The sequence below is a fragment of the Pelobates fuscus genome, chromosome 1 (genome assembly GCF_036172605.1).
Source record: "Pelobates fuscus isolate aPelFus1 chromosome 1, aPelFus1.pri, whole genome shotgun sequence".
NCBI classification, from domain to species: Eukaryota; Metazoa; Chordata; class Amphibia; order Anura; family Pelobatidae; genus Pelobates; species Pelobates fuscus.
Genome location: NC_086317.1, coordinates 114,453,962 through 114,598,140, shown reverse-complemented (window position 1 = coordinate 114,598,140; position 144,179 = coordinate 114,453,962). Strand labels below are relative to the sequence as shown.

At 42.0% G+C, this 144,179-nt stretch overlaps 1 protein-coding gene across 2 annotated transcripts; it reads left to right on the top strand.

Moving 5' to 3' along the window:
* The first annotated feature begins 99,695 nt into the window (after positions 1-99,695).
* XG (Xg glycoprotein (Xg blood group)) lies at positions 99,696-143,852 on the top strand. 2 transcript variants are annotated; one of them, XM_063450176.1, is made up of 5 exons: positions 99,696-99,911; positions 135,877-135,915; positions 136,166-136,207; positions 139,354-139,404; positions 143,746-143,852. In XM_063450176.1, exons 1-5 carry the CDS (start codon positions 99,857-99,859, stop codon positions 143,835-143,837), a joined length of 279 nt encoding a protein of 92 aa, XP_063306246.1. In that variant the 5' UTR covers positions 99,696-99,856; the 3' UTR covers positions 143,838-143,852. The 2 variants fall into 2 exon arrangements, with proteins under 2 accessions (XP_063306246.1, XP_063306247.1); XM_063450177.1 differs by lacking the exon at positions 139,354-139,404.
* Positions 143,853-144,179: the final 327 nt, after the last annotated feature.

Sequence of the window (144,179 nt, the reverse complement as noted above, 5' to 3'; positions counted from 1 at the left end):
CGATGCCCGCCTGATCCAATAACCATCTCACCCAGCGTGACAATGTGGTGCTAGAGACCGGGCGGAAGGGTGGTCGAAAGGACAGGAACAGCTGTGGGGATACATGGGAATGATGAAGTTTGGTACGATCTTCGTATTCGCGAAGGCAAGCCACAGGACATAATGCTGGAGAGGCAGGAAAAACTGGAGAGGACACCGACTTGATAGAGGTTTTCGTCCGGCGACTGATGTTGAACGTGACCCCGTCCGGGGTGTATGACTTGGCATCGAAGTCCAGGGTTCTAACGTCCGAGACCCTCTTGCATGACACGAGGCAGAGCAGGCAAACCAGTTTGGCAGATAGTTGTTTCAGGGAGAGCGCTGAGTTAGCGGGCCACGACGAGATAAAGGATAGTACAACGGAAACATCCCATGACGTGGAGTAACGAGGCCTGGGTGGTCGGGAGAATCGCGAGCCCCTGAGGAGCCGGCACACTAAGGGATGTTGACCCGCAGGGCATCCATCGAAGCCTTGATGAATTGCAGAGATGGCTGACCGGTAAAGGTTGATAGTCCTGTAAGCCTTCCCCGCTTCGAAGAGGGACGTCAAAAATTGCAGGACCATGGTTACAGGGGCCGAAACGGGATACGTGTCCCTAGCCATGCACCAGCTAGTCCAAGCTCGCCAAGCTGACCCATAAGCTCGTCTAGTTCCTGGGGCCCATGCTTCCGCCAACAGGCGTCTAGTCGTGTCCGAAACTCCTTGGATTTCCCAGGGTCCCCGGAGATCCACCATGCCAGGAGTGGGAGGAAGCCGTCCAACCGGAGCAGGTGACACCGTCCCATCGGGTGTAGCAGTAGATTGTGGCGTGACGGTAGTAGCCGTGGGTAATCCATCGTCATCTCGAGAATTTGAGGGAACCAAGACTGGGTTTCCCAGAATGGGGTCACCATGACTAATTCTGCCCGGTGTCTGCAGGGCTGGAGGAGGGAGCGTGGAATCATGGAAAACGGTGGAAAGGCATATAGGAGGTCCCCGCTCCAGTCTTGCAGGAAGGCGTCTACTGCCTCCGCCATCGGGTCTGGTCTCCAGCTGAAGAATCGAGATAGTTGGGTGTTGAGTCGGGAAGCGAAGAGGTCGATAGAAAAGGGACCCCAGAGAGACGATAAACTGGAGAGCGCCTCCGTGTCCAACTTCCAGTTGCTGGAGTCTGAAAGATAACGTGACCCCCAGTCCGCTTGGACGTTGTGTAGACCAGGTAGATACTGGACCATCAGGTTCCGTTCCAGGCAGAATTCCCAAAAGTCCTTCGCCAGGGTGGCCAACACTGCTGACTGCGTACCCCCCAGGTGGTTGACATATCTCACCGCTGAGACGTTGTCCATGCATAGACGGATGCAAGTTAGGGCTCTGTCCCTCGCGAAGCTGCGGATGGCGAAGGAGCCTGCCAGAAGTTCCAGTGCGTTGATGTGTAGCCGTGACTCGGCTGCCGACCAACGGCCTCCTGTAGAAATCCCTTCGCAATGGGCCCCCCATCCGTGGAGGCTTGCATCGGAATCGATTGTGAATTCCGGCAGCGGGCCAAAGATCGCTTTGCCGTTCCATGCGGACAGGTTGAGAATCCACCAACGCAGCTCGTCCTTCGTTTCGGTGTCCAGTGACACCTGGTCTGCGTAAGATGCACCGGCTCTCAGGTGTGCGATCTTCAGGCGTTGCAGTGCCCGGTAGTGGAGTGGGCCCGGGAACACTGCCTGTATAGATGAGGCCAGTAGGCCAATGAGCCGTGCCAGCTGTCGCAGGGTGAGTTGGGGCCGTACTAGGGCTCTGCGTAACTCCTTGCGTATGGAGAGTATCTTGGACCTTGGCAGGCTCAGAGTCGCCTCCCCTGAGTCCACGAGGAATCCTAAGAATTACATCCAAATGGCGGGGGTTAGGCATGACTTTTCCCAATTGATAACGAAGCCCAAGCGGGAAAGGAGGTTTATGGCCAGCCGTAGGTGGGTAAGGAGAGTGGAGCGATCTTGAGCCATAAGGAGTATGTCGTCTAAGTATACGATTAGACGAACTCCCCGGCTGCGTAGCCATGCCATCACAGGACGTAGTAGCTTTGTGAAGCACCACGGTGCTGAGGAGAGGCCGAAAGGTAGGCATGTAAACCGCCAAATCTCGTGTTGCCATTGGAAGCGTAGGAGGTCTCGGGTGCCCAAGGCAATCGGCACCGTCAGGTATGCATCCTTGAGGTCTAGCTTTGCTAGCCAGTCTCCGTGAAGGAGAAGGTCCTGTAATAGGTGAATACCTTCCATTTTGAAATGGCGGTATCGGACTATGGCATTGAGGGGGCGCAGATTTATGACGGGCCTCAATTGTCCGCCTTTCTTTTCCACCAGGAAAATATTGCTTATGACCCCTGTGGATTCGGGAGGTGCTTTCTCTATAGCCCCTTTGGTAAGAAGGGTGGAGAGCTCCATGTCGATCCGTCTGCGATCCTGGAGTGAAAAGCAGATCGGTCGAGGAGGGGGAATGTGTACGAAGTGGTCTATCAGTTCTATGTGAAAACCTCGAATGGTAGTCAGTACCCAGGGGTCTGAGGAAAACAATTAAAGCAAGAAGCCGTCAGGTAAATCAGAACAGAAATTAATAAGACAATACTAATAAAAATACTAATAAAAATAATAATAAACTAAATAGAGTAATAATAGCTAAAAGGTTATACAGGGTAGAACAACTAGAATAAACAAATAATACTGAAAATAAATGTAATAAGGTATTGAAAGAATTAAATATAAAGACAAAGTGACATGTACTTATCTTTGATCGGAGCAGCAAAGAAAGAGGGATATGGAAGGGAAGTGCTGCCTAATATACCGGGACCTGAGCGGGGAGGGGCCTATGTTAATGTATGTTCTTCATTTTTTCATTCTGTTTGTATTCTTTGCTGCTATTGGTGGACAGTAAAGAAAGGGTTATGCAATATGAGCCTCCGTGTCTTGTGATAAAATTAAGATTTTCTTATCCCCTACTATGTTAATAGCTTGCTAGACCCTGCAAGAGCCTCCTGTACAGGCCCGTCGCTAAGGGCGGCTCAGGCGGCTGCAGCAGTCCTCGTCATCACCTCCCCTTCTCTGGCTGTAGCGTGGCCGAGCTCCTCTTCCTCCTGTCAGTCCGACCGGGTACCGCGTGGTAACAGGAGATTCAGTTTCCTGTTCCCGGCTGGACTGACAGGAAGTGAGCACTCAGTGTGCACTTCCTGTCAGTCCGGCTGGGAACAGGAAACTGAATCTCCTGTTACCGCGCGGTACCCGGCCGGACTGACAGGAGGAAGAGGAGCTCCGCAATGCTACAGCCAGAGAAGGGGAGATGAGAAGAACATAGGGAGGGAGGGAGGGAGGGGGGGGAGTAAAAAGAACATAGGGAGGGGGGAGGGGAGTAAGAAGGACACAGGGAGGGGGAGGGGAGTAAGAAGGACACAGGGAGGGGGAGAGGGGAGTAAGAAGGACACAGGGAGGGGGAGGGGGGAGTAAGAAGGACACAGGGAGAGTGGAGTAAGAAGGACACAGGGAGGGGGGAGGGGAGTAAGAAGGACACAGGGAGGGGGGAGGGGAGTAAGAAGGACACAGGGAGGGGGAGGGGAGTAAGAAGGACACAGGGAGGGGGGAGTAAGAAGGACACAGGGAGAGGGGAGTAAGAAGGACACAGGGAGAGGGGAGTAAGAAGGACACAGGGAGAGGGGAGTAAGGACACAGGGAGGGGAGGGGGGCGTAAGAAGGACACAGGGAGAGTGGAGTAAGAAGGACACAGGGAGGGGGAGGGGGGAGTAAGAAGGACACAGGGAGAGTGGAGTAAGAAGGACACAGGGAGGGGGGAGGGGAGTAAGAAGGACGCAGGGAAGGGGGAGGGGAGTAAGAAGGACACATGGAGGGGAGGGGGAAGTAAGAAGGACACAGGGAGGAGGAGGAGGGAGTAAGAAGGACACAGGGAGGGGGAGGGGAGTAAGAAGGATACAGGGAGGGGGAGGGGGAGTATGAAGGACACAGGGAGGGTAGGAGGGGAGTAAGAAGAACATAGGGGGGAGGAGTAAGAAGAACACAGGGAGAGGGGGTGAGGAGATGAGGAAAACACAGGGAAGGGGGAGGTGAGCAGAAGCAGAGATGAGGAGAACACAAGGAGGGGGTGAGGTGAAGCGGAGATGTGGAGAACACAGGGAGGGCGGGGTGAGGAGAATATGGGGGGCGTGAGAAGAGACTGGTAGGGGAGGGTGGGGGGAGATGAAAGACCACTAAGGGGCAGTGCAGAGCTCTAAGCAGTATTTGCACTGTAAACATTTTTTATTGATATAAAGTGTGAGTGAACTTAAACTGTATGGCTATGTTGTGGTTCCTGTAGGCCTTGCGTGCATGTGGGGGTGGGGGGGTGGAGTTTGGGGGGGCCTCCATGTCTGTTTTGCTTGGGGCCCCCAAATTCCTTCAAACGGCCCTGCTCCTGTATGTGATTAAAGTTCAATTTAGAGATTGAGATATAATTATTTAAGGTAAATTACATCTGTTTGAAAGTGATACCAGTTTTTTTTTTCATGCAGGCTCTGTCAATCATAGGCAGGGGAGGTGTGGCTAGGGCTGCATAAACAGAAACAAAGTGATTTAACTCTTAAATGACCGTGAATTGAGCAGTGAAATTGCAGGGGAATGATCTATACACTAAAACTGCTTTATTTAGCTAAAGTAATTTAGGTGACTATAGTGTTCCTTTAATACTTTTTGAAGTTGACAGGGCCCATCTTCTGACTGTATTGCAGTGATTGTTTAAACATCTTTCATAAGCATTTTGATAAACTCTGTGGAATTTGAATAAAAATAAATAAGTGCAACTGTAAACTGTTTTATTCTATAATACAAATATGATGTGTTTATTTCATAGCACCCCTGTTATTGTGCGGAAATGATTCATTTGTGTGATTTTGGCAAAGCCCTCTACCTGATTGTATTGTAGCGTCAGATGGTGTTTTTCATGCCAAGTTACAGTCTGGATCTTTTGTTACAAGCGAAGGTGGGATTTTTACAGCTGAATAGCAGAGTGCCATTTTAAAGTCCTGCTGCTGACTTGAATAAAGTTTAGTCAGTATTTATACAAACATCATCAGCTGCCAAAAGGATGAAAACATTGGCACATAATGAATCACATTAATTCTGGCATACTTCATTGTGAATCATTTTGCACAGAGTCATAAGACTTTCTTATCTTACAATTCTAATATTATTCCATATACTTTGTAGCACTTACACACCCTTTGTAGAATGTTGAGCATGGATGGTTCAGTTATACTGACATGGGGTTTGTGACAGGCATTCTTTACTGAATCAGATGTGAATCAGATGCTAGATTTATCTTCTCCCCCTTTTACATAACATAATAAAGTTTCAATTTGCGAGCCTTTTTTACTCAGCCATCATAAAAGATTGACAATGTTTCAACATCTATTGGTGTCTGTCATTCACAGTATTTATCAATGTCAAGATTTTGGCATTCAACATCCAAATGGACATGAATGTCAACCCAATTTAAATATTCTACTAAATGTCTGAAATCTGGATGCTAAAAATCTGGAAATATAACCACCATCCTCCGGTGGGAGAAACTGCCTGCGGGGGTTGTACGGAATGGCATAAATAGTAATAACATTGTGAGATTGCCTGCTCAATACAATGCCAATTATGAAAATAGTATCCATATTTGTAATAACTGTTGCTCACTCAGTATGAGTAAAAACCTCCAGGAGTAGATCAAGTAGGGAGGTACGGTGGCACCGACAAAGCGAGCCAATCATAGGAGCTGTAGCAGCGACAGCCAGATAAACAGCCCATACTCTGCCCGATAAGGTACCAGGGAAGTGAGAATTTGGTGGGAGGTTCTCCCCCTATAATACCTCAGGGAGTATATCCCGTAAGGGGATGTAGTGGCCCAGGCAACGCGGGTCCATTATAGGAGCTGTAACAGAGACAGCCAACTCAAGCAGGTAGATCAGCTGAAATATGTAATGTAGGTGTCCCTTCCAACATTCCAGCTGGTATGGCAGCGTTACTGGGAGGCTCCGGTGATGAAGGTAGCGATACGTACTGTAAGAGCTGCAACATCAGCGGTAAAACTACAGTAGGTAGAATAAATATCAATATAGGGCTGAGTTCATGAGGGGGTACATCCTCTAATAAGCGATCAGATCCTGTTTTGGTAAGAACCTGTAAGAGAAACGAAGGTTGACAGTAACCAGCCTAAATAGCCATGTTGGACATAGGTAGGAGATGGGCTTGCCCTCCAATAAGGGAATCAGTATCCTCTGCACTGTAATAAACTCAGTGGTGTATCCTGGTTTTGTGCTGCCCTAGGCACACACACACACACACACACACTAACAGACACACACTAACAAAAAAAAAATGTGTTAATGTGTGTGTCTATTTACTCCCCCCCTCCCCCCTCCCCATCCCCCCCCCCCCGCCTCCTTACCATTGGGAATGCGGGGGGGGGGGATTCTCTTTCTCCCTGGGGTCTAATGGGGCTGCCGTCAGGCTGCTGGGCTGGTTAGGGAGCACTTCCTCTGAGCTGTCTGCTCAGCTCCCTCGCACGCTGCAGAGTGAGGCTGGGAGGCGGAGCCGGAATATGACGAGGCAGCTGAGCAGACAGCTCAGAGGAAGTGCTCCCTCGCTCGCCCAGCAACCCACATGCCAGCGCCGCCTGCCCAGCCCAGCATGTCAGTTAGCCGCAAGGCTAACAAGGCATTTGCCCTGTGAATTTGGGGCCGACTTTTTTTGCTGCCCCATGGAAAATGCCACCCAAGGCAAATACCTTGTTTGCCTCGTGGCTAAAACGTCCCTAAGTAAACTGTAAAGTAAGCAGTAAACTGACTGGAAACAGAATAGATATACGTACTGGGCTGTGCATATGAGAGGGGTTCACCCTCTAGAAACGTAATTTGTAACAAATCAGCATTGGGCAGCATTAGGAGGGGGGCTCACCCTCTAATGGGGAAATTAGTATCGCGAGCTGTGTTTATGAGAGGGCCGTACCCTCTAATAATGTAAGTAGTCTCCATATCAGCATCAGGCTGAATTTATGAGAGGGTCTCTAATAATGTAATTGGCATCCGTACCAGTATACAGCTGATTTAATGGGAGGGACTCACCCTCTAATAGTGTAGTTAGTATCAATACCAGCATTGCATTGAGCTTCGAGAGGGGCTCCTCCTCTAATAGAGAAATAGTAACGGTATCAGTAGTGGGTTGAGTATACGAGAAGGCAGGACCCTCTAACAATGTAATAAGTAACTCTATCAGCATCCGGCTGAGTTTAGGAGAGGGCTTCAGCCTCTACTAATGTAATTAATTATCCATATCGGCAGCAGGCTGAGTATATGAGAGGGCCGCAAGCCCTAATAATGTAGTTAGTATCTGTATCAGCAGCAGGCTGAGCCTATGAGAGGGCCGTACCATGTAACAATGTAATTAGTACTCAGCTCAGCATCAGGCTGAGTCCATGAGAGGACCACACCCTCTAACAAATAAATTAGCATCAGTGCCAGTGTCGGGTTGAGTTCATGAGAAGGGCTCGCCCTCTCAAAATGAAATTAGCATCAATATCAGCATTGGGCTGTGTTAATGAGAGGGGTTCACCCTCTAATAATGAAATCAGAGTGGTTCTCGCCCTACCTTACTGAATTCAGTATATGCATTGCATCCGCCTGTAACCCAATAAAAAACAAAACATGGCTGCTGGTTACCAGAGGAAGTTCTCTGCGGTTCTCGAGAGCCCGAGAAGTCGGAGGAGGCCAGAGTGAGGCCTCTCGACGCCCGAGCAGGAGGAAATACCAAAAGAAGCAAAAGAAAAAGTGATAGAAAAAGCTAAAAACAGTGAAATAAAGGGAAGGCATATACAGAAGAGGAAAGAAAACGACCGGAAGTAAAAAACAAGATAAGCCAATAGGTAGGAAAAGATAAGTATACCAGACAAGTTATTAAACTATAGACAAAACTATAAGAGGGGAACTAAAGAACACAGCGCCAGGGTGGCACGCCAAGGCCTAAGGAGTAGCACACAGGCTGAATGAGTAGGCCCTTACCTGACAGGGTGGGTATTAATCCCACTGGATAGAGGAATGTAGAAAAATCTGATCCAAAATGAGTGAAATATAAAAATGTAAAACATGAAATGAGGCAGGGACAAGACTAAAAGGTACTGCTAGCCCAAACAACTAGCAGAAAAGGAATCCTAACTGTGCCTGAGGGGCAGCATTCGCCTCACGCGATGCCCCTGCTTGATGTGTTTTGGACATCAAGCAGAAAGGTGGTTTGAATGCCTGTCCCTGCAATCATTAATAGACCTGTACAGTATCATAGCACCGGTGAGATACTCCAGAACCCAGGGAGCCGCACTTCCCTCGGGGAAGGACCCCCAGCTGGGGTAGGGGTAGTGGTACCCACGCTCTCCCCCTCCGCTCCGGGGGCACGCGGGCCACATCAAATGCCAGCTGCGGTCGTGCAAGCCAGGTCAGTAGTGGAGATAAGCTCCGGCCATCGGGAATTTGCGCAATAGCGCGAGGTTCAAGGAGGCCGCGAGTAAACACGAGGTTTAAACTCTGCTGTCCCAGTGCTCAGGAGGCAGATAGGAGGGAGCCCTAACAGGGGGAACAGCTATATGGAAAAGAAAGCATAAGGGAGTAAAAGGTGGAATAGTAAAGCCAAAAACAGCCCCTAGAGAGGCGCAGTGGCAGAAAAAAACAGGTAACAGAAAATAGCAGGGGGAAACAGAGTAAATAAAGGCACAAGCAATCCCCCTAATAAAATCAAGCAACCAGAAATAGACTAAATAAAAGTAAGATAAAGTAAAAGTAAGATAAAGTAAAATGACATTCCACAGCCACCCACAAGAGCGGGAGGCAGTGGTACTCTGACTTGTACTGATGTGGAGCAGCAAAGAAAGAGGAAGTTATGTGTGAGGAGGGGAGCTTTATTGTGTCTAACTTTTTTCTGATTGGTTGTTTTTGTCTCTGTGTTAATGTGCTGCTGTTGAGTTCTAGTAAAGAGAGACTTAAGCAAATATGAAGCCTACTGTTATATTATAAAATACTGCTCATTCAGTACAAACCACTAGATTTACACTGGATTTACCATTAGTAAATGCCACTTGTGTAAATCAGCTGCACCAGATTGTTTTAAATTAATGATTTCTCTTTCATTCAGGCTTGTGAACACTCCAAAACAAATCCATTTGTATCATGAAAATGTGAATTAAGAGCTCTGCAATAATGGAAATATAGCCTCTAACATTCAAAACAGGTTCAGTTCATCCAAATACTCAGCCAAAAATTGCTTCCTCTTTATGAGGTCAAAAAGCTTTTCTAGAAGAAGGCACCATTGGAAGACAACAAACACTCCACTAGCCATATGTCACATTGTAATAAGCTATTATTATCTGTTAATGGGGCATAGTTACAGATAGGTGGACACTTGCTTATCAACTTTACTTATCAACGATTTTCCTTTCCTAATTCTCCTAAACTCTTAAGTGGAAAATCAATATCTGTATAAGCACTGCAAGATTTCAATTAGGCAAATGAATGGTTCACAGTACAGCAGCATATTGTGTTAACTGCCAAAAGCACTGTTATTGGCACTCATCACGAGTGAAAGCTTTATTACTAGGTTTATCTGAGGATCTTCTATCAGTTTAAATATGGTACCAGGGCCGGCGCTACCTGTTAGGCGGACAAGGCAGCCGCCTAGGGCGCCCCTTGGGGCAGCTTTGCCCGGGCTGGTCCATGAGGGCGCAGCACCCGGGCGCAGCCAGAGGAGAGGGGCTGACAGGAGGGAAGCGCTCAGCGCTCCCTCCTGTCACTCCCTCACTGTAGCGTGGCCGAGCGCTGTATGGTCCGCGGGTACAGGGAGCATCTGTCTCCTGTACCCGGCCGGACTAACAGGAAGTGCACACTGAGTGTGCACTTCCTGTTAGTCCGTCCGGGTACAGAAAACAAAAGCTCCCTGTACCCGCGGACCATACAGAGCTCGGCCACGCTACAATAGAGGTGGGGGGGAGAAAGAGAGTGGGGAGGAGGGAGGAGGGAGGGGGGAGAAAGAGAGTGGGGAGGAGGGAGGTGGGAGAAAGAGAGTGGGGAGGGAGGGAGAGAGTGGAAGGGAGGGAGGGAGGAGGAGAAAGAGAGTGGGGAGGAGGGAGGGGGAGAAAGAGAGTGGGGAGGGAGAGAGGGGGGAGAAAAAGAGAGGGGATGGGAGGGAGGGGGAGAAAGAGAGTGGGGAGGCGGGAGGGGGAGAAAGAGAGTGGGGAAGGAGGGAGGGAGGGGGGAGAAAGTGAGTGACAAGGGAGGGGGGAGAAAGTGAGTGACAAGGGAGGGAGGAGGAGAAAGAGAGTGGGGAGGGGGGAGGGAGGGGGAGAAATAGAGTGGGGAGGGGGAGAAAGAGAGTGGGGAGGGGGGAGAAAGAGAGTGGGGAGGGAGGAAGGGGGGAGAAAGAGAGTGACAAGGGAGGGATGGGGAAAGAGAGTGACAAGGGAGGGGGGGAAGAGAGTGACAAGGGAGGGGGGGAAGAGAGTGACAAGGGAGGGAGGGGGGAAAGAGAGTGACAAGGGAGGGAGGGGAGAAAGAGAGTGACAAGGGAGGGAGGGGAGAAAGAGAGTGACAAGGGAGGGAGGGGGTAGAAAGTGAGTGACAAGGGAGGAAGGGGGAGAAAGAGAGTGACAAGGGAGGGAGAGGGAGAAAGAGAGTGGGAGGGAGGGAGAGGGGAGAAAGAGAGTGACAAGGGAGGGGAGGTAGAGAGTGACAAGGGGGGGAAGAGAGTGACAAGGGAGGGATGGGGGAAAGAGAGTGACAAGGAAGGGATGGAGGGAAAGAGAGTGACAAGGAAGGGATGGGGGGAAGAGAGTGACATGGGGGAAAGAGAGTGACAAGGGAGGGAGGGGGGAAAGAGAGTGACAAGGGAGGGAGGGGGGACGAGAGTGACAAGGGAGGGAGGGAGGGGGAAAGAGAGTGACAAGAGAGGGGGGAGAAAGAGAGTGACAAGGGAGGGAGGGGGAGAAAGAGAGTGACAAGGGAGGGAGGGGGGAAAGAGAGTGACAAGGGAGGGAGGGGAGAAAGAGAGTGACAAGGGAGGGGAGAAAGAGAGTGACAAGGGAGGGAGGGGGTAGAAAGTGAGTGACAAGGGAGGAAGGGGGAGAAAGAGAGTGACAAGGGAGGGAGAGGGAGAAAGAGAGTGGGAGGGAGGGAGAGGGGAGAAAGAGAGTGACAAGGGAGGGGAGGTAGAGAGTGACAAGGGGGGAAGAGAGTGACAAGGGAGGGATGGGGGGAAAGAGAGTGACAAGGAAGGGATGGGGGAAAGAGAGTGACAAGGAAGGGATGGGGGGAAGAGAGTGACATGGGGGAAAGAGAGTGACAAGGGAGGGAGGGGGGAAAGAGAGTGACAAGGGAGGGAGGGGGACGAGAGTGACAAGGGAGGGAGGGAGGGGGAAAGAGAGTGACAAGAGAGGGGGGAGAAAGAGAGTGACAAGGGAGGGAGGGGGAGAAAGAGAGTGACAAGGGAGGGAGGGGGGAGAAAGAGAGTGACAAGGGATGGAGGGGGGAGAAAGAGAGTGACAAGGGATGGAGGGGGGAGAAAGAGAGTGACAAGGGATGGAGGGGGAGAAAGAGAGTGACAAGGGAGGGAGGGGGAGAAAGAGATTGACATCCATCACACACACACCCACACAATCATGCAACCCTTACACACACAGAAACACACAATGCATTCCTTACACACACTCAATGCACCCCTTACAGACGCACACACTGCATCCTATACATACACAGAAACACACCTTGCAACCCTTACACATACAAACACAGTAGTCGAATATGGAATACAAAAGCAGAGAGGGGAGACCAATAGTGCAAAACCGTAATGCGGAAAGGATCACGAACAACACAGACGTGGAGAAGTGCCAACTTACAATTTCAAGAGCTAAGCCCAGCTCTAGGTAAAACAGCATACAGTGGTATTTAGTACTCCCCACATGTAGGATATTGCTGGACAATTGGAGGTGTCTTCACAAGATTCTTTACACCATCCCAGACAGACGTCAGCATATAAAATATATAAAAGATGGAAAAACCCAATGGTGCAATAACTTTGGTAATACTGCAACAACAGACAACACTGAGGTCCTAAGAGTGCCAACTTACAATTTAAAGAGCTATGACCAGCTCTGAGTAAAACAGCATACAGTGGTATTTTAACTCCCCACGTGTAGGATATTCCTCTAATGATGCTTGCAGTGCCGGTCTTATGAAAATAAAATCACAAGAGAGGGCCCATAGTGTTTTCCATATATAAAATGACAGTGGAATAAAAAAGAAACGTACTTACAGTGTTCAGAGCAGCCACACTGCTCTATGAACCAAGCGTGGGTGGAATAATCCTCACCAGGGATTTCTTTTGAAGTACTGGATCTTGTTTAAAAAAAATCAGCCAGGATAAAACAGCAACATATAAAGTAAATGTACTAACCAAAGATAAGTGGTAGTCACAAAATACTTTAATTAAAAACAAAGTAAAAATACACAACGCGTTTCGCCAAACAGTAGGCTTTTTCAAGTGTAGAGTAAATAATCCTGGCTATTCACATTATATGGGCAGCTAATTTGCAATGAATTTCAAAGATTGGCGCCAAAATGGCATCATTACCATGTGAGTGCAGTCACATGACTTTCAGTTATACATATGATAGGTGGACATATTAAAATAGTGAAAAAAAATCGTTTTTATATTTTAATAGTATAGGGTGGTACTAAACCCACATATGACCTGAGGGGTATAAAAGGAAATAGACCCCTTAAAGTTTTGTGAATTACACTGAATGCAGTCTCTCCTTTTGTCATTGTGTGTGTGCTGGCCTCATGTAATGTCTGTGTGTGTGGTTTGTGCTGTCTATTTGTAATGCGTGTGTGCAGCCTGCATGTATTTTGTGTGTGCGCTATGCCTGTGTGTGCGCTACCTGTATGAACCGTATGTGCTGCCTGCATGTAATGAGTGTGTGTATGCGTGTGCGCTGACTGTATGTAATGTGTGTATGTGTGATGTGTGCTGAATGTATTTAATGTGTGTATGTGTAGCGTGTGCTGGCTGTATGTACTGTGTGTTGGCTGTGTTTTTAATGTAATGTGATCACATTTTTATTCTCTACAATTTGAGTGGTTTATACAAATATAAGCAGTGCTTATAGTATATACACATTGAATAATAATAATGTAATACACTTATATAAATATACATGTGTATATGCATACTATCTCAAAAATTAAAGTATACATTTTGAATTTGTTTAACCCCTTCAGGACGGAGTCAATAGTGCACGTTCTGATCAAAACGTAAACAAAAACTGGAATTTGCGCTATATGTCTGTTCACCCGTAATTCCCCTCTTTCATATTATATGCACCCACACTTATTATATATCATTTTGTTCAGGAGAAACAGGGCTTTAATTTATCATTAACTATTCATATATGGAACATAATTCATTATGAATACAATTTTAAAAAAATGTGAGAAAATAAGATTTTTTTTTAAATTTGTATTTCCGTCTGACATTTTAGCTGTGAATGTCATAATACTGTTAGGTTTTACTGCACACAAATGCACATATTTGTAATCAGCGATGTCTCACGAGTACAACAGTATACCCCATTAACAGGTTTTATGGTGTTTTGGAAAGTTACAGGGTCAAATATAGAACGTTCCATTTTCAAATAGAAATTTGCCAGATTGGTAATGTTACCTTTGAGACGGTGTGGTAGCCCAGCAATGAGAATTACCCCATAATGGCATACTATTTGAAAAAGTAGACAACCAAAGGTATTGAAAGTGGGGTATGTTTAGTCTTTTTTAGTAGCCACTTAGTCACAAACACTGGCCAAAGTTAGCGTTCATATTTGTTTTTGTGTTAAAAAAGCAAAAAACGAATATTTGGCCAGTGTTTGTGACTAAGTGGCTACTAAGAAAGACTGGACATACCCCACTTGCAATACCTTGGGTTGTCTACTTTTGCAAATGGTATGCCATCATGGAGGTAATTCTTATTCCTGGGCTACCATACGCTCTCAAAGGCAACATAACCAATCTGGCAAATTTCAATGTCAAAAAAATGAAATGCAAGCCTTATATGTGACTCTCTAACTTTCCAAAACACCATGAAACCTGTACATCAGGGGTACTGTTATTCTCGAGAGACTTCACTAAACACAAATATTAGTGTTTTAAAACAGTAAAACATATTACAACAATAATATAGTCCATGAAAGTGCCGTTCGCTTGTAAAAAATGCAAAAAACTTCACTTTTACTTAAAATATCATCATTGTAATACAATTTACCAATTTGAAACACTAATATTTGAGTTCAGCGAAGTCTCCCGAGTAAAACAGTACCCCCTATGTACAGGTTTTATGTTGTCTTGGAGAGTTACAGGGTCAAATATAGTGCTTGCGAATTAAATTTTCTGCACTTTATCCCTGTGTTGTCAGGTATTTTAATTAATCAAATCACTTAATTATGTTAAAAGATTACTTAAATATACACGTAGAATTTTAATATATATGCATTTATAGGTATTTAAATTCTACGTGTATACTAATGTAATCTTTTATGTAATTATATGTATGTATCTATATATATATATATTTGCGGTTATTTGCATTTTATATATAGATAGATATATATAGAATGTCATTCTAAGTGTATTTTGTTGTCAATATATATATATATTAATAACAAAATACAGTTAGAATGAAATTACATATGTATATATAATTTATATTAAATTTTGTTTCAATATTTTATTTATTAATTTTATTATTTTATTTATTATTGTAATTATACGTATTTATATATATAATATATGTGTATATATCTATAATTATAATAAACAATACACAAGATCCAGCGCACTCTCCTATCTACTAAACAGCAACTTCAAAATTGACAGATTTTATTAGTTTGTAAAAGTTTTTTTTTTTTTTTTTAAAACACCTAATCTAGGCATAAAAAATAATGGGGATTTAGTTACATTATATGATCATACATTGCATAAGCCTGCCACAACGTCAATGTACCCCATCTTTGGCAGGTCCTACTCTCACAGTCTAATGTCTGCTCTTATGAGATTAACCACTTACTTGGGAAAAAATTCCGTCTGAGGCTCTCTGCAGTAGAAGACTAAATAGGGACCTGAGATGAGGCACCTGTAACAGGGAGGGGTGCAAAACCAAGGAGTTGGCTAGACTCCCAAATATATATAGGAAACATGGGGGGATGGTTGCACTCACCTAAACATGCTTAAATGGGGTGCTGCTGGGGGCCATAATATACAATAAACAATACACAAGATCCAGCGCACTCTCCTATCTACTAAACAGCAACTTCAAAATTGACAGATTTTATTAGTTTGTAAAAGTTTTTTTTTTTTTTTTTTAAAACACCTAATCTAGGCAAAAAAAATGCAGCACCCCATTTAAGCATGTTTAGGTGAGTGCAACCATCCCCCCATGTTTCCTATATATATTTGGGAGTCTAGCCAACTCCTTGGTTTTGCACCCCTCCCTGTTACAGGTGCCTCATCTCAGGTCCCTATTTAGTCTTGTACTGCAGAGAGCCTCAGACGGAATTTTTTCCCAAGTAAGTGGTTAATCTCATAAGAGCAGACATTAGACTGTGAGAGTAGGACCTGCCAAAGATGGGGTACATTGACGTTGTGGCAGGCTTATGCAATGTATGATCATATAATGTAACTAAATCCCCATTATTTTTTTTTGCCTAGATTAGGTGTTTTTAAAAAAAAAAAAAAACTTTTACAAACTAATAAAATCTGTCAATTTTGAAGTTGCTGTTTAGTAGATAGGAGAGTGCGCTGGATCTTGTGTATTGTTTATTGTATATTATGGCCCCCAGCAGCACCCCATTTAAGCATGTTTAGGTGAGTGCAACCATCCCCCCATGTTTCCTATATCTATAATTATATATATGTAACGTCATTCTAAGTGTATTTTAATACTAATATATGTACTTATATTAGTATTAAAATACACTATGTATGACGTTAAATATATATAATATACATATATATTATAATTATAATATATATACAAATATTATACAGGGAGTGCCGAATTATTAGGCAAATGAGTATTTTGACCACATCATCCTCTTTATGCATGTTGTCTTACTCCAAGCTGTATAGGCTCGAAAGCCTACTACCAATTAAGCATATTAGGTGATGTGCATCTCTGTAATGAGAAGGGGTGTGGTCTAATGACATCAACACCCTATATCAGGTGTGCATAATTATTAGGCAACTTCCTTTCCTTTGGCAAAATGGGTCAAAAGAAGGACTTGACAGGCTCAGAAAAGTCAAAAATAGTGAGATATCTTGCAGAGGGATGCAGCACTCTTAAAATTGCAAAGCTTCTGAAGCGTGATCATCGAACAATCAAGCGTTTCATTCAAAATAGTCAACAGGGTCGCAAGAAGCGTGTGGAAAAACCAAGGCGCAAAATAACTGCCCATGAACTGAGAAAAGTCAAGCATGCAGCTGCCAAGATGCCACTTGCCACCAGTTTGGCCATATTTCAGAGCTGCAACATCACTGGAGTGCGCAAAAGCACAAGGTGTGCAATACTCAGAGACATGGCCAAGGTAAGAAAGGCTGAAAGACGACCACCACTGAACAAGACACACAAGCTGAAACGTCAAGACTGGGCCAAGAAATATCTCAAGACTGATTTTTCTAAGGTTTTATGGACTGATGAAATGAGAGTGAGTCTTGATGGGCCAGATGGATGGGTCCGTGGCTGGATTGGTAAAGGGCAGAGAGCTCCAGTCCGACTCAGACGCCAGCAAGGTGGAGGTGGAATACTGGTTTGGGCTGGTATCATCAAAGATGAGCTTGTGGGGCCTTTTCGGGTTGAGGATGGAGTCAAGCTCAACTCCCAGTCCTACTGCCAGTTTCTGGAAGACACCTTCTTCAAGCAGTGGTACAGGAAGAAGTCTGCATCCTTCAAGAAAAACATGATTTTCATGCAGGACAATGCTCCATCACACGCGTCCAAGTACTCCACAGCGTGGCTGGCAAGAAAGGGTATAAAAGAAGAAATTCTTATGACATGGCCTCCTTGTTCACCTGATCTGAACCCCATTGAGAACCTGTGGTCCATCATCAAATGTGAGATTTACAAGGAGGGAAAACAGTACACCTCTCTGAACAGTGTCTGGGAGGCTGTGGTTGCTTCTGCACGCAATGTTGATGGTGAACAGATCAAAACACTGACAGAATCCATGGATGGCAGACTTTTGAGTGTCCTTGCAAAGAAAGGTGGCTATATTGGTCACTGATTTGTTTTTGTTTTGTTTTTGAATGTCAGAAATGTATATTTGTGAATGTTGAGATGTTATATTGGTTTCACTGGTAAAAATAAATAATTGAAATGGGTATATATTTGTTTTTTGTTAAGTTGCCTAATAATTATGCACAGTAATAGTCACCTGCACACACAGATATCCCCCTAAAATAGCTAAATTTAAAAACAAACTAAAAACTACTTCCAAAAATATTCAGCTTTGATATTAATGAGTTTTTTGGGTTCATTGAGAACATGGTTGTTGTTCAATAATAAAATTAATCCTCAAAAATACAACTTGCCTAATAATTCTGCACTCCCTGTATATATATAAATATATTTATTTTATTTTTAAACATGTTTTAATATTTTTTTTTTTACAGATCCCACCAGCAGGGGGACTGTCTGATATTTCCACAGCCAGCTATAGGGGCCCATGTGATCGCTCTTAGAGAGCGATCACATGGCCCCCGGGGGCCTGATTTGCCGTGGGGGGCTGCCTGGGCTGTGAGGCAGTCCTCCCGAAGCGGAGCGCCGGGAAGGTAAGTAGGAGCGCTCCAGGGCTCAAAGCCGTTACGGCGTTCTATGCCGTCGCAACGGCTTTAAAGCCCACTTAAAACGTGACGTCATAGAACGTCGTAACGGCGTTAAGGGGTTAATCAAACCTTGTCCTCACTAACTTCACATACCCTTTTTTGACACATGCACTGCAACACACAATCACTAACTCACACACTGTCATTTTGAAACATACTCTAAAGCACATACCCACTAAGACACACTCTCTGATACACACACTGTCATTCTGACACACATACACACAAAAACGCAATCACTGACACAAACACTGTCATTCTTTTTTTTTCCATATATCATTTTTATTAGAGAATGTTATCAATGCATATAATAACAAAATTGTAACATTTTTATATAACAGAGTAAACAATTGCTATACGACAATTTATAACAATTTTTCCTAGATTGACATCAAAGTTTTGCTTAAAGGTATTATGCTGTTGTCCTCCGGTAATTGTAGCCTTATTAGCTTCATTAAAACATAAGAATAACATAGAACATGACATGGAGGGAGGGGAATACAGAAAGGAAAAAAGGAGGGGAGGGGTTCGGTTCATATTGATATTGCTTATGCAACAGTTCTTGTGACACATACCCTGGAGCCTGGCCGGACATTCAAGTCACACAAAAGTGGTGCCCTATAAACTATTTATTCCTATCAGTTTCCTCATTGTTAGCGTTGCTGTCCTGTGCCTTTCCAATATTTGTGATCCAGCATTCCCAATCTCTCACATACCTACTTACACAACCCTGTGTTTTGCTAACCATTCTCTCGTAAATACTTATCGTATTCAACCTCTGTATGAGAGTATCTAACAAGGAGATCATCATTCTGACGCACACACTGAAACACATGCCCACAAATACACTCTCAGACCCATACAAATTCCATACTCACACATTGACCCCCATAAAGTACAGCCCCATTCCATCTTTCATATTGCCAACAGCCTTCATGGTCTAGAGCAGTGGTAGTCAACCTTTTTCTACCTACCGCCCACTAATGCATCTTTTTGGTTGAAAAAATGTCCTTACCGCCCACCAGTTTTCGCGCAAATGCAGAATATTTTTAAGAAAGGAGGGTGTTTTTAAAAAAAAAAAATGTACGTACATTTATCTTTTTATTTCTACTTAATGCAGGTTTAAAAGGTTTTTAACTTTATAAAGTTTAATGAGAAAACAATAAAGTAAATTGAAATTACCTTTACTAGTGATTAATGAGATCCTTGAGGTTGATGCTGCGAGACTAAATATTTGATATCTGGTTCGATTTTCGTAAGGAACAAACGAAGGTCTCTTTCAGTGATATTCAGACGACTTCTCTGTTTGCGCATAATATGATTTCTCATTTGTGCGTCAGCTCATCTCCTCTCCCTCCTCAATTCCCCTCCCCACCTTTTTTTCCCCTTTTTTCTATTTTAGAACCTTTCTTATAGCAATGCCCAGTAGGAAGGCTGAGCTAGGTAGCCCACTTACTATAGTCCACTATAACAGACAGGCACACATACAAGACACACACACAAAGACACACATACAGACACACATACGACACACACACACACACACACACACGACACATACACATACAGACACACATACAGACACACATACAGACACACAAGACACACATACATACATACACACACAAAGACACAGACAGGCACACATACACACAAGACACATACAAACAGACAGGCACACACACACACACAGGACACATACAGACACACATGACACACATACACACACACACACACAAAGACACAGACAGGCACACATACACACACACACACACACAAGACACATACATACAAGTGCAGGCACACATAGACATACATAGACACACACATGCAGACACACAAGACACACATACAATGACACATACATACAAAGACAAGACACACATATATACAGACAGACACATACACACACACAATACATACATACAAAGACACATACAGACAGACACACAAGACATACAAAGACACACACACACAAGACATACCTACAAACACACACACACACACACACAAACAAACACACACATTATATTTAAGTCACCCTCCTGTTTCCTACCTTTAAGGTGCAGGAGGGTGACTTTTCCTGGGGTCCAGTGGTGGCTCAGGTGGATGGGAGTCAGAGTTCCCACTCTGACTCCCTCTGCTTCCTCCCGCACGGCTCTCAGTTTTAGCTGGGAGGAGTGACCGGGGAATCACTTCCTCCCAGCTCTGTGATGTCATCACAGGGGGCCCGGTCGCGCTGTTAAAGCGCCCAGCGCTGACCGGGCCCCCTTACAATCCGCATCCATCGGGTGGCCCTGACAGCACCGATGGACACTTTGGAAGGCGGCCTCGGCGGTTTACCGCGCGGGCCGGAGCCGCAAATGGTCACAGCGGTACCCAGTCGCACGGGTACCGCCGGCTCGCACCCGCCCGCACTATCAACCTGGAAATCCCTACCGCCCACCTGGAATCCTGAAACGCCCACTAGTGGGCGGTAGGGACCAGGTTGACGAACAGTGTTGACGGACAGTGTGCACCTTTTCCCTTTCCCTTCGATTTCCTTTATGTGCATAGTGCCGGCTGCTGGTAAAATAGATTCCACATCCTCGATCCTGTAAAGGAAAAAATTTATCTGCCTAAAGCCACTAGTCACTGATATAATGCATGTAAATTTCCTGAATATGTGAGCGCACCCCCGATTTCAAACAATACAGGAAGTTTTAATGGGTTATGTTATTCCTAGATACCGGGACAATGGACTCTACCATTTCACTCTTAGCATTACATTAGAATTCCAGAAATTGATAAAGATTGCTGTAGCAATTTTAAATTATTATTTTATATATATCTGATTTAACTATATTTATTGTATGTGGGGATTATGCTCAAATGCAGACATTATTTTTACATTCTGTTGTCATTTTTAGTAAGCTGAACCGCTAGTAATGACAAAGTAGCCAAACTGGAAGGTTATAAAATACACAAAAACAGGTTGCGCCAATGGATGGATATAAAGAAAAAATGAGTAAAGAAATGTATATGGAACAAATAACAAATAAATGTATAAAGTCCAATATTCACAGTCTAGTGATCACAATCCCAGCTGCTTTTAAATTCTTGATAGGTATCGGTTCTTGATTAAGGTGCTTGTCAACATATGAAAAAAGATACAAGATGAAACATAATAGTGCAGACTCTTTAACCTGGTTAGTGTTTTCATAGATCTCTTCTTGCCACAGGTGTTTGTTACTGGCTATAATGTGCATTAGCAGATCAGATAGAATTATTGCCAATTTCTTAACAAAGCAACAATACAATGAAATCAAGGATCCTACTTTTAAGTCAAGGTAATTTGTTGAATGAGAATTCAAATTGACTTCAAAGTGAATTTTAAACTTAAAGGAACACTATAGTCACCAAAAGAACTTTAGCTTAATTAAATAGTTTTTGTATATAGATACCTCTGAAGTCTCACTGCTCAATCATTTACCATTTAGGAGTTAAATCACTTTTGTTTCTGTCTATGCAATCCTATTCACACCTCTCCTGGCTGTGACTTACAAAGCCTGCATGAAAAAATTGTTTCATTTTTAATCAGATGTTTATATTTTAGAAGTTTTTAACTCCTGCTTTATACATTGAACTTTAGTCACACACAGGAGGCTTCTGCAGGTTTTAGCAAGTTATTAGCAGAGCAGGAGATAGGAAATTCTAAATTACACAGACTGTGCAATAAATTAAGTGTAAACATTAGATCTCACTTTACAGGAAGTGTTTAGGAAGGCTGTGCACATTACATGCAGGGAGAAGTGAGTAGGGCTGCATAAACACAGTGATTTAACTGGTAAATGGCAGAGAATTGAGCAGTCAGACTGCAGGGGCATGAGCTATACACCAAAACTGCTTCATTAACCCCTTAACGCCGTTACGGCGTGTTATGCCGTCACGGGTTAAGTGGGCTTTAAAGCCGTTATGACGGCATAGCACGCCGTAACGGCTTGCAGCCCCAGGAGGTAAGTTATACTTACCTCCGCCGCGATCCGCTTCGGGAGGACTGCCTCACAGCCCAGGCAGCCCTCCCACGGCAAATGATGCCCCCGGGGGCCATGTGATCGCTCTCAAAGAGCGATCACATGGCCCCCTATAGCTGGCTGTGGATCTGCCAGCAGGGGGACTGTTTGAAATATCAGACAGTCCCCCTGCTGGTGGGAAGTATAAAAAATAAATAAAAGACAAGTGTAAAAATAAATTAAATATATATTTTTATATATATATAATATGTATATATATTATATGTATAATATATATACATATTATATATATGTAACGTCATACAAAGTGTATTTTAATATTAATATAAGTATATATATTAATATTAAAATACACTTAGAATGACGTTACATATATATAATATGTATATATATTATATATATAATAGATGTACATATATATATATATTATATATAAATACGTATAATTAAAATAATAAATAAATAAAATAATAAAATAAATAAATAAAATATTGAAACAAAATTTAATATAAATTATATATGCATATGTAATTTCATTCTAACTGTATTTTGTTATTAATATATATATATCGGTAACGAAATACACTTAGAATGACATTCTATATATATCTATATATATATAAAATACAAATAACCGCAAATATATATATATAGATAAATACATATAATTACATAAAAGATTACATTAGTATACACGTAGAATTTAAATACCTATAAATGCATATATATTAAAATTCTACATGTATATTTAAATAATCTTTTAACGTAATTATGTGATTTGATTAATTAAAATTTGATTGACATGCATGACAACACAGGGAGAAAGTGCAGAGAATTTAATTCGCAAGCACTATATTTGACCCTGTAACTCTCCAAGACACCATAAAACCTGTACATAGGGGGTACTGTTTTACTCGGGAGACTTCGCTGAACTCAAATATTCATGTTTCAAACTGGTAAATTGTATTACAACAATGATATTTTAAGTAAAAGTGACGTTTTTTGCATTTTTTACAAGCGAACTGCACTTTTATGGTCTATATTATTGTTGTAATATGTTTTACTGTTTTAAAACACTAATATTTGTGTTTAGTGAAGTCTCCCGAGAATAACAGTACCCCCCATGTACAGGTTTTATGGTGTTTTGGAACGTTAGAGAGTCACATATAAGGCTTGCATTTCATTTTTTTGACATTGAAATTTGCCAGATTGGTTATGTTGCCTTTGAGAGCGTATGGTAGCCCAGGAATGAGAAATACCCCCATGATGGCATACCATTTGCAAAAGTAGACAACCCGAGGTATTGCAAGTGGCCAGTGTTTGTGACTAAGTGGCTACTAAAAAAGACTAAACATACCACACTTTCACACTTTCGCCGCTTCGGGAGGACTGCCTCACAGCCCAGGCAGCCCTCCCACGGCAAATGAGGCCCCCGGGGGCCATGTGATCGCTCTCAAAGAGCGATCACATGGCCCCCTATAGCTGGCTGTGGATCTGCCAGCAGGGGGACTGTTTGAAATATCAGACAGTCCCCCTGCTGGTGGGAAGTATAAAAAATAAATAAAAGACAAGTGTAAAAATAAATTAAATATATTTTTATATATATATAATATGTATATATATTATATGTATAATATATATACATATTATATATATGTAACGTCATACAAAGTGTATTTTAATATTAATATAAGTATATATATTAATATTAAAATACACTTAGAATGACGTTACATATATAATATGTATATATATTATATATATAATAGATGTACATATATATATATATTATATATAAATACGTATAATTAAAATAATAAATAAATAAAATAATAAAATAAATAAATAAAATATTGAAACAAAATTTAATATAAATTATATATGCATATGTAATTTCATTCTAACTGTATTTTGTTATTAATATATATATATCGGTAACGAAATACACTTAGAATGACATTCTATATATATCTATATATATATATAAAATACAAATAACCGCAAATATATATATATAGATAAAAACATATAATTACATAAAAGATTACATTAGTATACACGTAGAATTTAAATACCTATAAATGCATATATATTAAAATTCTACATGTATATTTAAATAATCTTTTAACGTAATTATGTGATTTGATTAATTAAAATTTGATTGACATGCATGACAACACAGGGAGAAAGTGCAGAGAATTTAATTCGCAAGCACTATATTTGACCCTGTAACTCTCCAAGACACCATAAAACCTGTACATAGGGGGTACTGTTTTACTCGGGAGACTTCGCTGAACTCAAATATTCATGTTTCAAACTGGTAAATTGTATTACAACAATGATATTTTAAGTAAAAGTGACGTTTTTTGCATTTTTTACAAGCGAACTGCACTTTTATGGTCTATATTATTGTTGTAATATGTTTTACTGTTTTAAAACACTAATATTTGTGTTTAGTGAAGTCTCCCGAGAATAACAGTACCCCCCATGTACAGGTTTTATGGTGTTTTGGAACGTTAGAGAGTCACATATAAGGCTTGCATTTCATTTTTTTGACATTGAAATTTGCCAGATTGGTTATGTTGCCTTTGAGAGCGTATGGTAGCCCAGGAATGAGAATTACCCCCATGATGGCATACCATTTGCAAAAGTAGACAACCCGAGGTATTGCAAGTGGCCAGTGTTTGTGACTAAGTGGCTACTAAAAAGACTAAACATACCACACTTTCAATACCTTGGCTTGTCTACTTTTTCAAATGGTATGCCATTATGGGGGTAATTCTCATTCCTGGGCTACCACACCGTCTCAAAGGTAACATTACCAATCTGGCAAATTTCAATTTGAAAATGTAATATTCTATATTTGACCCTGTAACTTTCCAAAACAACATAAAACCTGTTAATGGGGGGTACTGTTGTACTCGTGAGACATCGCTGATTACAAAGATGTGCATTTTTTTTGCAGTAAAACCTAACAGTATTATGACATTCACAGTTAAAATGTCAGACGGAAATGCAAATTTAAAAAAAAATCTTTTTTTCTCACATTTTTTTTACTTTTATTCATAATAAATGATGTTCCATATATGAATAGTTAATGATAGATTAAAGCACTGTTTCTCCTGAACAAAATGATATATAATAAGTGTGGGTGCATATAATTTGAAAGAGGGGAACTACGGGTGAACAGACACATAGCGCAAATTCCAGTTTTTGTTTACGTTTTGTTTTGATCAGAACGTGCACTATTGACTCCGTCCTGAAGGGGTTAACCTAAAGTTGTTTTGATGACTATAGTATTCCTTTTAGATCAAAGTAGCTAAACAGAGCTGGAAGCATCAGTCACTTAAACATGTTTTACAGCTTGGCTATTTTGACATTTTAACCCCTTAAGGACCAAACTTTTGGAATAAAAGGGAATCATGACATGTCACACATGTCATGTGTCCTTAAGGGGTTAAATTAATTTTGAATTCACTTCAATTCTCACTTTAGTGAATAACCTTTCAAGTGTTTCAAACATAAAATCTTTATTAATTTAACAGGGTTATTTGCCAAAAAAACAGGGTTTTGTCAAAATGATTAAAATGGTGAAAATGACCAAATTCCAACTGCATTGGCAATTTGCAGTTTGTTAATACAAAATGTGATCAGGATTCAGTCTGTCCGACTGATTCTATAACATTCGTTTGGAAGCATTTGGAAAATCCCTAATATCCGCATTCGAACCAATATAAAGCACTGTAGAAAATAAAGCTGGGACCTTGTCCCTCTTCTGGTGCCCCTTACCTGTGGGCACCGAGTGAGGTAGGAAACTAGCAATGAGTGGCACCCGGGTACAAACACGGGTTTCGACGCCAGATATGTTCTTTTCCCCCTTCTAGTGAATGATGCTGCAATAATCCCAAGCAGGCTTTTCCAATAGCGATAATCCAAAGCAGGCATAGCATAGTTCCCCCACAGACATTAGTCAAGACTGAATGCTGGGGGTGAACTGGTTTATTGGAGGCCTTTTATGCAACAGCCCCTGCAAGGGGTTTCCAACTCAACATTACAGGGTAGTACCCCCCATGGTTTTCTCTATACCTGAGAGAGAACTGCTTGAAAACAAACATCTAAAAATTATCTCTCAGGTACAGAACATGTACATTTGTTACACCCCAAAGTACACACAATACAATCAGGTACCCCCTCAAGTCCTAGAAAAACAATACGAATTAATATCTCAAAGAGATACAATGCGGCAGCCTCCCAGGTCACTACCCAGAAAAGATGACCTTACACAGCAGAAATATGGGATAACAAAGAGGTTTGGGATACGGCTGCAAATCTACAACAAACAAAACACATACATAGTGTGATACAGTATAAAAAAACAAATCACATACATGTAATGCACTCACAGGATTTTGTAGAAAATTAAGCCTTAGGGTGCCTCCCCGGATAGCAATGGGGGGCCAAATTATCCCTTTTGTAGTTCACCGATGGATACACAATGCAGGACTCCAGAAATGGTGAAAAAGTAGCAGCTTTATTGATAAGGTGGGAAAAATACCACCAAACAATTAATAAAATAAAGTATAAAATAAGATATAAAATATCAAGAGGTCCTACGCGTTTCGTTCACTATATGTGAACTTCCTCAGGGACCATAAAGTAAAATAGTCAGCACAGAATAATGACAAGCATAAAAAGCAGCCTAATTCCCCACCCCCACAGTCCCAAATATATAGGGCTAATTGGAATACATGGGCGTCTTCTTGTTTCTTCCACTTCATTGGTTCTCCTCAGCTGTTCAAAGGTAATTTCCCCATATTCGATCACGAAAAAAACGGCGTTCGGATCCATGAAACCGGAACCGGAAGTGACGTCCATCACAGACTTACGCGTTCCACCTTGCGTGTCACCACTAGAGGTGATACAGCATCAGGGCAGTGCCCTCTGGTGGTTGCCAAAGGAATAGTCCCATAATACAAAGTGCATCCATCTGGAAAAAATAAAAGTATCGGCAGCAGCAAAGTATAACCCATAAGTTAAGCTCCCATACTTATAAGGAACTAGTAAGACATTATATCAATTGAGTCATGATAAAAGAAAATAAGTGAACAAATATTAATATTTTAAAATTTAAACTTTTTTTTTTATATGTTTATTATTTTATTTCTTTATTTATCAATATGTGTTTGTTGAAGAAAAATATTTTTTTAATAAGTGAAATTTAAAGAGTATACACGTCTATATTTGGTGATGTTATATGTTTTATCCACAAAGGGATATTATTAAACTAATAGATCATATGACCTGTATTTTTGTGCTTATTTGAACTATGGAAATAATACAATACCAAAGAAAAAGAAAAAAGAAGAAGAATTTATCCCCAAATAGTGTAAATATTATTATATAGAGAAATAAGGAACCACTGAATAGGTATTTCCATATTTCAATTAATTATATCATGCCTCAATAGAAATTAAAGGAATATCAACCAAAAAAAATGAAATAACATATAATTATATAAAAGATAACATAATTATAAAAAACAGACCAAATCAATATCAACATTTAGCCCATTGGGCTCCAGAGTCTTTAATTTATGGATCCAAAAGGTTTCACGCCTAGAGAGTTGTTGGACTCTATCCCCACCACGCCAGTGTGGGAAAACCCTCTCGATGCCTGTACACCTAAAGTCCTTAAAAGAAAACGAAGGGCATGTATTGCAGTGTACAGGGACCGAGTGGGTAGTGAGTCCCTTTTTAATATTGTTCAAATGTTCCAAAAGTCGGATTTTTAGGGCTCGTTTGGTACGGCCCACATACTGTTTGCCACACGGACATTGCAGCAAGTATACTACAAAGTCCGTGTGGCAACTTATATCCGACTTGATGTTATGCATATCACCAGTTGTGTGGCTAGAGAATGTAGTAGATCTCTTTACAGAGGTCGTCCGACAGACCTTACATATATTACACCCCCTAAAAGATCCTGTGTCTCCCTTGTTAGAATCTAATTTAATAGCATAGCTTGGGGCCAGCATGTTTTTTAAATTTTTATTCTTTTTGTAAATAATCTGAGGATGGTTTGATAAATGGACACCAAGTACTGGGTCCTGTAATAAAATAGACCAATGGTGTGCCAAACTTTTTTTGATCTTGTGATGGTCAGTATTATATTGAGTCAAAAAGGCAGACCTAAATAAATTACCGGATGTATCATGTTTTGGTATATCTACTAAAAGTGAATTTCGCTCAGTGTGAGACAAATCACGGATTTCTTTTTCCAAAGCATTTTTCTCATAACCCTTCTCCAGCAATTTCTTTTTAATATGTTGGGACTGAACAAAAAAATCTTGGTCATGGGAACAGTTTCGTCTCAGACGTGTAAACTGGCTCTTGGCTATTCCCTTCAACCAAGGTTTATGGTGGCAACTCCCCGTGGTTTGTAAATAAAAAATTCCATTAAAAAAGAAATAATTGTGCTCCAAAATAAACTGAACAGAGAAAAAAATGAATGTTTTAAGGTCACTTGAGAGATCAGGATCTCTGGTCATAAAGTAATCAATGGCCTCCAGCCCAAGTTGATGACTGATAACTTGATAACTGTATATAAAGATGTAACATCTAGGGTTGCCCAACTGTATTCTGGGTCCCATTCGATGTTCTCCATTTCCTGCAGAAATGACTTGGTATCTCTGACATAAGATGGTGCACTTTGGGCATATTTTTGTAGATAAGAATCCACAAAAGCAGATAAATTGGCAGTTATGGAGTGCATGCCACTGGTAATTGGGCGACCTGGGGGGTTGGGTAAACGCTTATGTGTTTTTGGGAGAAAATAAAAAATGGGTATAATAGGGTGTTTTTGAAATAAAAAGTCAAAATTCTTTTGAGAAATAATATCTCGATCTTTGGCCTCCTTTAATAGGTTTTCTAAAGCTACATTGAATTGATGAGTTGGATCAGTTCCCAAAACCATATATGTTTTCTCATCATTTAAAATATTTGATGATTCCTCTAAATAATAACTCATAGTCATCAAAACAATCCCCCCCCCCCCCTTATCGGCTTCCCTAATAACCAAATCATCCCTCTCCATAAGATTCTTTAAGACATTTGACTCTCTTTGGGTAAGATTATGAGAGGAGTTTTTATATTTATTTTTCTGTGTGAAAGATTGAAATTCCAAATCTACCATACGTTCGAAAATTTCCAAATAAGGTCATTTGCTTTGAATAGGAAAAAAATGGGATTTGGGTTTAAACTTATGGTTAGATATTGTATCCATATTGGAAGTCATACTATCAATTGGAGAAGGGTGTAAGAGAAAATGTCTCTGGAGGGTCATGGAACGAATATATTTTTTGAGGTCAATGTATAAACCAAAATCATTAGCATTTTTGTTATGGGCAAACTTAAGCCCTTTAGAGAGAACATTGATCTCATCTTCTGATAATGTAATTTCAGTTAAATTAAATATGCCTTTATCCATTTCTTTTTTGGTCAGTACCCCCCATGGTTTTCTCTATACCTGAGAGAGAACTGCTTGAAAACAAACATCTAAAAATTATCTCTCAGGTACAGAACATGTACATTTGTTACACCCCAAAGTACACACAATACAATCAGGTACCCCCTCAAGTCCTATATCCCTGTATAGCCTGGATCTGAGCGCCCAACATATCCAAAAAGCGCTCAGATCCCACAAACAGCCTAAACGCCACCAGGTGTCATGCCTTAACTATGGTATCCTCTTACTTCCTGGTTCCACGGAGCTTAGCCACACCCCTTTATGACACGGTCTCCCTATTTAATCCGACCGCACCAGCTGATCGAGGCTGGATTATTGAACTACGTTCCGTACTCACGAACCGGCTACAACATCGTTGTGAAAGCCCTCTGTTACCGGACCGGACTAGAAGACTTCAAGTTCCCTTCACCTCTCCTCTTCCACGACTAAAGCTGAACTCTCTCCTTCCAGGATAACCGCCTCTGAGGAGATCTCGGGAACCAGTGTTCTATGTGCCGGAAGCTAAGTAAAACCTCTGTGATAAGCGTTGCATTTCAAAGCTGTTATTTCCTGTCTTCAAAGTCCTTCGATAAAACAAAACCGTTACAGCTAACTTCAACTCATACTTTATCTCAGTTAGCTGCATCTGTATCGCTTCAGTTAAAGTCTATGGAACAGCTATTGTAACTTCTTATCACCTAATTCATTAATACTACTAAGAGACTCTTTCTGATTCAGTGTCTGCTAATTACTACCGTTTACTACTTAAAGCTACAGTGCCTGTAATTGTGGACTTCAGTTATCGTTTACTACTTAAAGCTACAGTGCCTGTAATTGTGGACTTCAGTTATCGTTTATTAATTAAAGCTACAGTACCTGTAATTGGACTTAAAGTCAATACCTTTTACTTTTGATAATAAATATTCAAACTATAAGAAATCTGTTCCTTCATAACAAATGTTTAGACGTGACACCAGGGCAAAGTCCTCACCCCCTCTCTTTCAGGGGTACAAAATTACACAACATACCGAATGTAGATATTAGCCACCACCACGTGTTCGTACATACCAATGGCGAATACCCAGCCGACCGCTTAGGACGCTGCGGTTACAAGTGTTAATTAGGTGTCGACAGAAGTGATGGAGGTTAACGAGCAGCACACGCAGCATACTGGTGGTCTGGTAGTTCATGGGTTTGTTCCGTATTAAAAAAAACTAAGAATAAAATTTTAGCTGAACACAGTGGACCGAACAAACAGGAGAATGGGGAAAAGAGTGGGCTGCCGATTATAGGTGTTGCAAGTGATGCAGGTCATGTCACGGACAGTGCCTTCTCAGGGCCTCCCGTTTCAAGTTTCCTCTCACAATTTTTGGGAGTTAAGGCACTGTGCTAACAGACATACTAACACACCTCTGCTTGCTTTAAATGAATAGAATGGTGCTCTGAGCTGAAGTCCATAAACACTGAATGACAGTGGCCTGGTGGGAAATTGCCCCCCCTGCCTTTATCAGCCCTCCTGGATGTGACTGACTTTTAATCTGAAGTTCCAATAAAGATATCCCAGATAAGTTGTGACTTATCCATTGTTTGAGAGCCAGGTGAGTCCGCAATTGTTCTAAATTCTTGGATATTGGAGCAGATGGGAAATAATGACAGAATCATGGTGAGCTAAATTGTTTTTTTTTCAGATGCCGTGCACCTGAGCCCTGAGTTCTCTCTTCCCAAGTATGAATGTATGTGTCTGTCTATATGTGCGAATGACTGCGATCATGTGGCATTGAAGGGGTATACATCCCGATAGTGTATGAAAGAAGCAGGGTGTAGATATGTGCAATTCGTTTAGTTTTGAATGTAAATTCAGACAAATTTCAGCAATTCGGATATTCGGATGCTTCCGAATTTCCAAAATGCCAAATTTTGGAAGTGCCGAACCGAAGTGCTTTGGATTTCTGAAAAGTAGCAAAACAAGAGAGGAAGGGAAAATGATGTGAATGATGACAGGAATCTAGACCAATAAGCTAATTCCTGGCACTGGGAGCCCTAGAGATGTGTAAGTATTGTGGTGGCAGTCCGGGCACCTAACCCTACCCCTAACCCTGCCTCTAACCCTACTCCTAACCCTACCCCTGTGTAAGTGGTTGTAGTGGTTAGGGGTAAGGGCATGGGCTGGGTTAGGGGTAGGGTTAGGGGTAGTCCCTCAGTCCTGAAATTCCAAAGTCCCAAATTTCGGAAGTGCGAATTGCCGTAGTGCTGAACCAAATCAAATTTTTTTGCCCATGCACATCCCTAGCAGGGAGGACTCTCTTCAACAATTTCTAACAGCTAACAAAAATAGCAGTATGCTTTGCATTTAAATGCCAATTTTTGGTGTTGTTAATATTGGCGTTTAGACTGCAACTGGGCTCTGAAGTAATTCCGCTGGCTGGGTTATAGTTCAGTATTATAAGTACCCACGTCATGCCATGTGCTGACAGTATCGCTAAACTGTAATTTTACTATTTAGCAATAACGTGTTAATGGACTATTCATGTATTGTTTATGGTTGCATTATGTAGCAATAACTTGATAATGGATTGTTGAAAAGGTTTTACATATCACTTTTTTAATAAAGAAATGTAATGTATTCAATGTGCATGTATTCAATGCCCCAAGACTGCTTGGTTCCCCCACTAAATAAAACATCACGAAATAGTGGTAGTCCTCTTTTATTCCCCAAAGTCCTCCTTTTATATAAAAAGTCCTTCCTCAAATTTTTTTTGTATTGTATCCGGGATTATGCACAGTTTTCATTTTAGAGAAAGAACTGCTGTATGAGGAATAGGTGGAAGTGCTGAATAAATAAAAAACTGATTCAATCAAGGTTACAAGCGAAAACAATATTACATAGATAATTAATATTAGGATCTCTGAGCACTGATGTCCCAGCTGTCGAATGTGTATATGCATGTGTATAGATGAGTGTGTGTGTGTGTATATAAATCTTGTGTGTATATGAGTCAGTATATCAGTCTGTGTGCAAGGAATGTGCGTATGAGTCCGTGAGTGTCAATCTGAGTAAGTACATGTAGTTTAACTAACAAAAGGGGATAGGGAGTGGGCTGTGTGAAGCTGGCCCCCCTACATTCGGCACAAATAAAAAATCCATTGTGTGTTTCGTTAGTGCTACATTTGTGTTGTATTGTGCTGTAAAAGTTAAGAATTGTGCTGCTTTTTTTTGAGTAACTATCAATTAAATAAAGGTAACCAAAGGTCACCCAGCTCCCCTACAACAGCCAAAAAATATGAAACCAGGTTGGCAGGTAAGTGCTATGTTTTTGCAAGTTTGAGCCATTAAAATTTTGTTTGTGCTTCTTTGTTTTTTTTGGTTCTTTTGTTACAACAGTTTTTAAAAAATATATATAAACCACCATTTATTTTGACTCAGCTCTTTAACCCCTTAAGGACAGAGCTTCAGAAGCTTGTCTTTCACTTAATGACAACGGCATTTTTTGCTGTTTGTGTTCAACTGCAATTTGCATTTTACTAATTTATTGCACCGACGCATATTATATACCGTTTTTTAAAGGACAGAAAGGGCTTTAATTTGATGTAACATATATATACATAAATGCTTATTTATTATTAAAAAAATGCAAAAAAATGAAAAAGTTTGATTTTTTTTTTTTTACAGTTTTTGCAATAATAATGTGTGCACAATTAGTGCAGGTTAAGGAAAGTAATTAAAAATAAATTCATTTAGTTGTTCTGATTTACAGAATATATAATGTGTCTGGGATTTTCAGTTTTTTGTGGTAGTTACAGGTCACAAAGCACAAGGAGTAAAATAAACTTTTAATGTGGAGCGATTTTAGAATTTGGTATGTTTGTCTTGTAAGCCTAATAGCCATAAAAGAAAACAAAATTGCCACACAAAAGTATATATTTATATAAAGTAGACACCCGAGGCTATTCACCCAAGGTTGTTTTGACACTTTCTACGTAGCCAAATTGTGTTTTTGGGGTGTTTTCGCACACAAACTTATAACAAAGAACTTCTCATGTGTATTTTGTAAAGTTGGTGTGTGCTATTCCTGTACAAAGTTTTATTATGTGTTCAGTTACTTCTGCTGAGTACAACGGTACCCCCATTGTATGTCTTTGGCACTATTTCATGAAGCTACAGTGCCATATAGGAGACCTGTCCTTGTCAGTATTCACAGTAGAATTTTGAGAGACGGATTTAATGAGCCTATGCTTCCATTTGGGGTATTATAGTAGTTTGACTGTTCAAAAAAAAAACCACAAAGGCCTACCATTTGTAAAAGTAGACACTCCAGGGTATATCATAAGGTGCATATTGTGCCTTAGCATGCCCCCATTTTTTCACCAATATATGCCAAAGTATGTGGTAAACTAATTTGGGGCATTTTTTTTACATACGGATTGCATTTTTGCTGGCCATTTTGTATATTTCATATGTGCCACTAAGTTCAAAACCTCCAAATTATGCCCAGCTAAGTCTTCTGAGTAAAAAGACATCCCAATGAATGTCTTTGGCACTATTTTGTGAAGCTACAGTGCCATATTTGAGACCAAGCCATATCAGTTTTTACAGAACTTTGAATTTTGACGCTGGGCCTATGTGCAATTTCCAAGCATCTTCGCAGGTTTTAAATTCAAACTACCCCACAAAGGCCTACCATTTCTTAAAGTAGACACCCCAGGGTATTTCAAAAGGCATAGTTTGAACCTTAGCGTGGGATAATTTTTCCGCTAGCTTGTACCAGGTGTAGTGGTAATAAGCGTTTTTTCTGCCTTTTTGACACACAAAGTGAGTTTGCACAGTATATTTTGCAAACCTTATGTGTACTACCACTCTATAATACTTCATATGTTGCTCAGCTATGTCAGCTGAGTACAAAAATACCCCCGTATGTACCTTTGCCAGGTATATGTGGACATCGGAGGGGCACATTTTGGACACAGCCATTCCATTTTTTTTCCAAACTTTAAATTTTTTACGCTGTCCCCATGTCCCATTTTAGAGTATTTTACCAGGCTATATAATCCAAATACCCCATAAAGCCATACCATTTCTTAAAGAAGACATCCCAGGGTATTTCAAAAGGCATATTTTGAACCTTAGCGTGGGATCATTTTTCCGCTAGCTTGTACCAGGTGTAGTGGTAATGAGCGTTATTAAATGTATTTTTTTACTTTTTAAAACTTTTTTTACTTTTTAAAACTATTTTTTTAAACTTTTGTTTTGCTTATTCATTTTTTAAAGTTTCCTAAACTTTCGTAAAAATTTTTTACAGATTAAACATTTTTCTAAGCTTTTTTTTTTTTTTACTGTTAACCCCTAACTAGCAGTAAGCAGCACTAACAGTAAATTCCCAATTTTCCCATAACTCCCACCCACCCCAGCTAGCAAAATATTTAATTAAACAATATTTAAATTAGTTAATTCAATAAATTTAACCCCTGAGGGTTACAAAAATAAATAAAAGTTAATCGTCAGGGGTTAAAAAAAATTAGATCACAGTATAATACTGTGATCTGTATTTTGATCACTGTAGGCAGTGATCGACTGGCAGGGAAGGGGTTAATTTTTATTTGGACTGGGTAAAGGGTTTATTTTTTTACATTTTTTACTTAAACGTTATTAAAACTTTTTTTTAACTTAATTTTTTAACTTTTTAAAGCTTATTTTAAAACTTTTTTTTAACGTTAACCTCTAGTTAGCCTAACACTAAATCCCCCAATTCCCCACTAACTTCCACCCTCCCCAGCTAGCTAAATTTATAATTTTAAAATATTTAAATTAATTAATAAAATAAATTTAACCCCTGAGGGTTAAAAAAAAAAAGAATTAAAAAAAAAAAAAAAAATCTTTCTAGGACACAACCCTTTAAGACTAAAATTGACGGCCAGTAGCTGGACATGCCGAGATATTCTGACAGGCATTCCATATTGCTATACTGCAACCTGTATGCTGTATATATGTCAATGGATATGCACTGTCTGATGTTCTCGATGCATGTGCACTGTTTCCCGTCAACAAAGACGACTTATTGCACCATGTATGCTGTTTCTATGTCAATGAATGTGCATCTTGTGATGTTCCCGATGTAGGTGCATTATTTCCTGCCAACAAAAACTAATTACTGCACCATGGAAGCTGTATATATGCCAATGGTTGTGCGTTATGCGATTTTTTTTTTTCGATGTATGTGCATTTTTTCCCGTCAACAAAATCGAATTACTGCACCATGTATGCTGTATATATGTCAATGGATGTACATTCTGTGATGTTCTCGATGTATGTGCATTATTTCCTGTCAACGAAAAAAGAATAATAGAAATAAAGAATTAAAAAAAAATATATCAGATCATATTAAAATGTAATCCCTGCCAATTGATCACTGTAGTCAGGGAAGGGGTTAATTTTTTATTAAAATGGGTAAAGGGGGGTGGGATTTTAACTTTACTTTTTTACACACCAGGGGGCAGGATCAGCACTGATCCGTCTCCCTGCCCTTCACACTGAACCCGGAAGTGCAGGGAGGCGGAGGTGAGTATACAGAGCACATGTGCCCGCTCAGACATGCTGTCAGAGCGGGCACATGTGCGGTGGCAGCACTATCGGGTGCTCCTGGTCTGCCTCTAATACAGAGGCAGACCGGAGCACCATTAACCCCACGATCGCCACGATTGCGGCGATCTGGGGTTAATTTTACCGCGTGACGGACGAGGTCCGTCATCCGTCGTTAAGGGTTTCCCCAGGATGACGGACCTCGTCCCTCACCCGTCCTGAAGGGGTTAAAGTTGGCACCCCATGTTTTTAAAATGTAAATAAGACCAAAATTTACATTTGTGCCGATTTGGTTTTGAAAAACATACTAGGTACGTCCGACAAAGAATGATCCTTAAAGGACCACTATAGGCACCCAGACCACTTCAGCTCAATTAAGTGGTCTGGGTGCCAGGTCCATCTAGGGTTAACCCTGCAGCTGTAAACATGCTTACACTAGGGTTAATCCAGACTCTAGTGGCAGTCTTACTGACAGCCACTAGAGGCGCTTTCGCGCTTCTCACTGAAAATCACAGTGAGAAGACGCTGACTTCCATAGGAAAGCATTGAGAAATGCTTTCCTATGGACAGATTGAATGCGGGCGGGGCTCTTGCCGCGCATGCGCATTCAGCGCTGACGTCGGAAGAGGGAGGGAGAATTGTATCCCTTTCCTCCCCCTTCAGCCCGGCGAGAGTGGGACCCTGAGGGTGGGGGGGACCTAAAGACCCTATAGTGCCAGGAAAACAAGTCTGCTTTCCTGGCACTATAGTGGTCCTTTAACGACTGTGGACATACCTGGTACGTCCTCACAGTCCTTCTTACTTACGTGATCGCCGCCCTTCCCCCGCCGGCGATCGGTGTTCCTCCCGGTCTGGAGGGACAGTCTGACAACACAGACAGTCCCCCCTTGGCAAATTTATGTTAGTAAATGTAAAAAATATATAATATATATATATATATTTATATATATTATGTATCTTATATACCGTATATACTCGAGTATAAGACGAGTTTTTCAGCACATTTTTTGTGCTGAAAAACTCCCACTCGTCTTATACTCGAGTGAGTGTCTGTATTATGGCAATTTTCATTGCCATAATACAGACTGGGGGGAGAGGGGGGCTGGCAGAGCTGTAACTTACCTTCACAGCAGCTCCTGTCAGCTCCCTTCTCTCTCCTCCGTCCATGCAGCTCCCAGGTCGGCTTCCTCTGCAACTCTCGCGAGAGCCGCGGGGTCAGAGCGTTGCCGCGGGTTACCGTGGCAACGCCCCGCGCGGCCGCGAGAGTTGCAGAGGAAGCTGACCTGGGAGCTGCATGGACGGAGGAGAGAGAAGGGAGCTGACAGGAGCTGCTGTGAAGGTAAGTTACAGCTTCCTGCCAGCCCCCCTCCTACAGCCCATCCACTGGACCACCAGGGAGTGAGAGCCCCCCTCCCTGGCCAGCTAACAGGCAGGGAGGGGGGGACGAAAAAATAAAAAATATTAATAAAACAAATAATAAGAAAAAAAAATATTAAAATAATAACAAAAATAATACAATTAATAATAAAATAAAAAATAATTACCTAAAAAAAATAACAAAAAAATATTAAGATAATAATTAAATAATAATTAATAAAATGCCCAACCCCCACCAATGCTCTGCACTCACACATACACACACTGCATTCATACACACACTGCACTGCATTCATTATATACACACTGCATTCATACACACTGCACTCATACACACACACTGCACTGCATTCATTATATACACACTGCATTCATACACACTGCACTCATACACACACACTGCACTGCATTCATTATACACACACTGCATACACACTGCACTCATACACACACACTGCACTCACACATACACACTGCATTCATCATTCATTATATACACACTGCACTCATATACACACTGCACTCATATACACACTGCACTCATATACACACACTGCACTCATATACACACACTGCACTGCATTCATTATACACACTCATATACACTGCACTCATATACACACACTACACTCATACACACACTGCATACACACTGCACTCATACACACACTGCACTGCATTCATTATATGCACACTGCATTCATACACACACTGCATTCATACACACACACACACTGCACTCATATACACACACTGCACTCATATACACACACTGCACTCATACATACACACTGCACTCATACATACACTGCATTCATACACACACTGCACTCATACACACACTGCACTGCATTCATTATACACACACTGCACTCCATTCATTATATACACACTGCATACACACACACTGCATTCATATACACACTGCATTCATTATATACACACGCTGTAAATAAATATTCAGTTAATATAATTTTTTTAGGATCTAATTTTATTTAGAAATTTACCAGTAGCTGCTTCATTTCCCACCCTAGTCTTATACTCGAGTCAATACGTTTTCCCAATTTTTGGGGGTAAAATTAGGGGCCTCGGCTTATATTCGGGTCGGCTTATACTCGAGTATATACGGTATATAATATCATACTAAGTGCATTTTTATATTAATATATACATATATTAATATAAAAATACACTTGGAATTAAATTACACACACATGTATATATGTATATATGTATAGTTGTATATATGTATATATGTATGTATATAATAACTCTATATATTGTGTGTGTGTGTGTATATATATATATATATATATATATATATATATATATATATATGAAAATAATAAGTAACTACAAATAAATAAAAAGTGTAGAAATAATTAAAAACAAATTATATATATGTCATTTTATTCTAACTGTATTTTGATATTTATATTAATATATATTTATATCAAAATACACTTAGAATGAAAATAAATATATATATATATATATATATATATATATATATATATATATAAATAAAAATACGAAATATATATTATATATATCCATATACATAATTACATATATAATTTCATAAATATACACACAGACTTCCAATATATAAATATGCATATATATTTAAATTATACGTGCATATTTATGTAATATGTTTACATAAATAAGTAATTTAATTGATTGCAAGTTGAGGGACCTGCCTGAATATAATACTATTACTAGAGTCTCCCTTTTAATATACAGTGCCAACAACACAACTGTTGCAATGGAGCTGGTGGTAAGATATGCTTTTTGTTGTCTTATTTCACATTTTCTTTTGCTCAGCATTGGATTAATATCTCATTTTGTTGGGTGTCCCAGCATCTGGATACACAAATTTTCCACGGGCATCTTTCTGAGAGTAGCATAGTGCCCCGTTGGAGCAGTATTTGTGCGTATGGGGGTGATATGGGTGTGCTCAGGCACAGCCTACACACGTGTGTATACCTATGCATCTATTGTTGACCTAGTGGTTTAAAAGTCAATATATATGTTTTACAATCTGAGTAAATGTTGAAATCATTATAGTATTAGTTCTTAAACATATAGTCATCGATCATCAATGATAAAATATTTTTTTTTTTTATTTGACATCATTAATTGTGATTTGTTTGTAAAATAGGTTTCTGTTTTGAAAGGGGTTTAATGCGTTCTACAGAGAAGTGCTTTTACTTCTGTAAAATGCCATCTTCCCACTGAGTGAAACAGGATAACATAAGACTTGTTTTACCAGACTGTTTTTTTTTTATTATGGAATAGGCAACTTTAGCAATGAAAACTTATCATACCAATAACATCAGAAAAAAAAAACTGATTTATATTCCATTTCTTAAAAAAAATCTTGATTTTACTCGTGCACATAGTACAACAGAGGCATGAAAAGACACAGCTGCGTCAGTCAAACATGTATCAATAGGTAGCAGGTATAAAGGTGTCAAGGCATAACAGCACCTTTTTTTTTTTTTAAGGGTGTAAACCAAGGAGACATTGATAATACATAAAAATATTACAATATTGTAAGGAATATACTGAGGTGACTTCCTAGGGTTAATTTAAGCGGCATATGTGTGGCCTGAGGCAAAGTTTAGATCTGCGAGTGATATATGCCAGATTTCACTCTTAGTGTATGTTCAGTATAAGAGGATATATAAGGGTGGTTAAAATGTGTGATTATAACAACATAAAGTGTAGAGGAGTAGGCCATAGAAGATTTTTGCCTTCGTTAGAAGGTGTGGAGATTATAAAGTGAGCGAGGGCTACTCAAGAAGGGTAGTCACCCCTAACCAAGGGGGCATCGGGGGGAGGTATTTGTTGTAACTTAGATATGCATGAGTTGTGACACTTGGTTAGGACTGTGTGTCATATCGCCCAAGGGAACTGCCCGTATTAGTTATCTCCCGATATCTGGCCAGCATGGTCCCATTGGGTGTAACATAGTGCTTGAGAAGAGAGAGCACAACAAGAAAATATCAAAAGCATAAACAATAAACAGCTTAAGCTGTGACTTCTCCAGCCCCTCTTTTGGGATCGTGGTCAACCGCTTTCCCAGTCAGAGGCCTTCTCCGATCCAGTTCTTGGCACAAATGTCACCACGTGAGTTGGGTCCCAAGTCTGGGGAGATGTTTGGCTAGGAGTAGCAGGTGTCAAGTTTATGAGACCCAAGGCTGTGAGAAGTGTAGGCACTTCTGCACCTGAGGAGATTATGTGCACAGTTCCATTGTGGGTGACAATAAGTGATCTTGGTGCCCCTAAGTGATATGCCACTTTTAAGTGATATAACACCCCTGTGGAGCGCAGTTGACCATGATATATATATTTTTAAATTTAATAACATGGATTGCAAAGCAGATAAGGTTTGATCAAATATGGTGTGCAATATTTCCAAAACCGAACTGGCACAAACGCTTATTTTGTTTTCATTTGTATTTTAAAAACATAGGATGTCAGCTTTACACAGCTAAGTCTTAATATAAAAAGCAACACTAATCTTAAATTTAACCTCCCATACAGCACAAACGTAATAGTGGATTTTTTATTTGTTCCGATTGTTGAAGGGCCAGCTCATATAAAAAATTGGGGAAAGGAGGTTGCCAAAATGAATGTCTGCCCTGGATAGCATGAAACCTAAGTATGCCTATGTTGCTGTGAAATATCTCAAAATATAAAATACTTTTATGTTAAAAGGTGGAAGCATGCATTATATTTAAACAATAGGGTGTTACAAATAATAGGGACATGGGAATTGCAGGCGCACATATTTACAGAGAAATAACAATTGGTTTTCAGTATAACACTTTGGTGTCAAATTGTGGCACAATCTTCCCATCAGTAGATAAATGCAAAAGTATCTCGGTACACTGTGTTTGTGTAAAATCTTCAATAAACTAAAAGAATGCATAGATAAATCCAGAGAAAGCAAATAAATGTAACAACTGTTATCTAAATTAAATGTATCTCAGTCTTTTTCACAGGAGGAAATACAGTAACACTGTCAGGCCCGGACTGGGGAAAAAATTCAGCCCGGGCATTTTTGTTTCACAGCGGCCCACTGAAAAGGGGGCGGGGCCAGATAGGGTGTGTTTTGTCATCCCCAATGACAAGCACGCCCCATCTCAGTGAGCATGTTGGTCCAATGCTCTTCCAGGGCATGAGAAAAGGGCCCTGTATTTTTTCTGCACAGTGCAAGCAAATTTAATAACATGCTTGCGTTGTGTTTGCTTGAAACTTGTCTCAGTGGTTTCCATAATTGGGATACTCACTGTATTCCATTTATGGAGACACTATGTGTTTGCTTAAATAGAATCTAGTTTGTGCATGGGGATCCAGAGTGTGTATGTCAGAAATGTAGTGTGTGTAGGTGGTGCAGCGTCTGTGTGTAGGAGATCTAGTGTGTGTGTTTGAAGGACTCAGGAGCGTGTATAGGAGATCTAGTGAGTGTGTGTGTGTGTGTGTGCGTGTGTAGAGGATTCAGAGTGTATATAGAGATCTAGTGTGTGTATATCTGTAGAGTTGGGTAGGAATCTAGTGTTTGTCTGGAATTTAATGTGTTTAGGGGTGCAGTATGTGTGTGAGGGGTTCTGTAGTATATATACATATATGTTTGGTGTGTAGTATTGTGTGTGTGTGTGTGTGCGTGGTGCAGCGTGTTTGGGGGCTGCTTTGTGTGTGTGCTTGGTGCAGCATGTTTGGGGCTGCTTTGGGTGTGTGAGGTGTGTGCTGTGTGTGTTAGGATGCTGTGTGAGGGTGATGTGTGTGTGTGTGTGTGTGTTTTAGGGTGCTGTGTGAAGGTTCTGTGTGTGTGAGTGAGGGTGCTGTGTGTTGGGGCGCTGTGTTAGGGCGCTGTGTGTGTTAGGGTGGTGTGTGCATTAGCGTGCTGTGTTAGGGTGCTGTGTGTTAGGGCGCTGTTTGTGTTAGGGTGATGTGTTAGGGCACTGTGTGTGTTAGGGCACTGTGTGTGTTAGGGTGATGTGTGTTAAGGTGCTGTATGAGGGTGATGTGTGTTAGGGTGCTATATAAGGGTGATGTGTGTTAGGGTGCTGTATGAGGGTGATGTGTGTTAGGGTGCTGTATGAGGGTGATGTGTGTTAGGGTGCTGTATGAGGGTGATGTGTGTTAGGGTGCTGTATGAGGGTGATGTGTGTTAGGGTGCTGTATGAGGGTGATGTGTGTTAGGGTGCTGTATGAGGGTGATGTGTGTTAGGGTGCTGTATGAGGGTGATGTGTGGTAGGGTGCTGTATGAGGGTGATGTGTGTTAGGGTGCTGTATGAGGGTGATGTGTGTTAGGGTGCTGTATGAGGGTGAGGTGTGTTAGGGTGCTGTATGAGGGTGAGGTGTGTTAGGGTGCTGTATGAGGGTGAGGTGTGTTAGGGTGCTGTATGAGGGTGATGTGTGTTAGGGTGCTGTATGAGGGTGATGTGTGTTAGGGTGCTGTATGAGGGTGATGTGTGTTAGGGTGCTGTATGAGGGTGATGTGTGTTAGGGTGCTGTATGAGGGTGTGTTAGGGTGCTGTATGAGGGTGATGTGTGTTAGGGTGCTGGGGGGAGGCAGGTAAATGCCAATATTGATGTCTTTTTTTTTTTCAAAGTTTTATTATAAAAATAAATTGATTATACCCCCCCTTCCCTTCTTACCCGTAGCCTGGAAGGGGGGGGCTGCTGACATCCATCCCTGGTGGTCCTCGTGGTAACACTCTCGCGAGACCCGGCCGGTTGCCATGGCAACGGCCCGGATCTCGCGAGAGAAACCCGGCGGAGCTGCAAGTTAGAGCTCCGCCGGGTCCTTTCTCCAGACTGGCTGGCTCCCTCCTCTCTCCCCGCCGGCGGCCGCATTTGACAGCATGTGGGCCGGTGAGGGAGATCCTTGATCTCCCCACCGGCCCTTCATGGAACACAGCGGGGCCGGCGCTCGGATAGCGCCAGCCCTGCATAGACCAGGTAGATCTCCCTGGCCTCGGCCCGTGGCCATCGCGGCCCACCGGGCATTTGCCCGGTTTGCCCGATGGCCAGTCCGGGCCTGAACACAGTAGCAGGGGTGTATCAAGGTCCCAAAAACATCAACAGCAAATTGCTAAATCTCTCTCTAGGAGCTCAATGAAAGCATAGCAATACACAATGATCAGCCACAAAGTTAAAACCATGGACAGGTGAAATCAATAACATTCATTATACTGTTACAATGGCACCTATCAAGGGGTGGAATATATTAGCATCAAGTGTATAGTCAGTTCTTGAATTTCATGTATTGCAAGCAGGAAAAATGGGCACGCAAAATGATCTGAGTGACACAGACAAGGGCCAAATAGTGCTAGCTAGACAACTGGGTCAGTGCATGTCCAAAACTGCAAGTCTTGTGAGGTGTTCCCGGTATGCAGTGGTTAGTACCTATCAACCAGAGTCAGGGTCATGGGCGCCCAAGGCTTATTGATGCACGTGGGGAGCGAAGGATTACCTGTCAGGTCCGATTACACTGAATAGCTACTGTAGCTCAAATTGCAAAAAAAAAAAAAAAAACTGAATGGGATACTCCAAGTACCGAAACAATCAAAATGTTCTAATTGAATATAAATTAAGTTGTTATGGTGCCAGGAGGCCCCTGGACGCACTCTTATTTCAAGAACTTAAACCATTCTTGAACGGTTTAACCCCTATGTTGGCTCCAGCAGCAATGTCCACTACTCCCTTGGCGGCATCCATCTTCTGAATTTTCACTTACAGGAAGCGTGGAGTGCCGCATCGCAGGGGTGCCACTGATTGGCTGAGGGCAGTCAGCTAATGCTCTCAGCAAATCAATGACTCCCCATTCACTAAATTGGCTTGGAAAAGGTATGTTTCTTTCCAAGCCAGTTTAGTGAATGGGGAGTAACTGATTGTCTGAGAGCGTCAGCTGACCGCTCTCAGACAACTAGCAGGGTCAGCTGACTGCTCTCAGCCAATAAGACTTAAAGGATCTGCTGCTAATGTCTTCGTAGCAGTTACCACAGGACACATTCAGAGGTCTTGTGGAGTCTATGCCTTAATGCATCAGAGCTGTTTTGGCAGCATGAGGTGGACCAACATGATATTAGGCTGGTTGTTTTAATGTTGTGGCTGATCAGTGTAGAAATTTAACATGATACCAATTACATTTATTTATATATGGCTAACATATGCTGTAGGCAAAACAAAACAAACAACAAACACGTTCACTTAAGGGAAAAGTAGTTGAAATATGGCCCTGTCCAAACAAGCTTACAATCTAAAACCATACTACCTAATAGATGGGTGCTCAGCAATTTTCAGTTCCTTGGTACCCCTTCCCAGCATCCGCTTGAGGAGCACTACCCCTTCCTTTAAAGAAACACTCAACAGTGCTAATTATATTAAAAACAAAACAATGTTTAGTAGATATATCCCCAATCACTACATGCATTAATTTTTCACGCATGTATTTATTGGAGGTATATATCGTAAAAGCTTCCAAAAGCTGTAGTTCTTATGGAGTAGTTCTTATGTAGTTCTTTTTCACAGGGAAATAACCTTTCATTGAGACCTCTGAAGCTATCCATCCATGGCCACGGACACTCCACAGCATTCAAAAAGAATGCAGGCCTGATCTGAGGTCTTTGAGTCGGAATTCAAGGGACGGCAGGTGAGCTCAAGTAGAGATAGCCCCTGAGAAAGCTCAGGGGAGCTAACATAAGCAGAAAGAAAACTTCCATGGCTGTTTGAGAGATAGGGGGTTGAATCACTATTCAATGAATCTCATAGAAATTGTCACTTTTATAAAGTGCCTTTGAAATATGATACTCCTCACCCATAAAGCACATTAGCCAGCTGAAGTCCTTTATGGGTATGGAGTGGTCATTTAAGTAGCCTCCTTTGATATGCAGCTGCCTGATGTAAAAGTACGAAAACCCGATTGAGATGCTGTGGCATGACCTCAAGAAAGCGATTCACACCAGACATCCCAAGAATATTGCTTAACTGAAACAGTTCTGTAAAGAGGAATGGTCAAGAATTACTCCTGACCATTGTGCACGTCTGATCTGCAACTACAGGAAACGTTTGGTTGACGTTATTGCTGCCAAAGGAGGTTCAACCAGTTATTAAATCCAAGGGTTCACATACTTTTTCCACCTGCACTGTGAATGTTTACATGGTGTGTTCAATAAAAACATGGCAACATTTCATTCTTTGTGTTATTAGTTTAAGCAGACTGTGATTGTCTATTGTTGTGACTTAGATGATGATCAGATCACATTTTATGACCAATTTGTGCAGAAATCCATATCATTCCAAAGGGTTCACATACTTTTTCTTGCAACTGTATATACAATACAAATTAAGAACCTGATGCTAGTGGCATTAAAAATATATAATAAAAGGCTTGGAAATGATAAAATCTTAGGTTCAGAACCATTGTAGAAGAGAGATAGGGATCTTGAGGCAGGAAAAAATTTTAGTCCACGAATAGAACAATGGGAAAATTGGGTCTCCAAGATGGAGAATACTAGGGTTTAAACCTCCCTAAGGGACTAGACATGCACAAGGTTTTCTTGAGGGCTAAGCTGTTTGATCCGGTTAAGCGTTAGCGGAGAGCTTGGAAGACAGGAGAGTGTAAAAGAAGTATGTTTTATTTTCTTTTTGTCTTTTCCCTTTATATTGATACAACGTATTTGATCCCTATTACATGTTACATACCAAGTAAGATATATTGCAATATTAAACTCAATCAGTTGTGGATAGTCTCTCGATATGCTCCTTCATTTGTGTTTTCTTTTCTTTTTTTCCTTTTTTTTTTGATTGTTTGGTTTATTGTCGAAAGAGAGGAATCCAGAAACAGATGGATTTAGTTTTATATATATTATTACACAGGATCTATATACAAACTACATGTACATTTTGGTGTAATATCTATACTTCATGTGCTTATGTGTTATTCTGTTTGGTTCAGTCTCTTTTATACATGTTTTAAGTTTGTTTCTTGTCTAATGTGAAAAAATATAAAGAAAACAATAAAGATTATATATTTTAAAAATATATATATATACATATATATATATAATAAAAGAAATTGACTTATAAAAGATACATTAATTAAATAATTGATCCAATTTAGAAATCAATGTTTAACCCCTTAGGTCACAAAATTGTTTACTTTCTCTTTTTAAAAAGAACTAGAAGTTAAAATTTGCTTTAAATGTATTTATTAAAATGCACATGTGGTATATAGTATATACTTCCCACCGGAAGAACCAATGGCAGAAGTAATCCGAAGGTGACGTCACTGTCAACAACACGTGACCGACAGCGATCTGGAATAGACGCGCGGCCATCTTAGGAAGGTCATGTGCGTCTCTAATAGAAAACACAGCTTTATCCTCCATATTTGTTGAGGCGGAATTGCTCCAGAAATGCTCCATATATAGAGAAGGGGAGGTGAGGGGGGAGGGGGGGGGTAATTATCAATGTGAATTGTTTTGACTAATTATTAACAGTATATAAGAGCATTTGCTCATTTGTTATGTTATATGCACCTGAGGAAGACCTATGTTCTAAGGTCGAAACGCATTGTGCTTGCTTTTATTTTTGTTCAATAAAAGTTTATCCTGCATCTACCTGGTTCCTGAATCTTTATACAGAAGAATTCCATCACCTTCTGGAGGACCTGATGATACAAACACACCTTTTAGCTGTATCTGATTATTGATGAACCTGCCATTACAATTTATAGAAGACTTATATGGGCTCTAAATATTGTGAGTGTTCCAAGTTATCTTATTAATTCTGTATATACATATTTCCCTATGATGGTTTTTTATGTTCACAACTACCTACCAATGTGTGAGTGATCACCTTATTCCTGTTTCCATCTCATTTATAATTGCATTATATTGTCTAAGACTTTGACCTTGTTCCGTCAGTTTGTTTGCAGGTCTCTTAAAGGGCATATTGTTTAGTATGTACTGCTTACTGTTTAGTATATTTTTTAATTAGTTAAAACTATAGTCACCTGAACAACTTTAGCTTAATGAAGCAGTTTTGGTGTATAGAACATGCCCCTGCAGCCTCACTGCTCAATCCTCTGCCATTTAGGAGTTAAATCCCTTTGTTTATGAACCCTAGTCACACCTCCCTGCATGTGACTTGCACTTCCATAAACACTTCCTGTAAAGAGAGCCCTATTTAGGCTTTCTTTATTGCAAGTTCTGTTTAATTAAGATTGTCTTATCCCCTGCTATGTTAATAGCTTGCTAGACCCTGCAAGAGCCTCCTGTATGTGATTAAAGTTCAATTTAGAGATTGAGATACAATTATTTAAAGTAAATTACATCTGTTTGAAAGTGAAACCAGTTTTTTTTTCATGCAGACTCTGTCAATCATAGCCAGAGGAGGTGTGGCTAGGGCTGCATAAACAGAAACAAAGTGATTTAACCCCTAAATGACAGTGAATTGAGCAGTGAGGCTGCAGGGGCATGTTCTATACACCAAAACTGCTTTATTTAGCTAAAGTAATTTAGGTGACTACAGTGTTCCTTTAATGTAAGTCTATCTTATCATCTAACAAAGCATTGTTCCTCCCGAAACAGAACTCTCCTGCGATGGTACTGGAGGCAGCAAGCAGTGCCCAGTGGACCCTAGGTATGAAGTCAAACTTTTCAATGGGGGCACCAGGGCACTTCTGGCACCATAGCACTACAGCACTATTTTTTGAAAGGCCGTTTTCTTGCATTCTGCTTCTAAAAATGTACTTTCTTGCAGTGTGTTCTTATACCTGCATCCAACTCCTTCTCTGGCCCTCAATCCAAAACTGAAGTGTCCAATAACAGTTATGTCATAAGGAGGCACAACAAAACATTCTACACAGTGTAGTTTTAGCTAACAGATTTCAAATTAGAAAGCTGACAACTGTACTACAACTCCCATAATCCTTTTCTCTGTTAATAACTGAGACTGTACATAGAGAACATTTCCTAATCTACCAGTCAGATAATCGTTCCAGGTTAAACATGTTCAACACATTTCAGACACACAAGACCAGAATGGTAGTGTAGGCTCCTGATTGGCTACTACTACAGGGCTGCCATCAGAAATATTGTGGCCTCTGACACAGCTCAAGATCTGGGGCCCATCTCTGACACCACCCACAGGACCACCCCTGAGTCCCCCCACAGGGCCACTCCCGAGACCGCCCACAGGGCTGCAGTGTGTATACTGAATTTAGTGTGTGTGTTTAGTGGATGTAGAATGTGTGTAGTGGATGCAGAGTATGTGTTTGTGTAGTGGATGTAGTGAGTGTCTAGTGAATGCAAAGTGTGTTTGTGTGTATTAGATGCAGTGTGTGTAGTGCGTGCAGAGTGTGCGTTTGTGTAGTTGATGTAGTGTACATATAGTGAATGCAGAGTTTGTATTTGTGTAGTGTGTGTGTGTGTGTGTGTAGTGAATGCAGAGTGTGTATAGTGAAATAAGTGTGTGTTTTCTTGTAGTGTGTACAGTGAATGCAGTGTGTATTTGTGTAGGCATGTAGTGTGTGTAAAATAGGGGCTGCAGTTGGTGGGGGAGAAGGGAGAAAAAAAAATAAAAAAAAAATGACAATACATTTTTATTTTATTTCCCCTCCCTGCTGGTTACCTGTAGCCAGGGAGGAGGAGATGGCATTCCTTGGTGGTCCGGTGGCATGTTGCTCAAGCCAGGTGTTGTTTATTGAAGAGGGAGGCCCAGCACACTGACTTTATATCCCAGGAGCTCCCCTGTCTCTAACTTAAATTCAAATTAGGCTGAGCTGCGCACAGGTTGGGATTGACTGAATTTATATTTCATATAACTATTTTGCAAGTGGTAGCTTCACTATCTCATTATGTCAGATATTTTGCCTTCTGCCACACTCAGGCAGAATCTCACTGATCATGATAGGAGTTATAGTTCAGCAGGAGAAGTAAACCCTCCTGTACTAAATATGATAGGACTCAAAGTTCGTACGAAAGAGACTTGTGTGTTTTTTTTCCCTTTCATCTCTGCAATTAAGAGAGCAGAAGTTAAAAAAAAATCCAAAGCAGACTAAATCAATGTTTCTCTTTATCAAGGAGGAAGAGAGTTAAAGGAGCACTGTAGGGTCAGAAACACAAACATATGCTGTCTTGATTGACCCAATTGTGTTAAAACCACCATTTAGCTGGCTTGCACCCCCACCCAGGGCCGGATTTTCCTATAGGCTAACTAGGCTTCAGCCTAGGGCCTCAAGATCAAGAGGGGCCTACATTCAAATTGTTAGCAAAATTAAAATTACACTATTCTATAAACAGTGAACACTAAAACACTGAACCGAAAATAAGGAGAAATTCGACGCATATGATATGACCAGTGGCTTACTAAGGGGGGTGGGGGGCCCCGGGTGACACTTACTAGGGGGGTGCCCGGGGCAGACTGCAATGCTCCTCCTGCCGCGATCGCCGAGACCGGCGGTCTGCAGCTCTGCAATGTGCAGAGCTGCAGACCATGGATCTCGCGTGCATTGCCCAATCAGAGCGTTGCCGCGGGTTACCACGGCAACGCTCTGATTGGGTCTCGCGAGATCCATGGTCTGCAGCTCTGCGGAGCTGCAGACCGGAAATGAGGGCCACCGGACCACCAGGGACCCTACCGGACCAACAGGCAGCCCCCACTGGACCACCAGGGATTTAAGGTAATTTTTTTAGTCACCCCCCCTCTCCTCATCACCTCCCTCTCACAATCACCCCCCCTCTCCTCATCACCCCCTCCCTCTCACAATCACCCCCCCTCTCCTCATCATCCCCCTCCCTCTTACAATCACCCCCCTCTCACAATCACCCCCCCTCTCCTCATCAACCCCCTCCCTCTCACAGTCACCCCCCTCCTCATCTCGAATTTTTTTTTATTTATTATCCATGCCACATTTGTTATAAAGGTTAGTACCAATCACATGTTTCATTTAACATATTGATATATATCACAGTAATTATGTATTTTATTGTCATGTAATTTACAAACTTAAAAATGGGAGGTGAAAGGGCCTCATAAGTGGAATAGCCTCAGGCCTCTTTTCATCTAAATCCGACCCTGCCCCCACCCGTATAACATAATAAAATGTACCTTATTTCCAGCGCCGTGTGGTTCTCCTGGCATTGCAGCTATTATTATTATTATTATTATTGCCATTTATATAGCGCCAACAGATTCTGTAGCGCTTTACAATATTAAGAACACACTGCAAGAAAGTACATTTTTAGAAGGGCAATGCCGGCAAAACCACACGGCGCTGGAAATAATTACATTTTATTACATTTTAAGGGGATAAGGGGTGGGGGGGGGGGCCTGACTCCTTTCTTTCATGCTGACATCATCTGAATTTATGATTTTTAGCCAATCCAATGCTTTCCCATAGATAAACCATTGGATTGACTGAAATCGACAAGGAGGCAGGACGGGGAAGGTGTCAAATGCCTGCTTGGCCAATGAGCACCTCCTCATAGAGATGCATTGAATTAATGCATCTTTATGAGGAAAATAGGAAAATTCTGCGTCTCCATGAAGAGCGTGGAGACGTTGAACGGCAGCACTACCTCAGGAAGCACCTCCAATGGCTATGTGAGGTGTGGCCACTGGAGGTGTCCCTAGGCTGTAATGTAAACACTGCATTTTCTATGCCTGCAGGGAATGATTATACTCATCAGAACAACTACATTAAGCTGTAGTTGTTCTGGTGACTAGTGTCCCTTTAAATACTATTCACTAAACTGGAAATTGTCAGAAAATTACCAAGAAATTTCAAATTAGAAGTAAAATGAGCCAAATGGAAAATTATCCAATTCAGCAATTTTTTCAGATCTGATATTTCGGCCTAAAATTGTAATTTCCTTTGTCAGCTCCTAACAATTCCTGGTTCAGTGAATAACACTGAATGCTTAGTGATTATAAAGTTATACAATAAGTATATGTTTTTAGTAATTATAAGGTTGACAATGGTAATAGTTTGACTAGGAAACAGGTGCTTGAGCACACAGTAGTGTTTTCCTGTGCATATTTTGCATTGTATTTTTAAAATCACACAAAAAAACATTGTTCAATGATTTCACATTTAGAATAATAAAACAACCCACACACCACGTAAGGTTTTTTTGGAAGTTACTTTACTTTAACTAATATACTGTCTGTAGTAATGTTTCTGCCTTAGTGTTGAGAAAGCTATGTTCAAGACCAGCTTACCAGTAAGTGTCTATAGGTAAGACACCTAGCGATACATATCTGCCTTCCAGAAATCCTCTGATTGCAATCTCATTGAGAAAAACCTTTTTCAACTCTAAATGTACCCATTCTATAATTGCAAAGTGCTGCGGAATGTTTGTGCTGCTACAATGATAACACTTACCGATAGCGTTTCTGAGTTAAAGTGATTGAGACCATCTTGATTATTTTCTTCTCTCTTACAAGACAAACTTATACAGAAAATCACAAAATCAGCAGGCGTCATGGAATCACAAAGTGTGATGGATGATGATTTCACACAGGAAAACCACAATTTGCAGTGGAGAGGTTTACGGAAACCAATTTGGCATACTATCAATATATGATATTGGCATACTTTGCCACAGTAGTGGATTCAAGCACAGGGAAAACAACTGTGTTGATGTAGGACTGTATGAGGGAGATGTGTTATTGTGATATTTTGCTATCAACCCTCAACCCAGGGGATTGGAAATTTACACCAATATTGGGAGCTTAAATTGACAAATAACCTCTGTAATAAACACAGCACTACTTTAGGTCACTGTGTTTCTGCTTGCTAACTCTTAATAAATTGCTTTCTGTCTCCAACTGTGTTGTCAGCTAGCTACAGAATAGAACATTCATAAACATGCTACAGGACTCAACCGCATTACAATATCAAATATCAAATCTGCAGGCAGAGGTATTGCTGTATATGTCAATGCCTGTCATCTAAGTATCGAATTTAAATGAAAGTCATGTAAATGACAATTAAAGGGATACTATAGTGACAGGAATACAAAGCTGTATTCCTGGCACTGTAGTTCCCTCTGCCTCCCCTTCCATTTTGACCCCCTCCACCCTCAGAGGGGATAAATAAAGGGTTAAAAAAAAAAAAAACGTTATTTACCTACCTTAACCCAGCGCTGATGAAAACAATGTAGTCCTACTTACGTTTTATGGAGCTGTAACTAGCTCCAGTATGGATGGCATCCAGTGATACAATCCCCACTTGCAAGGATACATGAGAATGAAGTCTTTGTAGTACGTGGACCATAAAAATAAAAAGAAGCAACAATAGGGCTCACTGAATAAAATGCCAGGTGTAAGGATAAATGATAACGTACTCACATTTGCCAGAGCAGACGGACTGCTCTATGGATCAGGTGTGGGTGGTATAATCCCCACCAAGGATGTCTTTGGAGTAGTACTCACTGGAGATAAAAAAAAAATCAGGTGCCAGCATGGGCATCTGCAGGAATTTTTCCGGGGGGGTAGGGGGGGGCATAATTGTAATGAAATCCATGCTTGGTCCCTTTTTGACAGTGTCATGAAAGGGAAGGGGCATAGTCATTATCACATTAAGCCAGGGTGAATAGAGTTTTCACAACGATGGTGTCAGGAATTCATGTTTGTATTCCTGACACTATAGTGTTCCTTTAAGCAAATTCTGGTCACCATAACAACTTCATCTAAATGAAAATGCTCTGATGCCAGGAAGCCCCTGTGTGCTCTCTTTCCTTTCAGGGGTTAAACTACTCTCAAATAGTTTAACCCCAAAGTCTTCCTCTAGTTTCAGATCTCCAGGTCGCTCAGTGGTATTTGGCTTTTGAAACGAAGTGTCAGGAAGTGCAGATTGAGGTCAGGCATGGGTGCTACATATTGGCTTAAAGCGTCAACTGACCACTCTAGCCAATCGCCAGTTCCCGGTTCATAAAAATGTTTTACTTTTTTATGAATGGGGAGCTACTGATTGGCTTGGAGTGCCAGCTGACCGCTCTAGCAAATCAGTGACACCCCTACATAGGGGCACTCTGTGCTTCCTGACACTCAGTAAATACAAGTGAACACATTAACACTGATTTTATTTACCTGGGGACATGAGAAGGTCCAAAGTTTCCCTGCCAGGCCCAGAATAAAGTCGAGGGTTCACTTCACTTGTCCTTCCAGATGAAATCTGCTTTTCATCTCCTTCATTTGACACAGTCTTCTTTTTCTTCTGACACTGTCTTGTCTCCTCCTTGGCTCCTTCTGCTCTTTTCTCTTTCTGATCCCTTTCTCCTCCTTGTAGACCCTTTCGGCTCCTTCTCATACTTTACCTTTGTGCTCCTTCTGATTCTTTCTGCTGCTTTACCTTTCTGCTCCTTCTGTCCCTTTCAGCTCTTTGCAGACCCTTGCTGCCCCTTCCTGCTTCTTTCAGACCCTTCCTAATAATTTCTACTCCTTCTCCTACTTTACATTTGTGCTCCTTCTGCTCCTTCCAACTCATTGCTGACCCTTTCTGCTCCTTGATGTCCCTTCCTGCTCATTTCTTTCCTTCTCCTACTTCACCTTTTTGCTCCTTCTGTATCCAAACAGACCTTTGGTCGGGTATCTGATGCTAGACGTCCTCACACTCTGCGTGAGGACATCCAGCGTAAGATTTTTCACCATAGGAAAGTATTGATTTGATTCAATGCTTTCCTATGGGGAGGTCTAATAAGAGCGCGACACTTGCCGCACATGCACATTAGTGCCAACTTGTCTCTGGACAGAGGAGAAGGCAGAGCCGCGATCCAGCGCCGAGGGACATCAGCGCTGGGTTATATACACACACACACCTCAATACACACACACTACATGCACTACACAAACCCACACTACACATTCACTATACACACACTGCATCTAATACACACAAACAGCCTTCACTATACACACTTTGCATTTACTACACAAACACACTCTGCATTCACCATACACACCGCATCTAATACACACAAACACTACATCCACTACACAAACGCACTCTGCATTCACTATATACACAAACACTACATACAGTATAAAACCTGTCAGGATATTTCTATCGGCAGACATTTTGTGCTAAGATAGAAATTAAAAGTGTATATTGCCAGAGTCACTCAGAACAGAGCGCACTCCATTTTGGATCTTCAGGCTAACAAAGACACATAATTTCTTCTTGCTTTCTGTAACACTAGCCACTAGCCTGAGTTAAGGAATGCATTATATAAACAAGCCAAGTGATAAGCAATGAAGCAGGGGGATGGAATGCTTTGTTTAAATGTTAATAGAATAGAAATAATTTTAAACACAGACACTAGTCACAGAGAAGACTAAGTAATTAATTTTACTTTCTAAATTGTACAAGGTCCCATTGTAAGTAAGGGGTGAAATTGAGTTTAGAACTGTCAATTTTAGAAATTACAACAGGAAATGTCGACGCACTGTCTGGAGAAAATCCAAAGAAACGCTTTGAACTGACAGCAAATTTAAGTTATGGTAGTCATTTTAGATAAGCCATATGACGTCAAAATCGTCATCAGGAAAAGTTAACTCTTTCCAGGATAGGAAAGTTTAATTAGGCAATTGCACCCTCTATGGACGAACAATTTAAACTGCAATCTGCAGGTTGACCACACCTGCAGTATCCTATTGGTTCTACCAACTGATGACGTACAGACAGTCTGGCCCTTTAAAAAGTTAGGACAAAGGGAAGAGAAGGTGAGTTTTGGGTTTTCAGATTCGGACGTTCAGAGAGATCCAGGACAGATATTCTGATATTCTGGCTGAAGTCTTGGTGCAGGAAGGAGGGTTTTGGGTTTTTAGAGCACTGGGCCGACTTTGCGATTGGGTACAACCTATATAGTAGTGATGGATTGCATCTAAACGGAAGGGGGTCTGCAGTGCTGGGGGATAGGATGGCTAGAAGGTTGGAGGAGATTTTAAACTAGTAGTAGGGGGGGAGGGTCATAGCAATCTACAAAATGGAGATAGGACAGAAAGGAGATGGGCTTTAGAACAGTATAAGGAGGGTGGAGACGGGGGGAGGGGCAAGCTCAGAACAGAGAAGCTATGTAATGTTGGTAATTCACAAAATAAACAAGAGACGCAAGATATTAAATGTATGCTTACTAATGCAAGGAGCCTAAATAACAAAATGGGGGAACTAGAGGCATTAGCATACACTAAACAATATGATATAATAGGCATAACTGAAACATGGTGGGATGAGACACATGACTGGGCAGTTAACTTAAATGGGTACACATTATTTAGGAAGGATAGGAAAAACAAGAAGGGTGGTGGGGTATGTTTGTATGTCAACCATGATTTAAAGCCAAATCTTAAGCAAATTGAATGCGATGAGGAAAATGTGGAAGATTTATGGGTAAATATCTGCTTGGGGGAAAAGAAGGGAAACCAACTATTGGTTGGGATATGTTATAAACCACCTAATGTTAATATTGACGAGGAACAACAGCTGTTTGAGCAAATTGAGAAAGCTGCAAATCTTGGTAACACTTTAATTATTGGAGATTTTAATTACCCAGACATAAATTGGGACATAGGGACTAGTAGCTCAGCAAAGGGAATTAGGTTTTTAAACTTGTTAAATGACAACTTCATGTCACAACTTGTACAAGCACCAACTAGAATGGACGCTTGTCTGGACCTGGTTTTAACAAACAACGTTGATCTTTTGACCAACATTCAAGTAGGTGAGCACTTGGGAAATAGTGATCACAATATAGTGTCCTTTGAAATAAACTCAAAAAAACAAAAGCACATGGGGTATACTAAAACATATAATTTTAAAAAGGCCAATTTCAATAAGATAAGGGAAGCTTTACAATATATTGACTGGCATAAACTCTTTAGTGAAAAGAACACTGAGGATAAATGGATCATCTTCCAACAAATATTAGAAAGGTACATTTCTCAGTATGTACCATTGGGAAATAAGTATAAAAGAAACAAATTAAAACCAATGTGGCTTAGTAGAGAAGTAAAACAAGAGATTAAAAATAAGAAAAGGGCATTTAAAGCATTTAAATCAGACAAATCAGATGCATCTTATAAAAGATATAAGAAAGCAAATAATGCGTGCAAAAAGGCAATTAAACTTGCTAAACTTCAAAATGAAAAAATGATAGCTAAAGAGAGCAAAACCAACCCCAAAGCATTTTTTAAGTACATAAATTCCAAAAAACACAAAAATGAAAGTATAGGTACACTTAAAACTGAAACGGGGGTGTTAGTTAATGAAGACCAAGAAAAGGCAGGAATTCTAAATAACTATTTCTCCTCCGTATATATAAAAGAAGAACCCATGGCAATCGATGTGCAAATGATTGCTTCTAAAAACTTGCAGAATAATTGTAATTGGTTAACTCAAGACAATGTGCTGCAGCAACTAAAGAAAGTTAATATAAACAAAGCTCCAGGGCCTGACGGTATCCATCCACGTGTACTTAAGGAACTAAGTGTAGAAATAAGTGAACCTCTGTTTTTAATCTTTCAAGATTCTTTTCTTTCAGGAAGTGTTCCAGAGGATTGGAGGAAGGCAGATGTGGTTCCTATATTCAAAAAGGGTTCAAAATCCTTGCCTGGAAATTATAGACCTGTGAGCTTAACTTCTGTGGCTGGTAAAATATTTGAAAGGTTATTAAGGGATAATATTCAAGAATTCCTTGAGAAGAATATGGTTATCAGCAAAAATCTGCACGGTTTTATGAAGCACAGGTCATGTCAAACTAACTTGATTGCGTTCTACGAAGAAGTAAGTAGAAGTATAGATCAGGGTGTTGCAGTGGATGTGATCTATTTGGATTTTGCCAAGGCATTTGATACAGTTCCACACAAAAGATTAGTGTTCAAACTCAAGGAAATCGGTCTCGATGAAAATGCTTGTTCTTGGGTAGAACATTGGCTTAAAAACAGAATACAAAGAGTTGTCGTTAATGGTAAATTTTCAAGCTGGACAGAGGTGGCAAGTGGTGTCCCTCAGGGGTCTGTTCTGGGACCCCTTCTATTTAACATTTTTATAAATGATCTTGAAGACAGCATTGAAAGTCATGTTTCAGTGTTTGCAGATGACACAAAACTTTGTAAAATAATACAATGTGAGCAAGATATTACTTTGCTGCAGAAGGATTTAGATAGACTGGAGGACTGGGCACTCAAATGGCAGATGAAATTTAATGTTGAAAAATGCAAAGTTATGCACTTCGGCGTAAAGAATACACAAGCAACGTATACCCTTAATGGAAGTGAATTAGGGATAACAACACACGAAAAGGACTTGGGAATTGTTATAGACAACAAACTATGCAACAATGTGCAATGTCAATCAGCAGTGGCCAAGGCCAGTAAGGTATTGTCATGCATGAAAAAGGGCATTCATTCTCGGGACGAGAATATCATTTTGCCTCTCTATAAATCACTGGTAAGACCACATATTGAATATGCTGTGCAATTTTGGGCACCTGTTCTAAAGAAGGATATCATGGCACTAGAAAAAGTGCAGAGGCGGGCTACAAAATTAATAAAAGGAATGGAACATATCAGCTATGAAGAAAGGTTAACAAATTTAAACCTATTTAGTTTAGAAAAACGTTGCCTGAGAGGGGATATGATAACATTATACAAATATATTCGGGGCCAATACAAACCATTGTGTGGAAATCTATTCACAAACCGGACTTTACATAGGACACGAGGCCATGCGTTTAGACTGGAATAAAGAAGATTTTGTCTAAGGCAAAGGAAAGGTTTTTTTACTGTAAGAACAATCAGGATGTGGAATTCTCTGCCTGAAGAAGTGGTTTTATCAGAGTCCATACAGATGTTCAAACAGCTACTAGATGCATACTTGCAAAGACAGAATATTCAAGGATATAATCTTTCAATGTAGGGTAATAACTGCTGGATTCAAGGATAAATCTGACTGCCATTCTGGGGTCAAGAAGGATTTCTTTGTCCTAGCTTGTTGCAAAATTGTGCTTCAAACTGGGTTTTTTTTTTTTTTTTGCCTTTTGGATCAACAGCAAAAAACAGGTGTGAGGAAGGCTGAACTTGATGGACGCAAGTCTCTTTTCAGCTATCTAACTATGTAACTATATTCACTCTGGGACTAACACTCAAACTCTCTTGGACACAACTAAAGAAACACTCCTTGACACTTAGAATTTTACCATTACTTTCTAACCAACATCACTTTTCTCTATTACTTAAACACCTCCATACAACCAGTCATACTCGCATTCAAGTTCCTGGGACCATAGGCGTGCGCAGCCTATTGCATTAGGGTGTGCACCCTAAAGGACAAACACACGCCACATATATATATACACATACATTGCTGTGTGTGTGTGCTGCTAGTGTGCTGTGTGAGGGTGGCGTGAGGGTGCTGTTAGTGTGTGTGTGAGGGTGCTGTTAGTGTGATGTGTGTGAGGGTGCTGGTAGTGTGCTATGTGGGTGAGGGTGTTTGTGTGGGTGCTGTTTGTGTGTGAGGGTGCTGGTAGTGTGCTGTGTGTGAGGGTGTTTGTGTGTTAGGGTCCTGTTACTGTGCTGTGTGAGGGTGCTGTGTGTGTGAGGGTGCTGTTTGTGTGATGTGTGTGGGTGTCGTGTATTTGTGAGGGTGCTGTTTGTGTGTGTGTGTGGGTGTTTCTGAGGGTGCTGTTAGTGAGCTGTGTGTGAGGGTGTTGTGTGTTTGTAAAGGTGCTGTGTGTGTTTGTGAGGGTGCGGTTAGTGTACTGTGTATGTGAGCGTGCTGTATGTGTCTAGGTGCTGTGTGTGTGTGGGCTGTATGTTTGGAGGGATTGTGGAGGTGGGGGCAGATTAGTAAATATCCCCCCTCCCTTCTTACCTTATGTAGGGAGGGGGGATCCTTGCTGCCATGCGCCATCCCTTGTGGTCCAGTGGAGAGTGAACTCTAGCCTGCGGAGCTAGAGTTAACTCTCGCGAGATCTGAGTGTTGCCGTGGCAATGCTCAGATCTTGTGAGAGGAACCTGGCAGAGCTGCTGTCTAGAGCTCCCCGGGTCCTCTCCTGCCTCCCTCCATGTTGCTGTGGGTTGGTGAGGTAGATCTTTGATCTCCCCGCCAGCCCATGGAGGCTAAGAGCAGAGCCGGCACTCAGATAGTGCCGTCTCTGCGTGAGCCGACAGGGGACATCCGGAGATCTCCGGAGAAGTCCTGGGGAATAAAGTGTGGGAACTCTTTTCCCACCCCCAAAAAAATAATATACACGTGTGTGTGTGTGTGTATATATATATATATACTGACACACATACACAGACACACACATATATATACACGCGTGCACACACATACTCCCACACACTCACAGACACACACATACAGACACACACACTCACAGACACACACACACTCACAGACACACACACATTCACAGACATACACACATTCACAGACACACACACTCAGACAGACAGACACACTTACAGACACACACACATACACTCACAGACACACACACATTCACAGACACACACACTCAGACAGACAGACACACTTACAGACACACACACATGCATTCACAGACACATACACACTCAGACAGACAGACACACTTACAGACACACACACACACACTCAGACAGACAGACACTTACAGACACACACACATACATTCACACACACACACACACTCAGACAGACAGACACACTTACAGACACACACATACATTCACTGGCACACTTACAGACACACACATACAAATTATTTTTCTTTTAATAAAAAAATGTCCACCCAGCCTCCCTACCTGGAGTGCTGGCGTGGACTTGTCCCTGGGGTCCAGTGGGTCGGGTGCCTGTCTTCATCTCAGCCGCGGCGAGGGAGCTGTGTGTTCTGTCTGCTCCCTATCACCGCGCGGGCTGTCTGCTGTAGCTGGGAGCCGGAATATGACGTCATATTCCGGCTCCGGCATCAGCAAACGGCGCGCGGCGAGAGGAAGCAGAGAGCACACAGCTCCCTCGCCGCGGCTGAGATGAACACAGGCACCCGACCGGGAAGGGGGGGGTCGAGTCAATCACCTCTTGCCCCCCCCCCCATGACAGGGGGAACATGGGTCCGGAAGGGGGCATATGGGGGGCACTGAGTGCCTGCAGGAACAGCGTTCCTGCTCAAATAAAAGTGCAGGAACGCTGTTCCTGCAGGACTCAATACATAGGCGTGCCATGGGGATTAGGGTGTGCCCAGGCACACCCGGCACACCCCGTGCGCACGCCTATGCCTGGGACTACCTAAGAGCATCTGATGAGAGCATCTACATCATAACTTGTAATTATGCTGGTTTTATTTAATTAATCTAAATTAATTAAAATCTAATTGCATGATATATGACTGGATAAATCACAGTCAGATTTCAATATTTAGAAATCTTAGTTAACTAAAGAATATATAGTTATAAACATTCCATTCTGCAGGTGGAATTAAGAATAATTATATATTAATGTGATATTATCACGTGTTAGCATACCGCTTTTTTTTTTATCCAGGTGTATGGATTTGCTCTAAAACAAGATAAGATATCTTTTTAGGCAAATTCAAATTCGGCTTATAGAATCTGGTAGATTATTCTTATTGGATGGTTCCAGGAAATGATTAATGAGCTGGTTTAAATGTTATTTTAATTGAAAATTACATGAGAATAGGACATTACATGCCTAGGAGGATCTAGCCAGCATTGAAAGGGTTACTCAGTTGATCTAACTGTTAGCCAAGGTTTTATGACTTTTCGCTGTGCTGTGTGAAGTTTAGCTTTCTGTCTGTGAAGTACCCCATAAATATTGTAAGTCTTGACAGTTGATGCTGTTAGCCATTGGATTGTTTTAACATTGCCATTGTATTGCATACTTGTGTTATACTAAAATAATCACTGATTATTATCATGCATGTTGCCTCATAATATTATTATTTTATTTGTCACAATAAATTATATCTATTTTTATAACAAATTGTGATTTTATTTGTACGGAATACATTTCACTTACATGATAATGATCTCTAATATCTAAAAGAATTGAAATAGTGGGCATTAGACCTTAGAATGGCTGGATTAAATGCACCAAGAATAGTACAAAAAAGCCGAGGTCAGGGATATCGAATTTAGAATAATCGTAAGGAAAAGCCAAAGGTCAAGGACAAGCAGAAGGGAGAATAGTCAAAGATAAGCCAAGTTCAAAATGCCAGGAAATAAATGCGCTTTCGGATAAACCACAAAATAGAAACCACGACAGGGCATCAAACAATTGGTAAAGTGAGTTTAAATAACCTAAAAAGGGTTCCCATTGGTTGCTGGGACCTGGTGACGCCAAAACGTGCATGCACGTCAATGACATGACGATGCACGCATGTCCACATCACAATCTGTGTCTGTAACTTTAAATTGCAGCTTGTGGAAGTTTAATATCTATGTGTTTGCTGTCTGGGCACGGACACGCGATAACGCCGTCAACGTGCAAGTATGCGGTCACTCCGGGGACGGGTACCTGGTCGCAGGTCTGTGGCCTCCCCGGTCCGTCCGTGTGACAGAAATAAGATCTAGGCCTGCTAAAGCAGGATCCTTCCTAGCTGCTGTGATGAACAGGAAGTGGGCTGTACTATTTAGACTTATTTATTCCTCTTGTGTTTCTCAGTTTTGTTTCCTGTCCTTTCTGCTGTAAGGGGAGGAGCTAACCCATCCAAGTCAATGCAGCCGTGGCTTAATCAAGAAAGTAATTTTGTAGAAAACTACAGCTATGTCATTGTCATGACTTACCTCGGCTGCCTTGCAGCTCAGACCGCACCTTTGAGTCATGGCTGCCCCAACACGCACATGTGTGAATAGAGGAGGCAGGTCATGACCTCCAAACCTGTATCATGTCATGTCTCCCCGGTAACAATAGACTCATGAGAGACATGCGCACTCTTTTTATGCCGCAGGACAGCCCTGTAGGTGCGGCTAGAACACAATCAACTCCCAACACAACCCCAGACCTGTGAAAAGTCTATACACCAATAGGGTGGTATGGAGGCATATCAGCAGTAAGCATTTAGCTTGGTGAGTTGATAATAGCTTTTATTTAAGTCTAATTTCTAAGAATTTGCCTTTAGTATCTCTTGCTGACTAAGAAAGAGGACCAGAGCGAATGTTAAGATTAACATCTCAATGCAAAATTTTACATGTACTTTTAAACATGTGATCTTTCCAGTGGCTAGGATAACACTGATATAATCTTTGAACTGTACTTTGCAGTCTAAGTGAAACAATTTTAAACACTATTTGCTAAGACCTACTGAGCGTTAACTGTATATAATTGATAAATGGATGGAGTTTTGTATCTAGCACAATAAACAATATTTCCAATCATGACAATACACAGATGACTATAAATGTAAACTGGAAAAGAATAAGATTAAAGTAAATAAAAAATAATAGTTATATATATAACCCTCCCAATAAAAAATTCAAGGACCTGGATTAAAGTGATGGATTTGTAATGGCCAGTTTTGACTCTGTACTTTTGGCAAAAGGAATGTTTTTAGATTGTTTTTTTTAATTTAGCATAATATATAACTGTAATAGTGCATTATATATATATATATATATATATATATATATATATATATATATATATATATATATATATATATATATATATCTCAATTGAAATGTAGTCTGGCACTCAACCCAAGTAGTGAAAAAAAAAAGAAAAAAACAACCACGGTGCTGCTCAGCGCAGGAAAATATTTTATAAATAAATGAGAGCACTCGCTGGATTTTTCAAAGCAAAATCAAAGTGAATTGAAGCAAAAAAAGATCAACGTTTCGATCAACCGGTATTTCTTATCAAAATTATTGGGTTAAACCATGGGTCGTCAACCTGGTCCCTACCGCCCACTAGTGGGCGTTTCAGGATTCCAGGTGGGCGGTAGGGATTTCGACGGCTAAATCCTCTGTTTGAGAGTGGGTGGCTGGGCCAGACACAGCAAGCTGGGGCTTGGCTGACAGCCCTAATGATCATCATGATTAATTCCCCCCTCGGACTTTGCCAGCCAGTCAGTCCGAGGGGAGGGAGGAGGGAGGAGCTGGAAGCTGGTGTGGCTGCCAGCGGCCGCAGGGAGACCTCTCAGTCTCCCTGCACAGTCTAAAATCATTTCGGCCGCATGCCCCACCTTCTAACAGAAGCTCCGCCCCCACGCACGTGTCTGGAGAGCTGCCACCAGACCAAGAGGAAACTAAAAGGTATTTACCTTTTTACAGCCCCCTTCCCACCATTCAAATGCCCCCTACCCACTATACTAACCCCCCTACCCAACTCACAGCCCCCTACCTACTATACTGCCCCATTACCCACCTCACAGCCCCCGTAAGCACTATAGAGCCCCCCTACCCACTATACTGCCACATTACCCACCTCACAGTCCCCCAACCACTATACATCTCCCCTAACCACCTCACAGCCCCCCTACCCACCATAGAACCCCCTACCCATTATAGAGACCCACTATAGAGTACCCCTACCCACCTCACAGCTCCCCTACCCACTATACTGCCCTCCTACCCACCTCACAGTCCCCCTGCTCACCTCACAGTCCCCCTACTCACCTCACAGTCCCCCTACCCACTATACAGCCCCATATCCACCTCATTGCCCCCCTACCCACTATACTGCCCCATTACCCACCTCACAGCCCGCCTAACCACTATAGAGGCCCCCTACCCACTATACTGCCCCATTATCCACCTCACAGCCCCCCTAACCACCTCACAGCTCCCCTACCCACCTGACAGCCCCCCTACCCACCATAGAGTACCCCTACCCACCATAGAGCCCCCCTACCCACCTCACAGCTCCCCTACCCACTATACTGCCCTCCTACCCACCTCACAGTCCCCCTGCTCACCTCACAGTCCCCCTATCCACCTCACTGCCCCCCTACCCACTATACTGCCCCATTACCCTCCTCACAGCCCCCCTAACCACTATAGAGCCCCCCTACACACCTCACAGCCCCCCTATCCACCATAGAGCCCCCTACCCACTATAGAGCCCCCTACCCACTATAGAGCCCCCCTACCCACCATACAGCCCCTCTACCCAGCTTACAGAACACCTACCCACCTCACAGTCCCTCCATCCACCTTCCGAAAATCGAACCAGATAATATTCAGTCTCGCAGCATCAACCTCTGTGGTGGAATTTCAGTGAATGTAAATTTAGTCCACGTGGCATATGTGTATGTTGTGTCAGTTAGTTAGCTACACATAGCTAGGATACTGTCATCAATGTACTGAGCATGTGCAGGAATGCAGGAACTGAAATTGCACATATTTCCTTTATGTATATTTCCTTTCCACCTCACAGCCCCCATACCCACCATACAGCCCCTCTACCCAGCTTACAGAACACCTACCCACCTCACAGTCCCTCCATCCACCTTACGAAAATCAAACCAGATAATATTTAGTCTCGCAGCATCAACCTCTGTGGTGGAATTTCAGTGAATGTAAATTTAGTCCATGTGGCATATGTGTATGTTGTGTCAGTTAGTTAGCTACACATAGCTAGGATACGGTCATCAATGTACTGAGTATGTGCAGGAATGCAGGAACTGAAATTGCACATATTTCCTTTGTCTTGAATGAGCCATGTGGTTTGACCAGATGTACAAGTCTATATTCTGCTCATTGATTGGTTAAAGGTATATGTGGGTGTAGCTATTAATGGGAGGAGTTATAGTGCTATATAAGGAATGTACACCATGTGTTGGTCTCTCAGATATTTTTGGAACAGGAGTTCATCTGAGGCCCGATCGGTATGTTAATAAAGACTTCTTATTTCCTGAAGACCTGCATCCATTTCTCTGTGTTCGGCTTCTGCTAGTTTACTCGGTAACATAATTGGTGCATTGGCGGGAACTTCTCATCGCACGGAAGCTGGAGCAGAGATTTGAGACGGTAAAGCTTTTTACCAACTTTCTCCACGGCAGCACCCCTGGACCTCTGCGTGGACCTCCTTTCGTTTCGGCGCCACTGGCCTTTTGTCCATGAGATCATCGGCTTCTGCGCAGTGAGTACCGGGCTGCCCCGTCGTTTGAATGTGAACCCAGGGACAGGAAATAACAGGTAAGACTGATCCCATTAGAGCGGTAGACCCACAAGGGGTTTTATATTTGGAACCGGTTGTATGGAATCTGCCCCTTCCGTTTGGAAGGAAGAAGTGAAGGCGCAACACTTATCTGGACATTAGACGCTCTGTAGTCAGCCCGTCTAATATAGGTGGTATAGTTAGACCAAGTTCTGGTGTAAATAGCTCAGGTCGGACACCGGTGTCCTGTCTTGACTAGCATGCTAGGTGTAAATTTCGGTTGCTAGGTCGCGGATACCGGGAGACTAAGTGGATACTGGTGTATATTCCGTCCGCTAGATCTCGCCCTATATTGATTAGGTGTGCTTGCTTGTAAATCCAGCCACTAGATTATTGATAGCGTATGTAGACTAAAAGGGTACTGGTGTAAATTCTGCACTCTAGTTCGTGGTATGTGGTGTCTGGGCAGCGAAGACTTATCAAATCTCTGGTGTACAAATAGATCGAAAGCTCTCGAGGTGCTGGCCAGTTAGAGTAGTTGGGATTATTGTAAATGTTGTTAAATATACTGTAGTTGGTGAATTGGTTAAATTGTATGTCCTGCTAGAAAGCTAGAGCTCTGCCGTCTAGTGGGAGTGTAAATTGTGTGTATAATTGTAAAATAGCGCACGGTACCATAACCACTGACATGTACTATAACCACTGACATTGTGTAAAAAATACTAACAACTGTTGTCTTATGTTATATGTATAATACCATAACTGTTACTAACTGATCTGTTACTTTAAAACTGTACTGTAACCACTTACTAATTGTACCATAACCACTGACTGTAAAGATGAGATTACTAGAATGTGATATAGTCGGTTAGTTAAAAGTTGATTTATAGTACAGATAATTGTAGAGTTGATTTATAGTTATAGAGGTAAGTAGCTAGTGTTTGGTAAATCTTTGTGAGTAAGACGATGTGATATCACTGTATGTACGAGAATTCTCTGCGTGTTATCGTGTGTGTGTACGTTTGGCTTAGCAACTTTGCCACGTGGTACTGTTGCCAGGGAAACGAGTGTGACTGTTGGAAGTGTGTTTGGAGTTTTGTGTATCTTTGTATTAGACGCTCCGTTGCCAGTATGGGTGCGTCTGACTCAAAGATTGTTGATCCCTTATCATGCATGCTGAAGAACTTTACTAAGGGATATAAGGCTTGTGATTTTGGGGTAAAATTGTCCCCAAAACGTTTGACTATCTTATGTAGAAGAGAGTGGCCTATCCTGGTGACCGCATGGCCACCATGTGGTAGCCTTGATCTCATTTTGGTACAACGTGTGCACGCGGCGGTATCTAGTAGGCCTGAATTTTACAATCAGTTTCCGTATATTGATTGTTGGAAACAGATTGTAGAAGAATTGCCTAAATGGGTTAAGGTATGCCATGAGGAGCAATGTCGCCTCATGGTGGCCAGGACTCGCCTCTCCATCAGGGCCGCAACTCCGCACATTTTAGATTCTCCCTCTGAAACTGACCTTCCCTCCCCACCCCCTTACACCTCCTCTAAGGTTAGAGGTGGTGCTACTGGTGATGCCACTCCCCCTTTTCCATTGTCCCTGCCCACTCATGCATCTAGTTCAGAGTCCAGCCCACTGACTCTGAGCCCTCCCCTTCCGGTACCGGACCCCACTAGTTCCATATATCCGGAACTGACGTCACTTCTGGTTCCTGGTCAGGCTACTCCCAGTCCGGCCCGTAATATCCTGTTGACTGAACTTCCGCCCAGTAAAATTTATCCGCCTCACTCCCCTTGCCTTATTACCCCTAGACTGAACTTCCGCCCAGTAAAATTTATCCGCCTCACTCCCCTTGCCTTATTACCCCTAGACCAGAAATCATCGTATCGTAGTCCCATAATAACCCGACAGATGACTGGTGCCCTCCAACCCCGACATTACCAAATGTCCCTCTGACTTACACCAAGCCCAACACACGTGGATGAGAATGGCCAAATACAACGGGCAGATCCAGTGTTTGTATATGTCCCCTTCACTACGACTGATTTATTTAACTGGAAGACTCATAACTCTTCATATACTGACAAACCTCAAGTCATGACAGATTTGGTTACTTCTATTATCCAAACACATAATCCCACCTGGGCCGATTGCCAGCAATTATTATTAACTTTATTTAATTGTGAGGAAAGGACCCGGATTAATCAAGCGGCTATTAAAGCGCTTGAGGAAACGGCCCGTACTCAAAATCTAGCCAATCCAGTTGCATGGGCTGCAGCCCATTATCCAAATCTTGATCCAAATTGGAATGTGAATGGTGCTGACATGCCCCAACTAAGAGCTTATATGGAAGCCATAATTGCTGGCATGAAGGCAGGAGGGAAGAAGGCAATTAATATGTCAAAGACGGCTGAGGTGTTGCAAAAGGTTGATGAGTCACCTAGTACATTTTATGAGAGATTATTGGAGTCATATAGATTGTATACTCCGCTTAATCCAGAGGCTCCTGAGAATGCCAGGATGATTAATTCAGCATTTGTAAGCCAGGCCCAAGGTGATATTAAAAGGAAATTACAGAAAATAGAGGGATTTGTAGGGATGTCCATATCACAGTTAATGGAAATCGCAAATAAAGTATATATGAATAGAGAGACGGAGGTAAAGCGGGAGGAAGAACGTAAGATGAGGAAAAAGGCAGATATGCTAGCGGTAGCTATCTCAAGTGTAGAAAGACAGGGAAGGGAAGTGAATAGAGGAGACAAGAATAGGCTGAGCAAGGGACCTTTAAGTAGGAATCAATGTGCGTATTGTAGAAAGGAGGGACATTGGAAGAGTGAGTGTCCACAGAGAGAGCAGTATGAAGGTGATAGACAAGGGGAGAGAAGGGTACGAGGAGGTTATAGTGGTAATTATAGAGGAAGAGGAAGTTATAGAGGGAATGGTGGGAATAGTAGAGGAAGTGTTCAAGGAGACAGATACTATCCACGCACACAGAGACCTAGAGAAAGAGAGGATAGAGATTTTGTGGGTCTGGCTGACTTTATCATGGAAGACTATTGATACCGACCGGGCTCCATCCCCCTTGGTCAAGCGGAGCCTATGGTCGATGTAGCAATAGGGGGAAAGAGAAGTTCTTTCATGATCGACACAGGTGCTGAACATTCCGTGGTGACTAAGATGGTGGCTCCACCTTCGGGGAAGACTATAACTGTGATAGGAGCTACTGGGAGAAGCGCAGCTAGACCGGTTCTTAAGAGTCGCACTTGTATTCTGGGAGGCCATATGGTGAAGCATCAGTTCCTATATATGCCAGAGTGTCCGATTCAACTTCTAGGACGAGATCTATTATCGAAGCTTCAAGCCCATATAACCTTTTTACCTAATGGATCAACATCTCTGAAGTTTGAGCGATTACCAGCCATAATGGCGATATCGGTGCCAAGGGAAGAAGAATTGCGCTTCTATTCCATAGTGACAAGTGTTTACCCTAAGAGTGATGAATCCTTATTTGACATTCCAGGAGTATGGGCAGAGAATAATCCACCAGGACTTGCTCGTAATATCCCACCCATACATATTGAACTAAAGCTTGGGGTCTATCCTGTGAGCCTACGTCAATATCACATACCCCAAAAGGCTAAGGAAAACATACAATCCTACTTGGATAAGTTCGTAAGGTATGGCATCCTAAAATTCTGTACTTCCTACTGGAACACTCCATTATTACCTGTTCAAAAAACAGGATCGGACGAATATCGTCATGTACAGGATTTGAGAGCAGTTAATGATGCGGTAGTTAGTATACACCCAGTTGTACCTAACCCTTACAATCTGCTTGCTTTGATACCAGGTGGAGCAACCTACTTCACAGTGCTAGATCTTAAGGATGCTTTCTTTTGTCTTCGAATTGCTGCTGAGAGTCAACATATCTTTGCTTTCCAATGGGAAGATGCTGTTACAGGTTCAAAGCGTCAGATGACATGGACCAGACTACCTCAAAGGTTCAAGAATTCACCTACCCTATTTGGATCTGCATTAAGCCAGGATTTGCAAGATTTTAAGTCTATCCCAGGAGAATGTGTATTACTTCAATATGTGGATGATCTTTTGATAGCGGCTGTTACTAAAGAGATATGCCAACAAGCCACTTATGATTTGCTTCACATTTTATGGAGAGCAGGATACAAGGTATCGAGGAAGAAAGCGCAATTGTGCCAGCCAAGTGTTAAATATTTCGGATTCCATATATCCGAAGGCCAAAGAATGATGGGACCTGAAAGAAAAGAAGCAGTGTGTCGGATATCTATACCTAAAAATAGAAGACAAGTGCGAGAATTCTTAGGAGCGGCAGGATTCTGCAGGATATGGATTCCTAATTATGCAATATTGGCGAAACCTCTATACGAAGCTGTGAAAGGAACAGAACATGACCTCTTTTTGTGGACCTCTGAACAACAGAAGGCATTCGAAGATGTTAAGAAAGCACTAATGAGTGCATCAGCCCTAGGTCTACAAGATCATACACGTCCTTTCTATCTGTACGTAAATGAGCAAAGAAGAATGGCTGTGGGAGTATTAACTCAATACTTGGGATCATGGCAAATACCTGTAGCTTACATGTCCAAACAGTTGGATGCAGTGGCCAGCGGTCTTCCACCTTGACTGCGAGCAGTGGCTGCTGCTGCCCTACTGGTAGCAGAGGCTGACAAGCTCACCTTGGGTCAGGAATTTTACGTGAGAGTACCTCATGCAGTACAGACCCTCTTGGATTATAAGGGAAATCATTGGTTTAGCAACAGTCGAATGACCAAATATCAGGCTATGTTATGTGAAAATCCAAGAGTACACCTCAAAACTGTCAACAATTTGAATCCAGCTACCCTTTTGCCTCAGACTACTGAAAGTCAGCATGATTGTTTGGAGATAATGGATGAAGTGTTTTCAAGCAGGCCTGATCTTCATGACTTTCCCATCCAGAATCCAGACATACAGTATTTTACTGATGGTAGTAGTTATGTGAAGGAAAGTGTACGTTATGCAGGATATGCGGTAACGACTATAGATAAGGTGATAGAAGCACGGCCACTGTCGAAAGGGACATCAGCACAGAAGGCGGAACTGATTGCATTAACCAGGGCTTTGCAATTAGCTGAAGGGTTGAGAGTGAATATCTACACTGATTCGAAGTATGCTTTTCTATCCACCCATGCCCATGGAGCACTGTATAAAGAAAGGGGATTGCTGAATTCGGAAGGAAAGGAGATCAAGTATGCGGCTGAAATACTCCAACTGTTAGAGGCGGTATGGGAACCGAAGGAAGTCGGTATTATACACTGTAGAGCACATCTGAGAGGTGATAGTGATGTCATCAAAGGAAATTGCATGGCCGACAACGCAGCAAAACATGTTGCTGAATCAGGGCAAGAGGAATATGTGGGATATGTTGCAGCCCTTGTACCGGCACCTCTGTCTCAATGGACTCCAATATATACAACTCAAGAGATGGAGTGGTTGAAGACTGAAGCTGGGAAATATCTGGAGAATAATTGGTATCAGTTAGAAGATGGAAGAATAGTTATTCTGACATCTCTGGCTATTGTTCAAAACTTCCATAATGGCACACTTACTGGAAGAGATAGTATGGAAGAATCTCTTAGGAAACATTTCTATATACCAAGGCTATCTAGTTTGACTCAAGCCATAGTTCGGAGATGTGTTTTGTGTGCCTAAAATAAAAAAAGACAAGGCCCTGTCAAACCCCCTGGAGTTCAATATATGGGAGGACTCCCAATGTCAGATCTGCAAATAGATTACACTGTGATGCCTAAATCTGGGGGATATCGTTATTTGTTGGTAGCTGTGTGTACCTACTCAGGCTGGGTAGAAGCTTGCCCAACTCGTACAGAAAAGGCAGGAGAAGTTGTACGTTTTCTGTTGCGAGAAGTTATACCCAGATATGGACTTTCATGTTCTATCGGATCAGACAATGGTCCAGCCTTTATTCATCAGTGCTTGCAACAACTAACTCATGTGCTTGGTATCAAGTGGAAACTTCATACAGCCTATAGACCTCAGAGTTCTGGAAAGGTGGAAAGCATGAACAGAACAATAAAAACCCAATTGGCTAAAATGTGTCAGGAAACTCAGCTCAAGTGGAATGTCCTTTTGCCAATAGCTCTGTTGCGGATACGTAGTACGCCTACCAGAAGAATGGGTCTGTCTCCCTTTGAAATTATGTATGGGCGTCCACCTCCCATACTAAGTAATCTAAGGGGGGACTTAAATCAGTTAAGTGAAGGAATTACTCGGCAGCAGGTTGTAGAGTTGGGTAAAACTATGGAGGAGGTGCAGAAAGGGGTGCAAGATAGGTTACCTGTGAACATATATCCACCTGTTCATTCCTATCAACCAGGAGATCAAATGTGGATAAAAGAATGGAATATTGTTCCATTAGGTCCAAAGTGGAGGGGTCCTTATGTTGTTCTTTTATCTACCCCAACAGCTGTAAAGGTGGCAGAGGTGACTCCGTGGATTCATCATTCTAGGGTTAAACCAGTATCAAACTCTTGGCAAGCTATCCCAGATCCTGAGAATCCTTGCAAGATCCGGTTGAAGCGTGCAACTCAGTCGGAGTGACGAGGAGATATTGGGACATCTAGAGTAACTATAGAGATCAGCAAGTAGGTGTTTTGACGGCCATAATAAAGCCTGACCACCTGCCTACGTTTCATAGCCAGAGTGTCTTGAAGGGATCTGTGTGAAGGAAAGTGAGGATCAGAAGAACAACATCCTTGCAGCCCTCACATTCGGGAAGCTGAGGTGCCATCGCAGGGTCGAAGAAAAATGAGGATTTCAGGAATAATGTGTTTTATTATGTGTCTTAGTATGTTTATGATTTTTCAGGAGGGTAAGAGTACAGACATACCGAATTGCGATAGTTGCATTAAGACTACTAAAACAGGTAACCAAATATCCCAAACTCTCACCTGGCACTCACTGTATGAATGTAAGGGATCTGTATCTAAATGTAGATATTTGGATATTGATTATAGTGTGTGCAAGCTAATATCAGGAGAGTCTAAATGTTTCGATCCCCAATTCCAACCCCGTACAATTTGGTTGGTAATTAGAAATAGTAATTCCCAGGGAACCTTGATAAATAGGACTGTGATAAATACCATACATTCTACTGGTGTTCTGCTATTTGATGCATGTAAGGCGATTTCTGGTAGTAGAAAACCTTGGAATGTATGTGGTAATCTTAAATGGGAACGAACTTATGGGTTTAATGATAAATATATGTGTCCCAGTAAAAGATCTACTGATCCTGATTGCCCAAATAGAGATTATAATTTTTGTCCCTATTGGTCTTGTGTAGGGTGGGCAACATGGAGAAAAACAGTGGATCAAGATATGATTATCCAAAGGTTGCCTACCACACCATATTGTAAATCTATGGAATGTAATCCGGTCCATATGACCATCTCTAATCCCCAGCATTTTATTGACAAATTTGGAAATATTTTTGGGTTCCAAATACATGGCACAGGAGTAGATCCAGGAACAATAATATATGTAGGTCTTGAAACTGAGACAGTGGCAACTCAAACTCATCAGGTTTTTCATTCCTTTTATGAGGAGATGAGTGTTGAGGATAAAATTCCCCATAATGTTAAGAACCTATTTATTGATTTGGCTGAAAGTATTGCGGGTAGTCTTAATGTAACTAATTGCTATGTGTGTGGAGGTCAGGGCCGGCGCCACCTGTAAGGCGACCTAGGCAGCCGCCTAGGGCGCAACTTACCAGGGGGCGCCGGATCCCTGTCCCCGGTGCACCTCCTCATGCCGCAGCACTGCTGCATGGAGGGCGGCCGGGTTTCAGTGACCGGCAGGAGGGAAGCGCAGAGCGCTCCCTCCTGCCGGTCTCTCCATGTAGCGTGGCCGGGCGGCGCGGAACCCGGGACAGGAACCTTTGTTTCCTGTACCCGGCCGCCGGCGGACTGACAGGAAGTGCTCACTGAGTGAGCACTTCCTGTCAGTCCGGCGGCGGCCGGGTACAGGAAACAGAGGTTCTTGTCCCGGGTTCCGCGCCGCCCGGCCACACTACATGGGCAGGAGGGGAGGGTAAGGACCACTATGGGAGGGGGGGGGGAATAACGGACCACTATGGGAGGGGGGGTGGGGGGGGGAATAACGGACCACTATGGGATGGGGGGTGGGGAATAACGGACCACTAGGGGAGGGGGGGTGGGGGGGGGAATAACGGACCACATGGGGGGGGGGAATAACGGACCACTATGGGATGGGGGGTGGGGAATAACGGACCACTAGGGGAGGGGGGGTGGGGGGGGGAATAACGGACCACGAGGGGGGGGAATAACGGACCACTAGGGAAGGGGAGGGAATAACGGACCACTAGGGGAGGGAGGGAGGGGGGGTTGGATAAGGACCGGGGGGGGGGGTGGATAAGGACCATGAGGGGGGAAAGGACCACTAGGGGAGGGGAGGGAGGTAAGGACCACTGGGGGTGGGTAAGGACCAGGGGGGGGGGCTAAGGACCAGGGGGGTAAGGACCATGAGGGGGGGAAAGGACCACTAGGTGAGGGGAGGGAGGATAAGGACCACTAGGGGAGGGAGGGAGAAGGGGGGGATAAGGACCACTGGGGGGGTAAGGACCAGGGGGGGTAAGGACCACTAGGGGAGGGGAGGGAGGATAAGGACCACTAGGGGAGGGAGGGAGAGGGGGGGATAAGGACCACTGGGGGTGGGTAAGGACCAGGGGGTAAGGACCACTAGGGGGGTAAGGATCATGAGGGGGGGTAAGGACCACTAGGGGAGGGGAGGGAGGATAAGGACCACTAGGGGAGGGAGGGAGAGGGGGGGATAAGGACCACTAGGGGAGGGAGGGGGTGGATAAGGACCACTGGGGTGGGTAAGGACCACTGGGGGGGGGGTAAGGACCACTAGCGGAGGGGAGGGAGGATAAGGACCACTAGGGGAGGGAGGGAGAGGGGGGGATAAGGACCACTAGGGGAGGGAGGGGGTGGATAAGGACCCCTGGGGGTGGGTAAGGACCAGGGGGGTAAGAACCACTGGGGGGGGGTAAGGACCACTAGGGGAGGGGAGAGTAAGGACCACTAGAGGAGGGGGAGGAAGGACCACTAGGGGAGGGGAGGGAGGGTAAGGACTACTACGGGAGGGGAGGAGGGAGGAAGGACCACTAGGGGAGGGGAGGGTAAGGACCACTAGGGGAGGGGTGAGTCAGGACCACTGGGGGAGGGGGGTGAAGGAACACAGGGGGAACAGGGGTGGGAAGGTAAGGACCACTGAGGGAGGAGGAGGGGAGGTCCACTAGGTGTTTGGGAAAGGGAGGACCACTAAGGAGGGGAAGGACCACCAAAGAGGGGTAAGGAGGGAGGACTACTAAGGAGAGGGAAGGAGGGTAAGGACCACTAAGGGGGGGGGATTACCACTAAGGGGGTGGTGGGTGTAGGGGAAGGTCTACTAAGGGGTTTGAGAGAGGGAGGACCACTAAGGGGGGGAGAGGGGAGTGAGAAGACCACCAAGGGGGGACTGCAGAGGGACAGGGGGCCAAGGGAGAGCACTAAGTGAGACACACACACACACAGAAACATACAATGCATTCCTACTCACACACAATACATCCCTTACGTTCTCTTACATAATTAATGCACCCCTTACAGACACACACTGCATTCAATTACATACACAGAAACAAACATTGCACCCCTTACACACACACACACACACACACAGAAACATACAATGCATTCCTTACACGCAAACACACACTACATCCCATATAAACACACTACATCCCTTACACAAATTGCACACATAAAAAATCCCCAACTCATGGATGGGCCATGTAGGTGGATTTATGGGTGGGCATTGTAGGCGTATGCCCCCTGGGGGCCCAGACCTTGAGCTGTGTAAGGGGCCCTAAAAAATTGAGCTGCTTCCTGTTCGTTAATTGTTGTGAGCACTGTTAAAAACAGTCTCCAGAGAGCCTCTTCTACACCAGACCTGTGGAGCCAGACTGAGCCCATCATCAGCCTCTTGTCCTCATCTGGTGGTAAGTAGGCAATCCAATATATTATTAGTGGCACTAATCTCTAATTTACCGCACATTAAATGGATACTATAGTCACCAGAAGCACTACAGCATAATGTAGTGGTTCTGGTGTCTATAGCCTCTGCCTGTAGGCTTTTTAATGTAAACACACTGTCTTTTCAGATAAAAGACACTTTGTGAAGACTGGCGTTGGCCCATATGGCAGAGCATATGGGCGGGGCATTGTGATGTCACATGGTGGGCAGGACATATGGGGGGGGGCAGCAAAATTGTTTTTGCCTAGGGCGGCAAAAATCCTTGCACCGGCCCTGGTGGAGGTACTAATATGGGAGACCAGTGGCCATGGGAGGCAAAGGAAATATGGTATCCTGGCTCTGAGACATATGAACAACAGATACCTTTTCAGTCTGATCATCAAGTAAGTACTAGAAGTAAATCGGAATGGCGGTTAAAAACCTCCATTATAGGTCATGTTTGTATAGCCAGGAAAGGGACAATGTATAACACGTCTGTGGGTGAGCTAACTTGCTTGGAACAAAAAGCTTATAATGCTAATACTAAAAATACTACTTGGTGGTCAGCTTCAAATATCTCGGAGCCTGCTAATCCGTTTGCCAATTACACTCATTTAAAGGAGGTATGGTTTGACTTATCTGCTACATCTAGTTGGAAAGCCCCAGCAAATTTATATTGGATCTGTGGTAAGAAAGCATACTCGGAGTTACCACAAGATTGGGAAGGGGTATGTGTATTAGGTATGCTCAAACCATCCTTCTTCTTGTTACCAATTGAGACAGGAGAGATCTTGGGAGTTAAGGTTTACGATGTAAATCATAAAAGGAAGAGAGCATCCTTGAACATAGGTAATTGGGAAGATGATGAGTGTCCTCCTCAACGTATTATTAATTATTATGGACCTGCTACTTGGGCAGAAGATGGCACTTATGGATATAGAACTCCGATATATATGCTCAACCGCATTAGACTACAGGCGGTGGTTGAGATTATTACTAATGAGACAGCTCAAGCGCTTAATCTTCTAGCTAAGCAAAATACTAGAATGAGATCAGCCATCTATCAAAATAGATTAGCTTTAGATTATCTATTAGCAGTGGAAGGAGGTGTATGCGGTAAGTTTAACCTTAGCAACTGTTGTTTGCACATAGATGATGAAGGTAGGGCAGTGGCTGAACTTACTAGTCACATGGTTAAACTTGCGCATGTATCGACTCTGGAATGGGTATAATCCTAATAGTTGGTTTGGAAGCTGGTATGAGCAGCTTGGAGGAATTAAGGCGTTAGTAGGAGGAGTAGTGTTTATCATATTTTTATGTATTTTCCTGCCCTGTCTAATTCCATTAGTGGTGAGGTCCTTACGTAGTATTATAGAGAGTACTATAGAGAGAAAGACAGCGGCTCATGTAATGGCTGTCTATAGATATGATCCCCTAGCTCAAAGAGAGCATATTCAGGATGAGGAATGTTGAAGGAGTTTTTGCTAAGATGCTTACAAGGTCTACTCTGGTTCAATGGCTACTTGAGAGGTATTGGTAACCTGTGATTGGTGATGCATCTGCAATAATTTTGTATCAGAGGCATCAAAGGGGGGAATGTGGTGGAATTTCAGTGAATGTAAATTTAGTCCACGTGGCATATATGTATGTTGTGTCAGTTAGTTAGCTACACATAGCTAGGATACTGTCATCAATGTACTGAGCATGTGCAGGAATGCAGGAACTGAAATTGCACTTATTTCCTTTGTCTTGGATGAGCCATGTGGTTTGACCAGATGTACAAGTCTATATTCTGCTCATTTATTGGTTAAAGGTATATGTGGGTGTAGCTATTAATGGGAGGAGTTATAGTGCTATATAAGGAATGTACACCATGTTCATCTGAGGCCCGATCGGTATGTTAATAAAGACTTCTTATTTCCTGAAGACCTGCATCCATTTCTCTGTGTTCGGCTTCTGCTAGTTTACTCGGTAACACCTCAAGGACCTCATTAATCACTAGTAAAGGTAATTTCAATTTACTTTATTGTTTTCTCATTAAACGTTATAAAGTTAAAAACATAAACATGGATAAATTAGAAATAAAAAGATAAATGTACGTACATTTATTTTATTTTTAAAAACACCCTCCTTTCTAAAAAATATTCTGCACTTGCGTGAAAACTGGTGGGCGGTAAGGACATTTTCCCATCAAGAAAGATGCATTAGTGGGCGGTAGGTAGAAAAAGGTTTACTACCCCTGGGTTAAACAAATGGTTATGGTGGTTAGGTTTAATTCATAGGCGTAAGCTACTTGACCCAATTTCCTGCTGTTTGTAAATTCCAATCTTATCCTGTTGTTGTATACCGGAGAATAAAAAAGTTAGCAGAATATACAAAACCATTTGGATGCTCATGAACAAAAAGGGACCCTCCACTGCCCAAATACAAAATAAATACAAATCATTTTGTTTAGTAGATATACCCCGAAAGACAACGTGCATGAATTTATTGATGCATTTTTTTCATTGAAGTTATAGCTAAAAACAGCTTGCAAAACCTGCAGTTCTCTTGTCTGCTGCTTTTGCAAACCCTCCATTTATAACCTCTCCCAGACTTTCTGTGGCTGTCTTAACACAGACTGACCAATGAGAAGTCTTTGCAAGGCAGGTGTTCTAGGAAATTGCTGCCTCTTGAGTTTAGCTCTACTGAGCTAGACAAACCAGGAAGTAACATTATCGTTGTATGCTTGAACCAGTTTAATTTATAAGAGTGTCAATTTCTATTGAAATCTGCACATTTGGAAAATGAAAAAAAAAAGGGGGGGGGGGGAAACACTCTTCACACATAATTTTGACATAACTAAAGACTTAGTACCATTGATCCTTATACTGGATGCAAAAATCAAAGAACACCAGTTTCATACTTTACCAAAGTAGTACCAGTGTATCTTCAGCAATAATTGCCCAGCAGAAACTTTGAGACACTTCATTCATAAATGTTTTTCCTATTTATTAAAATATTTTTGAATAGTAAGAATTCATTAGTTATTTCCAGACATACGATCTGCTAGCATCCAATACATTCTATTGTTACATCAATACTTGTAACTTCCTTACTTAATTTATGATTATTTCCGGTCTGTTACTGTATGAACAATGTATTTGTTAATGAGATGTTGCAGCTGAATGGTCTGTTCAAGAAAACAATATATGTTGCTGGCAGGAGAAATACGGATAGCCTCTACGTAAGCCGCAATACTTAATCTGTCAGTGTGGACACCAATCACCATGAATGTTATTGCATCTCCAGGAACACACAGAAGATGTGGCAGAGAGATTTCCTTTCTGCATGCTGACCTCTAAACCTAGGAAATTGTACATCCACTGAGTCAAAATTCATTTATCTTCCTATAACTGTCAGAGGCAATTTACACTTATTTTTACAGAACAATAGGAACACAATTAAGCCACTAAATGAAGAGATGGCCAATGAACTTAGTCACAACGTACCAAAGGAAAAAGGGACTTGGGAAAAAGGTGAACATTAAATACAAATGGAAAGATGTAGTTGTTTTGGCAAATCAAGATTTTGCCTTTGGAGAAATGTTGAATATATTCTACAGGGAGTGCAGAATTATTAGGCAAATGAGTATTTTGACCACATCATCCTCTTTATGCATGTTGTCTTACTCCAAGCTGTATAGGCTCGAAAGCCTACTACCAATTAAGCATATTAGGTGATGTGCATCTCTGTAATGAGAAGGGGTGTGGTCTAATGACATCAACACCCTATATCAGGTGTGCATAATTATTAGGCAACTTCCTTTCCTTTGGCAAAATGGGTCAAAAGAAGGACTTGACAGGCTCAGAAAAGTAAAAAATAGTGAGATATCTTGCAGAGGGATGCAGCACTCTTAAAATTGCAAAGCTTCTGAAGCGTGATCATCGAACAATCAAGCGTTTCATTCAAAATAGTCAACAGGGTCGCAAGAAGCGTGTGGAGAAACCAAGGCGCAAAATAACTGCCCATGAACTGAGAAAAGTCAAGCGTGCAACTGCCAAGATGCCACTTGCCACCAGTTTGCCCATATTTCAGAGCTGCAACATCACTGGAGTGCCCAAAAGCACATGGTGTGCAATACTCAGAGACATGGCCAAGGTAAGAAAGGCTGAAAGACGACCACCACTGAACAAGACACACAAGCTGAAACGTCAAGACTGGGCCAAGAAATATCTCAAGACTGATTTTTCTAAGGTTTTATGGACTGATGAAATGAGAGTGAGTCTTGATGGGCCAGATGGATGGATTGGTAAAGGGCAGAGAGCTCCAGTCCGACTCAGACGCCAGCAAGGTGGAGGTGGAGTACTGGTTTGGGCTGGTATCATCAAAGATGAGCTTGTGGGGCCTTTTCGGGTTGAGGATGGAGTAAAGCTCAACTCCCAGTCCTACTGCCAGTTTCTGGAAGACACCTTCTTCAAGCAGTGGTACAGGAAGAAGTCTGCATCCTTCAAGAAAAACATGATTTTCATGCAGGACAATGCTCCATCACACGCGTCCAAGTACTCCACAGCGTGGCTGGCAAGAAAGGGTATAAAAGAAGAAAATCTAATGACATGGCCTCCTTGTTCACCTGATCTGAACCCCATTGAGAACCTGTGGTCCATCATCAAATGTGAGATTTACAAGGAGGGAAAACAGTACACCTCTCTGAACAGTGTCTGGGAGGCTGTGGTTGCTGCTGCATGCAATGTTGATGGTGAACAGATCAAAACACTGACAGAATCCATGGATGGCAGGCTTTTGAGTGTCCTTGCAAAGAAAGGTGGCTATATTGGTCACTGATTTGTTTTTGTTATGTTTTTGAATGTCAGAAATGTATATTTGTGAATGTTGAGATGTTATATTGGTTTCACTGGTAAAAATAAATAATTGAAATGGGTATATATTTGTTTTTTGTTAAGTTGCCTAATAATTATGCACAGTAATAGTCACCTGCACACACAGATATCCCCCTAAAATAGCTATAACTAAAAACAAACTAAAAACTACTTCCAAAAATATTCAGCTTTGATATTAATGAGTTTTTTGGGTTCATTGAGAACGTGGTTGTTGTTCAATAATAAAATGAATCCTCAAAAATACAACTTGCCTAATAATTCTGCACTCCCTGTATATCAAAGAATATATCTGGGAGCAAAGTACACCAAGGACTGGATCAACCAAAAAGAAAATGAGAGTAAGCAGTTAAAATTTGTAATATATAAAAAAAATGCATTTGGGAAAAATACGCTTGCTAAATATTTACAGAATAGATGTATAATTCTTCATAGGCTTCAATAAAACAGAGTTAGAGGCGCCAAAATACTTAACAAAAAATCATGAGAAAGTAACTGTGCAGTAACCAGAATTATTAGTGCACACCTATGTGCTACCCAAGTTTAATGTAGGACAAACTGAATACAGCAAACATTTCGGCTCTTTGTGTGAGTAAAATGGTCCAATCAAAGGCTTCTCTTATCTCTGGACCTCAGCTCGGCACCTGTGACGTCAGACGGGAGAGTGCTAAGCAGCGCTGGGAGCTTTGCACTGGGTTAAAGGGATACTATAGTGCCAGGAATACAAAGCTGTATTCCTGACACTATAGCCCCTCTGCCTTGCCCCTCCCTCTCACCCCTGCCCAGATGAATAAAGGGTATTATTTACTTACCTGATCCCAGCGCTGCTGGGTTGCGTACAGAGCACATTAAACCTCCACATAGGAAAGCATTGAATCAATGCTTTCCTATGGGGAAAATTCTGATATTAGATGTCCTTATGCAGAGCGTGAGGACGTCCAGTGTCAGTTACCGGACCAAAGGTCCGTTTGGATGCAGGAAGTGGCTCCAGTGGCTGAAGGGAGACTTAATGAGCTGAAGTGGTCTGGGTGCCTATAGTGTCCCTCTAAGTTAGGTTGAACTTTTTGTTTTAAAAGTCTGTGAGCGTTTTTCATTGGGGGACATATTAAAACCTTTGAACTATTTAATCTTTTCATTAAATATTATTCGACACATATAATGAGTAGGTTTGACAGACCGGATAGTAGGTGGAACTAAAGCAAGTTATTTACATATAATATATATATATATGAATGGCAAATATTGAGGCTACAATAATAGCAGTGCTCATTTTTAAGATAGTTTGGATCATTGTGGACACTGAGCAAAGTAGTTATAATTGCTTCATACCTTACTTTATATTTTCATTAGAAGTATTGGGGTGTATGGTGCAAGTTCTATACCTTGATACTTCAATTAATCCATCTTGCCTTCCACCCGCTGCAGGTTTCCAGTGCCAGAAAATGCAAAGCAGCCCCAGAGCATCACCGAGCCACCACCATGCTTAACTGTAGGCAGAGCGTTCTTTTTAGCGTATGCTTCATTCTTCTTCCTCCACACAAACAGCTTACCCATTTGGCCGGAAAGTTCTAGTTTTGTTTCACCGCTCTACAGAACAGATTCCAAAAACATCTGTGGATTTTTTAATATGAATATTGAGCCTATTTGCCTGTACTTTTAGGTTAGTAGTAGTGGTGTACATCTTGGAGACAACTAACTGGCCAAAGTTAGCGCTCATATTTGTTTGTGTGGGAAAAATGCAAAAAACTAATTTGAATGCTAAATTTGCCCACTGTTTGTGACTAAGTGGCTACTAAAAATGACTGGACATACTCTATTTGCAATACCTTGGGTTGTCTACTATTGCAAATGGTATGCCATCATGGGGGTAATTCTCATTCCTCATTCCCAAATGTCTGTGTCCCCATGTCTCCCAACCAGTGTCTCAGTGTCCCCATGTCTCCCAGCCAGTGTCCCTAGTGTCTCAATGTCCCCATGTCTCCCAGTGTCTGTGTCCCCATGTCTCTGTGTTCCTAGTGTCCCCATGTCTCCCAGTGTCCCCAAATGTCTGTGTCCCCATGTCTATGTCCACAAGTGCCCCCATGTCTCCCAGTACCTGTGTCCCCATGCCTACCAGCCAGTGTCCCTAGTGTCTCAGTGTCCCCATGTCTCCCAGTGTCTGTGTTCCCATGTCTCTCTGTTTCCTTAGTGTCTGTGACCCCATTTCTCCCAGTCCCCCCAAATGTCAGTGTCCCCATGTCTTTCAGTGTCTGCATGTCTCCCAGTGTCCCCATGTCTGTATCCACAAGTGCCCCCATGTATTTTAGTGTCAGCATGTCTCCCAGTCTCCCCATGTCTGTATCCACAAGTGCCCCCATGTCTGTCAGTGTCTCCCAAGTCTCTCAGTGTTCCCAAGTCTCTCAGTGTCCCCATGTCTCTCAGTGTCCCCTAGTATCCTAGGGACACGGGACATACTGAGACATGGGGACACTGCGAGACTAGGGTACTGGGCGACATGGGGACATTGTGATACATAGGGACACTGATCCAAGGCTGGCCTTCCAATTCTTTGGACAGACATGCCCCCTTTTTGGGCATGTTCGCCCCTTTTGGCAGTTCTGGTCACGTGATTTGCGTCAGTGGCCCACCCTTTTACCCCGCCCATTGACTTCCTGCTTCACTGGACACTGCTGTTAGGGGGTATGGATTTACTTGAAAGATGAAAGCCAGATGACTAGGGTACTGGGCGACATGGGGACATTGTGATACATAGGGACACTGATGCCAGGCTGGCCTTCCAATTCTTTGGACAGACATGCCCCCTTTTTGGGCATGTTCGCCCCTTTTGGCAGTTCTGGTCACGTGATTTGCGTCAGTGGCCCACCCTTTTACCCCGCCCATTGACTTCCTGCTTCACTGGACACTGCTGTTAGGGGGTATGGATTTACTCGAAAGATGAAAGCCAGATGACTAGGGTACTGGGCGACATGGGGACATTGTGATACAAAGGGACACTGATGCCAGGCTGGCCTTCCAATTCTTTGGACAGACATGCCCCCTTTTTGGGCATGTTCGCCCCTTTTGGCAGTTCTGGTCACGTGATTTGCGTCAGTGGCCCACCCTTTTACCCCGCCCATTGACTTCCTGCTTCACTGGACACTGCTGTTAGGGGGTATGGATTTACCTGAAAGATGAAAGCATGAATTAGATAAAGAGATTAGCATAGAGCATGGTTCGTCAACCTGGTCCCTACCGCCCACTAGTGGGCGTTTCAGGATTCCAGGTGGGCTGTAGGGATTTCCAGGTTGATCGGGCGGGCGGGTGCGAGCCGGCGGTACCCGTGCGACTGGGTACCGCCGTGACCATTTGCGGCTCCGGCCCGCCCGGTAAACCGCCGGGGCCGCCTTCCAAAGTGTCCATCGGGTGGCCCATGCTGTCAGGGCCACCCGATGGATGCGGATTGTAAGGGGGCCCGGTCGTGCTGTTAAAGCGCCCAGCGCTGACCGGGCCCCCTGTGATGACATCAGAGCTGGGAGGAAGTGATTCCCCGGTCACTCCTCCCAGCTAAAACTGAGAGCCGCGCGGGAGGAAGCAGAGGGAGTCAGAGTGGGAACTCTGACTCCCATTCACCTGAGCCACCACTGGACCCCAGGGAAAGTCACCCTCCTGCACCTTAAAGGTAGGAAACAGGAGGGTGACTTAAATATAGTGTGTGTGTGTGTGTGTCTTTGTAGCTATGTCTTGTGTGTATGTGTCTGTCTGTGTATATGTGTGTGTGTGTGTCTTGTCTTTGTATGTATATGTCATTGTATGTGTGTCTGCATGTGTGTGTGCATGTCTGTGTGTCTGTTTGTATGTGTGCCTGTCTGTTTGTATGTATGTGTCTTGTGTGTATGTGTGCCTGTCTGTGTCTTTGTGTGTGTATGTATGTGTGTATGTGTGCCTGTCTGTGTCTTTGTGTGTGTGTGTATGTATGTGTGTCTTGTGTGTCTGTATGTGTGCCTGTCTGTGTCTGTATGTATGTCTTGTGTGTGTGTGTGTGTGTGTATGCGTCTGTCTGTATATATATATGTGTGTGTGTGTGTCTGTCTGTCTGTATGTGTGCCTTGTCTTTGTATGTATGTGTCATTGTATGTGTGTGTCTATGTATGTCTTATGTGTGTGCATGTCTGTTTGTATGTGTGCCTGTCTGTATGTATATGTCTTGTGTGTGTATGTGTGCCTGTTTGTGTCTTTGTATGTGTGTCCTGTGTGTGTGTCCTGTGTGTGTCTTGTCTTTGTATGTATGTGTCATTGTATGTGTGTGTCTATGTATGTCTTATGTGTGTCTGCATGTGTGTGTCTATGTATGTCTTATGTGTGTCTGCATGTGTGTGTGCCTGTCTGTTTGTATGTGTGCCTGTCTGTTTGTATGTATATGTCTTGTGTGTGTATGTGTGCCTGGCTGTGTCTTTGTATGTGTGTCCTGTGTGTGTGTCATTGTATGTGTGTGTCTATGTATGTCTTATGTGTGTGTCTGCATGTGTGTGTCTATGTATGTCTTATGTGTGTGTGCATGTCTGTTTGTATGTGTGCCTGTCTGTTTGTATGTGTGCCTGTCTGTTTGTATGTATATGTCTTGTGTGTGTATGTGTGCCTGGCTGTGTCTTTGTATGTGTGTCCTGTGTGTGTGTCATTGTATGTGTGTGTCTATGTATGTCTTATGTGTGTGTCTGCATGTGTGTGTCTATGTATGTCTTATGTGTGTGTGCATGTCTGTTTGTATGTGTGCCTGTCTGTTTGTATGTGTGCCTGTCTGTTTGTATGTATATGTCTTGTGTGTGTATGTGTGCCTGGCTGTGTCTTTGTATGTGTGTCCTGTGTGTGTGTCATTGTATGTGTGTGTCTATGTATGTCTTATGTGTGTGTCTGCATGTGTGTGTCTATGTATGTCTTATGTGTGTGTCTGCATGTGTGTGTCTATGTATGTCTTATGTGTGTGTCTGCATGTGTGTGTGCATGTCTGTTTGTGTGTGTGCATGTCTGTTTGTATGTGTGCCTGTCTGTTTGTATGTATATGTTTTGTGTGTGTATGTGTGCCTGGCTGTGTCTTTGTGTGTGTGTCCTGTGTGTGTGTCTTGTGTGTGTGTCTGTCTTGTGTGTGTGTGTGTCTTGTGTGTCTGTGCCTGTCTGTTATAGTGGACTATAGTAAGTGAGCTACCTAGCTCAGCCTTCCTACTGGGCATTGCTATAAGGACGGTTAAAAAATAGAAAAAAGGGGAAAAAAAGGTGGGGAGGGGAATTGAGGAGGGAGAGGAGATGAGCTGACGCACAAATGAGAAATCATATTATGCGCAAACAGAGAAGTCGTCTGAATATCACTGAAAGAGACCTTCGTTTGTTCCTTACGAAAATCGAACCAGATATCAAATATTTAGTCTCGCAGCATCAACCTCAAGGATCTCATTAATCACTAGTAAAGGTAATTTCAATTTACTTTATTGTTTTCTCATTAAACGTTATAAAGTTAAAAACCTTATAAACCTGCATTAAGTAGAAATAAAAAGATAAATGTACGTACATTTATTTTTTTAAAAAACACCCTCCTTTCTTAAAAATATTCCGCATTTGCGCGAAAACTGGTGGGCGGTAAGGAAATTTTTTCAACCAAAAAGATGCATTAGTGGGCGGTAGGTAGAAAAAGGTTGACTACCACTGGCATAGAGTATGTGTTTTCTTATAGCTGCATCCTTTAAGTTTCCCTCCAACACTAACTCCAACAGATACATGACGCTTGAGAGGTATGACTGTTTATTGTTTATTGTCGATAAGATTCTGTAATTAGGCCCCATCATAATTGTCAGCACCAGGCCCACTGGGCTCTTAATCTGGCCCTGCATATATAATGCATATTAGGCATGTGCTTGGGAAAAAATTTCAGAACTTCGGAACTTCTCTTGCAGCCGCTTGGTAGATAACTCCCTAATTCCCATGGTATTAGGGAGTTATCTGCCAAAAGGCTGAAAGACCTAAATTGGTCTTTCAGCCAAATTTACTACTACTGAGTAAAGATTACTTAGTATTAGTAAATTATGCCCCTACTCGCTATACCGCGAGTAGGGGCATCTCTAGTAAACAGTGAGCAGCCAGTGGCAAGCGACGTGCAAATGGGGGCTTCTAAACTAAAGGGGGGCCTATTGCCCCCCCCCCGCCTCTCCCCTGAGCGGCGGGTGGGGGCCCTAAATTAGAATAAGGGGGGGGGACCTATACCCCCCCCAGGCCCACACCCCTGAGTGGAGGGCCGGGGTGGCTGGAGCTGCTGCAGGGGGACTTCTGGGGTCTCGGGCAGTACCCCCCCCAACCGGGATCGCCGGTCCAGTTAAGTAAAGGGGTAATTTTTGCCGCAGACGTACTAGGTAAGTCCGCGGTTCTTAACGACCGTTTTTTTCGGCGGTAACTAGTACGTCCGCGGTCTTTCAGTGGTTACATTTAAATAGGTTGGTGTGGAGAGATATTTACAAGGACTCTTCAAAAATTAAGCACCATCGTGTACCCCTTGTAACGGAACCGCTGGCACCCCGACCGTGTACCTTCCGCTGATGGATGCTCCTAGTGCTTTCCGAGGACTCCAAGCACTCTGCCTGACACCATAACCACTGCAGACCCCACAAACCGCTTGGGGTTGGGGTCTCGCCGTCTCCACCCACTCTGGACCCAAGACCAGGGTCCAGCTTCCAGTAGGTGGACCTCTCCGAATTCCAGAGAGCAGGAACAGGAACAAACTCTTAGCAGAGCTTAGTGATTATACCCTGGGGAGTATAGTCATTATAGCAATAGCCATAGTGTAGTTCTCCAATCCCCCAAACATGAGCCGAAACTTCATTAAAGGTCCAAGATGATCTGCTTTATTTGTCACCAAAGAGCCTTCTTTTATGCAGGTTTTCCTTACATAGGACCACCCACAGGGTTTTACAGAACAACCAATAACACACGTACATTACAGAAAACACTCCCAGCAATTACACACAAAATCCTCCGCTCTGCCTGTGATATAATTATGGTACACAATGGTTAACATAATTATCACAAACAGGAAAAATAGTTTTTATACATACACTGTAACTTTAAAAATATACATCCAATCTTCATAAAAATTACATATTCAGAATCAGCACATTTTACATATAAACCATAATAAAAAAATCCACAAATCCCTCCAGTGGATAAAATGTTAGACGGAAGTCCTTTATTACCGACCGCAAGCACATTTTCCTGCCCAAAACAGTTCCATAGATTTGGGCAGTGCGGTCGGTCAATTTTATGCATAAAAATGACTAAGTCCCATTCGAACGTGTGTTCGAATTGCCGAACGGGACTTAGTCTCTGCAGCTGAAAATTCAGTGTAGGAGAAGGTAAGGGTAAGCGGTGTTCGGTGAAATGTGTAGCCGATTTCAGTTCCATGAATTTGGCTACACATACCGCTGACCTCGTTCGAATGAACAAAGATGGCTGCTGCCACGTGTTGGTTTGCACGAACGGCGGCCCCCCAGCGGTCGGCAATTTATCTACAGCAGGCTCCCAGCCTGGGAGGTAAATTGCCTGCACACTTCCACTTCTGGGTTGTCCGCCTGTGTAGTACTTGGTTCAGTAAGCCCCATTTACTGAACCAAGTTGAAAATAGCAATGAACAAAATATTTTAACTAAGTCTGGGGACACAGGGGACACCGTCTTAAAGGGGCATTGTCACACAAAGTCTCAAAATGTCCCCAGACGGTTCTTAAAAGGCCAGCATGGTCCAATACAAGTCCATAAGCCACAATGCAGTTCTTAAAGGGCCAGCAGCAGCACAATATAAATCAATTAGCCCAAATAATATTTGTAAAGGGCCATAGTCATGAGGTAGGAGGCTGGCAATCAGGCTCCTCCAACAGCCAGGGGCAAAGGGCAGCTTGTCACCTAAAAATCCAGTGACAAAAGACATTTAGTCACACCCCTATATTAAATTTAACTTAACTCTAGCCCTAAATAGCCCACATTCTACAACTTACTTTACCCCTCTTAAGCTATTAATCTTCCTTAGGCCTTTAGGTGCTCTGTGCGAAAAATCTTCACAGCACCCTCCCTCCCCGCCGTCATCCATGTATAGGGTGTGTGTATAGGAGTGTAGTGGTTGTATAGGGTATTTATTAAATTAATAATGATTTTAAAACAAATATTTATTCCTCCTTTCTTGTTGTTACATAGTTGGGAGAGGGGCATGCTGATCTCAATCTGGTCTGCCCCTCCACTGGGTACAGACCATGCGTAACTGTCTCGCAAGCTCAGGGACTTGCAGCGTCCTGTGGTAATCTGTGGCAGCGCTCTGATTGGCCCGAGCTAGGAAGAAAGCTACTTATGGTCTGCAGCCAACAGAAGTGCAGACCAGAAGTGCCAGACTGCCTCCCCTACATTACAGAGGAGCTGACTAAGTATGTCACATAATACTGTGAGTGTTTTTTTTTTGTTTGTTTTTTTATCTCTGGATTATGCTTATTTACCTTGACCTCTTTGGAATAAAAATTTGTAGCAATGCGCTACTTCTCCATTTATCACAGAGCTCCACAAACAATAAAACTTCCAGTAATTTGGAGCTCTGTGACAAGATCATACACTACACAACAATACAACTCTAAGTAATGTGTCTATTAGTGTATCACCAAGCTCCCTAACTATAAAACACAGAGAAATGTGCATTTTATATACCAGAGCTCCACTGTAATATATCTCACCATAATATGATTTAATGTTTGTATTGTCTGTGTGGTCAAATCCACCAAATGCACACAGTCGCAGGCAGTAACACTCACACACAATTACAGGCAGACAGCCACACACACACAGCCACACATACAGTCTTACACACACACACAGACAGCAATACACACACAAGCAGACAGCCACACACAGGGCCGGCCTTAGGCCATAGGCGCCCTGTACGAAAGGTCTTCACGGCGCCCCTCCCCCATCAAGTTGCGGGTATACAGTGACACACACAGGCACAGGCAGACAGTCAGACACGCTCAGTTACAGGGATGCAGGCACTCTTGCACGCTGATAGGCACACACTCAGTTAAAGGCAGATAGTCACACATACAGGCACAGGCACACACAACCGCACAGCTACAGCGACACACACAGGCAGAAAGTCACACACAGTTACAGTCAGCACACAGGCAGAAAGTCACACACACAGGCAGACAGTCACACAGGCAGACAGTCACACACACACACAGAGGCAGAAAGTCACACACACAGGCAGGCAGACAGTCACACAGATAGACAGTCACGCACACACAGGCAGAAAGTCACACACACACACTGAAGCAGACAGTAACACACACACACAGACAGTCACACACACACGGAGGCAGTCACACAGACAATCACACACACACAGTCAGTCAGTCACACACACACATGCAGGCAGGCAGTGTCACACACACACAGACAGGCAGTCACATAGACAGACAGTTACACAAGTAGGCAGTCACACACACACACACACGCACACAGGCAGTCACACAAACAGGCAAACAGTCACACACAGGCAGGCAGTCACACACACAAGCAGGCAGGCACACAAACAGGCAAACAGTCACACACAGGCAGGCAGTCACACACACGCAGTCACACAAACAGGCAGACACACACAACAGGCAGACACACACAACAGGCAGACACACACAGACTTACCTCTTTCCATTAGGGCTGGAAGGAGGAGTGGATGCAGTTCCTGTGCAGCAGTTACCAGGGGGCTTCTGGTATTTATTAGCCCCGCCCCCACAGCTCATTAAGCCCCGCCCCACCGCTCGTTAAGTCCCGCCCCTGCCTCAATTTTATTTATTTATTTTTTATTATTATTTTTTTTTTATAGGCCCGGGTGGAGAATATTTAATCCTCCACCCGGGTACCTGCTTTAGCTCCCCTGACACCGGCCATGTGTGAGCTGTGTCGGCCACAGGGCGCCCCCTGCAGCCGCATAGCTTGCACACCCCTGAGGCCAGCCCTGGCCACACACATACACACAGGCAGTCAGTCACACACACACACACACACACACACAGAGGCAGACAGCCATATACACACAGGGAGATATCCACACACACAGGCAGACAGTCACACACAAGCAGTCATACACACACAGACAAACCGCCACACACACACAAGCAGACAATAACACATAGTTACCTCTGTTCATTATGGAGGAGTGGAGACAGTGCAGCTCCTGGAGACTGGTTGTTGGGGAAGCAGGGATTCCTTCCTGCTTCACCTGCAGCAGTTATCTGGCACTTCTAGCTCCGCCTCCACCGTCAGTTTAGCTCCGCTTCCGTCGCACGGTAAGCTCTGCCCCTGCCGTATGGTAAGCTCTGCCCCCGCTGCAATATTTTTGTTATTTTTTTTTTTTAGAATCCCGGCCGGCCATGTGTTAGTTGTGTCAGCCACATGGCGCCCCCTGATCCCATGGCACCCTGTGCAGTCGCACAGCTTGCACACCCTTAAGGCCGGCCCTGATAAGCGTGACCCTATCCACTTATAACATTATTTTCTACAGCTTCCATGATGCTTTGACATTCTAAAGACATGCAAAGCATCAAAGGAGTTCTACAGTAGTTCTACAACATCTGGAAATCTACCATGTTGGCCCCTCTGGTATAGATCTTACCCCTGCAGTCTCATTTGCTCAATTCTCTGCCATTTAGGAGTTAAAGTGGCACTGTCACACTGTACTTATCTTTTCCCAATCGCTTCCTCTACTCTTAATCTTTCCTATTTTGTCTTTCTTTTCTTCATCTATTTCTAACTAAAAACAAAAGATAAAAGTAGGGACTATTTAGTGTTATGTATTTTTCCTACGCGTGACTTTCTTAGACACTGGGCAAAGCTGGCACTGTCTAGAAGTGTCAATCCCCCTGGTCTAGCAGGAATCTCATTAAACCTCAAAGCTGTACTCTCTCGCAAGAGGGAGAGTACAACAGTGACGTTGACTCAAGGCGGCAAGTTCAGGTAAGTAGAACTCACCTTTCTCTGTCCCCCGGCTACCTGACCCCCAGCGGCGATTGTGACTTCAAGTAAGAAGAACGCACCTTTCCCTGCCTCTAGCCACAGGAACTCCAGTAGCGATGTCAGAGACGGTGACAGTGCTGCTGTAAATCACTTTTGTTTCAGCTTATGCAGTCCTTGCCACACCTCTTCTGGCTGTGACTGACACTGTCAGTGAAATTCAAAATAAGTCAAAATGAGTATTTCATAAAGATTCTACCTTTATAAAATACAATATACTTAAGGTGCGTGTGTGTGTGTGGGGGAGGGGGAGGGTGTATAACAATGCGACTTTAATAGAGTTGCTTCAGTGCTTAGTGTCCCATTTTAAGTGTAATTGGAGTGGATGTTAATTATGTAGGTGTGGCTGCAGGGTGTCACGTTTTGATGTGTGGGTCAGAGGCAGGCAGCCCTTTTGAAGTATCACTAGAAAACACCTCTTAAAATGGACATCACCAAAATTCTAGTGGAATCAGGCTACAGTTATTCTGCAGGCAGAATCCATTGGCATAGATCTGCACACATGGTGAGCACAAAAGCATGACTGACGTTGGATTGATGGGGATTTAACCCCTTCACGACGGGTGACGGACGAGGTCCGTCATCCTGGGGATGGCCTTAACGACGGGTGACGGACCTCGTCCGTCACGCGGTAAAATTAACGCCGCGATCGCGCAGTGCCGGCGATCGCGGGGTTAACGCTGTTGCTGGGTCCCTCTGAGTCAGGGGCAGACCAGCAACAGCAAATCGCGATGTCCCATCACATGTGATCGCTGTAACAGCCAGTCACAGCGGTCACAATACTGCTGGGATATCTGATCCGCCTCCCTCCACCTCGTGTGGGTTTGTGAAGTGGAGAGAGACGGATCGTTGCAACATTGTGTTCCAGAAGAATAGTGAATATCTTTAAAAAGTTCCTAATCCCTTTCCCCTTCCTTAAAAAAAAATATTAACCCTTTCCCTGCTGCTTGATCACTGCTAGCAGTGATCAATATACAGGTCACAGTACTTTACTGTGATCTATTTTTTTTTTTACACTTAAGGGTTAAATTTTATTTTTTTTGTAACCCTAAGGGGTTAAATTTTATTGTTTTATTTTATTAATTTGTGATTTAGTTAGTTGGTGGGTGGAATTTAGTGGTAATTTGGGGAATTTAGTTAGGGGTTTAAAAAAAAAAAAAAAAAAAGTTTAGTTATTTAGTTAAAGTTTTCTTAGCTGTGTTAACTGTATTAAAAATGTTGCGAAAGTATAGCGCAGAGGAGGCTTATGCCCTGTTAGCCGCCGACTCAGAGGCGACCGACACTGCCTCAGAGAGTGACGCAGGGAGTGACGCAGGGGACAGGGACTATGTGCCAGATAGTGCAGTAACATCAGAGGAAATCGCTGATTCCCCTAATGTTCAATATGGCGCAGATGACTGGGTACCCCCTAATCATTTTTCGCCAGACATCCCAGTGTTCACTGCCAATCCTGGCATACAGGCTGACCTGTCTGGCTATAATGCGCTGGATTGTATGGAGCTGTTTTTGGGGGATGATTTTTTTGGGGAGGTAGTTACCCAGACGAATCTGTATGCGGAGCAATATCTTGCACGCAACCAAGACTCCCGAATCGCCAGGACAGAGAGATGGTACCCAACCAGTGTGCCAGAAATTAAACAATTCTGGGCACTGACCATGTTAATGGGGGTAGTTAAAAAGCCCACAATTAGAATGTACTGGACTAAAAATCCTATTTTTAATACCCCCATTTTTTCCCAGACTATGCATAGGGAGAGATATGAGGACATACTGCGTTTTATGCATTTTAATGACAATATGAAGTGCCCCCCAAAAGGTCATCCGCAGTATGACATTCTTTATAAAATACGCCCTCTAATTACCCACTTAAATGAAAAATTTGCCACTATTTACACCCCCAAAAAACACATTTCAATTGATGAGTCCCTCATGAAATATAAGGGAAGACTGGGATTTAGACAATACATCCCATCCAAAAGATCCCGGTATGGGATAAAATTCTATAAATTATGTGAAAGTGGCAGTGGCTATGTATACACCTTCCGTGTATATGAAGGAAGGGATAGCCACCTTGATCCCCCAGGTTGCCCAGATACAGTAGGGACAAGTGGGAAAATTGTCTGGGATTTAATAATGCCATTACTCAACAAAGGTTATCACTTATACATCGATAACTTTTATAACAGCATCCCACTCTTACAAATGCTGTACTGTTTTGAGACCGTGGCCTGTGGCACTATCAGGAAGAGTCGCACAGGTTTCCCAAAGGCTCTAGCAGAAAAAAAATTAAAAAAGGGGGAAACAGCAGCTCTCTGCCAGAATGAACTGCTGGCACTCAAGTACCGCGATAAAAAGGAGGTTTTCATCCTAACTACGATCCATGGGGAAAACACTCGCAGGGTCGCAGTTCGTGGCAGAGAGGAACATAAACGTGTGCCAGTCTGCATTCAGCAATATAATCGGCACATGGGGGGAGTTGATCTATCCGATCAACTAATGCAGCCGTATCTAATCATGCGCGAAACCAGGGCATGGTACAAAAAAGTGGGCATATATATAATGCAGACGGCAGTCCACAATGCCTTTATTATTTTTAAAAAGGCAAATGCTGAGCTGAAATGCACATTCCTTTCATTTAAATTTCAGCTCATTTCTGGGTTACTTGAGTGCCGAAGAGGGGGACCATCAGTGGAGCCTAGCAGAAGAATGGAGGCAGGTCACTTCTGCTTTAAGATTCCACCAACCCCTAAAAAACAAAACCCCCAGAAAAGGTGCAGGGTGTGTTACAAGAGGGGCGTAAGAGTTGAGACAAGCTATTACTGCCCTGATTGCCCCTCTCAGCCTGGCCTATGTATTGGCCATTGTTTTAAAGTTTTCCACACCCAGGCCGAATAGTCAACTGTCTGGTTACCAAATCTTGGCTTTGTCTCCCGTTTATCCTGTCTTCTCTGATCCTTGACCTCGGCTTGTCCTATCGTTGTTCCGTTTCTCTTTACCCCTTTGACTTCGGCTTGTACCTTGACTATTCTCTGCTTGTATAGCCCGGCCATTCTAAGGACCGGTATTACAAGTTTCTCTCTCTGTGTTCTCTCTCTTTGTGGTCTGTCTGTGTTTTGGAATCCGTGACAGCGTTGCCCGTGACACATTGTTGCACTAAGAGGACATAGCTGAGCAACATATTAGGTGTTATACTGCCATAGCACACATAAGGATTGCAAAATATACAGTAACATCTCCAAGTGTGTGTCAAAAAGGCAGAAAAAAATGCTAATTGCAACTAGACTTGGTACAAACTAACAAAGAAATGATTCTACGCTAAGGTTTAAAATATGCCTTTTGAAATGCCCTGGGGTGTCTACTTTAAGAAATGGTAGGCCTTTGTGGGGTAGTTTGAACTTAAAACCTGCTAAGATGCTTGGAAATTGCACATGGGCAGAGCGTCAAAATTCAAAGTTCGGTAAAAACTGATATGGCTTGGTCTCCAATGTGCCCCTTCAACATCCACATATCCCCAAAAAGGGTACACATGGGGGTATTGCTGCACTAAGAGGACATAGCTGAGCAACATATTAGGTGTTCTACTGCCATAGCACACATAAGGATTACAAAATATACAGTAACATCTCCAAGTGTGTGTCAAAAAGGCAGAAAAAATGCTAATTGTAACTAGACTTGGTACAAACTAACAAAAAAATGATCCTACGCTAAGGTTTAAAATATGCCTTTTGAAATGCCCTGGGGTGTCTACTTTAAGAAATGGTAGGCCTTTGTGGGGTAGTTTGAACTTAAAACCTGCTAAGATGCTTGGAAATTGCACATGGGCCGAGCGTCAAAATTCAAAGTTTGGTAAAAACTCATATGACATGGTCTCCAATGTGCCCCTTCAACATCCACATAACCATGAAAAAGGTACACATGTGGGTATTGTTGCACTAAGATGACATAGCTGAGCAACATATTAGGTGTTATACTGCCACAGCACACATAAGGATAGCAAAATATACAATAACATCTCCAAGTGTGTGTCAAAAAGGCAGACAAAAATGCTAATTGCAACAAGACTTGGTACAAACTAACAAAAAAATGATCCTACACTAAGGTTTAGAATATACCTTTTGAAATACCCTGGGGTGTCTACTTTAAGAAATGGTAGGCCTTTGTGGGGTAGTTTGAATTTAAAACCTGCTAAGATGCTTGGAAATTGCACATAGGCCCAGCGTCAAAATTCAAAGTTCGGTAAAAACTGATATGGCTTGGTCTCCTATATGGCACTGTAGCTTCACAAAATAGTGCCAAAGACATACAATGGGGGTGTCATTTTACTCAGAAGACTTAGCTGAACATAATTTGGGGGGTATGAACTTAGTGGCACATGTGAAATATACAAAATGCCCAGTAAAAATGCAATCCATATGTAAAAAACGCACAAAATAATTTTATACCACATACTTTGGCATCTATTGGTTAAAAAATGGGGGCATGTTAAGGCACAATATGCACCTTATGAGATACCCTGGAGTGTCTACTTTTACAAATGGTAGGCCTTTGTGGTTTTTTTTTGAACAGTCAAACTGTTATAATACCCCAAATGGACACATAGGCTCATTAAATCCGTCTCTCAAAATTCTACTGTGACTACTGAAATGGATAGGTCTCCTATATGGCACTGTAGCTTCACGAAATAGTGCCAAAGACATACAATGGGGGTGTCATTTTACTCAGAAGACTTAGCTGAGCATAATTTGGGGGGTTTGAACTTAGTGGCACATGTGAAATATACACAATGCCTAGCAAAAATGCAATCCATATGTAAAAAACGCACAAAATTATTTTTTACCACATACTTTGGCATATATTGGTGAAATAATGGGGGCATGTTAAGGCACAATATGCACCTTATGAGATACCCTGGAGTGTCTACTTTTACAAATGGTAGGCCTTTGTGGTTTTTTTTTGAACAGTCAAACTGTTATAATACCCCAAATGGACACATAGGCTCATTAAATCCGTCTCTCAAAATTCTACTGTGAATACTGAAATGGATAGGTCTCCTATATGGCACTGTAGCTTCACGAAATAGTGCCAAAGACATACAATGGGGGTGTCATTTTACTCAGAAGACTTAGCTGAGCATAATTTGGGGGGTTTGAACTTAGTGGCACATGTGAAATATACACAATGCCTAGCAAAAATGCAATCCATATGTAAAAAACGCACAAAATTATTTTTTACCACATACTTTGGCATATATTGGTGAAATAATGGGGGCATGTTAAGGCACAATATGCACCTTATGAGATACCCTGGAGTGTCTACTTTTACAAATGGTAGGCCTTTGTGGGTTTTTTTTGAACAGTCAAACTGTTATAATACCCCAAATGGACACATAGGCTCATTAAATCCGTCTCTCAAAATTCTACTGTGAATACTGAAATGGATAGGTCTCCTATATGGCACTGTAGCTTCACGAAATAGTGCCAAAGACATACAATGGGGGTGTCATTTTACTCAGAAGACTTAGCTGAGCATAATTTGGGGGGTTTGAACTTAGTGGCACATGTGAAATATACACAATGCCTAGCAAAAATGCAATCCATATGTAAAAAACGCACAAAATTATTTTTTACCACATACTTTGGCATATATTGGTGAAATAATGGGGGCATGTTAAGGCACAATATGCACCTTATGAGATACCCTGGAGTGTCTACTTTTACAAATGGTAGGCCTTTGTGGGTTTTTTTTGAACAGTCAAACTGTTATAATACCCCAAATGGACACATAGGCTCATTAAATCCGTCTCTCAAAATTCTACTGTGAATACTGAAATGGATAGGTCTCTTATATGGCACTGTAGCTTCACGAAATAGTGCCAAAGACATACAATGGGGGTGTCATTTTACTCAGAAGACTTAGCTGAGCATAATTTGGGGGGTTTGAACTTAGTGGCACATGTGAAATATACACAATGCCTAGCAAAAATGCAATCCATATGTAAAAAACGCACAAAATTATTTTTTACCACATACTTTGGCATATATTGGTGAAATAATGGGGGCATGTTAAGGCACAATATGCACCTTATGAGATACCCTGGAGTGTCTACTTTTACAAATGGTAGGCCTTTGTGGGTTTTTTTTGAACAGTCAAACTGTTATAATACCCCAAATGGACACATAGGCTCATTAAATCCGTCTCTCAAAATTCTACTGTGAATACTGAAATGGATAGGTCTCTTATATGGCACTGTAGCTTCACGAAATAGTGCCAAAGACATACAATGGGGGTGTCATTTTACTCAGAAGACTTAGCTGAGCATAATTTGGGGGGTTTGAACTTAGTGGCACATGTGAAATATACACAATGCCTAGCAAAAATGCAATCCATATGTAAAAAACGCACAAAATTATTTTTTACCACATACTTTGGCATATATTGGTGAAATAATGGGGGCATGTTAAGGCACAATATGCACCTTATGAGATACCCTGGAGTGTCTACTTTTACAAATGGTAGGCCTTTGTGGGTTTTTTTTGAACAGTCAAACTGTTATAATACCCCAAATGGACACATAGGCTCATTAAATTCGTCTCTCAAAATTCTACTGTGAATACTGAAATGGATAGGTCTCCTATATGGCACTGTAACTTCACGAAATAGTGCCAACGACATACAATGGGGGTACCGTTGTACTCAGCAGAAGTAACTGAACACATAATAAAACTTTGTACAGGAATAGCACACACCAACTTTACAAAATACATTTGAGAAGTTCTTTGTTATAAGTTTGTGTGCGAAAACCCCCAAAAAACACAATTTTACTCCAATATTTAGCAGAGGTTGGCGGTAAAATGGCTACGTAGAAAGTGTCAAAACAACCTTAGGTAAATAGCCTGTGGTGTCTACTTTATATAAATATATACTTTTGTGTGGCAATTTTGTTTTATTTTATGGCTATTAGGCTTACAAGACAAACATACCAAATTCTAAAATCGCTCCACATTAAAATTTTATTTTACTCCTTGTGCTTTGTGACCTGTAACTACCAAAAAAAACTTAAAATCCCAGACACATTATATATTCTGTAAATCAGAACAAATAAATGAATTTATTTTTAATTACTTTCCTTAACCTGTACTAATTATGCACACATTATTATTGCAAAAACTGTAAAAAAAACCAATATTTTTCATTTTTTTTGCATTTTTCTGTATTTTTTTTATAATAAGTAAGCATTTATATATATATATATGTTATATCAAATTAAAGCCCTTTCTGTCCTTTAAAAAACAGTATATAATATGTGCCGGTGCAATAAATGAGAGAGATGCAAATTGCAGTTGAACGCAAACAGCAAGAAAATGTAAAAATTGCTTGTGTCATTAAGCGTAAGTCAAGCTTCTGAAGCTCTGTCCTTAAGGGGTTAAGCTCAAGGCTTACTTGCATATATTATCTGTGGCTACTTACTGCAATATATATATATATATATATATATATATATATATCTCCAACTTCAGTGCATGTTATATTATCTATAGTAGAGATGCCAAGAGGATAAAACCCCAGCTGCTGTAATACTACAACTCCCATGATGCTTGGCTTAATATTAACAAAACGTTCACTGAATTGTAGTTCTGGTACAGTTTGGAAATCTATATTTTTTTTAGGCCATCCTTGATTCATAGAAAAATACTTTATAGAATCTCACATCCCAGAATTTTAGAACCTTCCTCATTTTGATGATCAGCAGCCATTAGGCAAACCCTCCACCTCTGGAGTTCTAAAGGATAAATCATCACTGGCATAAGACGTAATTAAATTTAGGAATGCAGTTTTAGACCTCCGTTTTCCATCAGCCACTCCCTAGTGCCAGTGTATGGTTACTGAAACCCTGTGTGGAGAAAGATACAGAGCACAGTGGGTGGGGAGCTGTTACTGCCTAGTAAGCTGCCTGCCTGTTCATTGGTCTCCATTCATCTCATGGACACATTTTGGGAGGAGAGCGGTACAAGGGGATGGAAAGTTATTTAAAGTGTTTTTTTTTTTTTTCTTCGAATAGGGTGGAAACTTTCCTGCAGGCTGTTGCTGGATATCAGGCTAGCTGACACCACGAGTTTTACAGAGCTGCTGTGAAACCAGATCAACACTTCAGGAGGACAGTTCTGGGCCATTTCCTTCATTTTATTGTTTCTATATAGCTTTCTAAAAGCAGCAGACACCATGTTTTGGAGACTAGCCATTCTGTGCCTGCTCCTTGTTGCGGTAGAAATCAGAGGTAAGCGGGGTTGAAAGGGTAGATTTGGGCAAGCAACCTCTAACTCATTGTTTTCAGATTTTATTTACTACCACATGGTATACCTATTGATCTATGTGTTCTGGGGAGCCAGCCTGCACTTTTGCAGTAGGGTTGTGTTAGGCTCTCCCTGCCCTTGCACCCATAGCAGCCGAGGCTGAACACGTTAGTGTTTATTAGTTGTTTGGTTTCCAGATTTCAAAACACAGATTAAGGAACAGATCACACACAAAAAAAATACAATTTTGCATTTTACAAAGCTACTCAAAATCACTTACCTCGTATTATTACCCCTGGAGATTGGGCACAGCTCTCCCCTTATGTGCTTTGTCTAGTTCCCCTGTATGAGTCATAGCCTCTGACAATATTTTGTGATGCCTAGCTATTCGTGGCCATCTCTATTCTCTACCAGCTGTGCCCAATTCTTTAGTTTCTGCAGTGTATCTATGCCATGTCTTTGTTTATATTTGGGTGGGGTTCCAATGCTCATTCATGTTCTTCAGTGGCACATAGTTTGGGGATAGGGGTGTGTATGTGATGAGTACATTCTGTAATATGGAAGGGCTCACCCTGTAAACTTATATACGCCCAAGCCATACGTGAGAGCCTCTTTGTATAAACCCCCAATGCAGTGGTTACTGATAGAAACCTGCACTGCTGGTGGGCCATGAGAATTGATTTAGGAACCCACTGCTCTATTGTAACCATCATCTGATTTCACTCCCTAATCAGCCCCCCACTTCTGTAAACCTGGTGCGACTCACGAGTTTCATAACATATTGATTGCCGCTTTTATTCTATATATTTTTGTGTGCCATAAAGAATTGCACATTGATCACGTGGTAGGCAAGTGCCCACATTTTGTGATATTTGTGTTTTGGGGTACTTTGGCTGCTGGCAAGGAATAGACCCAATAAATTCTGGCTTTATTTAGCCTCCATTACCTTTTTATAAAAGCATGTGTTCTCTGACCGATTCTATTACAGAGTGTTATTAACAAACACATTCATTTTAGGTAACGTTATTAAACTTTGGTTCTCATCACATCTGGTATATCTGGTGGTTCTTCCAGCATTAACTTGTGCAACAAAATGCCATTTAACCTCCGAATAGCAGCTGCCTGCCTATTAACTCAACGCATTGTGGTGAAATTGCAGCTAAATGGCAAAAAAAAAATAATAATAAAAAACTGTGCTCATTTGGCCTACGCCAAGTATTCGTCCTTTGTGATTTTAATTTTAATTTTTTTTTTTTTTATTGCCTTTCTATTCCAAAAGTCTGTGGTATTTGCTCCAGGAACAAAAGCTTAAACAATTAAAATAAATAAATAAAAAAAACCTATGGGGGAGGTGAAAGATAATGGCTTCCTTTGCCACTTGTTTGTTTGTGCTTGCCTTGCACATTCTTTTGTTTTCAGTCCAATCTCACCTGAGCATTGTGTTTCCCCTTGCTTTAATCACACTACAGTCAATATGAGCAGAACAATCAATTCTTCCATCTTGTAATCCCAGTTACTGGCCTTTCATTCTATAGCTGATCAGAAATGAGGCTTTGTTACCTATGGTATATACATTTTCAAATATGGGGGTAAACATATTATGAGGTGTCTCGCTCCATGAGGTCCTATTGCCACTGAAATCCATGTGTCGTCTTGTGTAATTTCAATAAAAATACGGTCAAGGATATTAATTATACTTCAAATTTTAGCAAATTACATTACTTTTATTATAGCGGAGTTGTTTTAAATCTGTTATTTTAGTAACAATTTTGCAGTTTGCATTTAATTCACAAAATATAGCATTTATTGAGTTTATAACCCTGTGGGTGTGTGGTACAACTTAAGCAAAATCAATGCATATGTTTGTAAAACATTTAAGAAATTTAGGAATAAAAATATGAATTTCTAATGCTATTGATTTCTTCTGTTTAGGTTACCCCGCCCCTTTTCTAATAGAAATTTAAGTTTTATTCATTGGGGAAAACATTGGGAGGTAAGTGCACATGTGTGGCAAAACACTGTGCTGCCCCAATCAAAGGCTGTTAGTAAATCATCTGACTGAAAAATCAATTCACTTATTTTAGCAAAAGCACTTCTGGTGGCTGTCAGGAAGACCGCCACTACAGATGTATTAACCCTGATTTATAACCTTGCTACATCTACTAAACTGCAAAGTGTGTGTGTTTTTTTTTTCTTTTTTAAGATTACAGGGTTAAAACCAAAGGTCAACTGCACCCAGACCACTTGATTGAGCTGAAGTGCTCTTGGTGCCTGTAGAAGTCCTTTTTTAAGTTAAAGGGACACTGTAGGCACCCAGACCACTTCAGCTAATTGAAGTGGTCTGGGTGCTATGACCCTTTTGCACTTAGTGCTGCAATGTAAAGCATTGCAGTTCCAGAGAACTGCAATGTTTAAATTGCAGCTCTAAGTCTGCCCTCTGTGGCTGTCTAACAGACAGCCACTAGAGGGCTTCCGGAATCCAAAAGGACTTTTGGTCCGTTATCTGACGCTGGACGTCCTCACGGACCTCCAGCGTCAGATTTTCCCCATAGGAAAGCATTGAATACTGCTTTCCTATGATGAGGTCTAATGCGAGAGAATGTGTGCACGCGTGCATGCGCTTGCGTGCCAACACGAGCCGGTGTAACACGTGGGAAGGGGAGGAGTGGGAGCTGATGCACAATAGCAGGGACAGGCAGAAGCAGAGCAGAGCACTTGTAAAATAGGAGAAAATGTATAGGCAGGAGAAGGAGAGAATTGTTGTTGACCAATAATAAGTGTGCTAACTAGCTTAGCCTTACTTTTGGACATTGCCATAAGGAAGGTAAAAGAAAAGCATTAGAAAAAAAAAAAAGAGTTAAAAAGGAAAAGATCAAAAAAAATGTAAAAAGGGAAGAAAAATAGAAAAAAGGGGATAAAATAAAGGAGGAGAGAAAGCAGTGTTTAGAGTGGCTCATGTTTTGGCAAGTTAAGTTTTGTTATCTTATAAAATTAAAGAAAGAAGGAAAATAAAGGAAGAAGAGAAAGGGGGGAAACAGAGACCCCTGATATAATATAAGGAAGTTAAAGAAGAAGGCAGGAAAAGTAGCAAAAAAAAGTTTGTTTAAATTATCTAGCATTAAAGCGGCACTGTCTGGGGACTTTGCAGGGGAAGGAGGGCAGATAAAGGTGAGTTCTACTTACTGAACCTGTCCTTCGCGGGCGCAGGCATCTTCTTCTGGCGGGTCCTCTTTAGTGTCAAGAGCACTGTGCGCAAGAGTACAGCATTGAGGTCTATGGAGGTTCCTGCGTGGTCCTCCATAGATAAAAACCAATGTCCAGTGTCTAGAAGTGTCAGGCATAGGAAATATACAGAGACCTAGTAGTCCCTATTTTGTGTCCGTATATCTCTTGATTGGGTTGGAGTTTGCATGAAATTCCAATGTTTATTTCATAAATTTCTAGTCTAGTGCTGCTTTAAAACAGGTGTGGAAAATATTTCTAAAAAATGCCCCAGTAATTTGCTAGTTGTTATTTTATCAACTTTCGCCTTGCTATCCTACTTGTAAAAAGCTCTTAGAGGGGATGCTGGATGTAAGCTGCATCTAGGACTTGTTTCTCAGTGCACCCAGACCACTTCAGCTTAATGAAGTGGTCTGGGTGCCAGTTCCCCCTAGGATTAACCCTGCCTGCTGTAAACATAGCCGTTTCAGAGAAACGGCTATGTTTACATATGGGTTAATCCAGCCTCTAGTGGCTGTCTCATTGACAGCTGCTAGAGGCGCTTCCGCGCTTCTCACTGTGATTTTCACAGTGAGAAGACGCCAGCGTCCATAGGAAAGCATTGAGAATGCTTTCCTATAAGACTGGCTGAAAGCGCGAGCGGCTCTTGCCACGCATGTGCATTCAACAGATGACGACCGAAGGAGGAGGAGAGTCCCTAGCGCCAAGGTAGCCCGGCACTGGAGAAAGGTGAGTGTTTAACCCCCTTCCTCCCCCTTCAGCCCGACGGGAGTGGGACCCTGAGGGTGGGGGCACCCTCAGGGCACTATAGTGCCAGGAAAACAGGTCCCCCTCCCGCCCGGCTCTGGAAAGGGGAAAAGGGGTAAAACCTACCTTTTTCCAGCGCTGGGCGGGGAGCTCTCCTCCTCCACTCCGCCTCCTCTCCGCCCCGTCGGCTGAATGCGCACGCGCGGCAAGAGCTGCGCACGCATTCAGCCCGTCGCATAGGAAAGCATTTACAATGCTTTCCTATGGACGCTTGCGTGCTCTCACTGTGATTTTCACAGTGAGAATCACGCAAGCGCCTCTAGCGGCTGTCAATGAGACAGCCACTAAAGGATTAGGGGGAAGGCTTAACCCATTTATAAACATAGCAGTTTCTCTGAAACTGCTATGTTTATAAAAAAATGGGTTAACCCTAGCTGGACCTGGCACCCAGACCACTTCATTAACCCCTTAACACCGCAGCCAAATGTACAAGTTGTGAACAGAACAAAACGTAAACAAAACCTGGCATTTGCGCTATATGTCTGTCCAACCGTAATTCACCTCTTTCATATTAAATGCACCCCCCCTTATTATATATCATTTAATTCAGGGGAAACAGGGCTTTCATTTAACATCAAATATTTAGGTATTGAACATAATTTAATATAAAAAATATATTAAAAATGGGAGAAAAAAAGAATTTTTACATTTTTTTTAGTTCTATGTGACATTTTAACTGTGGATGTCAAAATACTGTTTGCTTTTACTGCAATACAATACACATATTTGTATTCAGCGATGTCTCACGTGTAAAACAGTACCCCCCTATGTACAGGTTTTATGGTGTTTTGGGAAGTTACAGGGTCAAATATAGCACGTTACATTTGAAATTGAAATTCGCCAGATTGGTTACGTTGCCTTTGAGACTGTATAGTAGCCCAGGAATTAAATTTACACTCATAATGGCATACCATTTGCAATAGTAGACAACCCAAGGTATTGCAAATGGGGTATGTCCAGTCTTTTTTAGTAGCCATTTGGTCACAAACACTGGCCAAAGTTAGCGTTAGTATTTGTTTGTGTGTGAAAAATGCAAAGAACGCCAATTTTGGCCAGTGTTTGTGACTAAGTGGCTACTAAAAAAGTCTGGACAAACCCCATTTGCAATACCTTGGGTTGTCTACTATTGCAAATGGTATGCCATCATAGGGGTAATTTTCATTCTTGGGCTACCATAGGGTCACAAAGGCAACGTAAGCAATCTGGCGAATTTTAATGTGAAAAAAATTAAACACAAGCCTTATATTTGACGCTGTAACTTTTGAAAACACCATAAAACCTGTACATGTGGGGTACTGTTGTACTCGGGAGACTTCGCTCAACACAAATATTTGTATTTCAAAACAGTAAAAAGTATTGCAGCAATAATATCGTCCGTGTAAGTGCTGTTTGTGCGTGAAAAATGCAGAAAACGTCACTTTTACTGGTGATATCATCGTTGTAATACATTTTACTGTTTTGAAACACTAATATCTGTGTTCAGCAAAGTCTCCCGAGTAAAACAGTACCCCCCATGTATAGGTTTTATGGTGTCTTGGAAAGTTATAGGGTTAAATATAGTGCTAGCAAATTAAATTCCCTATACTTTCGGCATGGGTTGTCAGGCAGGTCCCGCTAATTGTAATTAATTAGGATACCTAATTATGTAAAATGATTACATAAATATATGTGTAGAATTAATATATGTATATATATATATATACACGTGTGTGTATATATACGTATATATATAATTTTTTTAAAATATCTTTATATATAGGTATATATATAGTGATATATACGTATATATTTATGTGTATATATATATATATATATGATAAATATTATTTTGTTCTACGTGTATTTTGATATAAATATATATATTAATATCACAATACAGTTAGAATGAAATAACACATCTATATATTTTTTAATTATTTATTTTTAAATATTTTTTTAATTTTATTTTTTTACGTATTTACATATATATATTTTATATTATATATAAATATATATAACAATAATTATATATATATTTAATCAGTATCAGTCTACGTGCAATTTGATATTAATATATATATATATATATATATATATATATATATATATTTAAATACACGTCGTGTATGTGTAAGTGTGTGTATATGTGTATATAATATGATCTAAGTATATTTTATTTGTAACTGTAATATTTTTTATTTCTTTTTTTAACTAATATTTTATTTTTTTCACAGGACAGGGGGCAATGACAGTGTCAGCCAGTGATTTCACATCACTGGCTGACACACAGGATCAGTGATCACAGTGACTACCTGTCACTGTGATCACCTCCTGCAGATTGGGTAATTGACCACAGGGGGGAGTGCCTGGGTGGTACAAGCACTCCCCCCTTCCAATCTGCAGGGGGATCACTGTGCCAATTACATGTGTCAGCCAATAGGCTGACACATGTAACACTGATCGCAGGGACAGGCTGTCACTGCGATCAGAGAGCTCTGAGATCACAGTGATAGCCTGTCACTGTGATCTCAGACTGAGCAGATTGCGGTCACTGACCCCAGGGGGACTGCCTGGGGGGCCAGGTAAGTCCCCCGACCGCGATCTGCAGAAGGGGAAAGTCGCCGGCCGCATGTGTCAGCCGATTTGAAATCGGCTGACACATGCTGAATACTGGTCGCAGTGACAGACTGTCACTGCGATCAGAGATTGCAGATCGCGGTCACCGGCCGCAGGGGGGGTTGCCTGGGGGGCCAGGCATCCCCCCCGACCGCGATCTGCAGCGGGAGAATACCGCCGGCCACGTGGGCGGCAATAAAAGCGAGGACGTAATATTACGCCCGCCGGCGTTTAGAGCCGGTTCCTGCAGGGCGTAATATTACGTCCTCCGGATTTAAGGGGTTAAGCTGAAGTGGTCTGGGTGCCTAGAGTGGTCCTTTAATGAACTTTGCAGCTATTTGAGTAAGCAACAAGTTATGGGAAAAACTGTAGTGATAGTTTACAAAACAATGGTGAAAGAGGGAACATTCCTTAATTGAATAATTTCTTGTATCCTATAGTTAAAATAAATTCAGTAATCTTCTCATTACCCTGGGTTAGAGCCTTTGGATGTTTGGATACAGTTTTTGTGCAGTTCCCAATATCGGCATCTTATTTCATGATAAAAATAAGATAAAGTCTGTTGGCTGGTATTTTAAAATAAATAAAAAGTAATTTACTGAACCTGACTAGTGTCCAGGAAATATATAACTGAATCTGTGATGAATAGAACTAGGGTGCCCTAGTACCCCCACTCCATTGTTAATAGTTAAACGTTTTTTTTAACTGTTTCACTTCTTACCTGGAGTAGATCAGGTGCCTCTCCCCTCCTCCACTAGCTCTCCTGGGCTAAGTCCTGAAACCACAGGAGGTTTAGCTTATTGGATGAGGGTGATCAGCTGATGCTATAGTGCAGGGGTCCTCAAACTCTGGCCCCCCAGATGTTGCTGAACTACAACTCCCATGATTCTCTGGCTATCTATGTAATTCAAAGAATCATGGGAGTTGTAGTTCAGCAACATCTGGGGGGCTGTAGTTTGAGGACCCCTGCTATAGTGGTTATGGTGCTTATACAGATTGAACAGATGTTGATTTGCTGGTAACACCAGAAAGAGTTTAAACTGGAAATTCTAGTTGAGGTGTATCTATGTGTTAGGAAATGAATAGCTAATCAACAAGCTATACATACTAATCATTATATGTATTATAGATTTGTATTGTGCATGCGTGCGAAACTGCAGGTTTTAGATTTAAATTAATAGGTTCAAAATGTTCTGTTTTATTGAGCTTGAAAGGGGACTCCACATAACCACATGTCTAGTGCAACTTGTAGGTTAGGTTACATTGGATGGATTTTTTCTAAATTATTATTTTGGTATACACCAGGGTTACCACAAGGCAAACAAGGCATTTGCCTAGGGCAGCACTTTCAGGGGGGCGCCAAAAAACTCCACCACAAGCTCCCAGACAAATGCCTTGTTTGCCTCATGTTCTGGGGCTGTCCATCTCACTGTGAGTGAGTGAGTGTAGCTGTCAGTGTATGTCTGTGAGTGAGTGAAAGTGTGTGTCTTTCAGTGAGAATGGGTGTGCCTGTGAGTGTGTGTATGTCATTTTATGTGTATCTGAGAGTGTGTGCATGTTAGTGTGTGTCTGTCAGTGAAAGAGTGTGTTAGTTAAACAGTGTGTGCCAATGACTGTGTATCTGTCAGTCAGTGTATATCAGTGCATAAGTAAACACAACAAATGAAATAACTGACAGAGGTATGGGAGTGAGCACAGGAGCTAATATGGTGAAACTCACAACACCACCGACAAAAGTAAAAGGAAGATGCTTATACTAAGTATAAGCAATGAAGCTCCACATATAAGAAAATGAGCACCTGTTTCAATTATAACATCTATAAAAAACAAAAACTATACATAGCGTAATACAGTTTAACAAAATGTATATGGGGGGAGGGGGAAAGTGAGAAAACTCACAAGACGTCAGATAATTCAGGCTTGTCTACCCACATAAGGGATTACATGAAGATGGAAGCTTCCACTGGTAACTGCAAGCGTCAAAAGAAAGCCAATAGCGTGATAGAGTAAAATTTTGACACTTTAAAATTAAAAATTACACTTACACAAGGGCAATAGATGTAGGCTTATCTACACACAGGGTGGATCTGGATTAGTAGACTGCAGCAGATAGATGGAACAATCCTGAGCAGCCAAATGGAACAATCCTCAGCAGCTCAATGGTAGAAACAGTAAAACAACGCGTTTTATCCGCTCAACGGATTTCTTCAGGGATTCACATCCCTGAAGAAGTCCGTTGAGCGTGTGAAACGCGTTGGATACCTGAACACCTACTGTGGGACTCTTATTTTATCAATTTTTTTTAATTTGTTGTTTTACTGTTTTTACCATTGAGCTGCTGAGGATTGTTCCATCTATCTGCTGCAGTCTACTGATCCAGATCCTCCCTGTGTGGATATAATCCTACATCTATTGTTCCATATATCTGCTGCAGTCTACTGATCCAGATCCACCTTGTGTGGAGGTAAGCCTACATCTTATACTTAGTATAATCATCTTCCTTTTACGTATATCAGTTCATGTATCAATGAGGGCATGTGTCTGTCAGTCAAAAAAGTGGCCTTGACACGAATTAGGGGGGCAAATTTAGATTTTGGGGGTGCCCGAATTTAGTCGTGCCTAGGGCAGTACAAATCCAAAATACACCACTGGTATAGACCCACCCTTTCTGCCATCCTAGCTGCAAATTTTCGGTTTTTCCTTTTCCTTCAAAACTGCTTCTCTGTGATGCCATTTTAATAGAAACTTGATAATTGAACTACAACTCCTAAATCTATGCTGTGTTTATAAAACACTTCTTGTAGAATTCTATAAACTCATCATTTTAACATTGTGCCAGGCTGTGTTTTTTAGGATGTGAGTTGCCAATCAGAACTGCAAATATCTAGAACATGAGGATCTGGTTATTTGCCAAATGAATGAGCATGTGGTCTTTTTATTTTTTTATTTTTCCCTTTAATTATTCTCTAGTGTGCAAAAGCGGGACAGTTAAATAGACACTATAGGCACCCAGACCACTTCAGATCAATGAAGTGGTCTGGGCGTGTAGAACCAGATTCTTTAACCTTGCAAAGGTAATTATTGCAGTATTTAATAAACTGCAATAATTACCTTTTGAGGGTAACTCCGCCTCTAGCGGCCGTCTACCAGACAGCCACTAGAGGGATTTCCGGGTGGTGTTGTGACTTTTGCTCGCCTAACTGACGCTGGGTGTCCTCACGCTATGCATGAGGACATTCAGTGTCATGTAAAAACCCATAGGAAAGCATTATAATGCTTTCCTATCAGGGGAAATCCTAATGTGATCGCGGCCATTGCCACTCCCTCGCTGGCTGACAACGGCATGGGAGGAGCGGAGGCTATGCTGAGGGACATCCGCGCTGGACTCCGTAAGTGACAGGGTTTTATGCCCTTCTGCACCAAGGCCTGGCACTATAGTTTCTCTGTAACCCCTTAACGCCGTTACGACGTGCTATGCCGTCACGGATTAAGTGGGCTTTAAAGCTGTTGTGACGGCATAGCACGCCGTAACGGCTGAAGCCCCTGGAGCACCCGGTATACTCACCTTCCCGGCGCTCCGCTTCGGGAGGACTGCCTCACAGCCCAGGCAGCCCTCCCACGGCAAATCAGGCCCCCAGGGCCATGTGATCGCTCTCAAAGAGCGATCACATGGCCCCCTATAGCTGGCTGTGATCTGCCAGCAGGGGGACTGTCTAAAATATTAGACAGTCCCCCTGCTGGTAGGAGGTGTAAAAAAAAAATATTAGACAGGTTATAAAATAAATGAAATGCATTTTTATATATATAATATATGTATGTATATATTATATATATATATGTATATAATATATATGTATATTATATATATTTAACGTCATACAAAGTGTATTTTAATACTAATATAAGTATATATATTAGTATTAAAATACACTTAGAATGACGTTACATATATAATATACATATATTATATATATATATATAATAGATATATACACATATTATATATATAAATACGTATAATTACAATAATAAATTAATAAAATAATAAAATTAATAAAAAATATTGAAACAATGTAATATAAATTATATATACATATGTAATTTCATTCTAACTGTATTTTGTTATTAATATATATATATATATATAACAAAATACACTTAGAATGACATTCTATATATATCTATCTATATATAAAATGCAAATAACCGCAAATATATATATATATATATATATATATATATATATAGATATATATATAGATATATATATAGATATATATATAGATAGATAGATACATATAATTACATAAAAGATTACATTAGTATACACGTAGAATTTAAATACCTATAAATGCATATATATTAAAATTCTACGTGTATATTTAATCTTTTAACATAATTAGGTGATTTGATTAATTAAAATTTGATTGACATACCTGACAACACAGGGAGAAAGTGCTGAGAATTTAATTCGCAAGCACTATATTTGACCCTGTAACTCTCCAAGACAACATAAAACCTGTACATGGGGGGTACTGTTTTACTCGGGAGACTTCGCTGAACTCAAATATTAGTGTTTAAAATTGGTAAATTGTATTACAACGATGATATTTTAAGTAAAAGTGACGTTTTTTGCATTTTTTACAAACGAACAGCACTTTTATGGACTATATTATTGTTGTAATATGTTTTACTGTTTTAAAACACTAATATTTGTGTTTAGTGAAGTCTCCCGAGAATAACAGTACCCCCCATGTACAGGTTTCATGGTGTTTTGGAAAGTTAGAGAGTCACATATAAGGCTTGCATTTAATTTTTTTGACATTGAAATTTGCCACATTGGTTATGTTGCCTTTGAGAGCGTATGGTAGCCCAGGAATGAGAATTACCCCCATGATGGCATACCATTTGCAAAAGTAGACAACCCGAGGTATTGCAAGTGGGGTATGTCCAGTCTTTCTTAGTAGCCACTTAGTCACAAACACTGGCCAAATATTCGTTTTTTGCTTTTTTCACACAAAAACAAATATGAACGCTAACTTTGGCCAGTGTTTGTGACTAAGTGGCTACTAAAAAAGACTAAACATACCCCACTTTCAATACCTTTGGTTGTCTACTTTTTCAAATGGTATGCCATTATGGGGGTAATTCTCATTGCTGGGCTACCACACCGTCTCAAAGGTAACATTATCAATCTGGCAAATTTCTATTTGAAAATGGAACGTTCTATATTTGACCCTGTAACTTTCCAAAACACCATAAAACCTGTTAATATGGGATACTGTTATACTCGTGAGACATCGCTGATTACAAATATGTGCATTTTTGTGCAGTAAAACCTAAATGACATTCACAGCTAAACTGTCAGACGGAAATACAAATTTAAAAAAAAATCTTATTTTCTCACATTTTTTTTACTTTTATTCATAATAAATGATGTTCCATATATGAATAGTTAATGATAAATTAAAGCCCTGTTTCTCCTAAACAAAATGATATATAATAAGTGTGGGTGCATATAATATGAAAGAGGGGAACTACGGGTGAACAGACATATAGCGCAAATTCCAGTTTTTGTTTACGTTTTGTTTTGATTAGAACGTGCACTATTGACTCCGTCCTGAAGGGGTTAAGCAACGGCATAACAGGACTTGTATCCTGATTGAGGGTCCACATCAGCACTCAGATATATACATTTCAGCTTAGCTTTGTTCTCCTTTTATTACTATTATTAAAGAAGTGAAATGTAATAAATAAATGAAACAGAACTCACTGATCCTATTTAACCCCTTCAGGACCGCTGACGGTTCAGGACCGTCAGCGGTAAAACGTGCGTTTGGACCGCTGACGGTCCTGAACCGTCATAACGGTTTTGGGCTACTTACCTGATCGCCGTCGGTCCCACGGCGGCGATCAGTGCTCCTCCCGGTCCAGGGGGACTGCCTGTCTGCCCAGGCAGTCCCCCCTCGGCAGATCAGGACCCTGCAGCCATGTGATCACTCGATCACATGACCGCAATAGGGGTCTTTGTATCTGCCTGCAGGGGGACTGTCTGTGCTGACAGGCAGTCTCCCTGCAAGTGTAAAATCATAAAATAAAGTAAAACAAAAAAAAAACAATCAGTGTAAAAAAAATTATAATATGTGTATATATATATATGATATATATACATGTATTATATCTATATATATAATATATGTATATGTATCATATATATAATGTCACACTAAGTGTATTTTTATATTTATATATACGTATATTAATATAAAAATACACTTATATTTAAATTACACACGAATATATACAATATATATAATAACTATATATATGGTATATATATATTATTATAAAATACAAATAATATGTTAATAAAAATAAATAACAAAAAATAAAAATAATTTTTAATAATTAAAAAAAAATTATATATATATTCAATTTTATTCTAACAGTATTTTGATATTGATATATATATATTTATATCAAAATACACTTAGAATGTAATGATATATATATCTATGTATAAATAAATAAATAAAAATAATACGAAATATACATATGTCCACATACAAAATTACATTAATAATTTCATAAATATACACGTAGACGTCAAATATATAAATATGTATATATATTAAAATTCTACGTGCATATTTATGTAATATTTTTACCTAATTAAGTAATTTTAATGATTGCAATTTGAGGGACCTGCCTGCCAACCCAGGCCAAAAGTCCAGATAATTTAATTTGCTAGCACTGTGCTTAACCCTGTAACTTTCTATGACACCCTAAATCCTGTACATGGGGGTACTGTTTTACTCGGGAGACTTCGCTGAACACAAATATTAGTGTTTCAAAACAGTAAAACATATCACAGCGATGATATTGTCAGTAAGTGAGTTTGTGACATGCGTGGAAGTGTGGGATGAGGGTTTTTTAATATAGAAAGGAAGGTGAACTTCTTAGATGTCATTTAGTGTTACCCCTTATAGTGGGTTAGTGATAGTCAGGAGGTCTTGGCGAGTGTTCATCACTTACGGGGGCACCGCCTCCCATGTGTAATAGTATAAAGAGAAGTGGAACGTGAACCCGGCAGGGTCTTACTGGAAGGGGTGGGGGGGTAGGTCGCCTATGGCGATGAGCAGAGTAAAGTAAAGTATGAGGGGACTTTCCGGTCAGGTCTCCAAGCTATCTACATGCTGTAACGTGGAGGTGTAAGAGTTACCCCTGGTATGTGACTGTGTGTACAGCAGAGTTTGGCACAACTGTGGTTTACCAGGTCAGAAAAGAGGAAAGAACGGAAATAACGTCTATGCGTGCTAGTCCTGAACTATTAGTTGCGCTCGAGTTGAGGAGCCCCAGCTTTCTCAGTTGGTCTTCGAGTTCCTGAGGAGTGCCCACACTGTATTCTCCCCCCTGTGCCTGGAACCGGAGGGTTCTTGGGAGCCCCCACCGATAAGGGATGTCGTTCGCTCGCATGAGCTGCAGATGTGGGCACAGAGAGCGGCGCCAGGCCAGCGTGTTCCTGGTGAGATCCGGAAATATCTGCAGTGTGGCTCCCTCAAACGATATCGGAGTCTTCCCTCTCACTGCTGAGAGGAGTAGGGCCTTGTCCTGCATTGACTGGAATCTGACAATGAGATCCGGTGTTGCGGATGGCGGTGCGCTCGCCGGTTTTCGTATGCGGAACACACCGTCGAGGTTTATTGCCTTTGCCTGTTTGTGGGGCATATACTCTGCTAGAAATCTCCGCAGGAAATGAGGTAAGTCCGATGTCACCAGTGCCTCAGGTACACCCCTAAGCTTGAGGTTATACCGTCTCCGCCTATCCTCTATGGCATCAAGCCTGCTTGTGGTGTTGAGGTGGAGTTGCTCTAGTTCTGCGACTCTCTTCTCCACCGTGGATAGTCTAGAGTCGTGGGTGCTGTGTGCCACCTCCAGTTGGGCAATTTTCGTTGTTGCGTTTTCAACGTTTTTTTTAAAGTGGGCCATATCTCCTGCAATATTGGTGCGGAGCTCCGCTAGCATTGCTTTTAGCTGAGCGGCGGTGACCGGCTCCCTGTCTTCCAGCTTGCGTGGCCTAGAGCCCGTGGGTAATCTGAGGGCAGCACTCTCCTCTGGCTCGGCGAAAAAATAATCGGAGGAGTATGAAGATCCCTCCTCGAGGGACGCCATCTTGTCCCATGCGGCCTTCTGTGTACTGCGGAGCATCTCACCGATGTCCCGGCTGGGTATGTCTTTGTCAGCCCTGGGTTTCTTATTTTTCCGACCCATATCGGTTAAGGAGTGTTGGGGAAGGTTTTTAGCCGTGTTGTGTGCCAGATAGTCCCCCTAAAACAGCCTTTTAGGGCAGCTTATTGCAGAGCTCGGGAAAAGTGTGGCCGTTCTGGTTCACAGCTAGGCTCCGCCCCCGATTCCAAGCAAATTTGGCTAGCCCTAACCTATGCCAACACTACCACCATAGCCATAAGGCACAGGGATTCCCTAAGCTAATGCCACTGCTGACATTTATTCTAGTTGCACAATACAACGTGCTCTGACCAAGTCTACGTGCTTTATGTATTCACCTTCTGGCTATTTAAGTTCTAAAGACATTGGATATTTTGCTAGTTACACCTACATGTTAAAGTTTACATCATTGGTAGATAGAACATTTTCCTCCAGCTAATGCAGAACTAAAACGTCTAAAGGCGTTTGAGCGTCGTGATATCTGCTGTTCTACAACCGTTGTGTGACTCCCTGTTGCCCATCTTTGATTATGCTGCTGTTCTGTGAGCTCTAGTGTTTTAAATTATAATCTTCAGACTATATCATATTATATTTGCTGAAAGAACCTGGAAATGCAAATAGTGCCTCTGCATGTGATTTTAAACACGTATTGGTGTCTAAGCTTTAAATTATATTGCATCTGTTTTCAGGCTGCTTGCATAAGACAGCCTTTAGGGAGTTGATCTGTTGTCTTCACTGACAACAGATAGCTATCCTGGTGGAACAGTTAAATCACTTCTGTGGAATTCAGTTCTGTTAAATAAATACATGTTTGGTTTCTGCTAAGAACCCAGATTTTGTAGAGACTCAAGATTTTATTTTGAATCCACCCTCTGGCTTGCTTCTGTAAACAATTCAAGTCATTAATTGCTTGCAAGACTTTTTCCTCTCCACCTGCTGTTCCCCAGGAATGTTTGGGTACAGTTTGCATTTGCGATGTGTCCTCCATTTTACAATATAAGAAAACTTGTTGCACCCTCGTTGTAAACTTCAATTTTTTTTGCTTTTGTTACGCATATCTGATTCTTTTGATCAGCTGGTCAGACACAAGAACTGGCAAATAGTTGCCGGCTAAATAAAAAAAAAAATGAATTTCAGCAAATTTTCAGCTACCGGTAATGATAAATTTATATTTCACTGTTAAATAATCCCAATATTTATATTCTATTCATGAACTTATTGGAACTTACTGTAAAACATGATTGGTGACCCCATTTTAAACCAATTTATTATTGATTAATTCTTCCTGTTTTAGCTTTGGAAAATCTATTTTTATTTAATCATTTGAATAAAAAAAACTCTGCATTTGTTGCTTTTAATTTCAAATAAGGGATAATGTCCTTGCCTTTAGGTATCAAGGTCACCCTCAAACCATAAAAGTGCTATTAGAGGGGCAAAGGTTTAAAAATAATATCAGGTATTACTATACTGAGAGGTCAGTGGATGCATGGAATAGCCTTCCGGCTGAAGTGGTAGAGGTTAACACAGTGAAGGAGTTTAAGCATGCGTGGGATAGACATAAGGCTATCCTAGACATAAGATAAGGCCAGAGACTATAGAAAGTATTTAGAAAATTGGTCAGACTAGATGGGCCGAAACGTTCTTATCTGCTGTCACATTCTATGAGACCGTTAAATATATTTGTTTATAGTATTAAAGATACACTATAGTGTAAGAAATTAAAACATATTCCTGGCACTTTAGGTGACCGGCCCTGCTCCGATAGTGCTGAAAATTCGATTTTACTCTCCTTTGTTCCAGTCTCCATGGCTGCTTTAATCTTGATCTCAGCCAATCTAATGCTTTCCCATAGGAAAGCTTTGGGAGAATATTGTGCATGCGTGTCAAAATGCTGCGCTGTGCCAATCTGCATCTTCTCATAGATGCATTGAATGTCTAGCGTCTCCATGCAGAGCATGGAGATGCTGAATTTAGGGAATGCACACTGTGCAGCAATTGCCTTGGATGCACCACTATTAGCCATCTGCGTGACTGCCACTAGAAGTGTTACTAGGCACCAATGTTTATATAACAAACATTTATATTGAAAAGCCTGCAGGAACTGGCTATAGCAGTGGTTCCCAATTGTTTTAGGTTCAAGGCGCTCTTAATATTTCAATATTTTTCCACGGCGCCCCAATTCAAATCTATTTTCTAGGTTGTATATATGTACAGCGCAGCAGGATATACTTGGCCCCTATTTGACAGGAATGCTTGCCGTTTAAGCGCAGATCCAGAACCTAATCTTGGGGGGTGCACTTGTAGATTATTTAAAGAAACAATACAGGCACAATAACCACTACACTACTTTGTAGTGGTTTTGCTGCCAGTAGTGCCCTCCCAGAGTAAGTAGTCAAACTGTTTAAGAACAGTTAGTCAACTTACCTGGGATCTGCAGGTCTAGGGGCTGTAATAGGGGATTGGGACAGTAGTGTGTGTGTGGGGGGGGTGCAGTGTGTTTGTGAAAGATGTAGTGTGTGTGTGTGTGGGGGGGGGGGGCAGGTTGTATGAGGGGTACAGTGTGTGTGTGTGTGTCAGTGTGTTAGTGTGTGGGGGGGGGTTATTTTGTCTCTGTGGGGGTAGAAGGGACAATAAATAAATATATTTAAAAAATTGTTTTAATTAAAAATTACTTTTCTCATATCCCATCTCCCTGCTTACATTTGCCTAGGACAGTGCAAGACAATCCCTGGTGGTCAGGTGGGGAAGCCCTGGCGGTCCTAATGGTGAGAGTGAACTCTAGCCTGCAGCTCAGGTTAGAGTTCACTCTCGTGAGATTCGGAACATTGCCACGGTAACCACGGCAATGCTCCGAGCTCGCGAGAGGAGAATACGGCGGAGCTGCAGGTTAAAGCTCCCACGGGTCCTCTCTCCCTCCCCTGCCGGCTTCCGCATAACACTGCTAGCGGGCCGTAGAGGGAGATATCTGATCTCCCCTCCAGTCCTGCAGGGCAGAGTGAGGCACGGTTCCCGGTGCTATGATCATTTGATCATAGCACCGGGAAAATATATCTTGCGGCGCCCCTGTGTGCCCCAGGGCGCCGCAGCACACAGTTTGGGAACCGTTAAGCTATAGAGACCAGAACCACATTATTAAGCTGTAGTGGTTCTGTTGATGATGGTGTCCCCTTAAATATCCTGACAGATTATTATAAGCCCCTCTGTAGAGCTGTACAGCGCTAAATTAGTGAGTTTAATTTGTGGATAAAATCTTAATTGGCCATTTGAGTCTGCTAAGCTATGTTGGAGTGTACCATATTTGTCTTTGTCTTAAAGGACAGATGTCAGGAAGGAATTAGCAGAAAATATATCCTCCTCCATTATCACACAAATTGTATCACAAAAGTGGAAATAACTAACGGAAACCTGGGAGGAAAAATATCAGTGGCAAATATTATGGTTGAATTTCCACCTGTTCTGGCTTAAAGGAACATTCCAAGAACCATAATCACTACAGTGCACTGTTAAGGTTATGGTGCCTGTAGTGTCCTGATAACCCCAGTGTAAGTAGTCAAACTGTGTTAAAACGGTTTGACTTCTTACAAGGGTTCTCCAATGCATCGGTTCCCTCCTCTTCTTTGTTTTTTTTTTTTTTTTTCTCGTTAGCTGGAAAACCTTTGCAAGGAGATCCTGTTGACTCTCCTGAGCTAAGCCCTCCATCTTCAGTGTTGGCAACGTCCTCTATAAAAGCCAATTCTTGTTCTCCCCTGGCATTGAGAGGATTACTGTGCAAATAAGTGTGAATTACTTTGCACACACTAGTAACCTCTAATGTAAGTGAATGGAAAGGTGAAATAGAACCACCTACAAATATTTTTTTTTTTTTTTAAAAAGATAGAAAGCTCATAAAACTGGAGACAAGTGCAAGAACACAAGTGGTGTGTGTGCTTTTCTACTGTTGCTAGGCTTTTGAGCAGGTGGTTGGGAGGCTGGTAGTGCATGCCACTCTAACATCTTTGTCTGTAAATAACCCAAGCACCATCACTGATGGGTTCCTTCATGTTTTGTATTATTGCATTATGTTTTATTATATTTATGTTTACACTCCATATACACTACATCAGTTTTGTGTCTGAGAGTGAAAAGGAAATGGGATTGCTACCTTTTTTGCCTGGCTAACTAACCTGGTTATAAAAATCCCCACATGGTTTGTTTTTTCGAGATCCATGCCATAGAATTGGTGAGCGTTTGTATCACCATTTTACTTAATAGAACTGGGAAGGACGTGCTGTGTTTTACATTTTTTTAAAGGTTTTTTTTAATTATAATATTTTCTGTTTGAGGTTAACTTTTCAAGTTGGATTTTTTTCTATTTGATTTTTAATCATTATTGTAAAAGAAAAGCTAAAGATTAAACATTTCTTGGCGGCTAAATCCATTTGATGAGTGAATCCTGGTTCATGGGAACAATGGTGTTCTTTGTCATGTACATTACTCTTATTTCGTACAGTATTTACTGCCACACCCGTAAATAGATCTATACCAAAAGTACAAATAGTCATTCTGCTTCAGGCTGCAATCAGAATACTTCCAAGGCAAAGTTGCTTATGTCCCCTCCCCCAAGAAAAATGAATAACTGCAGTCACTTGCATCCATTTCCATGGGACATGGTGGAAGAGTCAGGTAAACTTCAGAGTTTTTGGTGCTTAATCTATGGTTGGGGATTTCTCCAGCACATGGTTATGCATATAGCTACCTGAAGTTTTTTTTTTTACGCACCTGTTTTGTGGATGATAGCGTATCTTAATACGAGGGATTAATAGAAGGCTATGAGACAGACAAAATTAAATGCTGTACCTATATGCCAATATGCATGTTCAGCTAGAATAACTTTGGTTGAAGGACATGGTGTTCCTTGCATAATAATCCACGTAATAAAAAATTATATAAAATGATAACTTTTTAAAAAAAAAATTTTAAACAAATGGTCACATTAGGCACAATAACTAACTTCTCTATGATGCAAACACAATTTTCCTGAGGTTGGATCCAGGCAGGCAAATGTGAGTTTATTTAAATTTGTAGTTTATTGAGTTTAAAAGAAAAAACAATCCTGATATAGTTGGGCAAAGGTGAGTTTAACATACCTGAACCTGTACTTTGCGGGTGCAAAAAACACGAAATTAAACTGGGACTGAATGCTTTTCACGCCACTACTGAACGCTTTCCTGTCACTGGTGATGGCTGAGGTTTGACACTTCTAGACGGCAGTAGCTCTACCTAGTGTCAAGCGTAGGAAAAATAACGAGACAAAGTAGTCTTTATGAAATACTCATTTTGCAGAGGGAGTGCAGTGCTCCTTTAAAACTGCCTGGCCCTCAGGCACTTCAACCCTATAATTCCCTGATAAAGGGGAAAAAACATTTGTTTAATTTTCTGACCTCTATGATGCAGAGGTCAGGGAAACACAATTAACTCCATGATGCAGAGGTCAGGGAAACACAACTAGCTCCATGATGCAGAGGTCAGGGAAACACAATTAGCTCCATGATGCAGAGGTCAAGGAAACACAAGCAACTCTGTTGGAAGTTTATGTTCTGTTAAATTGATTGCAAGAGGTTGCCTGCCCACGCTGAATTACAACGAATATCCTGCTCAGTGAGATCATGTTAGGAGGTAATATATACAGTATTTACATCTGATGTAATAGTGAGGCAAACGCGTGCTAAACGACTAATATGTAATATAACGACAATTAAGCTCGTCCAGTGGTTGGCTGGGCCTGGTAAGCCACCTTAGCGCTATATAGCAAATCGCCATTTTAACCGACACACAAAATGAATGTGAATATGTGTATGTGAGGGGAAATGCGGTAATTATTTTTATTTATAAAGTACCTTCTTGGTCTGCAATACTGTACAAAGAATATGTGAACAGAAGTACAAGGCAAGTAGCTTCCTGGTCAATCATACCTAAAATTCCTATAATAGGGTTAACGCAATCTCTCGTAGAGCTAGAACTTCCATGATGCTTTGACAGCCGTAAGTTAAAGGGACACTATAGGCACTCAGACCACTTCAGCTCATTGAAATAGTCTGGATGCAGTGTGCCAGGTTCCTTAACCCTGGAATTGTAATTGCCTTGGAAGGTTAACTCCACTTCTAGTGGCTGTATACTGGGGGCTTTGAACCCTTATGGTCCAGTGGAGGCTGAAGTGCTTTGTGTGTAGTATTCCTTTGGAAAATAACATTTGGTTTTATTATTGCTAAATTGTAAGTTTGTTTTAGTAGTAGTAATAACATGTATTGTATGCATGAATTCCCATCTTGCTTATATCCCCTCTATGAGCTTTTTATAAATGATAATAAAAAAAGTACATTCAGCATGAAAGATTGTTTTCTCTTCTATAGAATGTACAAAAATATATTGTTAAGGTAGTTTAAGATTAAAAGGGTGAAAGGTGAGATTAAATCTGTGTACCTTTTTTTTTTTTTTTTTTTTTACCCTTTATCTGTAGTACAATTGGGTTAGGTAAATTTGCTTGTCAAATATGTACAGTATTGTTTTTTGTTTATACAAATTGTGTTTAACTCCACTCCACTCCACGCAAGGTGCCAGTTGACTGATAAGACTTTTTTTTTTTTTTTCCTTTTGGATAACAGTCAAAATTTACGTACATAATTTGTGCAAAAGACCTATGTGTAGCAATGTATAGCAGACCAACATATTAGAAGCCATGTTATAGTAACTAAATACATCTACATGGAAATGGCCACTTAAGGGTCTTTATACAAAAACTGTCATTTTTTTTATTATGCGAAAGCATGCAGATAGCAGTCTACACATTTTATTTATTTTTGAGAATGTAAAGCAAACATTGGGACAGTTCAATAAACTGGGAAGAAGTGAAAACGGATTTAAAATTTAAGACCAAAGTAGTAAATTTGAATTTTTCTATCTTAATCTACAGTTTCCTCGTCGGTTCTCTACAATCTCTAGTATAATCCATACAATATGAAAGCCTCTGACTCCATACATATTTTTTTTTTAAAAATTAATTTATTTATATATTTTTTTGTTAATACACTCCCACACATGGGGCTAAATAGTTACTCAATTAATGTTGTGTTGAAAGTCATTGTAACAAATGTTTTTATACAAACATCTTGTATTCAAATTTGACTGCAAAGAAGTGGGGGGAAAAAAATATATATATGTATATATGTATGTATGATTTTTATGTATTTTAATTTTTTTTTTTTTTTTTTTTTTACTGCTTGGTTCAACAAGTTAAGATTTAAAAAGAAATGGACACTACTTGAAAAATGTGAAAACATATTGAGTTGGTATGTCTTTAATGAGTTACTGTGGGTGTAAGTGAGCTCATGTTTGTATTTTAGTGTGTGACATAACAGATATTTAAATATGCTGACATGCTATAATTGGGCACTTGCCAGTTCTGGTTGGCTTTGTGCAACTACAGAGTTGAATAAATATTCACCCTTTCTTTATCTGCTCTTTTATGATTTCCCTCAGCTTCCTTTTTAATGTAAAGGGCTCCTATTATTTGGTTGTTTTTTTTTGTTGGTTTTTTTTGTACCTTGCCCCTCCTCCCGCCATATTGTTTTCTTTTCTTCTCATCCTTCACTCATACAAGACTGGACATTTGCAAAAAATTAAATTTATAGTACACACCTCTGAATCGGGATAGAAAGTTTTTGGCATGTCACCTCCCATGCAATGACCAACAGTGGGGGACTTGTGCTAGGTATTATTGTGTCCCATCACAACAGAATGGTGCCTTAGAAGCAAGTGGACTGCAATAGCTGCCCAGTAACTAAATATTTAATCCCAGCTAAACCGTAAACAGCCAATGATTTTGCCCATTTGGGATTTAATGAATGAGCCTGTCGGTGAATGGTGTACCGTACAATTGGGCAGGAAGCAAGTCTTAAAATGAGACTTTGCAGTTTAGACACTTAACATTGTAGTGTAGTGAATTGAAAAATATAAAAAAAAAATTGAGGCTAGAACAGCCAACATTGACTGTAGGGGAGTTTGTTTCCTAATCCGCTATTGCCGCCTAGATTTTACAGTTCAGTTTTCAATTCACAACATTTTGGTGTTCAGTGGACAAACCTCACAACAGTCTGTCAGTCCCTCTACACTCACTCAGTGGGGATTTAAAATTAACGCTTTCTCTTTCACATTTACATCCACATTTGTGTTCATGATCCTTTTTGTCTTGTGTATAACACTAGTACTACACCAGAAAAGGGACAGACATGCCCACCGAAGTGGCGTGACATATATTTTAATGGTCATCCCCTTTCTGACAGGACCATGCTGGGAGCAGGGCTGTCTTTATTATTGATTAGACCCTGGGCAAAGCATTTGCTTAGGCCCCCTGGATCCTGCCCCCTCCTACTTTGCATGCAATCATGCCAGCCACCCCAATGCAGTGGTGGAACTGAAGTAAAGAGGTGCAAGAATTTTTTTGGGCCCCCTCCTATTGCAAGGGTGACAAAAAGGTAGATTACCATCTGTCGTGCGGCTCCATCAATGCATTGATAGCTGGGGATCTACAGTTTACCCATGTTTGCAGGTTTGTATTTAGCACAGAACAGTGTTTGTGTGTTTGAATGTAAGCATGTTTTTGTATGGAGTATGTTTGTGTAAATGTAGGGATGTGCTTGTATCTGGTGTTTGCGTTTGAATGCAAGCATGTATTTATGTGCAGTGTTGGTTTTGTAATGCAGGGGTCTGTTTATAATTTTGATCATTAACACTGAAGTATTTGTATATATGTATTTGTGTGTTGTGGTGGCGTGTGAATGCTGAGATGTGTGTGTGTGTATATATATGTATATATATATATATATATATATATATATATATATATATATATACTGATAACATAAAGATACACGGAAATACACAATGACAACATCCAGACACACGGAAATACACACACACACACACACACACACACACACACATTTATACACACATACACAGAAACATATAGTGACAGACATGCTGACACACACAGATATACGCAGACAGACACATACTAACATATACACACATACTGAAAGACATGCTGACACATTCACTGACTCATACAAACATACTGATACAGACATGCGTGCACACACACACACACACACATGGACAGCCATACTGACACATACACACACACACACACGGACAGCCATACTGACACAGACACACACACACGGACAACCATACTGACACACACGCACGGACAACCATACTGACACACACACACGGACAACCATACTGACACACACACACGGACAACCATACTGACACACACACACGGACAACCATACTGACACACACACACGGACAACCATACTGACACACACACACACGGACAGCTATACTGACACACACACACACACACGGATAGCTATACTGACACACACACACACACGGACAGCTATACTGACACATACACACACACACGGACAGCTATACTGACACACACACACACACACGGACAGCCATGCTGACACATATACACACACACACACGGACAGCCATACTGACACATATACACACACACACACACACACACGGACAGCCATACTGACACATACACACACACACACACACACACACGGACAGCCATACTGACACACACACACACACACACACACACACGGACAGCCATACTGACACATACACACACACACACACGGACAGCCATACTGACACATACACACACACACACACACACACACACACACGGACAGCCATACTGACACATACACACACACACACACACACGGACAGCCATACTGACACATACACACACACACACACACACGGACAGCCATACTGACACATACACACACACACACACACACACACGGACAGCCATACTGACACATACACACACACACACACACACACGGACAGCCATACTGACACACACACACACACACACACACACACGGACAGCCATACTGACACATACACACACACACACACACACACACACGGACAGCCATACTGACACATACACACACACACACACACACACACACGGACAGCCATACTGACACATACACACACACACACACACACACACGGACAGCCATACTGACACATACACACACACACACACACACACACGGACAGCCATACTGACACATATACACACACACACACACACACGGACAGCCATACTGACACATATACACACACACACACACACACGGACAGCCATACTGACACATATACACACACACACACACACACACGGACAGCCATACTGACACACACACACACACACACACGGACAGCCATACTGACACATACACACACACACACGGACAGCCATACTGACACATACACACACACACGGACAGCCATACTGACACATACACACACACACACACACGGACAGCCATACTGACACATACACACACACACACACACGGACAGCCATACTGACACACACACACACACACACACACACACGGACAGCCATACTGACACATACACACACACACACACACACACACACACGGACAGCCATACTGACACATATACACACACACACACACACGGACAGCCATACTGACACATGATGACCTTAATGACCAAACTTCTGGAATAAAATGGAATCATGACGTGTCAGACATGTCATGTGTCCTTAAGGGGTTAATCCTAGTATTCTTCAAATAAATAAAACTTGTTCCATCATTAGTCCATTGTCTGGGTAGTGACTAGACCCACAAAAATACTAGGCACAGAGCAAGTAGGTTCTCCCAAAACTAAATCTCCATTGGGTAAGGTGTGATGACTTTTGGTAAAGCAGCATACTAATTAGAGTAGGTAGAACGTTCTTCCAAATTGGAAATAGCAGCTGAAGTCACCAATAATGGCCCTGCCCCATCTGCTGGACCGCCAAATAATTTTTTCAAGGTAAAATCTTGTAGGAGCTTAGTCACCTAATGTAGGCAAATGAAGATATAACAACATTGAGATGGTACACAATTGAGACCGCTAAATAAGTTTCCTTTAGCATCCCTTACGGTAGTAAATGAGATATATCAACTACATTGTCTTAGTCTATAGAGAACGTCCATTTCCATTTGTCTAAACTTTTATTTATGTTCCTTTCTGTTTTTCTTTTTGTATTCTCCATCACAGCTTCCTCTTCTTTAAGTTTCTGTCTCATTTTCCCCTCTTTGTAGTTTTTTGTTCTTCTATAAGTGTCAGGATCAAGACAGGGATCCAACACGCAGTGTACTAAAACTATAAGACGTATACCGGACCTTAGAGTGGCCGGACTAACGTCAAGCAAACAAGGAATGGTCAGGGACAAGCCGAGGTCAAGGAAACGAGAACACAGGTAAGCGTAAGCCGGGCCGAGTACAAGGATAGGAGAGGGAAGCAAAGTCAAGAAACAAGCCAAGTCAAAACCGTAGAACACTAAGAGAATATAAACGCACTGAGGGAACAGACAAGCTGAAACCACGACAGGGCAATGACTCACAGTAAGTGAGTACCTTTTATACCCTGTCTCTTTAATTGATATCCACGCCCCCAGAACGTCCTGGTTTGATATTTCCCGCAGGTCGTGACGTCATGACGTCGGCGGAGTTGCGCCGCGTCATAAAAGGGGGCGGGGCTATCGCGGCCGGCGTCCAAAGTGCCGAAATTGCTGGAGGAGGAGGAGGTGTGAGTGGCAGGTACCATGACAAGAAGTAGATGTGACTTGTATCCTCCCTTGGTGTACTGTAAACTGTAGTCACTTTATCCTTCCACTTTACCAGAATAATGTGGAAGATTATCAGTTTGGATGGTGTGAGCGCCTGGTTAGTTACCCAACTGCTTGCAATACTCCCTGCCATACTTATTGGATGAAAACTATTGCACACAATTAACCCAAAACTATTGCACCCAAAGACTATTTGCATTAAAGCCACTTAAGTCAGCTGTAGTGTGTATGGTGCTTAGACTGGCTCTTAAAAGATCACTATAGGGCCAGGAGCACAAACATGTATTCCTGACCCTATAGTGCTAAACCCGCCATTTAGGAGGCTCTCCCCCCCTTAGTCCCTCTATAAAAGTTTAAAACACCCTATTTCTAGTGCCGCGCGGGTCCGTTGGTGCTGGCTCCACCCCCTTTGTGGCATCATCAAAATGGCTGACTTTTAGCCAATCCAATGCTTTCCAATAGGGAAAACATTGGATTGGCTAAAATCAGCATGGGGGTGGGGCCAAATGCAGTTTTGGCCAATCAGGACCTCCTCGTAGATATACATTGAATCAATGCATCTCTATGAGGAAAATTCAGCGTCTCCATGCAGAATGTGTGGATGCTGAACAGCAGGGATGCTTACTGTGCAGCCCGGAGCCAGGAAACCCCTTCAGTGGCCATCTAAGGAGTGGCCACTTGGAGGTGTCCCTAAGGGCAGTGTAAACACTGCTTTTTCTTTGAAAATGCCTGAAGGATATGATTATACTCACCAGAACTACATTTAGCTGTAGTTGTTCTGGTGACACTAGTGTCCCTTTAAAGACCACTTTAGACTGCTGACTAACATGTGGATGTACAAACAAGTGATAAACACCACTTGGTTTTTTATTTACTAAATTTAGTATTTTTTTTTTTTTTACTTTTCTTTGACCATTGAGTTTTTTTTTGTTTTGTTTTTTTCTTGCAAAACCAACCTGAAAATCGGTCTTCAATTTCTCTAGCTTTGCTCTTATGGTTTGAAATGTGCAACTCCCCACTGTTTTTGGTTTTGTGTATAGAAACTTCCCTGCCCCTTTACTAATGTGTATTTAAAGGGATGCTGTAGGCACCAGATCATCACAGAAAGTTTTAGGGAAAATAGCCTGTGCCTGCAGTCTCAGCAGTTTATACACGGCCTTTTCTGACCGCCACTAGAGGGACTTCCTGGCTCAGTCCTGCAAAGATTGCTTTGCATGGTGACCCTAAACACTCCCCATAGAGATACATTGACTGTGAGGAGATGCTCCCAGGTGCATAAGTTGATTTGCTGCGCTTGTACAATAGCCTTTTAATAGCCTTGTATTGCTTTCCAAAGGGGGAAGCATTGGAATGGTTGAGATCCTCAGGTTTGATGGTCTCAGCCATGGAAGTTGGGTGACAGCATGCACCCCAGTGCAACTGGGGAAATAAAGTATGCTAATCAGTGGCGGCTCTAGACTTGGCGAGGCCTTAGGCGAAATTCATACATGAGGCCCCCACTAACACCATTATTGGAAAAAAATTGCAGTTGACTTGTGTGTGTGTGTATATAAGAAGCTGTAGATATATTGAAAGGAAGCTTGCAGTATAGAGAGAGTACTGGATATAGAGAACTAGTCTTTGTATACATAGTTGCATTGTGCATTTACCTGTGTGTACCTGAGAGTGTGTGTCTGGCAGTGAGTATCTTTGTATATGTATGTATGTATGTTTCCCTGAGCATGTGTATGTTTGTGTACTGGCCTTTGGCATTAAGTTCATGGCGACGCTATGTTTTATGACAGTGTGTACTGTGTAGAATGATTGCCTTTAGGGGGTGACAGGGTGAGTAAAGGAGTAACTGTGGCAGGGTGAGTGTAAAAGAGCAGGAGGGTGCCAGAGTGCGCAGAGTGGTGCCCGTGTGTTTAGAGGGAGCGATAGTGTGTATGGAGGTAGGTGACAGTGTGTGTGGAGAGAGGTGACAGAGTGTGTGGGAAAATGACATAGGGGGTGACAGGGTGAGATGGGGTGGGGGTGGTGATGGGGTGACAGGGTGAGAGGGGGTGACAGGTGGGGTGGCAGGGTGAGTGACAGGGTCAGATGAGGGGGGTGACAGGTGGGGTGGCAGGGTGAGAGGGGGCGACAGTATTAGGGGGTGACAGGTGGGGTGGCCGGGTGAGTGACAGGGTCAGATGTGGGGTGAGAGGGGAGGAAGGGTGAGGGGGTGAGAGGGGGTGAGAGGGTGAGAGGGGGTGGCAGGGTGAGAGGGGGTGGCAGGGTGAGAGGGGGTGGCAGGGTGAGAGGGGGTGGCAGGGTGAGAGGGGGTGACAGGGTGGGTGACCGAGTAAGAGGTGGGGTTACAGGGTTACAGGGTGAGAGGTGGGGTGGTAGGGTGAGAGGTGGGGTGAGAGGGGGTGGCAGGGACTGACATGTGGGGTGGCAGCGTGAGAGGGGGTGACAGGTGCGGTGGCAGGGTGAGATGGGGTGACAGGTGGGGTGGCAGGGTGACGGGGTGACAGGTGGGGTAGCAGTGTGAGAGAGGGATGACAGGGTGAAGTGGGGGGGTGACAGGGTGAGGGGGTGACAGGTGGGGTGGCAGGGTGAGAAGGTGGTGAGAAGTGGGGTGGCAGGGTGAGGGGGGGCGACAGGGTGAGATGGGGTGACGGGGTGAGGGGGGGTGACGGGGTGAGGGGGGGTGACGGGGGGTGAGGGGGGGCGACGGGGTGAGGGGGGGCGACAGGGTGAGATGGGGTGGCGACGGGGTGAGGGGGGCGACGGGGTGAGGGGGGTGACGGGGTGACGGGGTGAGATGGGGTGACGGGGTGAGATGGGGTGGGGGTGGTGATGGGGTGAGATGGGGTGACGGGGTGAGATGGGGTGACGGGGTGAGATGGGGTGGGGTGAGGGGTGGTGGGGGGGTGAGGGGTGGTGGGGGGGTGAGGGGTGGTGGGGGGGTGACAGGGTGAGATGGGGTGACAGGGTGAGATGGGGTGACAGGGTGAGATGGGGTGGGGGGGTGACAGGGTGAGATGGGGTGGGGGGGTGACAGGGTGAGATGGGGTGGGGGGGTGACAGGGTGAGATGGGGTGAGGGGGGTGACAGGGTGAGATGGGGTGAGGGGGGTGACATGTGGGATGACAGGGTGAGGGGGGGGTCAAAATGTACCTTTTTCCCTGGTGGTCCGGTGGGGTCAATCTGTCCCTGGTGGTCCAGTGTCCTGGATGGCTCCCTGGTGGTCCAGTGGGCTTTCCGGTCTGCAGCTCCGCCGGATGCAGAGCTGCAGACCACATGGGGAAAGTCTCGTGATCTCCATTCAGAGCATTGCCGTTGTTCTATCAAAAAACCCTACCCCGTGAAAATTCCCTACCCTCGTCACTTCCGGTGACGCAGCCGCACCGGAAGTGACCCTCATCCAATGGAGGAGGAGGGTGTGCGCCGCCGCGCACGCGCACAACAACTAGGCTAGGTAGGGATTTTTCACGGGGTAGGGGAAATTAACGCCACAGTGCGCACGCGCGGCAAAGTACTCCCGTCGGAGGTACAGCGCGCGTGCGCACTAGTGGCAAGGGAGAGAGGCTTTAATCCGACGATCAGAGTTCGCGCGTGCGCAGTATAGGGGTAGGGAATTTTGATAGCTATTAGCCCTGTGAGATCTCCCTACCCCTATACTGCGCATGCGCGGACTCATCATCAGATTAAAGCCTCTCCCTGCTCCCAACACTCTCAGCCATCCAAGATTGAGGGTGAAGTATGGTGGGACGGTGGGTGTTTATGTGCATCATATTGGGGGGGGGTCTGTGCAGTCCCCCAATTCTGCACAGACCCCCCCCAATATAATGCTCATAAACACCCACCGTCCCACCATACTTCACCCTCAATCTTGGATGGCTGAGAGTGTTGGGAGCAGGGAGAGGCTTTAATCTGATGATGAGTCCGCGCATGCGCAGTATAGGGGTAGGGAGATCTCACAGGGCTAATAGCCATCAAAATTCCCTACCCCTATACTGCGCACGCGCGAACTCTGATCGTTGGATTAAAGCCTCTCTCCCTTGCCACTAGTGCGCACGCGCGCTGTACCTCCGACGGGAGTACTTTGCCGCGCGTGCGCACTGTGGCGTTAATTTCCCCTACCCCGTGAAAAATCCCTACCTAGCCTAGTTGTTGTGCGCGTGCGCGGCGGCGCACACCCTCCTCCTCCATTGGATGAGGGTCACTTCCGGTGCGGCTGCGTCACCGGAAGTGACGAGGGTAGGGAATTTTCACGGGGTAGGGTTTTTTGATAGAACACCGTGGTAACCCGCGGCAACGTTCTGATTGGCTGGAGATCGCGAGACCTCAGTCTGCAGCTCACACCCGGCGGAGCTGCAGACTGAGGCAGGCTCTCTCCCCAGGCGGCCTGACAGGAGGGGCCTCGCACCCGGCGGCACCATGAGCAAGCCGCCGGGCCCCCTCCTGTGTCGGGTCCTCGGTCATAGACCGAGAACCCGACATGTCAGTCTGCCCTCAGGCGATTTAGGCGGCCGCGAGGCCCCTGACTGCGCGAGGCCTTAGGCGGCCGCCTAAATCGCCTATTTAGAGAGCCGCCTCTGATGCTAATCATTCTTTTATGCACACAGTGAGTACAAAAATAGACTTTTACAAGGACACTATAGCGTTGAGAAGACGTGTGTTTTCCTATTGCAGGGGTTCCCAATTAATTTTTCCCGTGGAACCCTTTGACATAGTGTATCGACTTCGTGGTACATTCTGTGTATCTGCGTGTGTGTATTTATCTCTATCTCTATACCTATACATATACAGATAGATACACACACACACACACACACACAGATTCACACACTGACACATATACACATATATTTATATTTGCTCTTAACTTGCCTTTTTTTCTTCCTTTAGTGCTGCTGGCTGAGGATGGTGTGCCAGGTCGGCAGCTGCGCACTCCAGCCAGCATGCTCTGTCTGGGAGGAAGTGCTGTCATTTCCTCCCAGCATCCCATACAACAGGGGTCCAGTCACGGTCTTAGACCCCCAATTTTGTTCTCGCAAAACACTACTTGGGAATCGCTGTCCTATAGTGTTACTTTAAAACTGCCTAAAATACAATAATTTGTGCTTGCATGTTTAGTAGTAGAGGTATTAATTGTGAGATGAAAGTACTTGTTTTTGCTCTCCAACGCCCATTACATACATAAACATTTAATGTATGTGCAAGAATACATATCAGAAGGAGACTGGCCGTCTTATAGCTGCAGAGATATCTACAAATCACTGCAGTTAGAAGGATCTGTGCTTGGGGAAGTAGGTTCAAGGGACCTTCCTTGCACTAGAATTTATGCAATAAGCATGCTATTATAGGGATCAGAGTGTGCCTTGTAACATACATTTTACAAGGAGTATAATCTATATAGACAATATAATCTAAGCACTTAAATTATTACACATGTTCTACCACAAATGGGATAGAATGAATAACATTTGATGGGGTAAATACACACGATATGCTGAATCTAAGTTACTCATATCCTACCCACAACATCCTGGTTGCAAACTGTATGGTGGCAACATCATTAAAAAAAACATCTACTAGATCTAAGCTCGTTTGTGCGGGTCTGTCTTTGCTGCCATAACAATCTGGTATCCTAGAGTCATAACAAGGGGTTAAACTGTGTCTGCTTCTGATTTATACTCTCTGGAGGAAATGTCTAGTATTTGTCCCTTGCTGCTTTTTGTTGTTGTAATATGATCTGCACATGAACACCTGCTTTCCATTAATAATCTAGAAGGGGGGAGGAGGTGTGGGGGCGGGCTCTCTATCAAGTAGTTTATACTTTCATATATGCTCCTTCAAAAATATTCAAAGGCTCTTGTTTAGAGTGTTCATATCCTGCTACAAATAAAGAACATACAGTAGTAAATATTAAAAAATATACTACCTTGACAAATGTGGGTTGGGGGGGTGGGAGCATAGGGTTTAGGTTTGGACTTGAGACAGTGTATTGAGTTGGTTTTGGATGTTGCTTAAGTCAATATGCAGGAGGGACCATAACATTTAAACTTGGGCTGAAGCCCCTGGTGTTTTTGTTACCCAGAGATGCTTCTGCTCAACAGCCCATTTTTGGACATACTCTTTCTGCAGACAGACAAATCTGTGAGTGATGTGCTTAATTTAACACACACCCCTGCATAATAAATTACACATGTAGAGGAAACCTCAAATACATAATGCACCATCATAAGGTATTCATTAAATGGTGAACTGAATTTCAATTTATTAAAATAGCCAACTTGAAAAATGGCTACTTTTCCCCACATCTGCTATTTTGACATAAAATGTGCAATCCTATTTTTTTTCCTCATTGATAATGAATAAACCTTGTGGGTATTTAAAGGGACACTATGGCCACCAGAGCAACTACAGCTTAATGTAGTTGTTCTGGTGAGTATACTCATAACCATCAGGTATTTTCATGCTAACACTACCTTCTCATAGAAAATACATTTTTTACATTGCCACTTAGGACAACTTTAGTGCCCACTTTTCAGATGGCTACTTCCTGGTGCAGTGCTGCACGTCCTTAAGAAGCCCCCTGTAGGAGCAGAAAGCTCAGCTGATGTTCTCAGCCAATGAGCTGGCCTTGCACAGGTATGCTTGGCTCATCCGAGCTAATGGAAGCTACTTGCAGATGCTTTTGGGTACATTGTAGGAGTCGTCTGGCACCCAGCAGACCTAAGATAAGTTGTCAAACTATTCTAAAACAGTTTAACTTGTGCTGTGCTAGGGCACTCCTGACACCATAAACACTACAGTGGTATGTAGTACTTTTTTTTTGATGCACAGACACTATCATTGGCTGAGAGCAGTGATGCTTTCAGCCAGTGAATGAGCGGCAGGATCGATATCCAGGTTATGTATTTCTGTAGAAGGCAGATGTCGTAACCTGCCTACATCAGTAAAATGGCTTGCCCATTTCCATGGCACCTGTGTGTGTATATTTATTACACACAGTCTTATGATGAATATAAAAAGGAAGTCTGACCAAAGCAGTTCCCCTTTTATGAAGCAATTAAATGCCAGTCTGTAAGCATTTTTTTTTTATTTTTTTATTTTTAACCAGGGGACTTTAATTAGTTAAAGGGAAATGAGGCAGTCTTTCACTCATTCCTCTGTGTATGTATGCATGTTTGTTTGTCTAGAGAAGATGAGTAATAAATTTTTAAGTCCTCCACCCAAAGCTAAGTCATTGGAGAATGAAATTCTAGAATGTGATAAACATTTATTTGAACTTGCAAGCAATCAAATCAAACTGTTAGTATATTATTTGACTGCATTTTGGGGTTTGTCCTTAAAGGAGCCCTATAGTGTTGGGAATCCACAGCTGTGTTCCAAACACTATAGTGTCCCTGTGCTCCCCCCACAGGCAAGTGAAGTGTTTTAAGCGACCTTTTTAACACTTATGTGACTGCAGTGCTGAGGTCCCTCAGTGCCGACTCTATCTCCACATCCTCATGTCAAAGTGAGGGGGAAACTAATGAGCATGTCGCTCTGCTTGCATTATATATTCCCCATGGGGATTTTCAAGATTTTGGATGTCCTTATACAAAGTGTGAGGACATCGTACATCATTTCACAGAGTTAAACTCTGTAAAACTACAGGAAGCACTGCTAGTAAAGGTCTGGTAGACAGCCACTGGAGGCAGTTTTAAAGGGATTCTATAGTGTTAGGAATACAAATCTGTATTCCTAACACTATAGTGCTCTCTCGATGGTCACTTTTTGAAACTGTATAACCAGAGGAAGTTGATATTCTATCCATGAATACTCCGTATTCTCTTAAGTATCTTATTTATTTATTATTGGCATTTAGAAAGCACCAACATATTCCGAAGCACTGCATTATTGGGGCAAACTACAATATGAATACAGTGAAGAAGGCCCTTGCTGTGAGAGGGGATCTATCCCCTGAAGATGTCTTATACAGAGAACTTTGCTAGATAGCCTGTGAGCTAACAAGTTTAAAATGGGAAGATGAGACGAGGTAGCAGGAGGAGGTGGTGGCAGAGAGAGTTAATGATATGATTGCATTAACTGGCTTTATGTGAAGGGATAGAGGAAGTGTTTTTCTGTTGTGTAGCGAACATAGCTACATTATGGTATAGAATATAGCAGGGGTAGGCAACCTTTTAGAAGTAATGTGCCAAAATAAATAAGTTCTTGAAGTTCCTTGACGTGCTAGCCCTTTTTTTTTTTTTTTTTTTTTACCGTATTCTGCTTGTGTTATTTTATGAGTGCTGCAGTTGCTTTGTGGTGGTGCTGTTATATTGTATATGTTCATGCGTAGTTTGTGCTATTGTGTATGATACCTATCTATGGGGGCTGCACTGTGTAAATTGAGGATTGTCCCTCACCACCTGCAATCACCGTTCAGTTTGAACTAGAAGATATCTAAAAGTCCATATGTTGCATGCAACTGCACCTCTAGTGCCATGCATGGCACATGTGCCATAGGTTGCTGATCCCTGGTGTATAGTTGTAAGAATATGCTATAAAGAGTATGTTAAACAGCTGGAAGAGCATGCTGTGGAAGGAACTATGGTGGGTAGTGCTTAGTGGAAATGAAGTGGCTTTGTTTGTTATTTTGTGGAATTGGGCTTTAAAATTGCAGGGAAGACGAACAGAAATTGAACTTAACTGTTTTTGAGGAGATGAGGATAATTTATCTGACCTGTATTCCTAGCACTGTAGCTCCCTCTGCCTCCCCACTCACTTGCGGCCCTTTTCCACCAGCCAATAAAGGGTTAATAAACCATTATTTACTCACCTGATGCCAGAGCTAATGTCACTCTGCTTCTTCAGACGTCATCCGACGGGGTGGGTTAATGCGCATTCACAGGAAGTGCATTAGGCCCTCCCCTAGAAAATCATTACTGCAATGCTTTCCTGTGGGGTTTAACTTATAGGTAGAATGTGACGGCGGATAAGAACAATTCGGCCCATCTAGTCTGCCCAATTTTCTAAATATGCAGAGCGTTCGAATGTCAAGCATTAGTTAGGTGACTTAGTCACCAAGCAAGTAGGAAGCGCTTTTGTGGTTGTCTGGTAGGCAGCCACTAGAGGCTGTCCTAGTGTTGCAATGTATACATTGCAATTGCTCTAAAACTGCTTTGTTATACATTGCAGGACTAAGGGAAATAGGGACACTGTACCCAGACCACTTCAATAAGCTGAAGTGGTCTGCGTGCCTATAGTGTCCCTTTAGGGGAGTCTCCAGTATAACTGTGTTAAGCTGTATATCATCACGTCCAGAGTGAAATCTAACTAAATTGTGTTGTGCAATAATAAGATTATAGTACCGACTAATTTTTGGCTGTTTTTGTTTACAGGTCAAGACTTTGACTTATCCGAAGCATTAGACAAACCTGGTAAGTATGATATACTATTCAATCCAATGTTCCAACTAGAAGTTGCTTGTGTTTTAACATGCATTTAGACCTGAAAACACATAATGAATACAACATATGCACGTGTGTAAGGTGTACTTGAAAGTTCCAAGTGATTTTGAAAATTTACTATTTAGTAAAATTGGATTGCTGTGATTTTCTATTAAATAGTGAAATATTGGTAAACCTTGCTACCGTACTTGGGAGAGCTAAATATTATCTCTCTTTTCAGTGGAAACTACTCCAAACAAACCTGCATCTCCTACTGATGGTAGTAAGTACATTTGTGTTTTTATTTTTTTTATTTGGTTGTGTATTTTGTTGGTTGTATGGTTGTATATAATGTAAGACATAATTTCCAAATATCAAAATTAGCTGCTGCTTCTTGTTTTTTGTTTTTGTTTGTATAGATATATACATGTATAGGATTTATATTAACTAGATTTACATGTGTTGTATATTTACATTGAAATTTGATTTGCGCAATTAGTCTAATAAAGCAGGATAGAGCTCATTTATTTTATATTGTATAATATTACGTGATCGGCCTGTTAGTCATCAGATTTTAAATACTGGACAGTATTGTTGGTGATGTCACAGCAAGCATTAAAGGGCTGGGCATAGATTACAAATATTTATTTGTAGATTATGCATTGGATAAAAATGTAGATAAATTTAAAAAAACAAAAAAAAAAAACAAGCATAAAGTGGTTATGGCTTTCAGACTGATCTTTAAAAAAACAAAAAACAACAAAAAAAAAAACACATTGTTTAATGTAACAGTCGCTCTCCCTTTACTGATCTGATAAGAGAGGGGCTGGACAGACGTAGAGTGCAATAACCTTTCCCCAAGTCCTCTCCCAGCATATCACTAAAAATAGAGGACAGCAGCCAACGATAGCCGCTTTGGCCAGAAAGTGTAACTATAACTTGTCATGGGCAAACAAGGATGTCCTGGCACTGCCTTAATTAAAGAAACCCTAAGTCTAGCCTTAACACTAATCATGTGAAAAAAATAATAATGCATATATTAGAGTAATATAATACTATTTCGGGGTTCTGGAGACCTTCCTATAGAATTCCACATTTTGATTTTTGATGTATTATGATGGCATCTTTAAATTTTTGCCATAATTCATGCTGCACTGGTATTGTTTATCTATCCTGATAGATAATTTTAGGAATCTGTCCCTAGAATAGAGCAATTTCTACCTAAAATAGGACATAAAATAGTTAAAGGACATCCCCTTATGAGGATAAAATTGTACAAGTTTCAATAGAAGGATTTTAATGTTGTGTTCAGTGCTTTACACTAAAAATATGTAAAAATGCATTGGAACTCCATAAGTTTCCAGTAGCCTCACCTGATTGAGTTAATAAACCGCCAAATAGCCTCAAAACACATCAATCTGACAAATACTTATGACTTACCAGTTCCCTGGCTGGGGTGTCCTGGTCCCTTAATCCTGTGTGCTCACAGGCGAATGCTCCTACTCTGGGCCCCTATTTCACAGTGAGTTGCCCCCTCCTCCCCCCTTTGGACCAGTGGGGGATATGCTGGTACCCACAGAGTGCTCATCTTAACACTGCTGAGAAGTGGGTTGTCAGTGGCATCCAGCTATAAAAAACCTTCAAGGCTGTCACCTCTGGCTTTCAAGTAAAGATGGCCACCGGCATGACATCCGAGACCTGGGCCCACCTTGAGTGCATTGAGAGCCTTTAACCCCTTAAGGATCAAACTTCTGGAATAAAAGGGAATCATGACGTGTCACACATGTCATGTATCCTTAAGGGGTTAAACTCCTGTGGTCTAAATTACGTGCTGCAATCAAGAGGGAATCTGCGAGAGACGTACCTCAACAGTCCGCTACAAGTCAGGCTTCCAAAACACGACCTGCACCGATCTGCAAAACCCCAGTGCAACCAGCTAAATGGGAGAGGAAGGAGGAAGCAGACCGCACCTTGATTCCACAGACGCCACTCCAAGATCTGCCAACACCCCCTCGACCTCAGTTCACACGGGGACCTATCCCGAGGCACAGCTCACAACCCTGGGTACCCTATGCACAGCGTTGATGCCAGCTACATGCAGGAGGGTCCCAGTATTCCGTCCGGACCGCTGGAAGCTAACAGACCAGTGAGGAACAAGTGCTGGACTGTATCAGTCTGGGGCTTGAGGGGTAGCTTTAAAGAGACCCAGTATTTAATTCTACCTTTTGGGCAGGCTACATGGATCAGTGGGCATAGGATGACGAACCGCTCCTCAATATAGGGCCCTACTCTCCTTAGGCCTCTTGGCCCACATTGGGCAGTGTTTCTATCCCTGCACCCCTTTTCAACCACTTTCAGTTTTGTGCGCTGTGGTTTTTGTTCTTGGTGTTTTTTTTTTTTTACTCTTGCTCCACTCTGTGACATTAATCTGGCTAGTATCACCTTGGTGCTTCTTATAGGCACTGTGCCTTCAATTAACCTTACTGCATGCTTCCAGTGCATGTAGCCCACGTATTACCCTGTCTATGATCACTACTGGCACTGTGTAATAGCCGGATATTTTTATGATAAAATGAGGCTCCCTCTTTACCGTGTGACATACCACTAGCCACTCCACTAGCCACTCCATAGCATCCTACTGTGCTTCATGCTTTAGGTCCAAACCTGTTTGTATCGTTTATATGTCACTATTATAGTATAAATATAAACTGTATTATGCTTGTTCGCAGGTGGTGTTGTTGCCTCTATCTTGCATTTAATTTTTTAGCTAACTGGTTATAACAATGAGCAAATTAACTTATAGCAATTGTGAAAATAATGCATAAATACCTCATTAAAATGAGGGAATGTGATTCAGATCTGTTGAGCATGCCACCAATTCCAATAATTATCTCAAGAGTAATTATTTTAAAAGACTAGCTAGTCAGGGGTATTTAATTATTTTGCATGAAAACATTTCACCAAAAGTTATTGTATTTCTGTTTATTACTGATAAAATATGACATCGGTAGGGGTATATTTTTGCTTTATTAGAACAGTTTGAATTTCCTCCTACTTAAAGGGACACTTTTATTGAAGTTGTGTTAGATCCTTCAGCCCTGCCCCCCTCCTTAGTGAAAAATCCTATAGCACACTACTTGGAAGTGTAACTTTAAGCCATGCCTCCCAGCCCTCTGGGCATGAGACAAGACTCTTAATTCCTAGTTCTCATACCGTAACATACATAAGTAATTTGGTTTTAATTTTTAATTTTTTTTTTATTAGGGGGGGTGGGGGGGAGCTAAATGACAAGGGGCATCAGGGCTGTAACGTTAAGAATACAAATATGTATTCCTAAAGTTAGTGTTCCTGTAAACAAACTTACTTCTAAATGTGAAATCTAACATACTAATGCAGTTAAACATTCCTTTTTAATTTTCTCTTGTATAGATCCAAAGCCTACCAAGCAAGCAGATCCAAAACCTCAGCCAGAAGATCCTGGTAAGGGCAGTGGGAAAACAATTATTTTCTCAAATGTTTGAAAAAAACAGTGCTCAGACTTGCATGGACAAATTTATTTTTCAACTAGTATACTTAAGAACTATATAGAAATGTAAATATAATATTTCTTGAAACCATATTTAGAACAATTTAATTCTCTACAGTAATACTTTGAAAACCTATTTTTTTATTTTTGTATGCAAGGATGGGAATATAGATCAGTATTGCTGTTCTGCATTGTGCTTGTCTTTGTTTGGATGATTGATAATCAGTGAGGGAAAATAATATAGAAATACTGACCGAGCCAGCATTCATTAAACTGTCTTTGCCTTGTGAGAAGATCTGCAGATCGGTTGGAGCCATGTCCATAAATGCTGATGATGTCTTCATAACGCTCTGGTTGGTTGTTTGATAGTAACCAATCAGTGTTGTTATAAGTCAAATTACACCGCATGGGAAAATTCCAAAGAACTCTCACGCTGTGTAAAATGACACAGAGCACTCTGATTGGTTGGATTTAGAGATTTACCTGTCAGAGCACTCTGGTTGGCTTAAACCAACCAACCAATCCGATCGCTCTGAGCCTAATTGCCGGGTGTGGGAAGGCTTTATAAGTCTGCGCCGTGCCCTCCATGGGTGAAGATGGATTGTTTTTGTTAGCGTCGTTTTTTTATGTATGTTGTTTTTTGTCGTATTATATTTTTTTTTGCTCTGCTTTTTTATTTTATTTTCAGTCTGACAGGTACCATAGACTTTTATTTGGCCCTTTTTGGGGGGCTAAAAGAAGATTTAAAAAAAAAATAAGACCTCAAATGATAAACTTTTTTTTATTGTAATTTAGGGCCCCCACCTGCTGCTCAGGGACGGGGGCTGGAGGGGAGGAGGCCAATAGGACCCCCACCCGCCGCTCAGGGGTGGCGCCCGGGGGGGACAATAGGTCCCCCACATTTTTACTTAATTACACCTGCCGCTCATGGATGGGGGGGAACGATAGGTTCCCCCCCTCCCCCCTTATTGTTATTTAGGGCCCCCACCCCTGAGTTTTGAGGTCCAGCTCCACATCACAAGACTTCTGGATTTTTTATTTTTTTTTTATTTCCTACCACCCTTTTCCAAACGTAAGCCATGATTCATCATATCTGAGTCATAGAAGCAACTGGACAGAACATATTGTTCTATATAGCTTTGTCAATATTTATAACCGAAATTAAGATTATTATGCATTTAACCCCTTAAGGACACCGCTTCAAAAGCTTGTCTTACCCATAAGGACACAAGACACTTTTGCAATTTTTGCTGTTTGTGTTCAAACGCAATTTGCATCTCTGTCATTTATTGCAACAACATATATTATATACCGTTTTTCAGAGGGCAAACAGGGCTTTAATTTTTTATGTCACATATACATAGATAAATTCTCATTATTTAAAAAAAAAAAAAAGCCACAAAATGGAAAAAAAAAAAATATATATATATATATATATATATATATATATATATATATATATATTTTTTTTTTTTTTTTCACGTTTTGGCAATAATACCGTGTGCATAATATGTCCAGCTCAGAAAAAGTAATTCAAAATAAATTCATTTATGGGTCTTGATTTATAGAATTTTCCCATAACTCTTAACCACCCCAGCTAGCAAAATATATAATTATAAAATATTTCAATTAAATAAATGTAACCCCTGAGGGTTAAAGAAGGAAAAAAAAAATCAGATGACAGTAAAATGTAATCCCTGCCAATTGATCACTGTAGTCAGTGATCATTTGGCAGGGAAGGGGTTAATTTTATTAAAGCAAGGAAAAGGGGGGTGGGATTTAACTTTTACTTTAATTTTTTTTTACATTTTTTTACAGGGAGAATATCAGCAGCAGTGATCCGTCTCCCTGAACTTCACACTGGACGCGGAAGAGCAGGGAGGCGGATCGTAAGTCTCTGCAGCACATTTGCTCGCTCTGACAGCTTGTCAGAGCGATCACTGCTGCAGGGACAGCGTGATCTTGTGCTCCCGGTCTGCCTCGAATACCAAGGCAGACCGGTTGAGCGTTAAACCCGCGATCGCGGCGATCTGGGGTTAACTTTTTAGTAAATGACGGAAATTTTCTGTCAACAATCATTAACGCAAGGACAAGGTCGACGCAAAATTTCAGTCTTTGGTCGGGAAGGGGTTAATGCTTTACTTTTCAATGTCTTCAAATTTTCCCTGTTCATTTGTAGCTTTGAAATTACAAAATCTATATTTTTAGATTTTTTTATTTTTTATTATATCTATAACAATACAATCTCTAGTAACTGCAAGGTATTTTTTGTTATAACTATTATTCATTAAATACCTAGCTGTTGGTTTGTTTATGCTAAACTTGCTGCTTGATTTTATTGATCTACAGATTTTGAACTTTCAGACTACATTGGTGGGGACAATTTATATTGTTGTTGTAGGTTAGTGGTTCCCAAACTTTTTTCCACTGGTGTACCCCTTGGGAAGCCATTTCAATAAATTCTACCCCTCATATTAGCTAAATATTTGTAATGTATCTTGGAGGGAGGGAGGGAGGGAGGGAACCTACCTTTTGAGTGCAGGAGGGTGGCTTATGCTAACTCTGACTTTTGGGAGTTATGGCCTTGCTCTCCTGGTCCACCCTCCCTCGTCTCCCGTCTGCGCAGTTTGATCTGTGTTAGCTGGGAGGATGTAACCGGTGGTAAGTGATAACCTTGTCACACATACATCAGTAAAATATTTCCCCACCCCCCATCTTTCTTCACTTTAATATATTTGCCAATATACAACCTCTCCCTGTGATCCATACCCCAGCCCTTATTCCATCACCATTTAGTGTTTTCTCTATGACCTATCATTTGAGAACTTTGAATGCATTTGTTTTGAATTTTTATTTTATTTTTTTGGTCTATTGAACAAACAGATTGTGGTTTTAATCTTGACTAGAATGAAGTCTGTACAGACATTTTACTTCATTGATTTTAGTTTGTTATATCCCGAGGGTGGATTCCACTGACAGATGTTTTTTTGAGGGACGGGACAGTGCTGTACTACGTTTATTAAATGAAAATACATTTTATTCATCTAAGTTGGCTGTGCTTCCAGTTTGGCTATTTTGTTCTAAAATTTAAGACTTTTTCTTTAAATTCCGAAACAATTCTCACTTTAGTTAATAACCCTGTTTGTTTGTATCAGTCTTTGAATGCAAAGAAAGATGTGTTTTAAATGAGGCCACTAGAGGGGGTCTCTTGACTGTCGCTGAAAAACTTCTTGTTCTGAGTTTCTCATAGATATTCTTTGTGAATTAAAGGAAATCCAAACCTTATATTGTAGTTGTGTACAGGATTGTACAATGCTTTTGCTATCCTAAATCTACGCAACCTGCTGCAGTCCATAAACAACTTGGTTCTGTATTGACCTTTCAATACTGTGGCTGTCCTAAACCACATCAGCCTACTATAACACACTTTGTCAACTGTAAAATCAGTCCCTTGAGTTACAGGAGCTTGCTGATAAAATGCTAGAGGGATATATGATACCCTACTCCTTCTCTTCTAAAACCCACTACAACTGCGCGCCTCAGCAGAGTGTTTAATCCAGCCAGCCATAGCAGCCAAGAAATGACATTCAAACATTACCACACACTGCCTTACACATTGCCTTATATAATGGTGATTACCTGTGGGATACTTGACACGTCCTCGACCTGTCAAGCCATGGCTCGAAGCCTGGCCTAGTCTGATGGAAATCCTGGAAGAAAGGCAGCGGCTACTGAAAAACACCACACTGACTCCAGAATATCTTTAGTTGGAGGATTTAGCTTTATTCAGCATTGAGAAGGTAACATGCTCATGCAGCCTACTAACAAAAGAAACCCCCAAAAGCAATCGTTGAGCATCCAAGCCCAGCTCCTTAATACCAAGATCCAAATGCAACAGTGCTACCGTGCTGCGAGAGGGCCTCGTTTGCATACTTGAACAAATGGACACTCTGGTGAGTGAATTCACTGAGGATCAAGAGGAAACCCGAAGAACAGAACTCCTCCGCCAGGAATACAATTTGAGCTAGGGGACCTGCCACATTCAGCATCTTGTCCTGTGCTGCCGTGAATCTTACCTAGATCCCCTTGCGAGGATCTTGGACATAGAAGTATAAATGAGGTGGTCAAAGTCTGGACCATTTTGTCAGGAGGTGCCTGATAATTTGAGGCCCTGGTATAAACTAATGTTGAAGGTCTTCTGTGGAACCTTAGAATGACTATATATGTCAAATTCCCAGTTATTTTAAATTCATTTATTATACTTCCTTTTTAATTTTCTTTTTTCTTGTATATAGGTCCAAATCCTACCAAGAAACCAGCTCCAAAACCTAAGCCAGAAAATCCTGGTACAGGTGGTGGTAAGACCATTCTTTTCTCAAATGTCTGAACATTTTATATATTTTTTTTGTTTTGTTTAGCAGTTATTTCTCCACAAAACAGTGCTCAGACTTGAATAGACAAATGTATTTATCACCAGTTATTCTTAAAGGAACACTCTAGGGTCAGGAGCACAAACGTGTATATGACCCCATAGTGTTAAAAACACTATCTAGCCCCCCCATACCCTCTTAAATATAGTAGATTCCAGTCTGCTGGTGCTGGCTCTGCTCCTGACCTGCCTCCTTGGCTGACATCATCAGAAGTGGTCATATCAGCCAATCAACACAGGAAAGCATTGGATTGGCTGAGAACTTCTGATTATCTCAACCAAGGAGGTGGGTCAGGGGCG

What these genes read in the sequence shown, in the direction of transcription:
- XG (XM_063450176.1), top strand. Translation starts at nt 99,857, where the DNA reads ATGTTTTGGAGACTAGCCATTCTGTGCCTGCTCCTTGTTGCGGTAGAA. An exon ending in TGTTGCGGTAGAAATCAGAG is followed by an intron (nt 99,912 to 135,876) that starts GTAAGCGGGGTT and finishes TTTTGTTTACAG; the next exon opens with GTCAAGACTTTGACTTATCC. An exon ending in ACCTCAGCCAGAAGATCCTG is followed by an intron (nt 139,405 to 143,745) that starts GTAAGGGCAGTG and finishes TCTTGTATATAG; the next exon opens with GTCCAAATCCTACCAAGAAA.